Source organism: Choloepus didactylus, chromosome 27 (genome assembly GCF_015220235.1).
Source record: "Choloepus didactylus isolate mChoDid1 chromosome 27, mChoDid1.pri, whole genome shotgun sequence".
Classification (NCBI taxonomy): domain Eukaryota; kingdom Metazoa; phylum Chordata; class Mammalia; order Pilosa; family Megalonychidae; genus Choloepus; species Choloepus didactylus.
In genome coordinates this window covers 25,389,779-25,532,090 of record NC_051333.1, presented here as the reverse complement: position 1 = coordinate 25,532,090, position 142,312 = coordinate 25,389,779, and the positions used below count along the sequence as shown (strand labels likewise).

Sequence of the window (142,312 nt, the reverse complement as noted above, 5' to 3'; positions counted from 1 at the left end):
GGGTGTGAATCATGGCTCTGCTGCAAACTCACTGGGGGAAACTGGGCACGCTGAGCCGGTTTCCCCATTGGAAAGAGGCATGATGGGAACAGCTCACAGCATTGCTAGGAGAACTGAATGACGTAGTGTCCGCAGAGCCCACATTTGGTGCCTAACACAGAGGGTGCCCAGTTCATGGCCAAATCTTCTGACAAGTAGGTGGGGCTTTATTTGCAAAAAAAAAAAAAGCCCAGGGAAGCCAGGATGGGAAGCAGAAGCACTGAGAAAGGGCCCCTGGTCAGCCCCACTGGAAAGGCTGGGAGAGAGATCCTATCAGCATCTCCTTTCCAGAAACTCTAGGGGTCCTGGAGAGGATCTTCCAAAGGCACACTGCTTGGGGCGGAGGGGCAGGGCCTGCAGAGACTGTCCCACGAGAGGGTCTGTAGCAGGCTCTGTAAGACGTAGGAAGAGTGTGGACAATTCAAATTGAAGGTTCTAAGGTGCCACCCAGTGGGGAGCCCATCTGCATAGGTTGCAGAAATAGCCACAATCCTTCACCCTTCCCTCCCCACCAGGCCTCTGCCTTGTGACTTTGCAGAGCCTCCCACAGAAGGGGAAGTTCATTTCTCCACCCTGAATCTGGCCCTGAGACTTGTTTCAACCAACAGATGTGTGGCTTCCGCTCTCTTTTGCTCCTCTGCCTTTGCAAGGAGGAGGAGCCGGAGCTAGCCTGCTGGAGGAGGTGGTACATAAGCAGAGCAAGTCAGCTCTCTCGTCTCAGCTGAGGGCCCAGACAAGGGAGGAGACCCAAGCTGCCCAGCTCACCTGCAAGGGACCACAGGTGCATGCGCAAGCCCTGCCAAGCTCAGCTCAGGTCAGCAGAACCACCTGGCGACTATCCACGTGAGGGCAATAATGCATATTTACAGTTGCATGCCACAGGGGGTTGGTGGCTGGTTGTACATGACATCAAGGTGGCTCTAGACACTGCCATACCCACTTTCACCCATCTCATACTCCAAGCCCACCTCCTTGCTCAGCAGAGACTGGGGAGAAGAGAGGCTCTCAGTGCAGCCCAGAACTGCAGGGCCAGCCTGGATTCAAACACAAGACACCCCCTCTCCCATAGACCATAGCTCCAGCACAGCAGCTAAGTGCCATGTCACCAGTTCGTCTGAAAGCCACTTGGCTGAATGGGGGAGAGCTCACGGCCCTGCAGCTGCTGAGCTGGCACTGCAGGGATGGCAGCCCCAGCCCTCCCAGGTACCCACTAGTGAGGGGAAGCCTGAGGGGCTGCCCCCAGAACTGCGCTGAATACCCTAGAACTGGGCAGAAAGGCAAGCAAGCCCACAGAGTTCTCCTAGCAGCCAACCCTGCAGATGCTTCCAGGTGTACACCCCCACCAGGAAGCCCCAGGTGGCCCAGTGGTGACACAGACTCATGATTCCAGGGGCCAGCAGGGCTCGGGCTGACACCACCCTGAGCCACCATCGCCCATCAGGTTTATGGGGGCAACCTGCCTGTCAAGGTGGCTGAGGCAGGTGGCATGATGGACCCTGTGAATGGAGTCAGGTCTGAGGACTCTGACAACCTCCAGTCTCTGGGCAGATCCCCTGGACCAGCCCTTATGCCCATCTGAGGCCTGGGTGCTCTGGGGCATGGTCTCAGGGGAGATGGTCCCAATACGGAGAGAGGAGTATGTCTTCTCCTCTCACCCCATTCTGCTTTTAAAACTGCACACTGGTTGTCTTATCTGAAAAGACTTCCAGGAGACTCTTGTCTTACTTTTCATTAATTGTGATGGTTACTTTTTTCTTGTTACCTTCAGTCCTCCACAATTTATGTGCACTTCCAGCTTTCAGAACCACATTGTCAAGGTGCTTGCTCAGCTGCAGTTACTCTATCTTTAACGCCTTTTCCCTACTTTTCCACCCAGGAAACTCCTTCTCATCCTTCAAGACCTGGCTCAGATGTCACCTTTTCTGGGAAGCCCTCCATGATTTCCCTGGGCAGAGATACTGGCATCATCTAATGGGCTTTCTGAAAACTTGACCGTTCATCTCCCATGCCAGGAGTCAGCAAACTGGCCTGAGGGCCAATTCCCACGGGTCCCCTGTTTTTGTAAATAAGATTTGCCTGGAACACAGCCTCCCCCATTATTTGTGTATTGGCTGTGGCTGCTTTCCTGCCACAAGTCAGCCACAGAGACTGGATGGCTCTCAAAGCCAAGGATATTTACTGTCCGGCCCTTTACAGGAAAAGTTTGCTGACACTGCCCTTGGTCGTGAGCCTTTCAAGAGCTAGGAAAGGTCTTCTTTGCTTCTGTCCTCCAGGTCTGCCCTGGACCCTGCCCACAGAAGGCACTTGATGAATTATTGAATGGATGAGTGAATGAATGAGTGAAAGGAGATGTTAAGGATGCATCAAAAACAAAATACAAGTGAAGTCCGTGTTTGCAATTTCACCCACAATTCCCTGGACCAGCAAGCATTTCCTGGAGAGCCCCAGGAACTTTCCACTGACCCCAAATACCTCCAGATTTAATATATGCTAACATAAAGAAGAGCTCCAAAGAAGAGTGGGCATCCCTGACATGCTGAGCATCCTCCTGCCCCATCCCTCTGCTCTCCTTTGTGCTCCAGCTTTTGCAGGAGCAGCCAGGTGAGGGCAGGAGTAGCCCAGCAGCACCTGCCTCCTGGCTCTCCACTTCACCTGCTCTCTGCCCTGGGGGTCCTCTGTGATGGCCCCTTGGGGTTTCTGGGAAACCTCTGGCCATCCTGGTGCATGCCTACCCTTGGAAGTGCAGGAGAGTTAACATCTCGGGGTGACTCCTGGCCAGTAGGGATGGGCACTAGCGGATGAATCCTCTCTTCCCAGTCTCAGGTGGGTGAGCAGAAGTGTGTTCTACATGGCAGAAAAGAGCCCCAGTTGCCCACAGGGGATCCCGCTCAGTAGAGCACCCTTGGATTGGCTTTCCCCCCTCCCCCAATTCACCTGTCCCAGCACCCCACTCCATGCCCCAAAATAAACCACCTGCGCACAAGCCATTGTCTCAGTCCCTGCTTTCTGGGAGTTAATAAAGCCAAGATGCCTGGTGAAACAGTCCCACCCTTGCTGCAGGATGTCCCAGGATGTTCAGTGCAGTCTCTGTAAATCGGTGTAGCTCTGTAAATCTTCAAAGGGGACATACGGTGAGCAGCTTTTCCTAAACTTCTTGGATTATCAATGCTCCACCCCCCACAACCACCACAAAGTGCCCCCTCAGGAGTCCCAGATTAAAGCATGTCTTGGCCTGTGTTCTCTCTGAGGTCAAAGGTCCTGGTGTGGTGCCTGACATGGCGCTTGGGCCAGCACAGGGCTGTGAGCAGCCTGCCTGGGAGGGAGAGCAACCTGGGGAGAAGCCCCCAGCCCAGGGCTGGGAGAGAAACCCTGGGGGCTCATCCAGTGTCCCCTGAGAGTTCCTGAGCTGCCTACTTGGGACTTCAGACCCCAGGGTGGTGCGGACTGAGCCCCGGAGTCACCTTCACCCTTGATTCTGGGCCTCCTGGTCGCAGCCTGGGTGCCGCCCCAGTGCCCTCCTGCTCCGGGGAAGGCCTTGGTTAGTGCTGGCAGAGGAGGCACAGTGGGTGTGCCAGGCTGTAGATGCACCCGGTGTGTCCGGGCTTCCTGGAGGCAGGGACGAGAAATTAGGGGAGTCCTACCGCTCAGAAGCCCCCAGGGCCTTGGCCTGGGAGCCTGGCCAGACAGATCTCTGTGGGGCCAGAGTGTGCTCCCCCAGGCACTGAAAATCTGCGGAGCTCCTGCTGCTTGCCCCTGAGCCTTCCAGGCAGGTATGGGGGTCCACACTACCCCAAAGGCTCCAGGGAGCGGGGGCCCCAGCTCCTGATTACCTCATTGGGAGCTTTCGGGTGCCTCTCCACAGCCTGGCCGCTGACGGCCCATGGACTTGGCTCGTGCTTCTCGTGAGGAACTTAATCTATCAGCTGGTGATGAAATTGTTGAGGAACTTCAACCTCCGTGTCAGGGCCCAGCACTTGGATAAACCACTTTGGAATGAGCAAAGTGTCTCCCACCTGCCCAGGGGCCAAATTCCTCCCCAGCCCCCTTGTCAGACTGTCCTGGACGTTGACTTCCCTTGCAGCCTCCCCTGATTTCCCTGGTCTCCAAAAGCAACACCCCACCAAGATGACTCCCTGTCTCAAACAGTATCCTGAGATGCAGAAAAAAAAGGCTGCAAGCCCGAGACCCTTCCCTGGGAGCCCCTTGCAGCATTTGTGAGGCGTCAGTGATGGCCTGGGGGGATGTGTCATGCCGTCCTTGGTTCTCCTCTAACCGCTGTGCCCATGTCTCTCGGACACTAGGAGCCAAGCATGGGTTTGTTGAATCATCAGTGTGTGGCCAGCTGGTGGGTTTTCTAGATTCTGCCCCAGGAAGCAGCTCGGAGCTGGAGCCCCTGGCCACCCCCAGGGAAGAGGACTTAGGGCCTTTTGTTGGATTGGTTTTATACTCCTGGCTCAGCCTACAAAGAGTAAACATTTAATTTCTCATATCACTATTACATTAAAAGGTAGATAAAGCCCCATAAGCTTACATTTGGCCTTTCTGCTTCTAATCCAGCAAATCTCCTTTTAGCTTCTCTCCCTCACACGTGTGTGCACACCCACTGCTGGGTTTCTGAGGTGGTGAAGGCCGAGCGGGGAGCACCTCACTCCGGGCTGTGGAGCCACGGCCCAGCCTCCTGGGGCCTGAGCTCTGCTCGGCCCTGACTGCAGGACTTCTCAGGACCTTCGATGGACTTCAGTGCTCCTTTGGCACATGTGGTGTGCAGCTTTCCCTAAACTTCTCTGACTGTAAAAGGCCCCCAGCTCCAGTGAGTGGTAAGGAGACAAGAAGTACATCTTCCTGCTGCCCATCCCTTTGTGACACATCTCTGTCCCGGCCCCGTGAGCAGCAGAGGGGCTCTGAGAACAGCCTGGGGTCCTCTCCAAGCCACCACCTTGGAGGGGAGGGGCATGGGCTGTCAGAACATCAGCCTCTGAACCCCGCTCGGGCCCTCACCGTCCCCGAGCTCCCTCTCCTGGGATATGAGCATAGCAGGGAGCAGATCTATGGCCACAGCGAGGCACCACCCTGTCACATTGCCTGTCCTAGGAGAGGCTGAACCACATGGGGCCATCACAGCCTGCTGCTGAGTGCCCAGCAGCCTGACCTTGGGCGGGAGGAGCTCGCCTGACTCACCTGCCAGCTCAGGCCCCTCCTCCTCATCCAGGACTCACAGCCAGGCTTGCTCCCCATTTCCATAAAGCAGCATCCAGTCCTGCCCCGCGTACCCCTCTTCCCAACACCGCCCCTCACGTCTTTGTCCTTCCATACAAGGCTGCTCCAAAGCCAGGAGAAGTCCAGGTCCCACCCGTCAGGGCAGGACAGCAGGGGTGTGTCTCTGTTCTGTCTAAGGGAAGAAGTGCCCGGGGGCAGTTATCATTTTCTCTGCCCCACACTCCTCCTTTGGGCTGAAGTAAATCTCCCTCTCCACACTGGGTTCTGCTGCTGGGTACCCTAAGGCTGCTGAGCACTCTCACCCTCCTGCTTCCACCCATGCCCAGGGGTACCATGGACGGGGGGCTAGTCTCGGCTCCCACTTGCTCTCCAGGAAACCTCAGTCAAGTTTGCTCCAATGCGGGGCCACAGCTGGCCCAGTTGTAAGATGGAATATCGCACTGGGTGGCTCCCCAGGCACCTTCCAGACTCAGAGGGCAGCCGAGCACAGTAGTTCGTGCCCGGGCACTGAGCCAGCTCCACCCTGGCTCACCCGCTTGCTCTGTGCAGCTACGAGGCTCAACCTCTCTGGCAGAGGCCCTGCCCGGGCAGAGTCCAGGGGACAGAATGAGCTGGGGCTTTCAACTTGCCCAGTGCAGAGCCTGCACATGGTGAGAGCTCGGCAGCTCCCGACTGGACTCCCACCAACTCCAAATCAGAAACCCCCACCTGGACCCGGCAGCTCCCACCATCCGGGCCTCCTATTTCCCACCCAAAGAGCCACACCTTGAGCTGGTGCTTTCCCATTCCACTAAAATAGCCACAGGAATATTAAAACTCTCTCCCTGCCCTGATACCTCCACCACCAAGCAGGAACACAAGCACACGTACTCACTCTCACACACATTCACATGCCCACACACACACACACACTCATACACACATGGAGAAACACAGACATGCACACATTCACATATACATGCTCACACTCAGATCTACTCACACGCCCACATGCTGACATATATCCATACACCTGCTCACACTCACAGCCCATATGCTCATGCACACACACTGACAGACACATGCATACACACATCGACAAACCTGCACACATGCTTACATTCAGATATACTCACATGCCCACGTGCTCACATATATCCACACACATGCTCACACTCACACATGCACATGCCCATATGCTCACACATACATGGACACACCCACAGGTACACATATTCACACACACACCTACCCACACATATGTCCACACACACATGGACAAACACATGCATACACACACACAGACACAAACCTGCACACATGCTCACAAGCCCATATGTGCGCTCATACAGAAACATATGCTCGCATGCCCACCTGCTCACACATGCACACACTGACAAACACACATATACAGACACACACACACATGATATACACACATGCCTGCACATATGCACACCCTCTCACACTGACATATACTGCTCCCACACACACACATGCACACACACTCAAATACATACACCTCCCTGGTCCCCCCTTCCCTTTCAGGACATATAACTGTCTTTTCTTTTTTTCCCAATAAATCTAGTTTTTAAGTTCCCAGATGGGGAGGGAGCAGAGATGATCAGACTGAGACCCTGTGTGCCAAGTCCCAGCCCTGGAGCCAGTTTTTACGACCCACTTATAAACCTCTGATCATGGAGGCTTACAGGGGAAGTGCAGACAGCCTCAGCTGTGGGCCGTGTTCGAGGGAGGGGAGCAGAGGGGCGGTGGGGTGGGCACGGCCAGCCCCTAGCTCACAGGGCTCAGGCACCAAGGGAATTAGGAACGCCAGCCCTGATGACTGTGTTTCCGCACGCAAAAACCAGCACGTATTCTTCTCATATCTGTTCTCAATTTCCTCTCAAATTAATAGAATCTCCATCCTATAATATATGGACTTGATTTGCAGCTCATGCTCTCAAAAAGCGCAAAAGAATCCAGAGACTCCCTCACAAGGTGCCAGTGCCTCCCCCCACCCTGCCTTTATGCTTTTAGTCACATCTTTATAAATCATCACATTTCTGGTTCTTCCAGCTCCCAGAGGAGATGTTGGATTTGCTACGGTGAGGGCAGGAAGGCTCGGCCTCGCCGTCTCAAGCGAAGCGTGCCTGGACCTGGAAACACTGGTTCAGAGCCCAGGCCCAGGCTGCCCAGGCCCGGGAAGGCCCGGGGAGCTCTGAGTGGAGGGTGTGGAGCTGAGGCGTGGGGTGCAGCGTCTCCTCAGGTCGGGCCTCCCTCGGGGCTAACACAGGGCCAGCGCACCCAAGAGGGGACAAATATGGAGGCCAAAGACCTGGCAAGGAACTTCTAGGGAGCTCATCTGTTGGGTTCAGCATCGTCCTGCGGCTGCTTCTTTTTACAGTCCGAGGGAGGGCAGAGGCTGAACGGTCCATGAGCTCAGGTGGGTGGCGGGATCCCCAGGCAGTGGCGGGACAAGCTGGGCCAAAGTGGGGTGTGCCCTGCTCAGGCAGAGCGGCCTCTTCACATCCAGCTGTGGCTCGGCCTCATGGAGCAGGGAGCACTTTGGTCTGAGCCTCTCGCCAAAGAGATAAGGACAATGAAAGCCTGGGCCCCAGCCAGTCAGAGCCAGAGCTGAGCACCACCGCAGGAGGTGGCCCATGGCCCCAGACCCTCCCAGCAGCCAGGGGGCTCAGCAGCCACAGATCTGTGGAGCCGGGAAGACGCCTCTTCCTCCAAGAAGCCCTCAGACCACATCACAGGCCTGGCTGCTCTGCCCACGACTGGCCCCACATCATTTCCAGACCCAAGACCCAGCCAGATCCAGCCCATGGATAGGTGGTCTCTGGCCAATGTATTTTATTTGTAATTATTTGAATCCATCGTCAACTTTTAAGAATTAAATTTTCATACATATACACACACAAAGATGTCCACCTTCTCCTGAACAGTTGAAGGTTCTGGAAGCCCTTGAGGGTGACATCCAGCTGGGGTGCCTTTTGAGGGGTTGCATGCCCAGTTACCCCAACCACCCACCCACCTCACTCTCTCATAGCCGACACATATGCTTTGCCTGCTGCACCCCCAAATCCGCACCCACACACTCCCTCACCCACTATCCCTGCAACTGTGACAGTCTACTCCGGAAGTGACCTGGTGCCCAGGAGCACCTGAACATGCTGCAGAGCCCCGCCCTCCTGCCCTAAAGGCCATGAGCCCCACAGAGTGGGGGCAGTATGGGCACAGAGCCCACAAGGCCATCTCTACTCCCTTTCCCCTCCCTCCCTCCATCCCCTGACACTTTATCACTCACCCCACCCTCCAGCTCTTCCTTATGGGCACATGTGTGTGCACACCCATGCAAACACACACACATGCACACACACATACACAAGAACAGGGACATGCACATACATGCTGTGTTCCTACACCTGCTTCTGCTGCAGCCTCTCTCCCAGGGAGCCTCTGCAGGCTTCCCAGCTCCCTCCCCTGCTGCTAATATGCATGCTGATTTTCACAGTTGAGGCTCCTGGGCCACCTGAGGACTCACCAGCTCAGCCAGTGGGTCCTCAGGGTGCTTCACCCAGCTGCAAGTAATTAACTGAACAATTAACAAGTTTATTAGACAGCTACCATGTCCTGGGTGCTGCACAAATGCCAAACAAGACATCCAGAGTCCCTGCTTGTTCTAGGGGAGCAGAGAGCCAAGGGCTCTGAAAGACTCTCAGGTGCCCCATATATTGTACCAGGCCCCAAGCAAAGCCCCATGTGCCTCCCCTGGATATCTACTGTTCATAAGGTGAGGCTTCTCCACCTTTTCACAGCACCTTTGGGCTCCTGCCCTGAGAGGAAGTGTGAGCCTGGGACTTCAAGAAGAGACACTTCTGCCAATCAGGAAGGGTTGCTAGGGGCAGAGGGGCTCCCCCCGTCCTGGGCCCCAGGCAGCTGCCCACCCACTGCCTGCGTCTGCTCCTTCTGTCCTTTCATCTCCACACACAGTCTCGGCTCCCCAAGGAGCCTCCCTGGCATGGGGCACATGGAAGGGGAAGGAAGAAAGAGAATAAAATCAAGGGAGGGAGGGGGGAAGGATGTTGCCACATTTGGCACACCATTCTCCTTAACATGCCTACATTTCTCAGCTTAATGTAGTGAGTATTTATTGAGCATCTACTATGTGCAAGGCTCTTTAGTAGGCCCTCTGGAGGAAGGGTGGATCCACCAGTGACCACACAGGAAGAAGAGAAATTAAGTCTGTTTCATGGACCAGAGAAACTTCCTAAAGGCTTTATTATGTCAGTAGTGGCAGTAGCAGCACCTGTAGTAGTAATAACGGTAGCAGTAAAAATAATAGTAGCAGCAGCAGCACAAACTGTAGCAGCAAAAGTAGCAGTAGTAGCAGAGTAGTAGTAGTAGCAACAGCATAATAGTATTAATAATAGCAGTAGTAGTAGCAGCAGTGATAGAGTAGTAGAATAGTAGCAGCAGCAGTGGTAGTAGTAGCTGTAGTAGAGTAGCAGCAGCAGTAGCCCAGGAGTAGAATGGAGAGCTTCTCTGTGTCAGACACCATTCTAGAGCATCACATGTGTTAGCTCATTTAATCCTCACAACAACTCTTCAAGGCAGTTACTATTAACCTCATTTTACAAAACAAGGAAATAGAAGCACAGAGAGGGAATGTGCCTTGCTCAAGGTCACACAGCTAGCGAGTGGTGGAACCTGGATTGGGACCCAGGCAGTCTGGCTCCAGAGCCGATGCTCCTGCCCACCTGGGCCCCGCTTCCTATTAGAAGGTGGCATTTGATTTGGGGCTGGAAGGATGGGTAGGACTGCGACAGGTGGTGCCCAAGTGTGCCTGAGAGAGACACCAGCATGGGCAAAGGCAGCCGAAGTAGAGGCCGAAAACTGGGTTCTTCCGGGGGAATCGTGACCACCTGTCCTGCATGAGCTGCCAGATGGGACAGAGGCTCTCTGGGTCGGGGCTGGCTAAGTACCCACACCTGGCCCCCTGCTCCCCTTCCCCTCGGTCTTCCCGGAGCCATGGGAGTAGAGAGGGGCTCTGGGGAGTTTGCCCGCAGTCCCTGCCACCAGAATGGCCACAGCAGCAGCACTCATTATGTATCCAGGGCTCTGCCCAGACTTAGAATTCCAACCCAGCCCTAGAATCCTCAGAAGCTCTACGAGGTGGGTGCTGTTATCATCTTACAGCTGAGAAAACTGAGGCTCAGGCAGACTAAGGACCCGCCCAAGACGACACAGCTACTGTGAGGCCAAGCCAGAACGCTCAACCTCCAGCCCAGACATGGCTCCCTCCAAGATCTGCCTCCGTCCCTCCTCCTGCTCCCCGCCACACACACCCAGATGCCCTCCGCCTGGGCCCACCTCACCCCCTCCACAGCACACACAGCCAGGCAGCTGCTCACAGCTCCAGCCAGAAGAGATGGAGCAAATGGATGGCCACAATACATCACTTTTACGATGCTTACAAGAGAGTCATAATTAATTCCCCAAATGCACATAGGACTCGGGGGGATCAACTGGGGGATGTTCACAGTGCGCCCAGCCGAGTTACATTTTCAGGAGAACGAGGAGTGTGTAGTATTTGCTTTTCTAACTGCTGCCTGGTGCATTTTGGTCTTGATAATGGCATTTCCAAGACAATTTCACAAATGGATTATAGAAGCAACATTTTTAATCCTTAGCAAAAATCCAAGATGTGAAGGAGATTGTAATGTCTGCTTTTTTAGCTATGTTTTCTAGAGTTAGGGCAAAATGTAGCACAGAATAAAGCAACAAAATCACTTGCTATGTAATCAGCTGCATTATTTCCAACTGCCCTTACTCAGCCTTGCAGACCCCTCCCCAACCCCAGGGAGGAGCATGAAAGGAGGCTCACCTATTGCCTATTGCCGCATTCCAAAGGAGGCAAAATCATCAGTGCAGCTGCACTGAATACCTGCACCCACGTGCAGAATTTGACCCCTCACCCCACCCCACTGCCCAGGACTCCACTGTTAGAGATGCACTTCTCCAGCTATACAAACACCTCCAGGGCAGCGGTCACTTTAGCGTGAAATAGATGGGAACGTAACTTACTGGAGATGATGGAGGGGAGGAAGACATCCAGAATATAACCTGAAAAGACAGAAAGAGGGCAGGGTGGACACTGGAAAGACAGGCCTCGGGCAAAGGAAGGGCAGAGCCACAGGAGGAGGGACAGTGAACACACAGATGCTGTCGGCGCCCCACCCACATTCCCTCCATCAGCATCTGCCAACAGCCAACAGCTTCTGCTGCCAGCGCCCGCGTCTCCACCCAAAGGGCAATCTCTAGTCACAGGAGGATGCCAGGCCAGTGGTCGGAGCAGAACAGAAGGGCTCAGGACTTAATGCCTTAGGAGCAGCCCTCTGCCGGTAATGCACAGGAGCTGGTGGGACCACCCTGAGGCATGATACCCAGTAGGACTAATCTCCAGGGCCCCCCAGCTGTGACCTGCTTCATAGTACACCCTTTACCGGCTCCTTTCCCTTCACCTCCTCACTTTGCTTCCCCACAAGCACATCCTGAGCAAACCCCTGGCACTGAGATTCTCCTCTCAGAGCTGCTTCTGTGGGGCCCAGCGGGAGGCAGGCTCTTAGTGGCCCACCTTGGGTCACATGCCCACCCAAAGATCCAGATGATGGGGTCCCGCCCACGTGGAACACCCACTGAGTAGAGGGGGGAGCTCCCCAGGGAAAACTCAGGGTCTGGTGCGAGAAGGAGCGAGATGCTGGGCAGGCACAACAGCCATCTCCTGTGGCCTAGAATGAGCAGATGAGGAACATACAGGTGAGAAAAGCAGGCCCAGAGGACATTCCAGAGGGGATGTGTATGGGAGCTGGGCTGGGGGCTGAATGGAGGCAGGGAACCGAGGGTGACTCAGTCCTGGGGTGGGGCAGCAGGGGCGAGCGGGAGTACAGCCACAGGAAGTCTGCCCCACTATCCTGCGGGGAAGCTGGTCCATCCCTGGGAAGGGGTGACTGCATCCTAAACTCTGGCTCAAGTGTTTCCATAACACAGGGAGCCAGTGGGGAATGAGCTCCCCGAGGGCTGAGAGGGGCTCCCCCTGGGGGTCCTGGAGCATCAGGAGCCCTGGGAAGTCTATCTCAGAGGTTGTGTCTCAAAGCCCCTAGTTCCGCAGAATGTTCCCAGGCACACTCAGCGTCAGGGGAAGGGGACACAGTGATTCTGCCATCAAGAAAATGTGAGAAAGGGTGGGCTGAATCAAGGTGAACCGGAATCTCCTGCAGGACTTCTCAGGGCCTTTATTGTGAGACACATGTTATGGCTCACCAAAGAAGTTTTCACGTGTGATGTTTCCCAAACTCTCATGGCCTTAAAGCACTTTTCTCTGAGCACTTCAGGACCAGAGTTCTCTGAATCTCACTTGCAAGACGCTGAAGCAGCAAGGCCACTTCCCATCCTCAGAGGCAGTCTGTCCCTGGAACCCAGGCCAGACATCTCTAAGACGCCTTGCCCTGGCTGCTCCCACACTCACCCATCACCTCCCACCCCCGAATCTGACATTTAGAAAAAAAAAAAATAGCTAATCCAGCAAGTCAAATGCAGTCTACCAAGCCACCCAAATTGCCTGGAAGCCAGCAAGCCTTGGGTTTTCAGTAAATTAAGTAACTCCTCAGATTCTCCAACATGCAGTGTGGCTGACGATGTTCCCTAATGTCAGTGATTTTTGACAATGACAATCTCTTGCCGTTAGCTGGACAAGGCATCTAATTACAAAAATTGCAGCAGAATCTTAATTGTTTTCTTTCTATTCCAGCTTCTATGAAGTTTGTTTTAAGGGATTTTTTTTTTAATTTCTGGTCTGCAGCACAGTTATTTAATGATTCTTATCTCCAAGAAGACAGTACCCTCACTGATGTAACCCTCAGTCAGGACTGAGCTGGATTTACATCCTCTAAAGTAGGTACATTCCTCACACATTAAGTGCCAGTGATATGTGCCTGCTTGTCTAGAGGTGTCACCATCAACAGCTCATAACTGTTGCCCCAACATCCCCCAGGGACACTGCTAAACCGACCTGTCATCATAGTGTTTTGTCTGATGACTACACATCTCACAAGTACATGCAAGAACAGGACTGCACACAGAGATTTCTCTGTTGATATAGCACCCACTGTACAAATCTGCTTGATGGTGTTTGAATATCTCACTCAGCAAACCCCCCCCCCCATGTGACTTCAGGACTAGAGGCTGCTTGGCCCCTTGTGATTCAGACCGAAGAGCCTGATTCGGGTCCCTTCAGATCCCACATGAGGCAATCAGCCAGCCTTGCAGAGAGGCAGAGAATTTACCAGCCCATGGCCATGTTTACCAGACTGCACCCAACACTCACACTTACAAGATGCTTCACTGTTTGCAAAACTCTTTGCACCTAGTATTTCATTTTATCCTCATCAATGATCTGTGTGGTGGGCAAGGCAAGTTCACTATTTATACTGTACAGAGGCGACACCTAGGTTCAAGGGTGGGAGGAGACTTACTCAAGGACACTAGGATGTTAGTGGCAGAAGGATGATCAGAGTCTACATCTTGGAACTCCCAGTTCAGTGCTCTTCAAATATCTTTGCTGAAAAATCAAGCTTGGCTCTGGGCCTGTGGAGGCTCCACTTCTTTCAGGAGGCACAGGTGCTCCGGGCTCTCGGAAGCAGCCACATCGTGCTCCTCGGTCAGGCAGGGGCTTCTCTCTCGGCTGCCTTGCGGTCCTCTCTCTCTCTCCTTCTGTGTATTTGTGCCTCTGTCTCTCTCTCCCTCTCTCCCTCCCTCCTTGTCTTTTCCTGTTGCCCCAAGTGTCTCATCTGGTTCTTCCTCTTCTCTTCCAGCCTCGGCCCCCATCCCTCTCACTTGAGAGGAGAGAGACACCATGGGGTGTGCCCATGCCTCCTTGCGAGGGCAGGGGAAGCCGAGGCAAATGTCCAAGCCTGTGAGAGCCCTGGTGGGGCCAGAGATACATCCTTCTCCTTCCCCGTGTGTCCACAGAGAGGCCTTGCTGAGGAGGGACCCTGGGAGCTTGCACCGGACGCAGCAGGGGTCCAGCTCACTCACTTGTAGAGCAGCAAGTGACCACTTCTCGGCGGGAGAATCTGGCCCCAATCCACAGCCACTGACCTGGACCCTTGCCAAGCCCCACCGTCTTGCTTCAATCCACCCAACACCGGCCTGGCCTCAAGTTCCCAAGGCAGGCCCAAGATCCTAATTCTTCCATGCGCCCAGGGCCTGGAGCCTCAACGGGGCTCAAGTCCACAGTCCCCCACTGCCTGCAGCCTCACAGCTCAGGTCCATGGCACTCAGTATGTCAGCCGCTGCACCCCACCAGTCCTTCAGATCTTCGTCCTGGGCATGAGTGGGGCCCAGACCCTACACTGAGGCCCCTCCTTCACCCTAGCACCCACCAGCCCATCCCAGAGCTTGGCCATTCCTGCTTTCTGCCCTTCAGCCTGCCCGGCTCCAACTTTTGGGGCTCCCCTTAGCCTCTCCCCAACCTGAGTAGGCCCAGGTCCCACAGGACATCTTCTGAGACTCTCAGCCCAGACCAGCCCCTGGGTGGGTGAGCGCCAGGGTCAGGGGATCACGTGGGCACTGAAGTCGGGCAAGCCTAAGTGTGCATTCTCCCTTTCAGCTGTGTGACTTCAGCAGGCCCCCTACCCCTGAGCCTCGGTTTCCTCATGTGTAAAATGGACCTAGCTTCTACTTCCTGCCCTCATGGAGAGAAAGTGGAACCTCTTGAGAGGTGCGAGGCCCACAGGATGGGCTCATAAGGATTAGCTCCCTCTCCCCCTCTTCTGAGCAGCCCCTTCCCCAGGGTCTGTGGCTGCACCCCAAGGGTGACCCTGGCCCTGGTTCCTGGGGCTCAGTCTGCGGCCTGAGTACCCACCAGGCCTGCACTCAGCCCCTTCCACTCCAGCTGAGGCCACTGTCCTAGAAGAAGTCACTGGCCAGTCACCTGCTCACCCACCTGGGCTGTGTCAGGGGGACTGACCATGGGGGGGGTCCTTAAAGGATGTGACCTCTGACCTTCACTGATGAGCACCAAATTTCCCCTTCTGCATTCATCAGCTCCCAGATGCCACCTGTGCAACCCTTCAGCACTAGACGAGTCCTCCGACATCGATCCAAACCCTTCTGGCGTCCCAGCAAAGGCCCTGGCACCCTGCTCTACCTCACTTCCAACCCCGCCCCTCTGCACCCTCGCCAGGCACCTTACCGTTCGCGTGCCGCTCTGCGCCTCGGCTCCCTGGGTCATGCTGAACCCTCTCTTTGCAACAGCCTTTTCCTCCTCCAACGCCTGTAATTCCTAGTCACTTCTTATCACACCACTGAATACAATCACAAACCACAGTGAGCCCTGGAAAGGTGGCCAGTCCAAATCGAGACGTGCTGTAAATAAAAATTTTTTTTAAAAATCAGATTTCAAAGACCTAGGACAAAAAAAAAAATGTGTAATACCTCATTAATAATTCTTATTACGTGGTGAAATGACACTGTTTTAGATAAAATGGGTTAAACAGAAGTTATAGAAATTAATTTCACAGGTTTCTTTTTTAATGTGGCTCCTGGTAAATGGATAATTCCATAAGGGGCTGGCAGGGTATTTCTATTGCTTAGCACTGTGCTAGAAGGCTGGTTCCAACGCTGAGAGAGGCAGCAGCAAGGCTGGACAAGGTGGGCCCTCAGGGGAATGTGGTCTTTATCCAGCAGTGAGTCACTGAGGGTGTCTGGGGTGCAGACGCTCATGCAGGCCCAGGGGGACAGCAGGAAAGAAGGAAGACTTGGCCATGCCTGGTGCAGCCCATGCCCTGGTGAGGAAGGTCAACAGCTAAACTAATAAAGGCACAAGGCAACGTCAGGCTGTGGTCCCAGGACCATAAAGACCAAACCAGGGTGAAGTGGAACAGAGTGACTGGGGAGCTGAAACATGGGGAGGTCAGGGAGGGCCTCTTGGAGGAGGTGGCATTTAAGCTCGGGGCCAAATAAAGACATGGAGCTGACTAAGCAAAATGCTGAGTGGAAGAGCAGCAACTTTCAGTGCTGGAGGTGGCAAAGGCCTGTGTTTTAGGAGCTGCCGATGCCAGTGTGGCTGGAGCAGTGAGGGGAGGGAAGGACTTGGGATCTGGTGGGAGAGGTGGGTAGGGGTCCTCAGAGGGCTCGAAGCAAGGAAGGGCCTTGATCTGATTTCCACTTTGGAAGCTCCCTCTGGAGGAGGCAACAAGGGAGCAAGAGTGAAGCCAGAGATCCAGAGGAGGACATGACATGGTCTGGGCGAGAGGCAGTGGTGGCTGGGAAGTGCCCAGGAGCACGGTGGTATCCAGGAGGTAACTGGGAGTCCAGTGGTGGATGGGAGCCGATGGTGACCAGGAGCCAGTGTGGATGGGAGCCGATGGTGACCAAGAGCTGGTGGTGACCAGGAGCTGGTGGCGGCCTGGGCATGACAAGTGGACAGATTCAGATGTGTTTTGCAGTCAGAGTTTACAGGACTTGCTGATTGACTGGGTGGAAACAAGAGTAAGCCACTTTGACCTCAGGCAGGATCTGTGTTCCAAAAAGGAGGGTCTGGTGATCATTTTCTTGCTAACTGGGAATCAGAACACTTGGGTACCTATCCTCATTTGTACACTTGCTTGTCGTGACTTTGGACAAGCCTTTCTCTCCTCTGCGTTCTCATCTCTGAAACGGAAGGAGAATCCTTGCTCGGCTCCCTCGCAGGGGGTGGTGGAAACCAAACAAAACCGGAAGCTCCTCTAAGCGGAAGGGCCTGGAATGGTGAAAATGAGGCAATGGCAGGAAGGTGGTTAAGATGACAAACACAAACGGGACAGAAAACACAGAGTAGATGGGCCTCGGGGAAGTGCCTGGACGCACGCTGTTTACCCACCCGACGTGATCGCCTGGAAGCCGCAACCACCACTGGAAAAGCCACCTCCATTACCCACGATGGCCCCTGGCTGGCCCCCCACTCCCTCCAAGACAGCGCTAACGGCTTGCTGGTGAGAGCAGACAGCACCAAACATGCCGAGGAGAAATGTATAATGAATAAACATTGTTTAAAGGGACTGCGTAATGCCATGAATTTTTCAGTGGCAAAACCAGCCGCGAACTTATTAAAAAATTCATGAATTTCATATTTGATTATAAGTCAAGAGCAGCCAAAAGAGAGAGGGAGAGAGTGTGCATGTGTGTGTGGCGGGGGGGGGGGGAGGGGATGGCCAAAAACACCAGCAGCCTTGCAGACTAGAATTAACGAGGTTGTTCCTAACGGGGAGGGAGTGACGTGATGATTAGTTAATTACTATTCAGCGCCTGTAATTAATGCACAACTGAAATCGGTGTACAATGAATTAAACTACCACATAAAGCTGCTACCCAAATTGAGCCAAAGTCCTTGATTACTGATTGAGGAGGTTATTACCAGGGCTTCACCATTGTGATTTCAACAGCGTGTCCCCCAACAACACGAACGTGTGGCACAACTGGTGGGAAAGCTGAGCAGAAGTTGACTGCCTAGCAGAGCCCGTGATCCTGAGGCTCCCTCTTTGCCAGGGCACCCCGCGGCCGGAGCCTGGCTCTGACGGGGGTCTGGTCCCAGATCCAGCCCAGGGCCCGGTGCAGGGAGGATCTCAGTGACTGTGTAGAGAAGGGGCCTGGAGAACTGGGGAAGGGAGAGGGCTGGAAGGAAAGAGAGACGGGAAGGAGTCAGAAAGGCTGCACAGAAGGAAGACAAAACTCTTTTCTTCTCTCCAAGGCCACCGTTGCCATCCCAGGCTCCAAGCCACTCTCGTCCCTGCCTAGGACCACAGCAACCAAGGAAAAGCATTCTGCAGTGTCCAGGCACCAGTGTCCCACTCAGGGGGCCCTCTCCAGTGCATTCTCCAAACAGATGCAAGGGTGACCATCCATAAAGGCAAGTCAAACCATGTCACGCCTCTGTACAAACCCTCCTGTGGGTTTCCACTGCTGCGAGAATAAAATTCACTCTCCCTGTTGTGACCATCACATCCTGTGACCTGCTCCCCACCACCTCCCACCTCAGGTCTCCCTCTCCCCCCCATTTACTGGCCCAGACACGTGGGCCTTCTGCTCCACAAAAATCACCAAGCTCAATCCCACCCCAGGACCTTGGCACGTGCTCTTCCATCTGCTTGGAACTCTCCTCCCAGCACCTCCCATCATCGCAGTCTCGGCTCAGATGTCACCTCCTCAGAAAGGCCCGTCCTGACCTCCCTGTCTACACTGCCACCACCACCACCACCATTATCCTCCACCACGTGACCTGTTTATGTCCTCCACAGAATAATCTAGAACCTGATTATTCTCTTTAGGAATGCTCTTCCTTGTCCATGGCCCTTTTCCTCATTAGAACAGAGACTCCAGAAGGGCAGAGAAGTGTCTGTGGTCTCACAGGTGTGCATCTGGCCCCACAACCAGCCAAACGAGGAAAGGCAGGAGGGAGGCCCTTTGCAAAAGCCACACTCTTCAAGGTGAGGGTCCACACAGCTCAGGAGAAAAGCAGAGGCGACTGCTGGGGGAGGGGAGACTCAGAAACCCTCCCGGCTCACTGACTGAAAAGTCCAGGGGTAGCTTCAGGCATGGCTGGATCCAGGCTCAGTGGTGTCATGTAGACCTCATCCCTGCCCATCTCTCAGCTCTGCTCTCCTCTGTGCAGGGGTCTTACACATGGGTCTCCATGGCGGTGATGCCTAGAGACTCCTTCTCAGAATAATATATTTAAATGCATAAATATATGTGTATAAAATATAATAAATTCATAACATGCAACATATAAATACTTAAGAAAAAAATATAAATCTTATTTTATAAGAGAGCATATAGAAAAGAAAACACATGAATAAATACCACCACTCTCTCCAGGCTCCCAGGTTAAGAACCCCTCCCCTAGGGCAGGTCCCCAACAGCTCCAAAGACACATGTATCTCAGCTATAGTCACAGAATCCCAGGACTGATTCTCCCTAGGCCAGCTCAGGTCACACGTCCATCTCTGACCCAATCCACCGGCCAGGAGAATGGGCTGTGCCATTGGCCAGGCCTGGGGCATGAGCGTACCTAGAGGTGGGAGAGCACAGTGGGGTTCAGGCTCACCCAAACCACAGGAGCCAGGAGGAATGAGGGGTGGCCCTGAAGCAACATGGATGCCCAGGTGACAGAAACAATAGATGCCACTACCCTGGTGGGAACTGACCCAGAAAGAAAAGCAGTTGCACTGTTGACAACAGCGAGCGGCTGAAAGGACCGTGTACATGATGACAGGCTCGGCTCAGAAGCAAGGGGCGAGCTGGGTCCTCGACTGGGCATCAAGAGATGAGGCTCTGAATCTCAGCTTTCCACTTGCTGGCAATGACTTTGGGCAAGTCACTTCAACTTTCTGAGCCTCAGTTTCTCCAGTGGCAAAATGTGGAAAATAACCCCTGCCCCCAAGGTGCAAGGATGAATGTGAAGATAAATGTGAACACACTTGGCACACTGAGCAAGTGCTCAATGAATGTTTACACCCTCTTGGCTCTCTGAACATTTGCTAAGCACAAACTCTCTCCATGGATCTGTGACCTTGGTGGATAAGAATCAAATAGGTTTCCAGCTCCTACTCCCTGGGTGAGAGTCAGGCCATTTTTGGCCAGAATTGAAAGATTTCCCAAGGAGGAGAAAACTAGATTTATTTTTTGGAATCTTACTTATCACCCTCTCCCTCTGGAGGTTCTTAAGTCAGCTCTGATGCTCCACTGAGGGGAGAATTCAATATCCACTGGCTCCTTCCACTGAGGAGGAGCTCAGGCCCTCGGTGGGCCCTGGTGGAAGTCACGCAGAGAGGCACTGGGGTATCAGCTGCTGGAGCTTCCTCCCCTCCCCCCTGACTCCAGAGGGGGTCTCCAGGCCATGCTCCTAGAGATGGGATTCCTCAGCTTGCAGGTGGGGAGCCCCAGCCTGGGGTTGGGGACCATGCGCTCAGCCCACCTCTGCCACTGAGCAGCTGTGCAACCTTGGTACAGCTTCTTACCTCTCTGGGCCTGTGTTTTTGCCTAAAAATGGATGCCTTGTCCCTGTCCTGACTGCCCTTCAGGGACATGGGAAGTTCAATAAGATGAACTCGGAGAAAGCACCCAGTGGAGTCACATTGGACCCGTCCTGGCTCCTGAGGGCCCAGGCCATTTACAGAGCCCCTGCCCCCTGGAAGTGAATGACTCAGAGACCCAGAGGGTCATGCAGTGGCCCAAGAGCCTGGACTTACCTGGAAGGGCTCACTCACCTGGAGGGGCCGGACTCACCTGGAGGGGTAGACTCACCTGGAGGGGCGGACTCACCTCGAGGGGTGGACTCACCTGGAGGGGCCGGACTCACCTGCTCTGGAAGAGGAGAGGAACAAGGGTTGAGGGAATGGCTGCCCCTCTGAAAGGCACGGTGAGGAGCCTGGAGTGGGTAGACTGTGTCCAGCATTGTCCCATCCCAAGAGATGATCCCTCCAGATGGGGAAGCTTCCAGTTTTCTGGAGCTTCTAGACCTAGCAGGGGACAGAGTCCTCTCGGCTCTACAGGAACCGGACCCATGAACCAGATTGCCAGACCAATAGCTGAAACTTAGGCTGGAGTGAGGGGCCATGTCTGGGCAGGGGTTCCACCTGGGAATTGGAGAATGGGCTAATCAGAATGCCCTGAAACCCCAGAGGAGGGCACTGAGGGCTCAGAGCATGGTTGGGGACACCCACAGGTCCCACATCTGCAACCTGAATTGTGGTTGTTTTTTTATTTTTTAAAGTGTAGCCTACGTGCAGTAAAGTATCTGAAGTGTCCAGCTCGAGGAATTTTAACCTATGTATACACTCAAACCACCACCCAGTTGCACATATACAGCATTTCCAGCTCCCAGAACATTCCTTTACAATGCTCCAATTCCTAACCCCCAGCCAGGTTGCCACTATTATAACTTCTCTCACCATTGATTAGTTGTACGTGTTTTTGAACTTCACTTAAGAGGTTTATTTTGGCCCAAAATAATGTATTTGAGATTCATCTGTGCTGTTACATATATCAGTAGTTTATTCCTTTTTATTGCTAAATAGTTTTTTTATTATGTGGGTATATGGCAATTTGTTTATCCATTCACCTGTCAATAATATTCTGAGTGGTTTTGTTTGGGGCTACTAGGCATCAAGCTGCTGTGAGCAGTCTTGTTTCTGTCCTTTGGAGCACATGCTCATCATATCTCGTGTGTGTATACCCAGAAGTGAAATTGATGGGTCATAAGGTAAACGAACACTCATCTTTATAGAAAATGTCAAATGGTTTTCCAAAGCGTGCCACTTTGCACTCACACCTTCCACTGTACGAAAGTTCCAGTTGCCCCACATCCTTGTCAGCACTTGGTATTGTCAGTCTTTTTCATTTTAGCCATTCTTATGGGTGTGACGTGATACCTCCCTGTGGTCTTATTTTACATTTCCTGATGACTTATTGAGCATCTTTTTATGTACTTCTTGGCCATTTGTATATCTTCTTTTTTGAACTGCTTATTCGGGTCTTTCATGTATTTTCTCATCAAGATGTCTGTCCTTTCCTTGATTTGTAGATATTCTTCCTATATTCCAGATACCAAATCCTCTGTCAAATTTGCGTATTGTGAATATCTTCTCCTAGTTGGCAGCTTGCCTTCTCCATTTCTTATGCTGTCTTTTGATGAACAGAAATTCCTAATTTTAATGCTAGTGTTTTTTGTGTCCTTTTTAGGAAATGTTGGCCTTCCCCCAAGATCTGATCTGAAATTTATTCCATTCCATCAGCACAGCCTGGGCCCCTCCTGTGAGCAAACCACCTACTAGGTATTCCTGGGCCTGTGTTCCCAAACTTACACACACAAAGTGGACACTGAGGAGTTGTTAAATGGCCAATCCCTGGCTCCAGCCCTGGAGGTTCTGTTAGGAGAGTTTTTGACCAGGGCCCCCAGGGATCTGCTGCCTTGCTCACTTTGTCCTCAGAGAATCTTGCTGGGGTGTAGAGTGAAGGACAAGGCCCAGGATGAACGAGGTTGCAAGCTTGTGGCCAGGTGGAGGAAGGGTTCCTGGCTATCTCTCTCTGCACAAAGGTTCTAAAGCACATGCTTGAGCTCTGCAGTTTTCTGGGGTCCTACATTGGTTCTGCCCCCCTGGTTCACCCTCCACTAGGTGAGTTTGAAGAAAAGAGGCTCCTCGGGGCAGCAAATGTCCAGGTTCTGCACATGGTTTCTGAGTCAGTGGGTCTGTGTTGGTGGTCTCTGCCACTCCCAAACATCCCTGTGCCTCAGTTTCTTCATCTATGAGATGGGCATAGTCTCAGTGTCTCCCTCATAAGGTAATTGAAGGGCTTAGCCTAGCCTGCTCAATAACTGGTATCCAGTGTCAGATGAGTGCATGAGGTCTCACAGCCTCCCAGCTTTCAATGGCCACTTGCTGTCTCTCTAAGGGCCCAGCTTTCCCTTCTAGAAGGCATCCCATCAGTCTCCATGCATCCACCCAGCAGTGCTGCTCAAAGCTTAGGGAAGGCCTGGATAGCACAGGGCACCAGGGCCCGGAGGCCCTACCCTCTGGGCTTCTGCTCCACCCTAGGCCCCCTGGGGCATTATCATGGAAATACCCTGAGAACAGATCATGGCTCAGCTCCTCCTGCCCTGGAGCCCCCACCTGCCAGGCCATTCTCCCAGACAGACACGTCTGTCCCAACCCTCCCAGGCCAGAGCTCTGTCCTGGTTTGTTTGCACCAATGGCCCCAGCTGCCTACTGGCAGCAATTTCAGCCAGGGGGTTTATCCAATCTAATAAAACAGCCATCACCCTGAGAAAGTAGCAATAGAACAAATGCATTCATGTCCTGTGGACTTCAGAGAACTCCTCAATTTCTTTGCCAACCCCAGAAAGCAGCTTCCAAAGGACTAGGGGACATGTCAGAGGCCTGTGCCTTGGCCTGCCCACAGCTCAGGGGTCTGGGGTCCGGGTTCCCCCGGCAGAGGGTCCTGCATGCCATCTACAGCATTCAGTCTATGTTTGCAAAATGAATGGGTTAATCAATGAATGAAAAGACCCCAGCTTTCGCAGACTCATTCATTCATTCATTCATTCAATTTCAACTCAACAAGCCTTATGGAGCAATGGCCATGTTCAATAAATGTTTGTGACCAGAATTGGATAGTTATTTCTGCAAACCAGAGACCTCCTCCCCTAGTTGTTGGCGGGGATAGGTGGAGGTGTGAATTCCCAGATCTCTTCTCCTATCTAAGGGATGCCTCCTCTTTTTTAAGAACATGAGAACTTAGAATCCACAGCCAGGCCTGCTCTCTCATCCTTGAAGTGTGTCCCCCAGGCAAATAGGAAGTTTTTCTACTTGTCTGATCACTACCCAGCCTGCTTTGGCTTAACTGAACCCTTTTTGGGGGGTCTGGTCACTGGACAGCTAAAAAAAAAAAACCTGGCACATCCCTCAGTCAGAGGCTGCCAGCACATCATTGCCCCATCTCTGTGACAGCCCCTCCTGCCTCTGCATCAAAGGAAGGAACCTGACTCAGGAGCAGTAAACTGTGATCAGAAGGGGGGCCAGGAGAGCCCAGGCTTGACCCAGGAGGGATGAGGGACAGAGCGCATGACCCCAGACCCTCACTGTGCACAGGGCCCCAAAGATAAACCTTCCCAGAAGCTTCTGTCTGGGCCCTGGAGTTCAGACACATCTCTCTCCGACCCTCTCCCAGTCCCGGGTGTCAGGTGAAGCAGGTGGCTGAGTGTCATACCTGGTGCAGCTGATGCTCCCTGGCCCACCTGCTCTGGGACTCTGGCCCACCTGCCAGGTAAGGTTTCAGAATCCTCCAATGTTACATGACCAAGGATGGAACATGGCCAGGTCCTGTCCTGGAGTCCAAAAAGTTTCAATCAAATACAAGGCAGGTGTTGATCACCTCCTGAGACACTGCAGAAAACTTTCAGTGAAACACCCAACTAAATACCTACCTCCAAGAGCCAAGCCTTACGCCCTGATCCTGATGCCCCTGCTAACTGGGTCTCCCCTACAGGCACTGGATTTCAAGTAGACTCATATTTCCAAGGTTCTGATCTTGCCCGGTATCTCAAGGAGGATTCTACAGAACTCCCCAGAAGGGCTGGGCTGTTCCCTCAGAAGGCACAGCTGGTCCCTTTCTCCCAACACTCTCGACACCCAGACTCTCCAAGCAGAAGCCTGGCAACATAGTGGCAATGGCTACACAGGGGAGCATGGAGTCATCCCAGCCCTTCACTTCTTGGTCCAGAGCTACAACAGGTCTTCAGTTCTGTGACTTTTCCAACAAAGCAAGCCACAGCTGCAGTGGCTCAAGTGTGGCACTGGTCCAACACTGGAGACCTGGGCATTACCAAGACCCAAACCACCTTCTTGCAGGAGCCTCAGAATAGGGAATCAGATCTGACTCAACCTCTTCCACATGGCCAAGAGATGACCCATCAGCTGACTTAGCTCCTATTTCATACAGGCCATCTCTTGGTGGTGGAGTGAAGTCCCAGGCAGGCTGGTGTGTCAGACATGGGGCAGTAGCACCCCAGCCACAGAGTGCTGACAAGCTGCCGGAAATTTCCTCTGTCCCTGCCTCTCTAACTTCAGAAGCTTGCTTATCCACAGATGACCCCTTTGGAAATATCCCAAACCCTTAGTCCCCTCCATGTTTGTGCCCTAGGTGGTCTTTGAAATACCCTGGTCACTGCTTTTCACAAGGAATTGCAGGGCATGAAAACACAGCCAACACTTCCCAGCATTTGCTCCCTTTAAGCATCTGATAATGCCAATAGTAAGCAACACTGGAGTCCACGGGTAATGCAAGCAGTCAGCACACTGGAAGGGTGAGTGTTCATTTAGAGAGCTCTGCTCCATGCCAGGGGGAGGGAGATGGGCTGAACCAAAAGAGCCCCCCCCTCCCAGGTACAATTCTAAATGCTACTCTCTCCATGGATATGCTCAGCAAGGAGATGGTAAGATCCATGGAGAGACGGTGACCCCCTTGGGAAAACAGGAGGAAAGATGCACTAGCCCTGCTCTGATATGAACCCCACAGGAGCCACGAGTGAATGGAACAAGGCTGATTGCTGGCATTTATTGAGCATGAGGCTATGCGCTCCCCCAGGCAGCCCTTCCAGTTATACCATGAGACTGTTACTAGTATCACCTCCATTTTGTAAGTGAGGAAATGGCAATAGAGAGGAACTTGCCAATGTCAGAGCTAGGTTTACACCGAGGCCTGTCTGCTTTAAAGGCGGCCTTTGTCTGTGCCAAGTCTCTGTGGGGTGTCCACTTGATTGGGAGGCCCTGAAGTGGATTCCGCACACTTACGGTAGTCAGGGGCTCGGTTTATGCCTGTCTACACTGGGCCGTGCCAGCACATCCCTCAGCAAAGCCTCCTGTGGACAAGTCCTCAGGTGACTCCCACCCGGCCCTTGAGTGGAGCTGGGATCCCAGGGTCCCCGTCAGTTCACCCTCCTTCCCTCCCTGAGGCCCGGGTATCTGAACATCAGCAGAAGCACCGTCTCTCCCCTCTGCCCAAAGGGAAAGGCTCCACTCAGCTGAAGAATCTCCTTTACTTGATTAAAAGGAATACACTTCAATTAACCTCAAAACAGGCCTCAGCCCCACACTCTCACTTTCAGAAGCCAAAGATGGACTTGTATCTCCCATCCTCATCTCCAGCCACCCTCCACCCCCATCCCACCTCCTCTTGTCCTCACTCCCAACACTGGCCCGGAGGTTCTGAGTTTCTAGTTTTGGCCCCAACGTTGCCCTGGTCTTCCCCAGAACAAGGCCCAGCACCCCATCCCCTTTCTGAAGACAGACTGAGCCCTCCCTGCATCCCCCCAGCTGAGATTTCTATCACACTCAGGCTGTGTGCTTGGGACACTCAGAAAAGCCACCAACCAAGATATGAGTGAGGTAGAGGCCACGGCGTGCCGGGCAGTGCCCAGCTCTGTGGTCTTGGGCAAAACACCCACCACCTCCCCGCTTTGGTCTCCTTCCGTGTAAAATGGGAATGCTTCCAGGCTGCCCTGTCACCCCCAGGAACCCGGGCAGAGGTGCTGGCGAGCACGACCTGGCCAGACACAGGCAGGAATGCCCTCCCTCCCATCAGCGAGCAGCACCCACCGCTGTCCCAGGCGCTCCTTCGGCAATAGCTCCAGGAAAATCTTCATAAGCCTTGCTTGAGAAATCATGTATACAAATCCCACTATTAGGGATGTATCCCCTTTTAATAGAGCTCTGAGAGCTCTCTGTGGGACCTCAGTCAATATTTGCTAAAAATCAAATACAGACCTTGTCATGATTCAAAGCAAACACTGCAGAGCTCCACAAAGGCATGCCCCAGGCTGGAGCAAGGGGACATTAAATTGATTTGCACAACTGTCCATTGGAACAAAAGGCGTCCCCCAGCCCTTCTGCCAACGTACAGGACCCACACTCCACAGTCAGTCCCCACCCAAAAGTGAGCAGCAGAGAGCTTAGCATACTCCGGATAATCGAATAAGTGAGGAAGGGGGTGAATGAATGGGAAGACAGTAAAAAGGAGTAAAGAATGCCAGATTTGGAGTCAGAGCATCCTGCACTTAATCTTGCTTTTCTGCTCACTGTCTGTTATTTTGTGGCTTGCCTTCTGAGCCTCTGCTTCCACATCTGTAAAATAAGGTAAAGATTTTATGTGTGGGGAGGATTAAAAGAAATAACCTTTGTAAAGTGTCCAGCACATGGTAAGCTCTCCAAAAATACTCTAAGAAATCAACCATCCCATAATAATGACAAAGCCACATGCCAAAAAGAAAAAATGCACAATTAATATTTACATATCTTAGAGACATCGACTATGCTTAAAATTGTCAGCATAAAAAAATACTGGATATTGGGGTGTAAGGACTTAGAATTGGGGTGTAAGTTCATGTTTGGAGACTCACCTGCTTTAAACACATGCCGTTATAGAAGAGAAAATATAATTTTTAAAATTGTAAAATGCATAGCTACCTTCAAAAACAAGATAAACATCTCAAGGACAGGAGAAACACAAAGTGGTGGTCACATCTGAAGCCGTGGTGTTCACACGGAGGGGTGATGGGGGTATCCCAGGTGAGGTGGGGGCATGCCTGAGAACCACCGTGGGAGACCGCTGGCTGGCACTGGGCCCTGAGCTGTGAGGAGTGGCTGGGAAAAAGGGTGACCAGCAGCTCCCTACAGACACAAATCTTATGAAGTTGAGGAACCAAGAAAGCTAGAGAAAGCAGACAAAGTCTCAAGCCAGAACTTAGCCAGGATCTGGATCTGAAAAAATCTCCAATGTCTGCAAGGGATGGGAGCTCTAAGCTGTCAGTTGAAGACACAGTTCTGGACTCAGGGACCCAGGGGAGCCAGGTGGACTCAAACAACAGCTGCTAGACTGGGAAGGGGAAATAGGGAGAGAGAGATTTTCTCTCTTTCTCAAGATAAGCCTGAGACTCAAGATAAATCTGAAAAACAAAATCAGAGAACATATGAGATAAAATAGCTCTGTGAATGGCAGCCAACAAAAAGCATCAACTGGAGATGAAGTCTCTCCTTTGAAATAAAAATAATAGAACAATATGATAATTATTTCAGATCAAGGATGTCTAGGAGCCATAAAAAAATAAAGGTTAAAACTTTTAAATTAATTTTGAAACACATAAGCTGAAATGAAACAAGATGGATATTAAGGCAAATATGGTTTTAAAAATTTGAAATCTCATAAATGAAAAATATCATCCTTGAAAGTACCCAAAAATAATAAAATAAGGCATAACTTTCAGACTGTACTTGGTTGAAGAGAGAGTTTTTGACTCAAATTATTGAGGAATCCATTAAAAACAAAGAAAAGACAAAGAGCTTTACTATGTAAAGGAATAATTAAATTTAAAGGCATTCAGGAAATAATTGTCTAAAAAAATTTCCAGTAGAATATAGGGGGAAATGGAGAAGAAATAAAGGAAAAGATGATGGCTGGCAATTTTCCAAAATTGAAGAAATAACTAAATCCTGAGATTTTAAGTGCACACGAAATGACAAGCAGGAAAACACACATGTAGCCACACAGTAGAGAAACCAAACATCCAGAGTAAAGCAGTAATATATTGAGAGGAAAGTGAGATTTCCTACAAAAGGAATCACAAACACACCAACGGCAGAGTTCTCATCAGCGACAGAAAAAGTCAAAGGACAAAGAAATAATACCCTCAAAGAACTGAGAAAAACTGTAGCTTCCTTCCGGAATTCTATTCTCAGCTACACTATTCCTAGGGTAAGGGAGGAAAAAAAAGACGTGTTCAGACACTCAAAGACTAAGGAGAGTTTGCCATCCACAGACCATTACTGAAAGATCGATCTCAGCAAGAAGAAAAATGAGTCCAGAGAGAAGCAAGAGATGCAAGAGAGCTCAGAAATTTGTAACTGATTATTGACAATGGAAAATAATAATCACAAAATATTTCATTTGGTTTTTCAACAAAAGTGAAAATCAAATTCTACATAATAATAACAAGGAAGGTAAGCTACTTGTTGTAGTGAAGCATGCTGAGATTCGTGTCCTACTCAAGAGAAGAGATACTGAGTAGCTTTGACTTAGTTTTTTAAAAAATTTTAGTGAACTATGTATATTGAACATTCAGGGATAGATAACCAGGAGAAGATGGCTGTTGGAAACATTTTTTTGTCTCCTTGCTCCAATATTCTATAAAATGAGAAAAAAAGAAAAAATATGTATTGACCAGGCAAAGAAAGGGGCATAAATTTGTGAAGAAAAGAAAAAACAAAAAACTTTAAAAAGCTGATAACCGAAAGGAAAGAAAGAGGAGATTATAAAAAGGGGTGGGGAAATGTAGCAGAGCTCAGCTCCTCACCCATCCTTATCCCTCAAAAATTGCTGACAAAATCTTGATAAGTTGCACCGACATCCCTCAAATCTGTAAAGAAGCAAACTGAGTGGCCATGAGAAACAGACCATTGGTGCCCCTCAGATCCCCTTCAATCCCTTTTCACCATTTTCTCGTCGCCCCCCCCCCACCTGTTTCCCTGGTCTGACAGCTGCCAACATCTGCAGCTCTGTGTTAGATGTCAGTCCTCAGGCTTCTGATTTTTCTTCACTGGTGGGAAACCAGAAGTGCCTGGGAATTTATATCCCTGTCACTTTGTGACCTTTAATCAATAAACAACTTTTGCAGGAGTGTAAAAGCCCAACTCCCTTTTCTTGGAGTCTGACAATTCTGAATTCAGCCCTGTGGGACCAAACTAAAGCTACTATTTGGGGACTTTGCCTGAAATAGCCCCCCTTGCTTGGCTTCTCCCCTTCCCCATTCTGCTCCCCCCGACTCCCTTCCAGGTTTGTCCTGGCAGCTCTTCCTGAACAAATGCTTTGTGCATAAATCCTCATCTCAGGGTCTGCTTCAGGGGAACCCAACATAAGGCTGTCAGTACCAGAAATAGTCTTAGGAAGCAGACTCAAAGGGCAGGATTCTGGCATTGATCACCTGCCAGTCAGAGGAAAGCAGGAAATAGATAGTTGGTGGTTACCAGTGCCGAGACTTTCATGTGTAGTGAACTGGAATAAGATATAGGTAAAAGGGGATGCACTAGATCGCTGATACTTCTAGAATCTGAAAGATACGGGGAGAAGCACAAGCAGGTCCAAAATCACAAGTAAGCCATACAAACTGGTGGCCCAGAATGCCACACTCCTTGCCACTGAGCATCATTGCATCTCCCTCAGCTGTCACATACGGCCTCATGGAGCAGAGTATGGGGGTTAAATCCCTATGACAGGTGACAGAGGAGGATAAAAAAAACCCGGACCCGGTTCATGGAATGAGTCACTCAGCATGTTGATGCAAGATGAAAGGACTTCTGCTATATTCCAGCTGTACTTAGGATGGCCCTGAAAGTTCAGGCAGTGCATCTGGTCAACCACTCTGTGTGGAGAAAGAAATGACTCAAGATAAGGATATTGTGCTGGTTTGAAGCTGATATGTACCCCAGAAAAGGCCATGTTCATTAATCCTTTCCTGTGGGGGCAGATCTATTGTGGGTGGGAACTTTTGATTAGGTTGTTTGTATTGGAATGTGACCTACCCAATTCAAAGGTGGGTCTTAATCCTTTACTGGAGTCCTTTATGAGATAAAAGACAGAAAAAGCCCAGAGAGCTCAGAGAGAGAAACACCCAGAGAAGTTTGGAGAGACCTTAGAGATGCTAAGAGAGGACCCACAGAAGCTTAGAGAGGAGGCCACTCTGGAACCAGGAGCTGAAAGTTACAAGACCAGGGAGTGAAGGATCAGCAGATGTCAGTCATGTGCCTTCCCAGATAACAGAGGAACCCCAGATGCTAGCAGCCTGTCCTCAGAGTCCAGGTATCATACTGTTGATGCTTAATTGGGACAATTTTCATGGCCTTTGAACTGTAAATCTGTAAACTAATTAATCCCCATTGTAAAAGTCAGCCCATTTCTGGAATATTGCATTCTGGCAGCTTTAGCGTATCTGAAACAGATATGCATAGATTCCTGGGCAGTGTGAACTGTTTTGCTGATCAGTCAGGGTCTGGAAGACCCAGACTGGGAAACTGGGAACAAGGAGATCTTGTCAAGAGTCATGTGGCTGGAACGATGGGAAAAAGTATGGGAGCCCAACTTATGAGATTTTTGTATCACACTTTGATGCCTACCAGGAAGCGTACACTGAAGAAAAGGCATCAATCAACCAAATGGACAGAAGTCTTACCCAGCAGATGTCAACCAACACCCATCATCAGCCACCCCAGCACTCGCACAGCAAATGCTCAGCCAGTCAGCAGAAGCCTGGATACAGCGTCATCTTCAAAGACACAAATAAAACACTTGGGGGCAAGTTAATTATACCCAACTCCTTTCACTCTGAAAGAGCAGCGATTCATCCTGTGGGAGGATTAATACATATTTCCTACCCGCAGTGTCTCAGGCAGGACCACTACCCAAAGCAAACAGGGTGTGATCTATTGTCATGGGATTCCACATTGCCTCACACAAGGGACACACCTTGTGACAAAGGAGGCTAAGCATCCACAGAGCCCACTGGTCCTACTACCCACTGAATACCCAGAAGCTGCCAGCCTGATAGACTGTTGAGATGGCATCTCAACGTTACAGCTAAGGCACCAGCTTGGGGATAACACAATGAAAGGTTAGGATACTATCCTCAGGAGGCACAATCAACCTTGAAACAAAAGCCATTATGTGGTGTTCTGTCTTCAAAAGATATAATATATGGATCCAAGGACTGCAAAGTTGAAGTAGGCATGACTGTGTATCATCATTCCCAATAACCCACTTGAGAAAGCTGTTCTACCTGAAGCACCCCCCGACTTTAGAGGCCCAGGTTCCCAGAAAGGGAAGTCTCCATGAGAAAACCCAGTAAAAGTCCCAATAAACTTAAAAGTACAGTTGCACCTGGTCATTTGGGGCTCCTCATGCCAGTAGAAGAGCAGGAAAAGAAAGGAGTTGTCACACTGTCAGGGATCATCATGAAGAGGCAGGATTAGTGATACATAAGGGGGATCCATTGGGGTTAATAAACAGTCATCAGAAATGGTAATTATAGCAACCATATCCTGAAAGATACAGTGATCAGAGTTTCAGACCTCTTAGGGGCAGAGATCAGAGCGATGCCACCAGGCAAGCCATCCAGATGAGCAGAAGGCAATCCAGAATGGGTGGTTGAGAAGATAAATAATGAGTATGACCTACAGTCTCAGAACCAATGAGGCTGGGGGAAGTATTGGAGAAACCCTTCTCTTCTAAGATTCTTTTCTCCATAAATTGTGACCCAAAACTCCTTTAATGAGTCCTTGACAGGAAAGAGAATTTGATGTCAACATGAGAGAATCTGAAAGGAGTGGATTATATAGTGCTCCACCCAAATCCCTTTCCCCCATCTTTGTGCACCCTTCCCTCCATCTCCTGGACCCAAGTCTTAACACTCTGAGGCATAACACTGCAGAAGCAGGCTAATGCCATGTTCTGAGAGATTTAGCCAGTGTTTGCACCTTGCTTGGCTTCCTCCCCTACCCTGTCGCACCTCTCCACTCTCTTACCATTCTCGCCTAGAAGCTCTTCCTCATTAAATCACTTGCACACCAATCCTCAGCTCAGTTTCCAGGGAGCCTGAAAGCGAATCTGTCATGGCTTAGAGTTATGGACCCCAGAAAAGCATTCTTAATCTTCATCCATTCCTGTCCATGTGAACCCATTGTAATAGGCCTTTTTGAAGATATTCTTTTTTATTAAGGTGTGGCCAGCTGAATCCAGATGACTGGAGTCCTTTATAAGCAGAATGGAATTCAGACAGAGAGAGAAAGCCACAGGGTAAGAAACCAGAAGTCAGTGGACGTGAAAGAGAAAGAAGACATTGCCATGTGCATTGCCATGTGACAGAAAATCCAAGGGCCAAGGATCGCTGGCAGCCAGCCCTGAATGCCAGAGTCTTTGGGGAGAAAGCATTGCCTCGCTGATGCCTTGATTTTGAACTTCTTCTTGCTTCAAAATTGTGAGCCAATAAATCTCCATTATTTAAGGCAACCCAGGGTATGGTATTTGTTTTAGCATCCAGAAAACTAAAACACATATAGTTATCCTTCTTTTCTGTTCTTTGTCTCACTCTAGAAGAGTGGAAATTGTTGCTGAGAATAAATACATGACTGGGAGAGTGAACAACAGAACTGATACTCTCCAATGGTGGCGAAGGCTCCAGGGTCACCTACCGAATGGGAAAATGTCCCAAAGCCCTGGGGTATTCCCTACATAACTAGTACACATTCCCATGTAGGTGGAGCAAATCTTGGGATATTTCATTTATTCATCCATAAGAAGCCACTCATCATCCATTAAAGTTTTATCATGAGATTTTAGCAATTCAGTCACATCTTCAGTTTCCACTTCTTCCTCTATTCTCTAGCTGTTTCCATCACATCTCAGCTACTTCTCTACCAAAGTCTTGAGCCCCTCAAAGTCATCCATGAAGGTTGAAATCAACTTCTTCCAAACTGTATTTCTTAAATGATAAGACTTGAAAGTCGAAATTACTCCTTCCTCCATGAGCTATAGAATGGATTTTGTGTTAGCAGGCATGAAAACAAAATTGATCTCACTGTACATCTTCATCAGAACTCTTGAGTAACCAGGTGCATTGTCAATCTGCAGTAATATTTTGAAAGCAATCTATTTTTCTGTGCAGTAGTTCTCAACGGTAGGCTTAAAATATGCAGAAAACCATGCTGTAAACAAATATGCTGTCATCCAGACTTTGTTGTTCCATTTATAGATCACAGGCAGAGTAGATTTAGCATAATTCTTAAGGGCCCTGAGATTTTGGGAATGGTAATTGAGTATTGGCTTCAACTTAAAGTCACCAACAGCATTAGCCCCTAACAAGAGACTCAGCCTGTCCTTTGAAATTTTAAAACTTTGAAGCCAGGCACCGACTTCTCCTCTCTAGCTGTAAAAGTCCTAAATGGCATATTCTTCCAATAGAAGGCTCTTTCGTCTACACTGAAAACCTATTTGTTAGTCTACCTACCTTCATACATCCAAGCAGAAAAAGCAAAATCACGCACACAACAGGAAATTCATGCTAGCCTCCGACTTCTCCATGGTCTTTTCTTTCAAGCTAGAAGAAAAGATATTAATGTCTTTTTAATTTAAGAAAGAAAGAAAGAGCCAAGAATACCATGCCCAGCCAAAGTCATCCATGTATAAAAGCAAGAAACAGACTTTCTGAAACATCAACTACTTCAGGAATTATAGAATCCACAGACATTTCGTCAGGAAAAAATAAGAACCATTCAAAATTAAATTCAACCAATTAACAGGTAAGTCATAATAATAATAAGCATAAACTCAGGAATTGAGACACTGGGGTAAAAGAACCAGTGATGAATATGGAATTCCTAGACTTAATGATTTATGATTACAGAACACAGTATAAAATAAATTAACTTGGACAAGGTAAAAGCAACACTTGAACTAACTCTCAGAAAATTAAATGGGAGGTAAAACGAGAGATGTAAGTGCATCAATGTCTCATCTTTCAAAGAAGACAGTAATCGACTATTGTCAATACAAAAATATATTTAAGGAAGAATCAGGATAATCACTAAAAGAATAAAAATTAAATTCATAATTTCCAAATCAGCACAGTAGGAAAAAAAAAACTTTATTAATCAAATGGAAAGCAAAAAAGAGATAGGAGAGAAGGAGATTTAAAACATTTAAACCAATTTGAAACAAATCATTTTTAAAAATAGTAGCTATAAACTCCTGATATTTTTCAAAATCCCTATTTTTAATGGCTCTTCTAAGAAATTATTTTGTTTATGTCTTTTTAAAAATATTTGAAATTCACAATCCACTCAGTTTCATTTCAGTTACATTTCTCCTCTTAAATTTTAATAAAATTAAATGTAATAGTTTGGATTTTGAAATAACATCTACTTATAAAAGTAAATATCGGTCTGTGTACCTATGTTGCCATCTATCTCTCTATATGTATCCTTAAGTGTCTGGAATTATGTTTGCTGAAGGTATTGAGATTTAGGTGACTTTTTAAAAACTTTCTTTATTGTATATTTCTGCCTTGTTCAAAGTCTTTATGATAAGCTTGTTTCTTTTTTACAAAGGCAATAGAATGATTTCCTAGAAGCAAAATGTCAAGATACTATGTTATTAATTTCTGGTGGTAGAAACACTGATGATTGTTTTGTTTTGCTTGTAATTTTCTGCAATTTGAGCTTCAAAATATATTTAAGAAAAAAATAAAGATAATCACTAAAAGAATAGAAATAAAATTGGTAATCTCCAAATCAGTGGAGGAGAATAATAAAAACATTATTAAACAACTGTTAAATAGAAAGGGAATTGGAGAAAATCAAAGAAAAACCACAGTTAAGAAAACACAAAAATAAGATAGTAAGAAGTCCAAATAGATCATATCAATATTCATAATAAACATAAACAGATTTAAGTTACTAATTAGAAGATGGAGCCTAAAGATTGGATTGATTTAAATCTGGAAATTTGTTGCTTACAAGAGACACATTAAAGCTAAATGATCCAGGAAGGCTGAAAACAGAAGGATGTAAAAGAATATGCCTGGTAGGACAGTAACAACAGCAAAACTGGTAGAATGATATTAGTAGCCGATAAAATCAAATTCAAGGCAAGAAGCATTTATAGAATAAAGAAAACCACTTTATAATGAGAAAAGGAAAGGACTCAGAAGCAATTTATGCACCATGATTGGATGTACTTCACAGCAACACAGTTTCAAAACACATAAAGCAAAAACTGACAGAATTACAAGAAGAAACTCACAAATCTATAATCAGAGGGGGAGACGTTAACTCACTATATCAGAACCTAATCCTGCAGATGGAAATTACAGAGGATATAGAAGATCTGAACAACACTGTAGCAGGCTTGATTTAATGATACATAAAGAGCCATTCACTCCATAAATAGAAAGTATGCATTATATTCAAGCAAATAAGAAATATTTATAAATAACTAACCTCGGAGTAGAATGCAAGAGAAGTCTCAACAAATTTCAGAGAATCAAATGCCAACAAAAATCATTACCCCAGTGCAATTAAATTAGAAATTGACAATTAAAAGATCCTAGAACAAAAATATAGAATATCTTTTTTAAAATGACACTGGTAAATTACTCATGTTGTTAGGAAGTACAAATCACAATAAAGTCGCAATGGAAATTGTTTTAAATATTTATAAGTAAATGAAAATAAAAGTTCTACATACATTAGGTAATGGGACAGATTCAATACAGTCTTTGATAAATTAATTAACCTTAAAAATGAGAGGGAATGAAAATATATGAGTTAGTCATACTACTCAAGAAGAGTAAACCCAAAGAAGGTAGAAAGAAGAAAATGACAGGAAAAGGGTGTGAGTGGATTGATAAGGAAGTATGCCCAGAAGAAACAATAATAATAAGAAGGTGGGGAAGTGCAATAAAAGCAGCAGCAGTTAAGGAAGGGTTTAATTTCGTTTAAAGCCTCTGCCTGCACCTAATGGATAGATAATCCCACGAGGAGATTCAGAGTATAAATTATACCTCAGAATTTATTCCATCTTGTAGCAAAGGAGCTGAGAACTTACATTCTCACTAAAGCCAGCCACTGACCACAGGCTGCCTGGGTGGGAGTTGGGGAGGCTTTTCTAGCTCCCACACCGGCAGGTGGCTCTAGTGTCTAATACAATCCAGCGACAACTTCAAGGGAACCTTCAGCAGCAAAGCCCACAGGAACCCGGATTTGGACTCCCTGAGCTGGCACTGGGCGAGAACACCTACAGAGTCTAAACAGAATTTTACTGAAGAGGAAAACAAACACCACTACAATAGAATGCACATCCGTTTTTTTTTGAAGACCAATTAAGTAGACATGGCTCTAGAAACACAGATGATGGAGAATATTAAAAAGACATTTTTGAAAAAACAATATCTGGGCAGCCAAAATTGACAATCTCTCCCACTGATTGCAACTAAAAGTTTTTGGACAAAATACAAAAAGCAACTATCTGACAACTTTGAAAAGTTAACAATTCCAGAGCAACCACTTAAAAAGAAAAACAAATGCCAACATATTAATTAAAATTGAATATACAAAAAAAAATCCAAATAATCTAAAAGAAGACAGGGAAAGAGAAACAGAAGAAAAAAGAATATAGAGGACAAACAGAAAGCAAATAATAAATTTGGACCTACATCCAAACATGTCCATAATTATGTTAAATGGAAATGGTCTGGAAGCATCCAAAATGTCCTTCACTAAGTGAATGGATAAACAAACTGTGGTATATCCATAGAGTGGAGTATCATTCAGTGATGAAAAAAAATAAGCCTTAAAGCCATGAAAAGATACAGAGGAGCCTTAAATGCATATTGCTAAGGGAAGAAGCCAGTCTGAAAATGCTGCAATTCAAATTATATGATATTCTGGAAGAGGTAAAACTATAGAGACAGTAAGCTGATGAGTGGTTGCCAGGGGTTCAAGGGCAAAGGGAGAAATGAAAAGTGGAACCAAGGCATTTTTATGGCAGTGAACTATTCTGTATGATAGTATAATGGTGGATACATGGCGTGGTGCATATGTAAACTGCAGACTCTAATTAATCATTGTAGGTCAATATTGGTTCATCAATCATAAAAATAAATACCCAAGGAGGGGCAATATGAGAACTCTGTACTTTCTGTGAATTTTTCTATAAACACAAACTGCCCTAAAAAATAAAGTCTATTTTTAATAAATGGCCTAAACAAATCAAGTAAAAGACAGAGATTGTTGGTTTCGATTTAAAAAAAAGAAAGACAAAACTGTATATTGTGTAGATACTTAAGGGAGAAATAATATCAACTCTACCCAATTTCTTCCAGAATATAGAAAAGAAATTAATATTCCTCAACATATTTTATGAATTGATTTGCCTCATTAAAAAATCAGACAAGGATGTTACAAGAAAATAAAACCTCCAGACCAATATCCTTCATGAACATAGATGCAAATATTCTCAACCAAAATATTAGCAAATCTGTTATAATAATATATAAAAAGGATAATATATCATGATCATGTGAGGTTTATTCTAGGATTATAAGGCTAGTTCAACCTCACAATCAATATAAACCATATTAAAAGACTAAAGAAGAAAAATCATGTGATTATCTCAATATATGTAGGAAAGGCATTTGATAAATTCAACCAGTCATAATAAAAATGAATCCTTAAACTAGGAACTTAAGGGAACTTCCTTAACTTGATAAAGGACATCTACAAAAACCTACAACTAACATCAACTTTTGTGATGTAAGATGAGATCCTTTTCCCGTAAGATAAGAAACAAGGCAAGGATATCTTCACTCATCATTCTTAGTCAACATCATACTGGAAGTCTCAGCTAGTGCACTAATACAGTAAAAAGAAATAAAAGACACAGATCTCAAAAGAAAAAATAAAAATCCCTCCATTCACAGAAAACACGACTGCAGAAAATCGCAAGGACTCTACGAAAAACAGCTCCTAGAACTAATAAATGAATTTAACAGTGTTATAGGATACAAGGTCAATTTTACAAAAATCAATTGTATTTCTAGATACCAACAATGAATACTAGCAATTTGAAATTTCTTTTTTTAAAAAAAGTACCATTTACAAAGAAATGAGATACTGAGGTATAAATCTAACAAAATATGTCCAAGATCTATTCATTAAAAACTGCAAAACACTGATGAAAGAAATCAAAAGAAGACCTAAATAAATGGAACAGTAAACTGTGTTTAAGGATTGAAAGATCAGTACTGTTAAGATACCAGTTCTCCCCAACTTGATCTAAAGATTCAGCAAAATCAAAAACAAAATCCTTGTTGATTAAGTATGTCAAGCCTTAATCAACGGTAGTCCCAAAATACCTAGGTCCTTATCTGAGAATCTATAATAAAGTTTCACTTACTAAGTTTATTTTTCAGAAACTTAAATCCTGCAGAGTGTTCCTGTGCCAGTTTGGTTGTACTAGGCCCCCAAAATGCCATGTTCTTTGATGCAATCTTGTGGGGACAGATTTATTAGTGTTGATTGGGTGAGAATCCTTTGATTGAGTGTTTCCGTGGAGATGTGACTCAATCAACTATGGGTGAAATATTTAATTGAATTATTTCCATGAAGATATGGACCCCTCCAATTTAGGGTGGATCTTGATTTAATCACTGGAGTCCTAAAAACAACTCACAGACGGAAGGACCTCAATGCAGCTGCAGCTTACAGAGACATTTTGAAGATGGCAGTTGAAAGTTGATGCCAGCATTTTGGAGAATGCCATTTTGAAATACAAGCTGGGAGCAAGCAGATGCCAACCACGTGCGTTCCCTGCTAACAGAGGATTTCTGATGCCAACGGCCTTTCTCCAGTGAGGGTACCCTATTGTTGATGCCTTACCTTGGATACTTTATGGCCTTAAGTCTGTAACTTTGTAACCAAATAAACCCTCTTTAAAAAGCCAATCCATTTCTGGTACTTTGCTTAATGGCAGCATTAGCAAACTGTAACAGATTTTGGTACCAGAGAAGTGGGTGCTGCTGCTGCTGAGCTTGCAAATACCAAACCTATTGGAATGGCTTTTTAAATGGATAAGGGGAAAATTCTGGAAGCATTGAGGGAAGTTTGATAGAAAAGGGCTTATCTGCTTTGAAGAGACTGTTGGTAGAAATATGGACTCTAAAGATACTTCTGATGAGGTTTTAACAGAAATGTTGAATGGATGAATGTGTTACTGCCAACTGGAAGAAAGGCAATCCTTGTTTTAAAGTGGCAGAGAATTTGGCAAAATTGTATCCTGGTGCCGGATGGAAGGCAGAGTTTGAAAGCGACGCACTGGGATACTTAGCTGAGGAGATCTCCAGACTACGTGTAGAGGATGTAGCCTGGCTTCTTCTTGCAGCTTACAGTGAAATGCGACAGGACACAGATAAACTGAGAATTGAACTCTTGGGTACAAAGAAACCAGAAACTGATAGTTTGGAAAATTCTGGGCTTCCAGAAAGTGAGCCCCATGTGGCAATTTAACCAAACATGGAACCCGACAGCCATTTCAGTACAAGCCAGGATTGGAGATGGAGCTATCCAGCAGGATTTGTGGAAACTCCTGGTTGTCTGACAGTTTTGACCACTGTGTGCTTCATACCAAGCCAACAAGATTTTTGTGAGATCTGTATAGACGAAGCCACTGCTGGTCTGGACTGGAGGGGACAGAGAAGGAACAAATTGAAGGAAAAATTTCTTCAAAGACAGAGCCATGGAGATTGAGGTCTGGAGTCAAGAGGTCTTGGACAGGGAGAACAGAGCAGCCCACACACATGGAAAAGGTGAGTTTGCCCCAGAAGTAGAGCACGGTCCTTCCGCCTCGATGCTCAGGAAGAGTGCTGCCACCCCGGGCCCCAGAGAGGGTGGGGCACATTCCCTGGGGTTTGGGGAGAGCCTGGCTGCCACCCCATTTTTCAGAGAGCCTTTGCCCTGGAGAGGCAGAGTCTGGGTGGCACCCCAATGCCTGAGGAGGGTGGGGCCAAGAAGAAGTGGTCTCCCCAATGTGTGGATATGTTGGAGCACTCACCCCAGCATTTAGAGAGAAAAGGGCTGCTGCATAAGCATTTGGAAAGGGTGGCACAACCGCTATCTCAAACCTTGAGGATAAAAAATCATTCTATAAATGACTCCCAGACTTTGAAATCTAATGAAGTTTGCCCTGAAGGTTTTAGTAACTCTTTTGGTCCTGTGAACCCTGTTTTCCTTTCAGTTTCTCCTTATGGCAATGGGAACGTTTATCCTATGACTGTCCCTCCTTTGTATGTTGGCAGTATAGAACTTGTTCTAAGTTTCCCAGATCCACAGCTAGAGGAGAAATTTGCTTTAGGAAAGACTATGCCTGTAACTGATTTTGATGGGATCTTATACTTAACTATTGTTACTGAAATGATTTCAGTTTTTGTGATATTGTGATGGGATTAATGTATTTGTGTATGGAAAGATCATGTCGTTTGGGTATCCAGGGGGTGGAATGTGCCGGTTTGGATGTGTTACATCCCCCAAAATGCCATGTTGATTGGGCTGGAATTCTTTAATTGTTTCCATGGAGATGTGATTCAATCAACTGTGGGTGAAACATTTAATTGAATTATTTCCATGGAGATATGGACCCCCCCATTCAGAGTAGGTCTTGACTTAATCACTGGAGTCCTATAAAAGAGCTCACAGACAGAAGGACCTCAGAGCAGCTGAGTAACATTTTGGAGAGCAGCTAAAAGCAACATTGTGAAGAATGCACAGGAGCTGAGAGAGAAGCTGGAACACAACCCAGGATCAACAGATGCCAGCCATGTGACTTCTCAGCTAACAGAGGTTTTCCAGACACCACTGGCCTTCCTTTGGTGAAGGTATACTCATGCTGATGCCTTAATTTGGACATTATCATGGCCTTCAGACTAAATTTGTAATCAAATAAACCCACTTTATAAAAGCCAATTCATTTCTGGTATTTTGCGTAATGGTAGCATTACCAAATCAGAATAGTGCCTATGCCAGATAAGTCCTAAAACCCAGAGACAACAGCCTCTTCAAGAACATCAACCAGATGCAGCCTCCTTCCCCATAATGTCAACACCCCTTTTCAATATGAACAAGTTAGAGTGGTTACTGCCTAGACATCCCTAAAGATCGAGAAAGTGATTAAATGAGAGGAAGGGGTAGCAATAGACATGATAGGATTTAGCAAAGGACTATGAATACTGAATCTTTATGTAAATATATTTTTAGATGCTAGGATATTAAAATAGCTAGAAGGAAATAACTGCAATGGTGGAACTGTAATCCATAACATTCTTTGAAATTTGCTCTCTAACTACTTGTTAAATTGTACTTTGAAAATTATCACTTTCCTGTATATATGTTATATTTCGCAATAAAAAATTAAAAAAAAAAAATCCTGGTAGGATTTTTGTAGATATTGACAAGCTGTCTCTAAAATTTATTTGGAAAAGCTAAGGAAATAGAAAAGCCAAAATTTTTTGAAATATAATAACAATTCCATTGGACACTTATCATAAAGGTACAATAATCAAACAGGGTGGTATTGATGTAAAGATAGACATATAGATCTATGGGATAGACATAGAGCCCAGAAATAGATCTAGACAAATGCAGTCAACTGATATATAACAAAGATGCAAAGCAATACAATAGAGAAAGTATAATGTTTACTACAAATGATGAAATAGTTGGGTAGACATATACAACAAAGAAATGAACCTTGACCCATAATTCATACCTTATACAAATATTAACTCAAAATATATTGTAGACAAAGCTATAAAACCTCTAGGAAAAAACATAGAACAAAATCTTTGTGAACCTGGGTTAAAAAAAAAAGATTTCTTAGGTACAACATCAAAACACAATTTACAACAGAAAAAAATAAAGGTAAATTGGACTTCATCAAAATTCTCACAGTATTTCTCTGTGAGAGATACTGTTACGAGAATAACAAGACACAGACTAGGAGAAAATATTTGCAGATCAAATATCTGACAAAAGATTTGTTTCCAGGGTATATAAAGAATATCAAAACTCAGTGAAAAGAAGACAAACAACCTGATTTTTTAAATGAGTAAAATATTAGAAAAGGAACTTTATAGAAGAAGCTATGCAGATGTAAAATAAACACATTTAATGGTGCTCAACATCATTAGTCATTAAGGAAATGCAAATTAAAACCACAAGGAGATACCACTGCATGCCTATCTAAGTGGCTAAAATTGAAAAAAAAAAATAAAAACAAGCTGACATACCAAGTGTTGTCTAAGATGCAGAGCAACAGGAATTTTGAAATATTGCTGGTGAGAATGCAAACAGTATAGCCACTATCAAAGACATTTTGGCAATTTTTTTGTAAAATTAAATACACACCCTCCACATGATCCAGTAATCCTAGGTAAGGTATAAATGAAAACTTATGCTCATACAAAATCTTGTACATCAATGTTTATAGCAGCTCTATTCATAATCACCAAAAAACTAGAAATGATCCAAATAGCTTTCAATTGGTGAGTAAACAGATAAATAGATCGGATTACTATTGAACAATAAAAAAGGAACAAACTATTGATGCATGCAACAACATGGATGAATCTCAAATGCAATATGCAGAGGGAAAGAGCCAGACTCAAAGGCTATATACCACATGATTCCATTTATATGACATTTTGGAAAAGTCAAAACTGAAAGGATGGCTGCCAGGTTTAGGAGCAATGTAAGGGAATATTAGAGATGATGGACAACAAAATGGGTGAATTTTACTGTACATAAATTAAAAATAAATAACAACAATGTTAAGAATGAAGGAGAGAAAATTACAGATACAGTAGAGATGTTTACATCATAAGAAAACAGTATGAATAGCTTTATGCCAATACAATGTGAATAACTTGCTGAAATTAAATATTCTTTCACAATTAATATATATCTATATTTATATCACTAGAGATATAGATTTTTAGCAAACTGAGGCAATTTCCTTAACTCATAAAGTGCAACCACAAAAAAAAACATTATAATATATAATAGAACTTCAAAAGAATTTATTTTAAAAGTAGTAACAAGATAAGAATGTTTTGACTGCTGCTCTTCAATATCTTAATGGAGATCTCACCAATGAAATGAGAAAAGACAAAACTATGGTATAAACATTGGAAAGGAAGAGATAAATGTGATGATTTTAGAAAATACGATTGCCTACATAGAAAGTTAATGAGAACATATATATGGTATATTATATGCACATATATATATAATTAGAATTAATAAGAGACTTCATCAAGAATCCTGGATTCAAGATCAGCATACAAAAATTAGTACTATAATTAAGAAATAAGCCATTAAAAATTATCATTTTAAGAGTGTCATTCATAGTAAGTACAAAAACCAGCAATGAACATAGTCTGACAAAGCTGTTATATGTTTATGGGAAAGATTACAAAAGTTATAAAAATACCTAAACAGATAAAATATATACTATGTTTTTGGATAAGACTCTATCATAAAGATATCAAGATTTCCCATATCAAACTAAAAAATCAAAGCTATACCAATTAAAATCCCAAGAAGCATTTTTATGAAGCTTAGCTATCTGATCCTAAAGTTAATATTGAAGGGGTGAAAAAGAATAAGCAAGACAATTTTTAAAAGAAAGTGTAAAGAGGGGAGATATGTCAGGTAACAATATTTATTATAGAGCTAACATTGCTGAAAACATATGGTCTCATACAGGAAGAGACAACCAGACCAGTGGACCAGAAAGGAAAGCACTTGAACAGATCAGGCAAATATGAAGACTCGATACACAACAAAAGTATAATGTATCAATTACAAATTAGTGGAGAAGGATGAACCGTTTAATAAATAGTGCTAGGACAGTGGTCTATCTATCTTTCATCTATCTACATATATGCATATATGTGTATGTATATGTGTAAATATATAATAGATGTATTATAGGGGTACTGGTATATGCAGATATCTGTGTATATGGATTTACATGTGTAAGTATGTAAATTTTTGTGGTTGCACTTTATCTGCTAAGGAAATTGCCTTAGTTTGATAAAATATCTATATCTATAGCTATATCCATATAAATATATATTAATTTTAAAGGGTAACATAATTCCACACCTCACTGTTCACAAAAACTTGTTCCAGGAATGGTAAAATTATAAATGCAAACATGTAAAAAGATGTAGAGAGGGATTTCTTAAACATGATATACCAAAGAGCACATACCTTCAAAAGGAGTAAAACAGATAAATGTGATTACATTAAAATTTAAAGCTTCTATATGCCAAAGACCCCAATTAACAAAGTTAGAAGATAAGTCATAATCTGGAAGTATATATTCCAAAACATATAACAAATATCATGCTAGTATCAAGAATATATAAGGAACTCCTACAAAGCAATTAAAAGAAAACATTGTCAAATTCACAGAGGTGAAACCCTAATGGCCCATAAGCATATGAAATGTCACTTAATTTCACTAATATTCAGAAAAAATGCAAATCCAAAAAGGAGATACAATTGCACATCAGAGCACATCACCAAATTGGTTAAAATGTAAAATACAGGCAGTATCAAGTGGTGGTTGATGTTGAAAGGAAATAAAAACCTGCACAAGTTGTTGGCGAAATTTACAATTGATCTAATCACTTTCAGAAACAATTTGGCAAAATGTAACAAACTTGAAAGTGCACACACCCTCTGTGGGCATATACCAAGCAAAAACTTGGCCTTTGTGTGCTGGAGAAGGCACGCTCAGGGATGCTCACTGCTGCAGCCAGCGGGAGAATGGATAAATAATTGTGGCATATTTTCACAGGGGGTTGTGGCCCCACCTTTAAAGTGAATGAACTGAGTGTATACATCTCAAAAAGGATAAATCTCAGAAACATAATGTTGAGTAAAATAAACAACAATTTCACATATTATTCATGAATACATGTACATGAGGTAAAAGTACAAAGAGCTGATAAGGAAGGATACATCCCACTACCGGGGATGACACTGGAAACAAGTAGCCATTTTTCTTAAGAAAGAAGGGAAAGAGGGAGGGAGAGAAATATGGGGGAGGGAAGAAAGGGGGTTACAAGGAGGGGGCAGGTCAGGAACACGGGTGCATGGCGGGAAGGGAACAGGGGTTATTGCTTTATTATTCCCTGTTTTTTGTTTCTTTTTGTTTGAGTTATTTTATAATTCAAGGGATGGAGAAAGGAAAAGGCTAAATGGACATTCATCACAATGTTTAGAGCAACTATCTCATAGTGAGGCATTGGGGGCGGGGGGGCGGATTTTATTACTTTCTTTTCCATATTTTCTAATTTATCCCCAGTAAGCATGTATGACTTTTATAATCTGAACAAAAGCAATAAATATTCTTTTAAACCCACCTTGCTAAGCTGTTGTGATTTAAAAGGCCAGATTCTGGAAGAGACGCTGTATTTTGGACATCCAGGCTGGCTCCCAGAGCAACTTGTCCAAGACAGGTTTCTGGGGGAGCTGATAAGGGAAGAGCTGAATTTAAATTTCGGTATCAGTTAACACCACCGTGGGCCTCAGGGGGTGAGGGCCCAAGGAGTGGAGCTCCCCTGCCAGCCGCCGAGAGGAAGGGGGCTGCAGCAAGAGATAAAGGCCAGCTTTGTTGGTTTCTCTGAAAATCTTTGAAAAACCGTTCTTCTTTGAAAATCAAGTTCACCATCCCCACAGGCAGGTCATCATAAGGAAGGTCCCCTCGTCCCCTCGAAGACACTGATGTGCGTCCCCTCCAGCACCCTGCCTGTGTGTGTCACGTGGGTGCCCTGCTCAACAAAGTACAGAGTTTGTCCCCAGGGACGATTCTGCTTATTCTTTAGGGCTCTGGGAAGTCTTATCAAGCCTGTCTTCATTTCACAGCAGGGATGCTGGGGCGCAGGGAGGTTGAACAAATAGCTTGCACCGGGCCACACAAAGTGCAGTCAGCACCCCAGGAGTTCACCCATTACTCTAATACTGGAGTTTCAGGCACTAGTAGCAGGCCAAGGAGAGAGAAATAATCATGCATAGGAGTGGAACATTCCCCAAAGTCCTCATAAACCCAGAAAGCAGCCCCAATCGTGGCTTCCCTGGAGGTAGAGTCTCGGCGTTTCCATCCCATGCCCATCCTCCGATCCTACCCAGCCAACATGGGTCCTGGCAGGTTCTCACACACCCTCCTTCTCCCACACTTGATTATCAGGCACTTAATGTTAATATATGAGAAGTCTAAGTAACTTGGAGAGGGCTAAATAAATGGGAATGAGAAAATTCCAATGTTTTCTTCCATTTGTCTTTCTGATTGCTCTTAACTCTATTTTCTAGACTGGATCTATTGCAGCTGAGCCCTGGACTAGACATTTTTTTACCACAATCAGGAAAAACACACAGTACTTAGAGGCCAGCAGGGGCCCTTGTAAGATCTAAGCAGGAAGCAACCCACAGGGCTGCTCTTCCCCAAAAGGAGAATGGGGGCCCTGCAGGTTTCTGCAACCAACTTAACCGTTCTGAGAGGAACAGGAGGAGGACCAGAACCGGTCAGAGTCCTGACTTGCTCCCTGGGGACCCCTAAGCCTGTCAGCCCCCAACCTTAGACCAACTCCCTTTCTGGGCAACCCCAGCAGGCCAGGCTGTGGCCATGAAGCTGAGCTTAGCTCGCCAGGCAGGAGATAATATGAAAGCAACAGGAGAAGTGACCCATCTGCATGGCTGGAAATCCTCCGGGAAGGTGGCGGGACCTTTGACAATCTGTGTCCACCTGTGGGTGAGTTCCTCCTTCTTGGCAGAGGTGGTGACCCCGGGTCTGCCAGGAAAATCAAACTCAGAGCCCCTCATCCTGACCCCAGCCCAGGCAGCAACTCCAAGCACTCCTCATTCCATCCTGCAGAGAGCACGACCGTGCGATTCTGACAGGGGAGCCAGGGAGGGGAAGGGTGATGATGAGCACAGCCCCCACTCGGGACAAGTGGTGCAGAGTCAACACGCCACACAGCGTCGCTCACGGTGGCGCTCAAGCTGGACACAGGCCAAGGAGAGGAAGAGTTTTGGGTGGGGGTGGCTGATTGGTAACACCTGAGACTCAGGAACCCTCATGCCAAGCTTCCAATTCTTCAAGAAAAACTGGAACTCCCAATTTTTATGTGCAAAGTGTGCAAATTTAAATGCTTGAAATGCTCTCTGGGCCCAATGAAACGCATCTGCAGGCTTGCCATGTTGGTCTCTAGGCTGGCATGTGGCAGGTCTAAACACCATAATAAAACAGCCACGACTACAAAAGCACAATGAGAGAAGGCAGCTATCATTCATTACGCACTTACTACGGGCAGACACCAGGCTAGGCCTTTGACACCACAAGGTACCCAGTAGCCTTTGGTGCCAAGGCCACATCCTCTCGGCCCATCTCAGATTTCAGCAGCCGTGATGGCAGGTGGTTCCCTGTGTGCAGAGAGCAGCCCACACCAAGCACCCACACAGCCTCTCCACTCTCCTGCCACGGGGCTTTCTTCTGAGGAAAGACGATGGAGTCTCCCCTTGTGGGATCTGGGCCAAGGCTCGGGGTCGACTGCCCAGAAGTGGGGGTCCCTGGAGGCAATCCTCAGCCAACAGGGCACAGAGACAAGAGTCAGTGGGCAAATGCTTCAACCTCCCTCCTTGGGAGGGACAATTCTGGAGGGCACTCTATGTGCCAGCTCAGAGGGAACCCAGCTAGAACTGTGCTCCTTGCTCACTTTTCCTCTTCCTCCTCTTATGCCCCTCAGATCCCTCACTGCTGCTTCCTGGGATCAAAAAATCGCCTGCACCCAAGTTCTTCAGTTAGGCTCTGCCTCCAGAGGGACCCAAATTAAGGCAGTTTGCAGATAAGGGACACTGAAGCCCAGAGACGTTAAGGAATTTGCCCAGGGTCACTCCGCTGGCAAAGGACAGAACTGAGACTTAATAAACACTGGCTGGCTCTCAGGTCTGCAGTTAACCAGCTCACTGGCCCACAGCCTCCTTAGAGAAAACCAGATGGCCCCTTCGGTCCTGCCCCTCTAAGTCCACGGCCAGTTCTCACTCCCTGCTTCTGCATCTTCAGGAAGTCCAGGGAAAAGCACTCCAAGAACACAGCACACAATTGCCCTCCCCCCTACGTGGGACCCGACTCCCAGGGGTGTAAATCTCCCTGGCAACGCAGAGTATGACTCCCGGGGATGAATGTGGACCCGGCATCGTGGGACTGAGAGTATCTTCTTGACCAAAAGGGGGATGCAAAATGAGACGAAATAGTTTCAGTGGCTGAGAGATTCCAAATGGAGTCGAGAGGTCACTCTGGTGGACATTCTTATGCACTATATAGATAACACCTCTTAGGCTTAATGTATTGGAATAGCTAGAAGTAAACACCTGAAACTACCAAACTCCAACCCAGCAGTCTGGACTCCTGAAGACAATTATATAATAATGTAGATTACAAGGGGTGACAGTGTGATTGTGAAGACCTTGTGGATCACACCCCCTTTATCTAGTGTATGGATGAGTGGAGGAATGGGGATAAAAACTAAAGGACAAATGGGGTGGGATGGGGGGGATGATTTGGGTGTTCTTTTTTCACTTTTATTTTTTATTCTTGTTCTGGTTCTTTCTGATGTAAGGAAAATGTTCAGAGATAGATTGTGGTGATGAACGCATAACTATGTTATCATAGTGTGGACAGTGGATTGTATACCATGGATGATTGTATGGTGTGTGAACGTATTTCAATAAAACTGAATTTAATAAAAAAAAAAAAAAAAAAAAAAAAAAGAACACAGTACACTGCCAAAAAGCAAGAGTGACTGCCCTAGAACTGAGGGCAGAACTGGTACCATGCACACCCCAGGGTGTCCCAGGAAGTCCAGTGAGAGACCCCCACCCCATGTGGTCGTGGGACACTGCCCCGGACACCCCTGGAGGTTCCTGCCCCGCTCCTCCTGAGCTAGGGTTTTGAGCTCCCTGTAAAGGCCATGGACACTGTTTTCAGCCTGGAAGGTCAGAGCTGAAATAGGCCTGGGGGGCAGGAAGCCCTCCAGATGGGAAGACGGAGGCCCAGAGAGGGTCCCGAAAGGGACACACAGTGGCTTCTGGAATTCTCTGCCATGGGGTTGGAGAGAAGGTAGGGTAGAGCTCAGGCCCAGGAGACATATTAAAAAGCACTTGTAGGACATGTGATAAAAGGACACAGACAGACACACACAGTGTAGCAAGGTCATATCCCAGTTCTGACACTGGGCTAGAGTCACCTGGGATGGACTCATCAGGGAAGCCTGGGGGAGAGCCACACCACACCTCTCTCTGCCACCTTTGCAACTTCCTGTCCGTTTGTCATTATTTCAAAATCAGACTTGTTTTTGCAAGAGTGCTTGTAGGGAACCAATAAGCATGCAGACGTTTCCATGCAATCCCGTCACATCTGCTGGGAAAATGAGCCCCAGACCTGTGAGTCAGCAGGGAAGGGGGTTCGGGGGTCCCGATGCTGGTGGTGCCCAGACTACCCACCCACCCTGCTCTCCCCACACCTCCTCCAGCTCAGGACCCATCTAAGCCGCTCTCATCCACAGCTGGTTTGTGGAGCGTCAGCTTCTCCACATACGCCAGAGAAACCCTAATTTATTTCCTGTGTTGGGAAGGACTTGGGGGTGTTGCAAGACCTTTCGCCAGGAGGGCAGGGGAAACGATTAAATGTCAGGGTGTTTCATTGACTGGGCCTGCAGCAGCCTGTTTTACTGTGCCAGGAAGGACTGGAACAAGGGTGGTGAAAAACTGGGGGCCGGCAGGTGACCAGGAGAGGTGTGTGGGGAGAGCTTGGTGGCAGGGGAGATTTATGCAAACAGCTCGAACACGGAGAAGAGCGCAAGTTAAATAAACTAAAATAATTCCCACCGGCCCATTCCTTTTGCATGATGCTCCCCAGGAACACTCTTACTTATTGTCAGAAGATCTGGGGAAAGAGAATGTCCGGGGGACCCCTTTCACCCAGAGCCCCTCGATGCAGTGTGCTGCGGGCCTGCCCACTGCCCAAGGGGCTCTTGCAAGCAGTAATTGAACAGCAAAGATCACATGTGCCTAGCACGCCCCATGCAGTATCTCATTTATTGCCCACTTCTACACTCTGAAGGAGGCATCACTTTGATCCCATTTCCCAGGCAAAAAAACTGAGGCTCAGAGACATTAAGAGACTTCCTCAAGGTCACAAGGCTGGGTCCATCTGACCCCAAACTGATTCTCTGAAATACTGTCCCAGGCTGCCCCCAGCCCACCCCAGCCGTGACGGAGGTGACCCAGGAGGGAGAGGGCTTTCCTTGCAGGCTCCTCTGGTCGGGATGGATGGGTGTATTCAGTCCCAGAAGCCTGGAAGAGCCTTCTCTGCTGTTACTGAAAAGCCCCTCAGCATCACGCCTCCTACTTTCTCGAGCCCACTCACAGCCACCGTAGCACTTGATCCTGAAGAAGGAGAGGTTTGTCCAGCCCCACTTCGCAGATGATAAAGCAGAGGCCCAGGGCAGGCATTGCACACCAGACATCCTGACTCCCGGCCATGGGGAGGAGGTGTGGGGAGGACCCCAGGGAGGCCTGGGATGGGAGTGGGTAGGGTGGGTCACCTTCTGCAGCCCCGAGCTGCTGGAGGCAGAGGCAAGAAGAACTGATGTGAATTCGTTGCAGCCCCAGCTCTGCATCCTTGGTTGACATGGGCTCCAGGTGCTCCTGACCTCTTCGCTGGCCTTCACCCCCCACCCCCCACCCTGCTGCAGGATGCCCATGTTGTCAGTTGCTCTCCTGACCTTACCAGCTCTCAGATGCCCCAGAGGGACAGTGGGGCACAGTGTGGAGCCAACAGCCCTCTCCTGGCTCCAGCATCCGTCAAACAGGTAGTTCATCGTTGCCCTCCTGGGGCCTAAGGTAGTGGGGCTGGGAGAAGCAGTAGAGCCAAACCCATGAGCTGGGCCCTAGGGACATGGCTCCTGTCTCCCCAGGACCTCTAGCCACTGTTCTCCTTCCCACATCCACACATTCCCCATCTGGACTAGGGGCCCTGCAGTGTGGGTTATCTGGGAGAATACTGGAGGTCTCGGCCTGTGGGGAGACTGACCTGGGCAGGGCTCTACGTCAGAGGCCAACCACGTCTCCTGCTTGGTAGGATGGAGAAGCACTCCCAGAAACGTGCTACAACCACCAGCTGTGCCTGGAAAGGCACCATCTGTGTGTCACTGAGGGTGCATCAGCCTCCTGGACCCCTCGGGGAGCAGGCCTGTTATCACTCCACGCCCAGTGAAGTCCCTTCTCGTCTGATCCTCCCCGGGCCCTGCCAAACACGCCCCCATTTCTACCTTGTGAATAGCCCCGTGGTGAGGGGCAGCCAGAGCCAGGACTCAAATCTGGGTGGCCTGGCTGCTGAGCTCTCTTCCACACTCAGGGCTGAGAGGGAGAAAGGATTGACAGGCCCACCCTTCATCGGCCCAGCTCCACAGCCCCCAGGACCCCGAGCCCTGCTCAGCCCGCTGCGCCTGCCTTGGACAGAACAATTTAGAAAAATCAACATGAGCAGAAATATAGAAAACCTGGATGTAAATCAAAAACTTTTATTTCCAACAGGAAATACACATACTTTTACAGTGCTCATGACATGCTTATGAAAATAATCACTTCATACCACAAAAAAATCTCCGCAACTTAAAAAATTGTGTAAAATCATATAGACCACCTTCTTTGATCACAATGCAATAAAGCTAGAAGTGAATAATATTTAATTTTTTAAACCTAATGACCTGGAATTTTAAAAAATTTTTTTAATTTAAAATTCTCCTTAATGAAGGTGTCAGGGATTGATTTAGGTGATGAATGTACAACTATGTAATGGTACTGTAAACAATCGAGAGTACAATTTGTTTTGTATGACTGCGTGGTATGTGAATATATCTCAATAAAATGATGAGTAAAAAAAAAAAAGAGTTCAGCTAAAAAAAAAAAAAAAAAAAAGAAGGGAAAGTTAAAAAAAAAAAAGAAAAACAAGGAAAAAAAAAGATGTAGTGCCCCCTTGAGGAGCCTGTGGAGAATGCAGGGGTATTCGCCTACCCCACCTCCATGGTTGCTAACATGACCACAGACATAGGGGACTGGTGGTTTGATGGGTTGAGCCCTCTACCATAGGTTTTACCCTTGGGAAGACGGTTGCTGCAAAGGAGAGGCTAGGCCTCCCTATAATTGTGCCTAAGAGCCTCCTCCCGAATGCCTCTTTGTTGCTCAGATGTGGCCCTGTCTCTCTAGCTAAGCCAACTTGAAAGGTGAAATCACTGCCCTCCCCGCTACGTGGGATCAGACACCCAGGGGAGTGAATCTCCCTGGCAACGTGGAATATGACTCCCGGGGAGGAATGTAGACCCGGCATCATGGGACAGAGAACACCTTCTTGACCAAAAGGGGGATGTGAAAGGAAATGAAATAAGCCTCAGTGGCAGAGAGATTCCAAAAGGAGCCGAGAGGTCACTCTGGTGGGCACTCTTACGCACACTTTAGACAACCCTTTTTAGGTTCCAAAGAATTGGGGTAGCTGGTGGTGGATACCTGAAACTATGAAACTACAACCCAGAACCCATGAATCTCGAAGACAGTTGTATAAAAATGTAGCTTATGAGGGGTGACAATGGGATTGGGAAAGTCATAAGGACCACACTCCACTTTGTCTAGTTTATGGATGGATGAGTAGAAAAATAGGGGAAGGAAACAAACAGACAAAGGTACCCAGTGTTCTTTTTTACTTCAATTGCTCTTTTTCACTCTAATTATTATTCTTGTTATTTTTGTGTGTATGCTAATGAAGGTGTCAGGGATTGATTTAGGTGATGAATGTACAACTATGTAATGGTACTGTAAACAATCGAAAGTACAATTTGTTTTGTATGACTGCGTGGTATGTGAATATATCTCAATAAAATGAAGATAAAAAAAAAATTCTCCTACAAAACTCTTGAATTAAATGGATTTTGTATGTTATTGAGAAAAATATGAGTTGTTCATATAATCATACAGAATCTCATGGGATGTATCCAAAAGTGAACTCAGAGGAAAATTAATAGCCTTTATTTCATTAGTGAAAAGAATAAAAATAATTGAACTGAGCATTCAACAGCAGAAGTTAGAAAAAGTAGATAACATATAGCATAGAAAGTAGGAGAAAGGATCAGACTTCAATAGTAGCCTTCTGCCAAACGTAAGAAATAGGAGATCATGTCCCCCCTTCATTTACATGTGTGGAATTTACATAAAACAATGAAATATGGGTGTTTGAAAGCCCTTTGAAGATCATTTTGTTTACAGTACCTGTTGAAAAAAGCACTGTAGGCTATTTCCTTAGAACACATAAAAACAGTTTTCTATGCAAAATATTAAACGGCTGCAACCCAACTTCAATATGAGAGCCAGACCCAGACCTTGTGAAAGGGCATCCTAGACAATTAGTCAGAATGACTCATTGCAGAAAATCCAGCCATTTGATCCGGAACTTTCAAAACCAAAATGCCATACATATAAGCTTCTTTATAATCAACACAAATTAACTGAAAAGGTAGATTGATGATGACTATAAGGTTAAGGTGAATTTATACTAATAATTAAATATTAAGATTATATTTTGCACAAAAGTTTCTATGAGAAGAGAATATGATGGGGACAGAAAAGCCAGATCAGGTTCTATGGAAAGTCAAAAAGGAGTGACTTTAGGAGAACACAGCAAACCCCACGCATGACCTAATGCTGCCCCAGCTGAGGGCAGGTCCCAAAATGCACTGGCCCCACCCAGGGAACACGGAACAAACCAACTGCCTGGCACCTGTGACCCCAGGTCACGAGATTGAAGACCTCACTCTCCTCTTGTGCCTTCACAGGACAGAGCCTCTCACTGCCCCTCGAGCTGTGGAACCCAGACCCCTGCCCGGCCTGCTGCCCACACTCTTCCAGGTGGGCTGCCCCTTAGTGCACACTGATGTTCGAGATGGTGTGTCCTCTTCCCGGAGCCTGTGAATTCCCAGCGGGCAAAGGCCAGATACGGGGGCTCACAGGATCCTCCACGAGGATGTGAAGTGAGTCCACGTCAAAGAATGAACTGTCAAACTATAGTATGACTGGCAATATCCCACCCCTATCAATGAGCAGGGCCATTATTAGTTGAAAAATAAAAGAGATGGTGGAGAAGGAGGAGGGAAGAAAGGAGAGAGAGAGGGAGGAAGGAAACAACTTAGCTCATTCTAGACAGATGGCCCCAGATTTTAATTCTGACACCTCTTCTAATCAAATCTTACAGTCATTCAGTGTCTGTCTCAAGACCTTCCCCTTGGCCCACAGCTCCCGTGGTCACCCCTTGGTGCACAGCTCTGATTACCTGCATGATACATCCATTTCAGTGTTTGATTATAGGTAGCTTACAAACCACTATATTTTGTAACAGTTTTATTGAGATATAATTTACATACCATAAAATTCACCCAAAACTACTTTTAAGGGAGCTGAGTGAAGTTTGGGGGAGAAAAGGACCTTTGCAAGGTGGCTTGGCAATTTAAACATGCTCTGTGTGGGATCTCCCCTGGGAAGTGTTTGGGGAAACCAGACCCTTGATCCCTCTCCTAAGAAAGAGTCGAGAGCATGTGGATTCCAGGAGGCAGGGGCCACTGGTGCGCCCGAGAATTCCTGACATTCTTGCAGCCTGAAGAGCCTCATCTCGTTGTACAAATTACTTCTCTGAAAGCTGCTGAAAAGGATGGTGAGCTATAATCAGAATAATGCCCTACAGGATTCCAGTCACAAATGTAAGTACATAAAATCGTTTACAGCTGAGCGGCACCATGAAACCACAGACGTTCCCACGGAGTACAGGAAGAGGATGTGCCAGGCGGAGCAGGTGAAACAGGGATCCCAAGGCTCCTCTCTGTTGCCAACTTAGCCCAGAAGTGGCTGAAGATGAACATGAAGATCCTGAATTCCGCAGGTGACTTGTCTGGGGCATCAGCCTCCCACAGATTTCAAGGATGATGCGAAACTTCCAGAGATGATGGAAGCTGGAGCTCTCAAGGGGCTCCTGTGAAGTACACCAGAAAAGAGACGGTGGGTTTGGGGATTCAGCTACTTCCTATTTGCTTTGTAGAAATCTGTCTGTGACACATTGTGATTGCAAGTACAGGGGGCCCAGCCACATGTGAAACATGCATAGAATCCGTTGTTTTACCCTCCTGAGGACTGGGCAGCACCCAACCTTTTGCCGTTTGTCAAGCGTTTGTTGAGCTGAAGACACCGAATCATTCCAATTCCACAATGAAAGTCAAGTGGCAACCACACCCGCTGGGCTTCCCATGATAGCCTCCGATGATCTCCTGTCATTTCATCTACCCAACAGCAGAGACGTGTTAAATGTGCTGTGCTTTCCTTAGCTTCCTAAGATGTTCTGTCTGCATAAATGCACAAGTGAGAAAAAGATCTTTTGTTAGTCCATGTGTCCTTCATTTTGGCTCACAGGATAAAAAGGTAGCTGTATAACTAGACCACAGCTTCCAAAAGCCGTGACAATCAATCGCATTAATTTGGGCCCCATTAATCCAGAGTATGTGCTAATCCCTTAGGACTGAGAAGAAGCTTCCTTTTGAAGAATGAGTTTGCTTTCTAAGCAAAGAAGGATGCAAACAAGCCACGGTGTGGATAACCCACTTTAACACATATGTTGTTCTTAAAGAAAAAGGTGTGTGTGAAACCATGCCTGCTTGTGAGTCCTGATCCACCAGGTCGCCCCCACTTTAGATGCCAGCAATCCACCCATGGCTGGGGAATACCAGGTCTCTTGCCCATTCCAGCAACCACAGTACATCCCCCAGTGCTGGCGTAGTATAGGATGTTGGACATGCAAATGCTCTTGGAGCTACCCTGGTCCCACAGCCTTCTTGGGGAAAGAAGCCCAAAGTCAACACACCCAGCCATTCATCCCAGAGGTTAAAGCCTGGCTCTGCCTCCGGCAGATGAGGTTTCCCATCCCAGTGCTGCTTCTTCCTGTGAGATGTGGACAAATTATTTGCCCCAGTTGAGTCTCTGTGTGTTTGTCTCCATCACCCTGATGAAGGCTGGAGCCTCCTCACCCACTGAGGTCTGGATGAGACTCGGTGCCCCAAATCAGCTGCCTGCACACGGCCTCTGTGTCCACTGCACTGACCCAAATGGGACAGCCAGCCCCCTCCTCAACCCACACACATCGGGGAATGTGGCAGGTTTGCAGAGGAGAGGTGACTTAGGCTGGGCTCCCCACAGCAGAGGAGGCACTGGCCCTTTGTAACCCCCTTGTCAGTCAGGCATCAGCCCTGGGGAGCAGGGGGCACGATCTCCACATCAGGGGGCTCCCACTGAGCTCAGGGAGACTCCCCAGCAAACGGGGCAGGTGCCAGCACTCTCCGCATCCGCCATGGGGAGCAAAGGAGACAGAGCTCTGAGGCGGCCCTTGCAAACACACAGCGTCACCTGCAGCACTAGCACCGCTGGTGTCCCCAGTCTGTACCCTTCATTCCCATCCACCCGCTTCCCCTTTCCCTCCATTCTCTGCCCCTCTTTCTATCTTCCCCCTCCCTTTCTGGAACAAAAGAAAATCTCATTTCTTCTGCAGAATAGCTTCAACTTTCTTTTATTCTGTTGCTAAGCTGCTGTCTGCTGGCACCGCCTGTCTGCACGCTAGCCAACATCCCAGTTTTCCTGTGACCACCCCAGAGTTAGTACTCAACGCCCACAACCCAGGATACCCCTCAGGCCCAGCCAACCAGGACAGTGGGTCACCCTCCAAACTGATCCTCTGCCGGTGGCTAAGCAAGGCTCTCTCCCAGTGGACCGGAAGTACGATGCTCACTCATCTTGTCTTTTCAATTAGCAATGGGTCTTGAATTTCGCCAAATGCCATTTCAGCCTCTCTTATGAGTCTCTATTAAGTGACTCACTTGACTTAATCTGCCTGTGGAGTAAGCTACATGAGCATACTTTCTAATGTTGAATCATCCTTTGTGGCTAGAATAACCCAAATTACCATATTTGAATAAGGTGTATATTTCTTATGGTCTTATACTTGATGTGGTTTACTGATATCTTATGGTAAACTTCTGTTCCTGAGTGAGGGCAATCCAGAATCTGTTTCACCTGATGTTCTGTTGATGTCTGGTGTCTGGTGTCTGATGCTGGTGCCTGGAGTGGACTCATTCTGAGTGGCGCTCTTTTCCACTTTTGCAACACTCATCTCCTTCCTGCCCAGCCTCCCACTGAGTGCAAACTGAAAGAAGAAAAGTATTTAAAGATAGAATACAGGAAATTCTCTTCAAGGTGAAGAACTTCATCTTTACATCCAAAATGCACATGGTCAAGAAAAATTTATTCAAAATGACAGACATCAAGAGACGTAATGGTTAAATAAAGAAAATAACTCTTCATGCATTCAGGGGGAAAAAGAAGTATTTTCAGAGGAAAGGGTTTTGTGAAATCATGCTAGATGCAGACTTTTCCTCAGCAGTTTTCAATTCAGAATATAAAGGAGCAATGACCACAAACGCAGTGAAAACACAAACCTAAAATGTTCTTTCCATCTGATCTGTCACTCAGGTGTAAAAGCAGCAGCAAACTTTCTCAAAGAAAATGCAAGAACTCAGAGAATGTAGCACCCAGGAGGCAGCTTACAAATGTAAATGACAGTTAAATCCGGGTAAATCAAAGCCAAAGGAAAAGGAGACTGGAGACGCCACAGCAGAAGGGGAGGAGGATGGGGGAGATAGGTAAAGGACAGGAAATAGAAAGGAAAACTCAACTCCGAAGTCTCTAGAGCACAGCAAAGGAAAGGCTGTGTTAAAGGGAAAACTGTATACTTTCAAGTCATCATTCAAATATAAAAATCAAGAAACAGGCATGAAGAACTGAAGCAACACAGCACAGAGCTTGTAAAGAAAAAAAAACTACCTTACAATAAAATAAAGCGTCAAAATAGAAAAAAAAAATACTTTGAAGTAAAAAAGTCTTGAAAAAATAACAAACATGTAATACAATATAGAAATAAAGATAACACTGTAGAAGAGAGTCCAAACATTAAAAATTTAGACAAGATGAAAGGATAATCTGGTGAACAAATATTGGCAGGGCATCTTTGACAAAGAAAAAAAAAAACAACAGGAAAAAAAACTGTTAATTTCTACATCTTTTGAAGTACAGAACCAATTGAAATTGTCTAGAAGAGAAACATTACTAAAGCAAAATGACCCCTGGCTCATAATATTTTTTGTAATCTGTTTTTCTTAATCTGAGGGAATTTTAAGAACAATTCTTTTGCAGTGAAGAAACATTTCCCTGAGTTTCAACCATTGTTTGCATTTCACTTTAGGTGTTTTATTTCTATTAAGCTCAAGCAAAGTTCAGCAGTTTTATTTTAAAATAGCATGTGTGAAATAATCTCATTTTATCAAACTGTTCTATTTCTGTATCTGTGTATGTTCCTGGAGAGAAGCCTGGAATGGCCACCACCTGATTTTAACATTGAGGTCTAGATGGTGGGATGTTAAATGTCAGTTCTCCTTTCCTTTCCTGTTCTTTTTTCCTTTTTACTTCTCTCTTCTGCTTGAATAGTTCATGATCATGTATCATTTTTGTAAAACCAATAATCGTCATTTTTGAAGGAAAAGGAAGAAAAGAAAGGGGGCAGGAATCACCCCCCTTGCAGGGCTCAATCCCCCCTCCTAGCCAGCCAGCAGGCCTCCTGCCCACAGAAGTGTTTCCCAGGCACAGGGCCCCCGTAGCTGGCCAGGTGCAGCTCCAAATGTTTAAGGTTCCTTGCGGTTGGGGGGAAGTGGGCATTAGGTAGAACTAACCTCATGTCAGGCTGTGATATCACCCTGAAGAGGGTTTGACTTCCCTCCCCCCATTTCTCCTCCATAGCAATCCACTCCCTTCAGAAGTAAATGCAGTATTGGCAGAAGCCAACATGGCTCCCCTGAGGTCCAGCAGCTGCTTGGAGAGTGGGTAGAGCCTCAGACGGTGGCCTCGCTGTGTGACCCTGGGCAAGTCTCTCCCAGGCTCTGGGACTCAGTTTCCCCATGTGTATAATGAGAGGCCCTCCCCAGGGCCTGCCAGCTCTCAGGTTCTGGGGTGAACTCTCATAGCAATGGCACAGACAGCCTGGCCCATGGGGCTGGGCTGCAGGGATGCTGGGCATTCACAGGAGACCCACTTCCAGGTGGGGAGAAGAGGACCAAAGTTGGCTTTGCTGCTGTGCTCATCCCCCTGTGTGCAAGGCCCAGTGTTCAGACCAAATGCACAAATGGACGGAGCACAGTGCATGTGCCTTGGCTCCAGAGGTTCCCGGAAATTAAGGAGGCAGGGTCCCCGCCATTGTGGTGCCCACATTCTGGTGCTAATCAGGGGAGGGAAGATGCCTCTTGTCAGGGCAGGTGTTCCACAACATTGACTGCCTCGGGCCATCCTGCCAGTCAGGATTTTCACGCTAGTTTGGCCCTCTAACCAGTGCGAAATGTCTCCTGTCCAAGCCAATTTCTTCAAGTATCTGCACCAGCCCCAGCATTCCAGGCTTCCCAAAGCAGAAAGAATGGACATGCACAGCAAGGTCTTCAGGAAGTTGGGGGCCCTGGAAGGCAGCAGCCTGAGTTGCACACCTGGTCCCTAACAGCCAGTTTTTGAAGTGTACTTTTCCAGAATCCTCGTGTGTAATTGAGCGTCACGAACCATTGCTACCGCCTGGGTTGTGTACTGCCTCAGGGGGTTGGGATCTGTGAGGCTCCTGAAGATAAGCCCCTTCCTCTCCAGCAACCAGCCCTGGACTCTGTGACGACAGGACCCGAGGTCTTGGAAACCTCTCCAGGACAATGGCACCCCCTTTTGTGCGTGATAAGAAGGGCCATTCAGCTGCTCAAGATCAAGTAATTCAAGGGGGCTGTGCCCACCAAGAGAAAGAGCTGGCAGAGTCTCCCCTTGATGATCATAAGGCACATGTCCAGGTGCCTGCTAGCTTCCCGCCATCTTACTGATCTGAGATGCAGAAGGAAAGGGCTCACCCTCCCCAGGTCAGCAGCGGAGAAAGTGAGAGCACAGGAGGGAAACTGACTTGCCCAAGATTGCGGAGAGCTGGTGGCAGAGCCACAGCTGCAGACTCCTGGCCCAGTGCTCGCCCCACTGCTCTGCAACGTGGGTGCTGGTCAAGCGTCTTCCCTCAAGCTGAAGTTACTAAAATACAACCAAGTTGTCAAAACTACAGAAGCAAAAGAGGCAAGAAGATCACATGCAAAAAGGAGCAATTCGGTGGTTCTCCAAAATTCTCCAGTTGTCTGAAAAATATTCCATTCTCTGAAACTCTCCTCATGCCCACCATGTATTTTTTAGAGTCACAGATCAAATTGTTTCTGATATTTTCAGAAGCTCCATGTCAAAAGCTGATGGTAATATTTTGTGAGAGACATGCATAATGGAACAAACGCAAAAATCAATGCCATCTGTCTCCAGGAAACTACTCGAGATTCCAGACATCAGTTAGGCCTTACACAAGCAGATGTGGGAGTGACAGCCCCCACAGAGGCAGAGAAAGATGGGAAGTGAAAAGACCTGTTTCTGGTCAAGAGAAATCCCTTTTTGATTGTTAAAAATCAAAATCAATGAGTTAGACTATTTGTTAATAGCCTCAGCCCGAACACAAATGTATAGCCCCATCATCACACTCTGCAGCAGGTCAGCATGTGGTCAGGTAACAGTGTGACTGGTTAATGTTAATGCTCACTAGCCCAGAAGCTAGTCCAGAGGCAGAGGTGGGATAAAGCGGCTGTATCAATCAGAAGCCAGCTCTGGGAACTCAGGCAGAAGGGGCCTGTTGGGAACAAGGGACACTGAGCCTCACGGGCTTGGGAATGGATGGACACCGAGGCAGCTCCTGGAGGCCAAGCCACGGACACACATGTGGGCTGGTCAGTGCAGGCATTCTCCTGTGGCTGTGGCCACTCCAGCTGGGCTCCCTGAAGACTTCAGAGCCTGCTGAATGGCGAGCCTGTGCATGTCTTGTCTCCATGGTGGCCCCTTTCCCCAAACTCTAATCCGGATATAAGGCCTGACAAGAAGCTGTGTGCTCATGGGGGTCAAGAGACAGGTTTGAAATTTGGGGCTATTCTTATCACTGCCATTCACCAGGATAATCACGTCCGATTCAGCTCTGGGCATCAGTGGATGTTTGAATGAGCATGAAGCATCTCCCACTGCCCAGGCTTCATCCCTCTGAGCAGATCAGTGCCTCCTCCAACCCACCCTTAGCCAACAGCTCAGCACGACCACCATTCCACCAAGCCAACCTGAGTGTGCTGCAGTTGAAGGGGCCACAGCTCTCATCCCTCCATTCCTTCTGTGGCCTGGTTTCCCTGAGGATGCTTCATCAGGATGCTTTGGTGACAAGTGGCATTCAAGGCTGACCCAGAAGAGATCTGCAAAGGACAGGCTGCAACTGCTACAGTCAATGCAGGCAAGACCGTCAGGATCCCTGGTGGCAAGCGAAGGAGACATCAGGCAAAGGGGACGGATGCTGGCCTTGGAGGTAACGGGGACCATGAGTACTGTCTCCCCAGCTCAGCATCACTCTCTCAGGCCTCCCTTCTCAGTAACTGGACCACGAGTCCCCAGCTTCCCTAGAGATGGTGGAATGAGTGGCTCTTCCCTGGGATCCACATTGAGATGCTGATTTTCCAGCTTAGATCACATATGTCATTGACAGCCATCACCCCATACCCAAACTTCATGCTGTGAGGGGAGAAGGGCCCCCAGAGACAGAGATGCTACTTTACAGAGGAAGACCAGGTGCCATTGCAACAGCGGCAGGCCATAGTTTATTAGGAGCCACCTCCATCAGGCATGACTTTCCTGGCAATAGCTGACCCTGTGTGTGGCTTATATGAGTTCTTACACCCAATTGGAGATTTTTCCTGGCTTCACCCTAAACTGCAGAGTGGCTGGCCTGAGTGGGGGGTAGAGGCACTTTTCCCCAAAGCCCCTCAGAGCCTCAGCCTCAGAGAAACATGCCCCCCTACTGAGCATGCAGGCACCTGTGATGATGGGCCAGCGGGAGAAGCCTGCTGACGATGTGCCTTTCAGCCCCCTTCATGTCACCTCCACACTGCCCAGCCCTGGCAGCCCATGGGCAGACAGCGGCACAGTGGTGGGGTGGGGTGGACTGGGGCGTGCTGGAGTCAGGCCCAGGTCAAGCCCCTGACCCATCCTGGGACAAGGGTTTCTGCACAAGCCCCGATAGGGAAGTGGGGAGGGAGACGGAGGTGTGGCATTGAGCAGGCTGCTGCCGTGGGCAACTGGAGCTCACCTAGGGGACTGTGCAGAACACACCTCAGAGTGGTTACACCCAAAAGGTGAGGAAGATCAGGCATATTTCCAACTCCCATCAGCCATGAGCTGCAGGCCCTCCCAGGGGCGTCCACTCCCAGGCATCTCCAGGTGCATGCTCCGTAGCTAGAGAGAGCCCCAGACAGAGTCCAGGTAGCCATGAGCATCCACGACACTCACCAAGCAGCCACTTCTGTGTCTGAGACAACCCCTAAGTGACAAGGAGAGGGCAGATGCCCCTGCAGGACTTAGTCCCCATGGAGAAGCCCAGGCCTGCTTCAAAAATTACCAAAAGCCACCTGGGGGAGCTGGGGCACCTGCAGCCGGGCTCCTGCCTGTGCACCGGGCAGGTGGGAACCTGCATGCCCATGTTGGCTGCTCAGAGGTAGCACCTGCCCCGGAATACAATCCTCCTCCCGGGTTCTGTGCACGTGACAGGACAGAGCACAGACGCAATCTACCATGTTAAATTAAGTCAGATTTAACCATAATTAACTTTACTTTCTTTAAAGGAACACATTAAGGCAAAACATTGGTTCGGTTTTTTTTAATAAAAGCCATTTTCCTCACTAGTATTATTTTTAATGAGCTAACTGGTGTTAGTTTTTAAATTGCAATCGAGAGAGAAAGCATGCACACACACGGTAATTGACAATTTCAATTTTCAACAGTTGTGATGGTGAATAATGCTACTAACAGCTTTCATGGTGGTTTATGTTCATTTAACTGAAAGCCAAACCTCAGACTCCTGTATTTACGAAGAGTAAAAAGATGACTTGAGCCAATTAGTGCTTGTCTTGTTCATCCTACTGGCCCTTCTCTAGAAAATCACACTGTGCTGAGCACGTTTATCAAAATCACAGGGTATTCTGGGGCTCTTACCGCGAGAAGGAGCAAGACTGGAGGAAGAGGTTAAATTCAGCCCCCCTGGCTCCTGGCCTGAAAGAAGTTCAGGGAAAGGCCACCATGCCCCGCAAAGCTCCAGTCTCCACCACCAAGAATCCGAAATGCTCCAGCATGAAACATTCAAATGGGCAGCGGCCACCAGGACGCTGCAGGCTCCTTTAAAAAATAAGCCCCATTGTTCCCCAACTGCCTATTAATAGCGTGAAAAGACATCTGTTCCTAATTTGGCCTTCTCATATCAAGAAATCTTCCCTTCACTTCCCTCCAGGGCCAGAATGAAATCAATCAAGTGACAAAATTTATCGAGCACCAGACACTTTCCGGCCGACGGCTCAGCACAATCCGAGGCAGGCACCCAAGGTCCAAGCCCACAGGGGACGTGCGCCCATTCCCCAGTGTGGATGTCCTTCCAGGCTCAGAGGCACAGAGACCGCTAAGAGAGACCCAAGAGTCGGCTAGTCCCCCCTGCCTCAGTACCCAGGCCCTCTCTGCTCCATTCCCTGCGGTTGGCCATTTTACCAGATTCTGTCTCCAAATATCACTCCTCTTGGATTCTGCCAGTGACGGGCAGATCATCACCTCTCATGATGACCCTTCTCATCCTGAATATCTATGACTGTGAAACATTCCTAAAACCCACCTCCCACAACAGGCTCGATCTTGCTCTCTGGGGCCACATGCAGCAGCTTGACTTTTCTTCCTATGGCAGCCCTCCCTCTCCTTGAGGAGAGACCCCATGTCTTCCTGTCCCCATGACTCCTCTCCGGCTTTGGTACTTGGCAGCAAGTGGCTGCTCTGGACCAATTCCCAGACAGGACAACTGAGTCTAGTGATGTAAAGCCCATGGGGGCTCTCCCTCACTTCTTGGCAGCACCCCTGAGTGCCCATATGTCTCCCGCTCTGTGCCCACTCCCACAGTCCCACACCCCCAGCTCACCAGTGCCGGAAGGAACCCATCCCATTCCTCACCCGCCGTCCTCACCCCACCCCAGGGCCTTTGCCGGGCTCTGCCCTCGGCCCAGGCTCCTTCCCTTTGGTTTCCACGTAGCTGGTCCCACCTGTCTTTCAGGTCCTCAGAGTCCTTCCTTGACACACACACCCCACCCCACCCCGTTCAAGTGCCCAGCAGGCTCCCTCCACCGCACCCCCTTTGTAATTCTCTATCAGCTGTTGGCAGCAGCCGGCACTATCAGCTTTGTTAACTTCCTCCTCATTCACGAGTTTGTCTGCCTTCCCCTCTAGTATGTCAGAGCACCATTAAGCACAGAGTGGGAACACAACAAATAGTTGTTGTCTGAATAAAGAAAACAGCTTTCCAGGCAGAAGAAACAGCAGCCGGAGCCAAGGCAGCTGTGAGCCTATCGGTTCTGAGCCGGGCTCCCAGGGAGGAGGCCCCGGGCTTGGCCAGCTGTGCCATCCTGAGTGGGTCACTTAACCACCGACCCGGCTTCTGCACCTGAGAGAGGAGGACAGTGACAACCATGCCTGGCATTGTCACTGCGTGCGAGGCATGTTTGCAGAGTGTAACAGCGGGTGCAGAACGAGCCCCCACCTACAGGGCTATGGCGATCAGAGGGAGCAGCCCCAGGAGCCCGCGGTGGGGAGCAGGGACACTTCTGCCCAGCCCCCCCTGCTCCGGGTCAAGGATGGCCACACCCGCCCCTGACTCCGCTGCTTTCTGAGCCCACTATGGGGCTCACACCCCCAGGAGTGAGGAGGCCCATGAGAAAGGGACCAGGCCCGATCCTTCAGATGCAGCCCTCAGAACCCCTTTCCTAGCCTGGGACCGTCCTCTCGGCCCACGCAGCTCCCAATCAGCAGGCGGTGAAGGGAAGCAGGAGGCCCTGGGCAGATTGGCCCCCGAGGGCCCAGCCTCGAGCCTCGCAGGCCCGGCTCCCCCATGGCTTCTGGGCTGCGGCCAAGGCGCTTCTGTCAGGCCGGGGCCGCGGGACACAGCCCGGATTGTCCACCCCGCAGAAGGCGCCGAGCCGCCGCAGAGGGGACAAGGCCTGGCTGTTCCTGGGGACAAGCGGGCAGCTTTCTTCCCGCATGAAAAGGGAACCTGTGTCCCTTGAGGGAGGGGAGGGGCCCTGGGAGGCCCGAGGCACGGCTGTAAACACAACCCGCAGGGTCCCCCTGCACCCTGGAGGGGGCCAGGCCCGGCCAGGAGGGGAAGCAGCCCCAGATCCTGCGTTTGGGGGACACAATACATTCAAACTGGCGCAGACAGCATCACAGGACTCGTCTCCCTGGGTCTCGGCTCTGGATTCCCCCTCCCCGGGTGGTGCAAAGCTGGCTCCAGCCACTGTCACAGCCTGCGATCCTGGTGACCGCCCTGAGGTCCAGTGAGGCCCCCGGACATCCCTGGCCTGATCGCAGAAGCCAGGGGCCGGGGGGGCACTGACAGCAAGACCTGGGTCACATTTCTAGCTCCGAAGCTGGGGGGGCTGGGGTCAGCTCCACCTGCCCAGTAAGGCCTGGGTGTGTGGGGGGGGCACGTCTCCAACATGGAAAGAGCTGCAGGCAACACTGGTGAAAATCACTACAAAATGTGAACAGTATGCCAGCATCATGGGGGGAAAAATCCCACCTACAAAAGCAGAAAGAATGAGGCTACTACAGAAAGAGCTGGGAGAAAAATGGAGGGACAGATAGAGCAAGAGAGCTGATAAACTTACTTGAGTCCCTGCATCAAGCTCTGCTTGATCCAATTCCAGTTTTGTGAGTCGATAGATTTCCTCCTGTTGCTTGCCGTTTAAGACCATATGAATGGTTTTTCTGACACTTGCAACCAAACCTCCAAACTAATGCAGATCCTATAGGTAACCAAGACATGTTTAAATGCCTGTTCACCACCACCACCACCACATGTGAGCTCCAAGAGACGGAAACCACTTCTTTTCCATCTCTGTAGCCCCACCATTGGCACAGGGTCTGGCACAGAGAAGTAGATTCTTAATTAATGCTTGTTGAATGACATGAGTGAATGAATGAATGAATGGACTATTGATGATGATGAAGATGAATTTTCTTTTCTCCCTGCAATCTGCAAACCTTTAGCATTTGTGGAGTACGATCATGCACCACAAAGCACCTGCCCATGGGGCATCTTTCCCAGCCCCCACAGCATCCCCGGGACTTGGGGGCAGACGGCAGGCTGGCCTCACCTGCCGAGAAGAATGAGCACCAAGGTAGCTGTCACTTGCCTTCTTTCCACAAAGATCGCCATTTGTTGTGTGTCGATTAAGATGCTTTTGAGAGGCCCATTTACAATATTAGAGAGCCACCTTTTGGACAGGTGGTATCCGTGCCTGCTCAGAGGGACAGCCCAGTTCCGGGGTCTCCCCACAAAGCCGTCAGTGTGTCCAGGCACCCGCTGCCAAGCCAGGCCAGCAACACCTCAGACATGTTTTAACAGAGAGAGAGAAGTCGTTAGCTCCCGTTTTAATTTAACAAGCCCAATTTTATAAATAAGAGTGAATTTTCCCAGGTTATTATTTCTAATTATGCATTTATACATTATGCGGTTGATGAAAAGTTAATACCGAAAGCAATTTTCTGCTGATGGGTGGCACGGAGAAGAGCTTTCTTCACATTACAAGTCAATATTTTTGGAAATAATTACCCCACCAGAGTCTGCACTATCGAACCCAGTGGCTGTGTCTACGCAGCCCCCAGCTTGAGATGCTGAGAGGGGAACTCCCCCCACAGCGGCCCACCCGGAGACCGCAGCTGGGCCTGGGGAGGGACGAGCCCTGGAGACCCAAGGGTGCTAAACAGATGCAGCAAACTGGACCTCCACAGACCAAATCTAGCCTGCAGACCCTGGAGGTTTTATTTTTGTAATGGAAACAACATTTAAAAATTAGATTTCGCATAAAACCCTGGATTTCTCGCTTCATCTGAAACCCTGGAGCATCCGACCATACTGGGCCTGCTCTCCACACACCAGCAACAGGCCAGAGCTGAGGAGCGTCCCGCCCCCAGGTGGGCACCAGGGCTGGTGTGACCCAGTCCCCACTATTCTCTGCCCTCCCCAGAGCCCAGAGCCCACTCCCCGGTAGAAGGTAAAGATCACCATCCCCTCTCCCCGCAAGCAGCCAGGCTGGGGAAGAAGGACCAGCTCTGAGGAATGAGGCAGGGCAGGAGTTGGGGTCAGATTTGGAGTCACAGGAGGGAAAAATATTTCATTAGATAGAGGAGGGGAGGAGGAGGAGGGAGAAGGATTGGGAGGAGAGGAAAAGGGAAGAGAGGAAGGGGGAAGGAGGAAGGGGAGGAAGGGAAAGTGTGGGGAGACAGGGAGGAGAGGGCTCTGGATTCCTGTTCTCCTTCAGCCCCCTCTTAGGAGGCTCATGGCAGAGCTGGAACTGGCTTCACTGCTTGTGTGTGCACACATGGCCCATCTGTGCACCCACACCAGCCTGCACGCACACACACACACTCACTCTTCTTACATGCATGCTGTCTGTGCACATGCTGTCTGGATATATGCACATCATTTACACATACCTATGTTGTCTGCTCACACCAGTGTACCCCTGTCTATGCAAACATCATCTGTGCACTCACATGCACATACACACACCGACTTTGCACAGGCACCCTGTTTGCTCATGTGTGTCATGTCTGCACACCCACTCTCTGACCACACACAGAGGCATACCATCACACACAGGGATATTGTCTGCACACGTTTGCACACACACACACATGCTGCTTGTGCACAGGTACTCCATTTGCTCACATCCTCCGTGTCTGCACACATGTTCACGTGCTCACATGCACATGCACATAAGCTATCTGGGCAAAGCCACCCCATTTGCTCACATCCTCTGTGTCTGTACATACCCTCTGATCACAGACAGGCACTACATCTGCACACATGTTCTTGCCTGCACACACACGTTCATGTTCACACATGCACATATGCTCTCTACATATGCACTATCTGTGCACATTAACACACTCCACTTGTGCACACTACCCGTGTCCCAAGGGTACACTCCTGGGATCCCAATGCCTGGAAGAAAGGGCAGGGGTAGCAGGCTGGGGCCCATTTGCAAAGGCCCCTGCCCATCTCATATTGCCTCAGAGGGGAGAGCTGCAGGTTGTGGGAGGGGGTGCACACAGTGATGGGCTGGCCAAGTGTGTGGATGCAGGGTGGGCGTCCTCCCCAGCCCTCCCCAGGTCCACAGAGAGGGAGACAGGTGTGGGGAGAGTGCAACCCTTTGTAAACCTGGCAGGTACAATCCAAGTAGACTAAACTGCCACTTTCACTTTCTTTCCATGAAACATCCCCTGCTCTGTCACTGTAAGCAGGGAGGGACAGACAGGGGACACGTCAGCAAATGTGCTGCGTGCCGGCCCCTCCTGCCACAGCACAGGCTGATGGGCCACTTGGGATGGTGTGGGGCCAGTCTCACGCTAACCCCCACCACTGGGGAGCTCCGGGCACACCTTCCAGCCAGCCAGGGCCTTGATCTCTCTGTCTGGATTTGCCTGCCTCTACCTACCCTCACGGAGCCCTCCCTGGGCCATACACACAGCAGGAGCTGCAAACGGCTCGCTCTGAATATCACCTTTCTAAAAGGCCATGGGAGAAGGTCAGAACTGGACAAAAATTGCTGAACCCATTCTCCACCCTTGCAGAAGCCCTGGTCATGGGACAGCCAGGACGGCATGTTCCCTTCCCTGGGATGGAGGGAGCCGAGCAGAGACAGGAGGAAAGGGTCCCAGTCTCAGCAAGGCTCCCTCCAAACCTCAGACCTCTTGCCCAAGCAAAGAATCACATTCAACAGCTTTTTTTTTTTTTAATGGAAAAATGACATTTCGAAACATTACTGTGAAAAATTAATTTTGGTTTGAAGCATCAAAGATAGTTTATAAATAAAACCAGGGCACTTTACTGCCGGTGATTGCCCGAGTTTAATCCTCCAGATGCCGTGACCCAGCCAAAGGGCTGCATGGAGAATTCTCCAGGGGAACTGTGTTCCCAGGGGAAAGCCAGCCTGACCCTGAGCCCACGGGTTGAGAAAATACTCACGCTGGGAGAGCCACATCAGCCCTGAGCTCCCCATGCAGGGTGACCTTTTGTCAAGTTCAGACGGGAACACAAATCTACCATCACTCTGGATCGGGCTTGATTGGATCAAAATCCCACCGGAAAATGGGGGAAAGGCAATAAAAACCTCCAGAATTGATATTAAACCACTGACATTTCACAAACCGAGCAATGCCGGCAGCTGCCAGTCCATCAGCAGGAGCAACTCTAAAGGGGCAAGTCAGGCGTGAAGGTCACGGCATGTGTCGGGAGCCTCTCTGGACCTGGCATCAGCTCCGTGGGTGCAGGGGCCTCGATGGTCCAGGGTGTGGGCAGCTCAGGCCTCAGGTGGGAGCCCCACATGGCGAACTTTGTCCTTTCTGGACCCTGTGCCTCAGTTTCCTCATTTGCACTCCAGCTGTGCAGAGAGATGATCTCCATGGCTGCCCAGACCTGACGCCCTGTGGTTCTGAAGCCAAAGATGATGCTAAATCTGTGCCCGTCCCCTGGACACTGTACCCCACAGTGGGGAGGGGCCACCTACCCAGGATGAGGCCAGGAAAGCCCCAGGCCCCTTTGAGAGAATGGCCTGGGCCTGAGAACTCGCCAGGAGCTGTACAGCTGCCTCGGCTTCCTGCCACCCGGCACCCATTGGGTGCCTGCTGCAGGCCAGGCAAGGAGCCAGGCAGATGTGAGGATGAGTGGGGCGCAGCTCTGCCCTCAAGGGGTTCAGTCCAGACATCTTCTATGTGGGCAGGAGCAGGGAGTGGGCTGAAAGATGGCACTGCCAGGACGCAGGTGAGGACCTTCCCGGAGTGATAGTTTAACCCTGGACTCCAAGGGCCCCTAGGGAGCAGGGACAGAAAACAAGGGCAGCTGACCCTGGAGGAAGGAAAGCTTCCTGGAGAAAGACAGACTTGAGCTGGATGGAGTCACCTAGAATTGCTGAGCAGACAAGCAGGTGAGCAAGAGCAGGGCCAGTGGGGGGTCAGCATGGTAGGATGGTGACCACGTAGGGCCTGCCAAATAGGACTAAAGTCAGCACCCTGAGCCGGCCCTGGGGCCCCTAGGTGGGGCCAGAGGGGAGCCCTTCCTAAGGCCTGCAGTGGCCATGTCAGCCCAGGACAGGTGCAATAGGATGGGGCTCCCCTTCAACAGCCAAAGCGAGATGCAGCAGCAAGCCCAGGGGCCTGGGGGTGAGCTGCTGAGCATCTCCCAGCTCCAGAAGCCACATGGGGGTCCTCTGGTCAAAACCTTTTAGGTGGTGGTCCAGAAAGATGTGGAAAACCCTGGAGACCTGGATCTGAAGCCATCCATCAGCCCAACCAGCATTTCCTGAGCCGCTCCTGGGAACCCAGAGACGTAGGGGACACGTGAGTGCACCCCATGACAACTGGCAAAACTGCTCCCCAGTCACCTGCTCCCTTGATGCCCACAACTTCCTCATGCTGGTGCAATCACACTGCCCTCTGATCCAGGAGAAACAGAGGTTCCGGATGGTGGAGAGACTCCCCCAGGTCCCTCTGCTGCATACTGCACCCCAGATTTGACAGCCCATCACTGAGTCCACAGCACCTCACCCCGAGTCTCAGGGCCCTGCACTCGCACTGACTCCCTAATGGAAGTATGCCCCTGCCCCTAAAAGCAGCTCCACTGGAACCGTGAGAGTCTCCCGCCAAGCGGGTAACCTCTCGGTGGGTCTGCAGGAAACATGGGAGCCAAAGCCCCGACCCTCTGGCTGACCCCTGGTTGTTATCAGCCGGCTCCATGTTTTCTAATCACCGTCTTCTTCTCCATTAAGGTGAAGAAAGCACACGGGAAATAACAGAGTTTTCTTTCAAACAGATTGATCTGCTCAGATCCGTCTGGCCCCAGCCTCTTAATTCTCCATAATGTCAAAGCAATTTTTGGTTAAGTATACAGTCTGTCCTCTACTAAATTAAACTAATAGATCTAGTGGGAAATAAAACCCCGAGTGTATTGAGAATATTTAAAAAAAAAAAAAACTCTCCACGGGTCTGTAAGATTTACTTTGGTAAATGATTAAATAAATAAGCATACACACAGAGGCAGCAGTAAAATCTATCAGGGATGCTCAGCCACTCTGGGGCACATCCAAGTCCTGACTCCCTTCCCTAGGCACTGTCCCTCCCAGCCAGATTTGGGGGGCACAAGGAGATACTGGGAACCCACCCCCTCCCACACCCTCAGGTTAAAGCAACCCAAGGGGTGGGCTTTAAAATGTGGGCTGCTGCTGTAACAGGTGCTGAGCCATCTGCTTAAAACACTTGATCACAATCGATCCTCCCATTTGCCCTCTGCAGTTGGCACTGCTATTACACCCCTTGTACAGATGAGAAAACTGCGGCTCAGAGAGTCTAAGGCAGGGCCAGGAATGGAAGCAAGGTCCATCTGACCCCAGAGCCCCAGATACCCCGGCCTAGGTGGCTTGGTTTGCTTGGCTTTTTGATTAACTGTCCATCGTGCCACAGACAGCTCAGGAAGCAACCACTGGGCATCGCCATGGGAGGAGGGAAGAGAGAGAGGAGGTGGGACAAGGATTAACAGCCCATATTGCAATTGGGAAAACTGAGGCTCAGGGACTTTCCCAACCAAATGCAGAAACCCAGGGCCACTCAGGAGGCCAAGGAATCAGGAAGGCAGGGGCAAGTCCCTTCAGTCCCTTGGACAGGGACACACAGGGCTCCCCCTGGAACCCCCACATCTTCATTGTGCTGGCATGCTGCGGTTTGCCAGGGCCAGTGCTGAAGTGCCAAGGGAGGGGAGGGGAAGGCAAGAGGTGAGGACGCATGAAATGGCCTCGCTTAGCGTGGGTCTGAAGAAGGAAGGGTCCACGGCAGCCATCCTGCCCTGCTCTCAGCTCCCAGCCCTCGGCCCTCTGCGGGACTACCAGGCCCCTGCTCTCCCCCACAACCCCTCATGCTGCCATCAGGGTCACTTGCTTTGTCATAGTCCTGTCCAAACCCCCTCACCTGGCACCTGGGCCTCTGACTTCAAGCAGTTTTCCCATTCCTTTCCCTCAACTCCTGCCTGTGATCCTGTCACACTGAACCCTTCGCTTGGTTCCCGAAAAGTCCCCAGTTTTTTCTGACTCCTCCCCTTGTGTAGACAGTTCTTACTTGGAATGCTGGCACACCCTTTGGCTCTGCATGCAGGGCAGATTTCGGCTACCAGAATTCCCACTAAGCGTGTCTGTGTGGGTGTGTGCAGTGTGTCTTGCACGTCCCTAGCTAAAATGGTCAATGATCATTGGAACTGATCAGTCGTCAAATAATCAGTGATTATTTTGTTGTTTCCTCTTTGCATGTCTGTCTCCGCCTCCCCCTCGCTTGCCCTTGAATGCAGATTCCTGGGGGACAGAACCTTGTCTGTCTTGTTCACTCGGGACCCCCAGCACCGAGCACAGAACATGCCCTAAAGTAGTGCTTGATAGATACATGCATTGGATAAATGTCCTCGAGACATGCTGGCCTTTTGAGGTGATTTTCAGGACTCGCCTTTCATCCCCTTTCTCATCTCAACACCCTACCTCTAAGCCTGTCAATCCTGTCTCTGACAAGCAGCACAAGCTTCTGGGATACGGCCTGTGCTACCAACCCAGCACCAAGACACTGACCCAGCACTGGCCAGGCCAGTCCCCTGGGCCACACAGCAGTGGGTCTCAGCCCTGTGCACCAAGCACAGGCTAACCACGGACACAGAAGACAGGGGCAGGCCTGCCTCTCTGAAGGCCCTCGGAGGCCTGGCAAGAGCTGGGACCATATCGTCCTCCTCCAGGAACTTAGCCACCCAGAAGAAAGACCCCAGGCTTGGCAAGGACATGGGCAGAAGAGAGCAACAGGAACCCAAAGTGTGAGTCATTTCACTGGCCCTCCCCCAGGTCTTGGGAGCACTCATCATTCATTCTCTCCCCCTTCACTCCCTGGCAGTCCCTGCCTGGGCACAGAGCAGGCCAAGCTTCTCATCTCTCCCTGACCTGGAGCAGCAGCTCTTGACCTTGGAGAGGAGTGACCCTGGGGCCGGACTTTAGGCCTTTATCCCCTGACAGTGATGGCAAATGTATGACTAGATTGGCCAAAAATAAAAGCCCCCATAAATCTGATATTTCCCTTAAAGCAGCCGGGTACACAGAGTAGACTGGGCTTATTGACAGGTAAGTTTATGGATGGACTGCATCTTAAAATCAAAATACATTACCCAAAATCAATGTTGCTGTATGTGGTACAGGGAGGACAGGAAAGGTCAGCTGAGAGAAGGATATTGAAACTTAATTTCAAAGAGGATCTGAGCATTAAAATAAATAAATTGAGAGAGCAAGTTCCAGGAAGAACATTCACTTAGAACTGTAATTTCAGGGTGCTTTTGCAAGAGGCTGAGATGTCTTTTTAAGAAGCACTTTTTGAAATGCCTCTGAGAGTCCGGTGAATCCATCCACAAAAAGGTAGTGACAAGAGCTGCTTACCCCAACCCTCAGCCCAAAGTAAGAGCTATGAAAACAGCATGAGTCAGAGGCAAGGCTGGGCAGTGGGCAGGCAGGCCCTGGCAGAAGCCAGCTCACAGGCACAGGCAGCTGGGTGAGGCTGGTCACTTTAGAGAAGAGGTCACCTCCAGGTCTCTCTCCACAGAGATCCCTCAGACATTTCAGAGACCGTGGAGACAGGGAGGGAGGGAGGGAGGGAGAAAGCTTTTAGCCCAAAGGGTATCTGGCCTTCCCATTGATGAGCAATCAGGAGTGAGGACAAAACAATTCTGCAATTCTCGCAAGACCATCAGTGAGGAAGTCAAGAGTCACTCGGAAGGGGACATCTTTGGGGAAACCAAAGGGACAGCTGCAGTTGGCACGGCTGAGCGGCTACATCCCCAGAGAGGAGCTTCCCGTTGGTGGAAGTAACCCACATGCTCCATGGAAGACCCCTGTAGAGAAGGGAGGCGGACAGCCCGAAACCAGCTGCAGCCTGGTGTCAGCTCACTGAGCCACCAGTGGCCGAAGAACTCAGTGGAAGACATGCAAGTCCCAGCCCTGTCCACTGGGAAACCCCCAGCAAAGGAGAGGCAAAGCAGCTTTCCCGGAGGCTCCTAACAGAGCTTCTGGTTCCAACATTTACTGGGCCCTAACTATGGTCAGGCCCAGCTGGGAGTTGAGGACACAGAGAAGAAAGGTCCAGCTGCTGCCTTCAAGTCTACGAGACAGGGCAGAAGCATAAGCAGATCCTTCATACAGAGCTGCTGTGGGCCAGTTGAACAGCAGGGAAGGGACTGCAAGGCTAGCTCGGGCTGCCCCTGGCTCTCCATACCAGCTCCAGGTGCCAGGATCAGAGTCTCACGTGGAATAGGGAAGAGGTGGGTGTTTTGGTTAAGAATTAAAACCTCAGGATGAGGCAGGCCTGAGTTGAATCCTCCACCAGCCATTTAGTAGCTGGGTGACCTTGGGCAATTCCCTTAGCCTCTCTGAGCTTTTAGCTGCCTATAAGAAATGGGGTAAAATAACAGTCTGGACCTCATAGGGGTATCATAAGGATTAAATGAGCTCATTCATTCACTCCACAAATATTTACTGAGGCCCTACCGTGTGCCAGGCCCTGTTCTAGATGCTGGAGATACATCAGTGAAGAAAACAGAGAGCGCTGCCTGAGTGGAGTTTATAGACCATGAATGAGAAACACAATAAATAAGGATATGGTACTGTAAGTTAGAAGGCACTAAGTGCTAAGGAAAAGAGAAAAGGAGAGCAGGGTGAAGGATTGGGAGTGCTGGGGGGAAAGGGGTGATGGTCTGGGTAGGCCTCATTGAGAAGGTGAGTTAGCCAAGCAGGTGTCTGAGCATCTCAGCGGATGGTTCAGCTAGCACAAAGGCCCTGGGGCGGGAGCAGTCCTGAAGTGTCACAGGAAGGAGGCCAGTGTAGCTAGAGGAGCATGAGCCAGGGAGAGGACTGAAAACACATGGAGAGGCTGAGAGGTGGGGGAAAGGGAGAGGAAGATCGTTGGACTTGGTTAGCCACTGCAAGGACACTGAGGTTCATGCTGAAGGAAATGGGAGCCACTGCAGGGTACTGAGCAGAGGAGGAGCCATCTGATGTGTGCTTGAGAAGGATCACTTTGTTGTCACGTTGAGAACTGACACATGGAAGGCAGGTAGCCAGTGCCTGGTACCCAGAAAGCACTTGATAAAGGGTAGCTGTTATTCTTATTAATAGCGATACTAATTCACACAGTGAAGGAGAAACCTCCTACCCAGTGAAGTGGTGCAGGATTAGAAGATTCACAGACCTTAAAGGTAACCAAGATGTACCTCCCCTGGCTGCAGGCAAAATCCCCTTGGCCATCACTGATGACTGCTTGGATCTGGTGTCAGGAGATCCCTGCGTCTCAGGGCAGGCCTCTGTGCAGTCAGCTACTCCTGCCATCAGAACCCTGCTGGGAGTCAGTCTCAAAACGAATCCACTCTCCTAGAATCCCACCAGGTCCTGGATTCCTGTGCCGCGGTGCAAGCCTGCCCTCTCCCTTCCAGTGCTGAGGACAGCAGGAGCCCCACGGGGTTGTATATTCATGGGCCACAGACCCAAAGCCATTTCTAAGGGAAGGCTCCGGGCGTGTGGCAATGAAATGACAGAAGGTGGCTGACCCCTGCCCCTCTCGGAGCTCCTGGGGAGGAACTCCAGGGAGAGAAGAGAGGCTCCCCACATCCCCTCTCGTTCTAGCCAGACCTTGTCCAAGGAGGCCTTACCTCTGAACAACAGTGGCCTGACCGGGTGGGAATGACTCCTCCACCACTGAGAAGGAAACTGAAATCCAGACCTGGAGGGAAGGAAGGGTGCTGCCCAAGGGCACCTCGTTGGTAAGGGCAAAGCCTTGAAAGGGCCCCGGGTGTTTCTTTCCCTCTGAGGCTGGGCTGTGCACAGCCGGGATCAGGTCGCCTACTGGAAAGTATTTTTCCTCTGGGTTTCCTTCTCCTTGGTTCCTGGAGAAGCCTCTGGTGGAGCCTCCGGGAGGCTGGCTGAGCAGGGAGAGCAGACATGAGAATCTGCTGGGATACCCTCACCCCAATCTCAGTGCAGAGCTGAGGGGTAGGGGCAGGGGGAGAGTCTTGGTCAGAGATACAGAAATCCACTGTCTGGAGAATCCCATGGGGAAGGCAAGGAAGATTGTCCAAGCGGAGCCGTGGGACTCTTCCCCAGACCACTTCCCCGCCCCACACTCCCTTCTGGGACGGGAGCACACTCCCGCTGATGGCTGGGAAGGAGGCAGGCTCGGCTGAAAGCTGGGCGAGGTACCCGCTGCGGGGCTGCAGGGACGGGGGATGGGCTCCGGAACGCGGCTGCCGACCCCACCTCTGCCTCCCGCCTCCTGGGGATCCCGCTTGCACTGGCTGAGGTGGGGGCTGTGACCGGCCAAGAGCGGTTGGGGACTGAGGAACTGGCGATCGAGGGGCAGGAACCCCGCCTCCACCCGGAAACCTCCCGGGCCCTGAGTCGTGCCCGGCGCTCCCCACCCCACCCCACCCCCGCCGCCGCCGCCGTCACTCACGCCGCTGCTCGCCGGCTTGCTCCAGCGCTCTCCGCGCCACAGGCACCTGCTCTCCTGGCGCTCTTCTCGCTCGCACACTGCAGACTCCCGGCGTCGCCGCCCTCACCCGGCTTCGTCCCCAGCCCGGCACGGCGCACCGCCCCTCTCACGAGCCCCAGGAGACCACCCATCCGCCATGGACCCGACCCCTGCCAAAGAGCGGTGTGGCTCGCTGCCCAAGCGGTGGTAAGGAGTTGAGGGCGGGGACTGCGGAGAGGGCCTGGGAAAATGCTGCCGGGATGAGACGGGATGAGCCGGGGTGAGCGGCTGTCCCGGGCGTCGGAGACTGGGAGGAAGCTGAAGCGGGGAGAGTTTGGGTGGGAGGACCCCCACGCCAAAGCGAGTGCGGGGCGGGGCTGCTCTCCAACCAGGGAGACGGTGGTCTCTCCCAGCGACCCCCGTGAGAGGGCGGGGGCGGTGCGGGTGGAGGCCCGGGAGGGAAGGGCGGGAGCGACGCAGCGGTGGAGGCTGCTCGGCGCCAGCCGCTGACCGCCCCCTCCCGATCCCCTCCCTTCCCCCTCTCCCCGCTTCTCTGGCTCCGGGTCCACCCGACTCGCGCTCCCCGCTCTGCGCTCCATCGCATGCCAGGTCTGCGCGCCGCGGCTGAGCGCCCACTCGCCTAGCGGAGAGAGCCGCGGAGGGACCCGCGGAGGTGGCGGCGGGCGAGCTCGGCGGACGCGGGAGGAGGTGGAAGCCCGGAGCCGAACCAAAAGGAGACCGGGAGGCAGAAGCTTGCGGCTCCGAGGGGCGCACTCCCTTGGCCAGGGATGAGTCCCCTCGTGGCCCGGCCCCTGCCCGGCCCGCCAGGCAGAGACTGAACGACGGAATCCCGAACGTCCTGCGTACGGCCGGACAGAGGGAGGCACGGACAGATCGCCAGGAGCCTCACGACGGGACCCCGACTTCTGAGCCCCCAGCGCAGCGCCCCCCGCCAGAGCCGTACCCGGCAAGGAGGAGAGGGAGTGGGGCTGATTGGCGGCCGCCGGCGGCCGGGGGAGGGGGCGCCGCACGGGGCCATGGCAGGCTCGGAGGCGTCCTAGCCCGAGCCCGCGCCTGAGCCGGAGCCGAGCCACGCCGCCACCGCCGCTGCCTCTCCGCGCCCGGGTCCCCGCCGCTGCCGCGCCCCCGCGGGAGATGGAACAGCGGAACCGGCTCGGCGCCCTCGGATATCTGCCGCTGCTTCTGCTGCTCTTGGTGGCCGATGGTGAGCGCGGGAACTTTACTGCCGCGGGGGGGCGCGCAGTGGGGGGGGGGTCCTTGGAGGGGCGCGGCAGCCAGCCTGCCCCGCCACCATGGAGGAAGAGGAGGAGGAAGAGGAGGAGGAAGAAGGGAGAGGAAGGCTTCACAGTCGCCAGCAATCCCGGGGTGCAGCCCTGGCCGGGAGAGAGGGGGAGGAAAGCAGTGGCGGGGCGGCGGCGGCAGCACCAGTGCCGGCGTCGCTTGGAGCCCGGCCCCGGCTCCCGCTGCGGAGAGGCGGCCTGCGGGTGCGGGAGTTGGCGCACCCCAGCCTGGTTCTGGAGGTGCGGCCCGGCGCGGGGGAGAAGCGGGAGCCACCCCCACCCTCCCCCACCTCCCACCCCCCCCCCCTCCCCGCCGCTCTGCCGGCCCCGGATGGAAGCAGCCTGGGGCCGGTGGCCAGTCGCTACTGCGGTCCCGCGCTGCTCCACCGAACTTTCCTAGCGCCTCCAGCCACCGGCCACAGTGTGGCCGGGAGAAGAGACTCAAGGCCACCGCGCCGAGGACCGACCGCCTCGCTCTGGGTGGCCCTCAGGCCCTCGCCCGCAGCTGGTCATGCCTCTCTCCTCCCGCCCCCAGCTACATTCACCGAAGTCCCCAAAGATGTGACAGTGCGGGAGGGAGACGACATCGAAATGCCCTGCGCGTTCCGAGCCAGCGGAGCCACCTCGTATTCGCTGGAGATTCAGTGGTGGTACCTCAAGGAGCCGCCCCGGGAGCTGCTGCATGAGCTGGCGCTCAGCGTGCCGGGCGCCCGGAGCAAGGTAACCGGCGCCCGCGCGGCGGGTGGCTGGGCAACCCGGGAGGAAGGCAGCTGGGTTGGCAGGCTGCACGGCGCCGCCCCGTGGCGCAGCCCATCGCCCGCCCTCCCCATTCCCACGGCATCTTCACCATCAGCCCTTGCTATTCCCCAAGCCCTGTCACTCCGTTTGACAGTCTCCCTTCTCCGGCAATCTCCGGAACTCGGTTCACGCCCAGCCCCTAAAAAGCCACACCTCAACCAGTTCGCAGGCTCTGGCTTGCTGGCTGCGGGCCAGCCTCTAAAGACCACTGGGTCACACCGGTTCTCCCTGTCCTCTGCCACGCCGAGGTCCCTAGGGCACGGGGCCAACGAGGGAAACTCCTCGGGCCACGTTCCAGAGGCCTGCAGAGCACTAGGACAGCTAGTGCTGAAAACGGCCCACACTGCCCGTCTGCCTCCTCAAGCCACAGTTCACACACACTGTAACACACACACACACACAGGGTCATTGCTCTCGTCTTCCACTGGGTCCTTGTCAAATATACCAGCTTTTCAGTGTCCCTGATTAGGAGGAGGTGTCATGGGGGATTTGGAGGTACAGGGCAGGGATTGAGAGTGCTCCTGGCGACGACGCTGGGCCTTTCTTCCCACCCTGGTGGGCAATCCAGCCTCCCCTCCTGCGGACTGCCAGGTGTGCGCTGGGGCCGCTCCTCCTTGCCCAGGCACCATGCCAGCTCCAGGCCCAACTTCCAGGGCAAATTCCCGGGAATCCTGCTGTCCTTTCTGCTCTAGACCTCTGCCACACCCTAGGCAGTTTCAGGTCTCAACCCACCCGCCCAAGGCAGATCTGCGTTCCCGGGATCTGGAGGCTGTGAGCCTAAAATCTCTCTCCCTCTTTGCCTTTTAGGTAACAAATAAGGATGCCACTAAAATCAGCGTAAGTGTGGAGCCCAGCGAGGGCCGCGGGAGACCCCTAGCGGCCGCTGGGCGCGCGGCAGCTCCCTCCCCTTTATAGAGTCCCCGCAACCAGCCGCACAGGGTCCTGCTCTTGGCGTGTCCGGGGCCATCTGTCGCCTAGTGCCGGGTCGGGTTCTCTTTCGTGTAAATCAAGGCTCCGCGGCCTGAGTCTTCTTGCATGTCTTGGCGCTCACCTGTAAAATTCCTTTGCTCCAGCCGGCGCGCCCAGGCTCCTGCGTGTCTGCTCGCCTCTCCCCCGCCGACTTTTCTCCCGGCGCCGGGAGCGCCCTGCTCCCCGCCTTCGCCGCCACCCGTGCTCCCGCTCCGGGTCTTCTCCCTGGCCCACCCAGCCCCGCATACACACACACCCGGTGCCCCGGCGGCCCCCGCTGCAGGCCCTTCCTCGCCTGGTGGCGGTTCTGGGTGCTGGATGCCGCAGGTTGAGGGTGGGGGTTAGCGGAGGAGAGGGGCGGTCGTGCGTGCTGCGCTGGTGGTGCTGGTCGTGGGGTTCGCAGATCTGAGAGGCGATGCGTACAAGCTTTTTTTTTTTTTTTTTTTTTTTTTTTTTTTTTTTTTTTGCTGCGTGTTCGTGTAAGTGCCTGGCAATAACAAGAGCCTCCTCGTGGGTTCGTTTCAAAGGCGAGGGTTTTCCTGGGTTCTTGGGGAGGGCCCAGAGTTTTCCTTCCTGCCTCCAGCAGGCCGCATGGGAAGAGCGCTCGGTCGAGGGTCCCTGTCTGCCACCCATGTTCACCGGGAATCGTGGGGGAGGGTCGGTAGCAGGCAGCAGCCCCGGCCTCTCTGGCTTCCTAGGGAGGGCGGCGGTTAGCCCTGAAGGACTGGGGGCGGCGGCAGGTCTGTGTTCTCTTGTGAAAAGACCCGGGCCCTCCTGCTTCTAGAAAAAGGGAATGTTAATGCGAGTGGGTGTTGGTCGGATGGAGCCCTTCGCTGCGGGGAAGACTGGGACTGTTAATCACCAGGAGGCTAGAGCCAGAGGGTCCTTGGAGGTGCAGGAGGGAGGCGGGCGGGGCGTCTGCCGCTTTGAAGGGATAACCATGAGAGGACAAGAAGCACAGGTTTGGGCAGGTGGAGGATGCAAGGAAGGGCATTCAGTTAAGGTGATAAGAAGCTGGGGACACCTACAATGGGCAGGGCCCCCCGGGATCCAAGCAGAATTGGGGGCTCCATGCCACTGGGGAGACATGGGGGAGGGGGGAGAAACCGAGGTCCGGGCAGGGTTGGGGTTTGGTGGCCTGGGGACGGGCCAGAAGAGGGGATGCAGGAGGGCCCAGTCGGCCTCTGACCGCCCAGCGCCCGCTCTCTTGCAGACCGTCCGCGTGCAGGGCAATGACATCTCGCACCGGCTGCGGCTGTCGGCCGTGCGGCGGCAGGACGAGGGCGTATACGAGTGCCGCGTGTCGGACTACAGCGACGACGACACCCAGGAGCACAAGGCCCAGGCGCTGCTGCGCGTGCTCTCGCGCTTCGCGCCGCCCAACATGCAAGCCGCCGAGGCCGTGTCCCACATCCAGAGCAGCGGCCCGCGCCGCCACGGCCCGGCCAGCGCCGCCAACACCAACGCCGCGGGAGCCACCGACGCCGCGGCCCGTGCCGCCACCTCCGAGCCGGGACGCGGCGACGAGAGCCCGCCTCCCGGGGCACCGCCTTCCTCCCCGGAGCCCGAAGTCCCCGAAGCCGCCGCCGCCACGACCATCGCAGCCGCTGCTGCCGCTTCATCAGCGTCGCCGCCCCCCGGCCAGGTGGTGCTTCTGCGCCAGGGGCACCGCTCGGGTAAGGACGCGCGCCCCCCAGGAGCGAGGCGCGCACGCGCGGGGGTGGTGGGCATCTGCATTCGGAGCATTTGCATCTGCCTGGTCGAGTTATTTAACTTGGGTGCGCCCAGGGTGCATTTCTACAGCGCCCTCACTTGGAGCTCTTGGTTTCTGCCGCTTTCCTTTTGGCCTCCTGAAGTTTCACGACTTGTATTTATGCATGTGGCTCCCTGTTGACGATCTCTGGGTACAGCCTGAACTGGAGTGTGGGGAGCTCTCTGTGCAGGGACCTGCTCATTGGGTTTGGGGAACTGGATCCTGAGGGCTGTGTCCCGACAGCCGGCCTACTTTCCAATGCGGGCCCCAAGCGTCTGGAGGGATTCTCACTGGGTCCAGCCTTAGCATCTGCAGGAGTGTGGGGTCCGTGGGGGTCGTGGTTAAACTTGGCCTCCTGAATGCTGCTTGGCTAGACTGGATAGATGGGCTTTCCATAACCCCCGTCGCCTTCTCGTTAACTTAGTGCAGTGTGGTCCTAGGCCTGAGATGGGTCCAGCTCCGTGCTCACTCGCTGTGTGTGATTTTAGACAACTCACTCCCTCTCTGACCCCACCTCTCAGTCTGGTTTGATGAGGAGTCCCACAGAGACCATCTCTAATTAATGGCCTTACAGCCCTGGCAAGCTGGCTTTCGGAACCATCTCATATAAAACCCCCAAAGGAGAGGAGCACATTGTCGTGCCCCTACTCTGGTGGTTCTCAAAGTGAGTCCAAAGTGGCTGGCCCTCATATCATCATCTTATATTCTCTGAGTGATTTTTATGCCGTCAAACTGTCGAGGATTAAGAAAATGCTGCTCAAATCATGTTGGTAAGGCTTCATTCACTCGATGTAGAGAATTGCAGGGTGTTTTTTAAGGGCAGGCCTAGAAGTGGTGAATATTGCTTCTGCCCCCAGCCATTCACCCATAATCCAACATGGATGCAGGGCAGCCTGGGAAATGCAGTCCTTGGCTTGGCAGCTGTTTTCCAGCCTCATCACAACAGAAGGGGGGCATGAACCTTTGGGGGAGTTAGCCATCTCTGCCCAGCACACAGTGGCTTCCCCTTGAAAGTAGTGCATTTGGAGCATTTGTATCTGCATGGTCGAGTTATTGAACTTGAATTCCCACTGGTGAAGCGAGGGGAAGCTCAGCAGGTCTGCGAGTCAGGACTTAGACAGCAGATTCACAAAGGAATGTCAGTATATGTCCAGGTAGATATTTTCTGGCCAGATCTCCAGTCTCTATTCCTGGGTATGTCATCCCCACAGCAGGGAACCCAGTGAGCCATTCCCATCCTTAGAAGCTGGGACTAGACGGTTCCCTTCATCTTGGAAGATCTGGGGGTCCTAAGATCAGCTTGATTCTGATGGCACAATGTCCAGGGCCATCCTAGCAGATGGGGTCTTGGGGACCTGTCCAAGGATAGATGGCCTCTGACCCACAAACACACCCAAACAGCCTTGATCCCAGGAAGGGGACTGTGCCTGGTCTTAAGTGCCCCATCCCTCCCCGGCCCCCCAAGACCCCCCAGAATGTGAGTTGTCTGTAGGGGTAACGTCTGCAGGTCGTGTTTTGGGTGGTGGACTTTACTAACCTTTCTGTAGGGCTCCATTGTCAAGCGGTGCCCTGAGCTCAGCTGCCAGTGCCCAGTCCTGCTGAGCCTCTTTGGGATGCAGCAGGTCAGTCGATCCACCTGCAGCGTGAGCTGGCTTCCCAGTTCTCAGCAGCTTAGCCAGGAGGGCACCAGGAAGGTCTGTGACCCCTTGGCTCACCCAAAAGAGTATTGCAGAGTGGATCGGTCAGGGTCCTACCCAGAGGTAGACCACAGATTTCAACAGGAGAGTTAATGAAGAGTGTGGAAGGATGGACAGGGTTAAGGCAACCTCCAGAGAATGGTTGCAGGTCCCCGGGCTAGCAGCAGAGGGAGCCATTAGCACTGTAGTCTAAAAGGGAAAGGGGCGGGGGAGCCGTTAGCAGAACCCAGATGTTCCTTAGACCCTGTGAAGAGGGCTGCCTAACAAGAGCCAGGGCCTCCACAGAGGGGCGCGGCCAACCCACTATGACCCAGAAGGACCTCACTCTTCTGCCTTCTAGTCACCTGTTGGGACCTCCTGCTGGCCAAAGCCTCCTGGAAGCCGAGGGCACCTGAGTCATGCAGCCCGTGGAGAGCAGCCTCCTGGGTGCACAGAGCAGAGCAGAGAAGGGAGGATGGTGGATCCGGGTCAGGGAAGGGGGGAGCAAAGGGGAAGGAGATGCAATCCACTCACCCAACTACAGGACAAATGCAGAGCTGAGATTCCAATTAAAGAGGGTCAGCCTGGGCCTGGGGCCGTGGACACTCAGTGGTCCCAGCCTAACTGTAGGGACAGTAGCCTCTTAAATGGTTGCTCCTGGGTGGAGGTCAGAAGGAAGCCCTGGACGGTGCCGTGTTGCTCTGTTTTTTTCAGTGAGCTACTGTAGCAAGGCCAGGCAAGGACAGAGAGGGGGCTTTACTCGATACTCACCCTTCAGCCACTGCCCAGCCAGGAAAGACCCACCCTGTGCCCGTGTGCCCAGCACAGCCAAATGCATGTTTGCTCTAAAAGTTTACATGCAAAAACTCATTCATTTCATGCCTCATTTGTCGAGAGACATTTTAATATTTGGGCTTAAAAATAAACATGGGCTGGATTCGCAACACAGAGCAAGCACAGGAGGCTGTGCCCCTTCCTAACCACGTTTGTAAATCTGGGTCCTGGTTAATCTGAACGCAGACCCATTTTTCATGAATGCTTTGTTGCTGGTTGCCATTTCTAGAAGAAAGAAAGAAAAGAAAACAGTATTTTTTCCAGGCAAACACTTCTAACCGGGGAAAAAGACTGTGATGCAGCTGAGAACCGCCTCAAAAGAATACGGTTTGCAACTGAATGGCTTGGATGTTGGCAAGAGGTTCCCCTCTGCAGGGACCTTGGGATCTGATCCATGACGTGCCAACCTCTAATTAGCCTCAGGGCTCTGGCTCTGAGGAGAGGCGCTGTGGCCCCCACAGAGAGCCGGCTGGATGTGGCAAACCGCTGCTGGTGTCCACATGGAGAACTGGCTCTCAGTATTTAAATTAATAATGAGAGAAAGACAGCCAAGGCTATGGTGTGACGGTTTTAGAGAGCCTGTTACTGCTGCGAACCATCAAGGGGGAGCATCCTTGGGTGTCACCATGGCGACTGTAAACCGTGACTGAGGGAGCTGCGGGCACGGTGAAGGCATGTGCTTCCTCTCAACCCGTGTACGGGTGAATGACAGTGCTGGTGGAAACCGTGCCAGCGTGCCCCAGGAGAATCACCGTGCAGTGGGCAGATTCTCCAGCCGTGCCAGCCAGGCACCTGCCTGGGGAGGCAAACACCCAGGCTGCCTAAATCCTGGACCCACAAGAAACCGAAAATCATCGCCTTCAATGAACAATCCACTCCCCCCACCCCAAGCAAGCTCCAGTGTGACACAAGGATCACAATTAAGGAAAAAATAAATTTGGAGAAAGATGTCCCAAAGAAGAGTTGGTGGGGCTCTCGGAGCATTCCTGAAGGGAAAATTGAAGGATGGAGAGGGCTGAGCCTCGCAGCTGCCAGGGGATGCCTGCATTATCTCTAACAGCAGTAAATACATGTGATTATCAGTTATATGACATCCCGTCTCCCTCATCAGACAGTTCCTGAGGTACCGCCAGGGCCCATGCCCCATGCTTGGCATGGGAGGAAACCAGAGATCGTTCTGGGGCATTCACGACTCCCAGGGCAGTTGAGGCATCCACTTAACACCAGGACAAAGCCATCTGTGATAGCTGGAGTCTAGAGGGTGGATAGTTCTCATCCAGCTGAGGCAATCAGGGGAGGCTTCCTGTAGGCAGTGTGTGATTTCAGACTTGAAGGAGGCACCTGGGGCTGATCCCCTCCCAGTTCAGATCAGTCCTGGGAAAGCTTCTAGAGGCCTCCCCTTCCTTCCCCACTCTGTGCCCCATGGATTGAGAAAGTCACACCAGGTAGGAGGCCTTTGGCCATCACCAAGAGGTCAGTTGGCTCCCAGGCCAAGTCATCCTCTCAGTGTCAGTGCTACCCCAATTTCAGGATAAAACATCTGCCTGCTCTTTGGACTATAATAATGACAAGCAGGAATAGTTGCCTTTTACTGAGCATTTATTATGTGCCCCTCACAAGTGTCAACAGCCTCCTTTCTGGAGTTCTCCTGCCTTACTTCATCCCCAGAAGACACAGGCCCCCACCTTGTGCTTTAACCCAGACCCTTTCCCCAGCTGGAGTGGCAACCCCCAAGAGAAGGAGTGAGAGCCAGCCTTTCTAAATGTCACTGGGAACCCTTCCCTCCCAGGAGCTTCTCATTAGATATGCCAAGCACAAACTTTCAAAGCTCTGAATATTAAGGATTCCCCAAGCATCTGTGGGGATAAACGAGGTCAAGTGCTTTTGTAATATGATATTGATTAGTTTTGCTCTGTGTGGACAGTGGCAAGGGCTTGGCCATGGTCGAAACCCGTGAGTTTTATGGGAGATGTCATCATGGTTTTAAGACATTTTTGCAGCAATATATATCAATATATGTATCTATATACATAGATATATACAATCTTTTTTAATCCCACATGCTGTGCTGATTGTTAACAGGCATCTCTTGTAAACTCACTTCCAAATTAATTAGAAGTTACACTTTGTCTTATATAAGGGCTGCAGGAAAGCTGAAGAGGGTAAACCAACAGGCTCCGCCCCTTCAGCTCCAGGATGCCTGACTACTGATTATGAAGGACGACAATCCTCCTTCCCTGGGGGGTGCTTCTGGAGAAATTAGCCTGCTTGTCGAGGCTTTGGTGCTCTCCGGAAGGAGTGCTATAAATACCAAGATGAATTACCCAATTTGGCCGCCTCTGTTGAGCAGCGAGAGATAGAGATGGCAGCAGGAGCGACTTGGAAACAGGGGCGCCATCAGTAGCTGGCTAAAGCGTGAGATGCTCAGGGCATCTCTCCCACCTGTCCCTTCCATGAGACGGCCCTTGAGAGACTGGCCTTGTGAAGCCTTGCCTGAGTGCAGGCTGTTTCCAGAAAATATTAGTTGTTCAACCCTGTCATTACTGCTCTCAGGACTGAAATATCAAAGCTCTTGGGGCTGGCCTCTGTTGACTCTGTTTTTGCACAAAAGAAGAAACTAAAGTGGACATTTCAGAAGCTTTTTTCTCATGCACCATCCACCAACTCACCCACACCCATGGGCTTGGCTCCACCCGGTTCAGAGGTGACATCCTTGCTAGAAGGGCTGCACACAGGAGTACAGATCACACAGCAGTCCACCTCTAGGGCACCTGCTGAGAGCCCCCAGTGGGGTGTCTGCCATGTGTTACAGAGTAGGGAGCAGAGGAAATGACCCGGGCAGGGTCATATCTCTCAGGAGCTGCCCATTCTGGTGGACAAGACACAGCAGGAACCCGAGAGAGGTTAAGCACCTGTTTGGGAGTAAGTTATACCCGCCAGCCTTTTCCATCATTTCATTCTTCCTCTTGACATTTCGAATGTTACTTACAGCTCAGCTAACTGGCTCGTAGGCAAGCTAGGGTCTGAATACCAACAAATTCTTCCTCTTCCTGGGCCTCACAGAGCCCAGGCCACCCAGAAGGCACAGCATGTGCCTTACTCATAAGTGCCCCCCTTCTCATTTTCCAGCTGAGGCCAACCCCTTGGATGTGAATCCTGACTCTGTCGCTTGCCCCGCTCCCTGTGTGTGTGTTTCCCTCATCTGTCACCATCTGGATGATACCCACACCCATGCCGAGGGTGGGTGACAAGAGTCGAGGGGAGAATCCATGCAAGGAGCTTAGTTGAGCTCCGGGCCTGGCAGGCAGAAAATGCTCAGTCGATTCTGGCTCTGTTCTTATCGTTATTTGTGGGAATAAGCAGGAACTATCTGGTGATTCAACAAGGCCGTGGAGACTGGACAGGGGCTCCGATCTGAGCCCTTTCTCCCTTCAGTGTGTGGCCATCGTGGAGCTAAAGGTGATGGAAGGAAGCCGATGGAGCCTCAGCACAGATTGCAAAATGGTTCAGTGAGTTGCTATTTTTGTGCTTTCTCTGCACAAAGGGGGAGGGTAAAGCATGAGTTGGAGACTAAGTCCTCATCCTTGCCTGGCTGGAGCTGTTGTTCATGAAACAGGAGCTCCTTGGTGAACAAGGGCAACTTCATCGTGGCTTCTCATGTTCCACCAGCAAATTAAGTCACCACCTCTGTACACTCCCCTCGCAGGCCCGGCTATGCCCACGGGGCTGCTTGGCAAAGCCACCTGGCAGTGCCACAACAGTTGGCACCTGTGTTGTACCTGTCTTGCTTCTTTGTCAGACCGGGCTGCCATAGCAGGGAGCAGGTACTGGAGGAGGCAGGGCTGCTTGGCAGGGAAGCCATTTGCAGCACAGACAAGAACATTCTCTGCAGAAGTAGAAGGAACAAAACCCCCTTGCTGTGTCAAGTTGTCAAAGTAGCTTCACCAGGCAGGCCCGGACCAGAGGGGGCAGCTGGGCTCCCCTTCACCGGGGCTCAGACCATGAGAGGCACCTGCAGGAACAGGGACAGCGAGGTGGGGGAGGCAGTGCACTGTCGCAGGCTCGGGGCGTGCACTGTCGCAGGCTCGGGGCGTGCACTGGCTTTCCATGCATGTTCCTGCCTCTTGCTTTTCTTTTTCACCCCTTGTTCCCTCCCTGTGGCTCACTGAGCCCACCAGGCATCCAGGCACCAATGTGAATCCCTCCTGCCCACTGCATCCCCCCCAAGCCCAGCCACAGGCCCCGTATAGACCTGCCTCCCACCCAGCCCACTGCAGACTCACGGAGGAGGAAGCCCACCCACCTTTCATTGGCTACCTCCAAAGACAGAGCACATTCCCTCTGCCCCTGACCCACTGCCCCTCAGCTCTCTCTGGTTTTCTCTAAGCCAGGAAAGCCTAGTTACAATGGCAGTCCCTTCTACCAACTTTTATCACAACTGAGTCTCATACAAATCCCACTTGACCCAGAGGAAGGACCTTAATAAACATAGGGAAGGTGCTCAGTCTGAGCTGGGGTCTGGACTTCAGGTAGACCCAGCACCCACCTCCAGGAGTGCACGCAGGTGGTGCTCGGAGGGGTTCGCAAAAGGTGGGGCCAGGCAGGGCTGGTAGCTAGTGACCTCTTTCCCGAGGAGGAGACCTGCAGCCCAAGGGGTCCCACCCATCCTGAGCACCCAGAAGGGCCCGGCTTCTCTCTCAAGCCCCCCTCACTTCCTTCCCTGCCCTGGAGTCAGCGCCTGGCTGAGGGTCCCATCCAGACCAAAGCCCCAGAGAGCAGGCCCAATTCAGTCTCGTTTCCGTATGCTCACTCCAGATGCTAGCACTGGGCCTGGCGCTAGTAGGTATTCATTCATTCATTCATTCATTCAGCTGTCCATCAAGCATCTGTTATATGCCAGGGACTGAGCAAGGCACTGAGGACACAATATGAGACAGACATTAATTTGCAACTGTGCTGGCACTCTAAAGGAGAGACCCACAGGCTGTGGAGCTAAGATCAAGGGGACTTGACCCGGTCAGGAAAGGGTCCCCGAAGAAGTAACACTTGAGCAATAATCTGGAATGTGGTAAAGAGTTGGCTGGGGAAAGAGGGAGGGAAGAGCTTCCCAGGAAGAGGGAACAGCATGTGCAAGGGTCCTGTGGCGGGGGGAGGAGCAAAGAGAGTCCAAGAGCCTGAAAAAAGGTTACTGTGACTGGGGCAGAGAAACAAGGCAGAGGAACAGGGGGGTTAGAAGATCGAGACGGGGTCAGGGTGCAAACCCTGTAAAGCCTTGTAAGGAGACAGGGGGCTTTGGCTTTGTCCTAAGGGCAGTGGAATGGAAAGCAACTGGAAGAGGGTGTGATGCTTTTGGAAATGAGCCATGTGGCTGCAGTGTGGAAAGCAGAGAAGCAAGGACAGAGTGGATGTGGGGAGACCACTTTAGAGGCAGTGATCTGGCCAAGAGATGACGGGGCTTGGACTTGTCGTTTTGATGGATGGAGGGTGGAAGCAGGAGTGGGTGGGTGAGCGGATGGGTGGATGAGTGAAAGAAAGGGCGAGCGGATGGGGGGTGGGTGGGAGGACGATGTGGGATATGAACTGGGCTTTGCAGGACCAGCGGGCTTGGAGCGGCAGGCATACCCGGGGTGTTCCTGGCACCTGAACAGTGCAAGCTCAGGCCAAGATTTCCGGGATGGAGGCCACAGGTGGTAGCCTGGCACCAACTCACTGGGCCCTGAATTCTAGTTCATGCTCCTGCCAGTGGTCCCCAGGCCACCATCCCCAGACAGGAGAGATGGGCAGAGTGAGTAGGCACAGCCAGTCCTCTCGCCTGCCCCAGCGCACCCAGCCCCTCAGCCATCCAGATGGCATCCCCCACTCTGGACCCCTGGGCTCCCCTCAGGACCCAGGGGAGGCTCCCCAGAGCAACTGGACACTCTGGTGGATACAGCCTGGTCCAGGCTTGCTAATCATTTTCCATGTAAAAGTTAAAAGAGTTGTTATTTTTTTTCAGGCCTTTTCAAAACCAAATCTCCAGGTGGGCAGTTGGGGAACTGTATTCCCCTTAAAGACCAATGTAACAAAAAATACACAAGGCAATAATTCATAATGCATTCTACTCTGCAGCATCATATTTTAATGTGTGACATATCCTGGGCAGCTCCTCTGTGCCAATTTTATTTAATGAGCACACATTGTAGAATTTTCAGAGCACTACCTCTGGGCAATTAAAATGTGTTAACCTTTTCGGTTAAATCCGGTTTCTAAAGAAAAGTCTTCAGTATGAAACACAAGGAAATATACTGGTGTCAAGGTGAAACCAAGAATTAGGCGAGAAAAGGGAAGAATTAGTATTGTGTCCTGGACATGATGGCCCAGGGTCCTTTGGCCCGTCCTCCCTGAACCTTAGGCCTCTGGCCATTCCTGCAGCTCAGACGGTGCCCTTCCTTAGCCAGCTGCAGCTCCCCCTGGGACATGGCGATTGCTGATCAGGACAGGGAGGCTGTGGCCTGGACCCACACGCTGAGCAGGCTTTGTCCGGTGGATGTCGAGCGCCCACAGTTTGCCTGACCGGGGCAGCCTACGGTGATGCTGGGAGAGTCTGCTTTGAGTAGGCTGTGGATGGGGAGGCGAGGTCCCCACAGACAACTCAGGCTGAAACACGGCTAGGACGGGGGCTCTGGTGCACCCTGGGGTACTCCAAGGAGAGGTTGAGTCCACTCACTTGAAATCCTATGAGGTCCTCCATTTCCCTAACTGTGTGGACACACCAGCACTCCACCGTCTGCAAGTCCAAGTGTTTCCAAACTGGAAGGGGCCTCAGAGAGCCTTTGGGTGAGTGGTTCCCAAACAGTGTTCCTGGGAGCCCTGCACCCCCAGTCCAACACCCTGCTACAACCAGAGCAGCTCTGCTTCTGACGGCTTTATATAATAAGGTTCCCCACAGCCATTAGCTTAAAAAGAGATTTTAAAACAACTGAGCTAGTGCAAATATTTATATACATCACCTTCTAAGAAAAGAGTTTGAAAGGGGCTTACAGAACTACATATGATTTAATAGAGCAAAAATTAAAACTGAAGATAGTTTAAAAAAAAAAAAGGGAAATGATGGCCAAATGGTAAAATTAGTTGAGAAAAAGCTAGACAAAGAGATATGTGGAGAGAGTCCTGGGCAGTTGAAAAGTCAGATTGCTGCTCCCAGAGAGCCTCAGGGCAGGCTCCCAGCTCCAGCTTTTATTTGAAGACTGAAAATGAGCTGCTGGATGTAATGCATCTGGCTTAATGTCTGATGTGTCACAGATGTTTAGACCAGCCAGGGACATCCAAGGAAGACTTTCGTTCACTCAACAAACATTCAAGAGCATTTCTGGGTGCTGGGCAGTGTGCTGGTTGGTGGGGGCAGACTGTGGTTGAGAAGTGCTGTCTCTGCCCTCGGGAGCTTACCAGCTGGCAGAGGAGACCACTGTTGAAAAGGAAACACGATCAAATGGAAAAAATACACCACTCCAAGGCAAGGGGTTAACAATAGGGTGGTATATGGGAACCTGTATTTTGTGCATGACTGTTTGGTAAACCACAATTTTTCTAATTAAGGAAAAAAAAAAGAAAAACTTAAATGCATTGTGTCCTCCAAATGCAGACCAAGAGGGAAAGGCCCAGAAGAAGCAGAACTGACTTTTGGGAGCCCATAGAACAAAGGGAGCCTCCCAATGGGTGGAGAGGGGGAGCCCTGGGGCCTTAGTAGGAGCAGAGAAGTGAATGGAAGGGCCCTGGGGGCAAAGAAAAAGGTTAGAAGACAGGCTCCTGTGGGGCTGGGGTGGCTGGGGCAGTGCGGGCCCAGCTGAGAAGTTATGTCTTCATCCTGGGAGCAGAGGGAAACTACCGGGGGCCCTCAGGAGGAGGTGGGATTTGTATTTTGCACTTGAAAAGGGAGCTCAGGGTGATGGGGTGATGGCTTTTAGGGTGGGTGGATGTGGGGGAGCTGGTCAGGAGCTGTCGTAGCTGTGCAGGTGAGCACCGAGTGTGGTGAGAGAGGGTTATAGGATGGGGCAGGGCATGGAGGGACAGAAAAGTTGGAGCTGTCTTGGGGGTCTCCTTGTGCGGTCTGGACCTCGGAGGATGCACAGGCTCCGGGCAGCCACAGGGGGCAGGGAAGGGTAGTCTCGCCAGGGGAACAGCATGAGTGACGGCCTGGAGGTGGGAAAGTGTGGGTGTGGAGCCCCTTTGCCTGGAGCTTGGGACGTTGAAGGAGTGTGGAGGCAGTGGGGGCTGGAATGGCCACTGGCTGGGGTCCTGCAGAGCCTCAGCCGCCTAAGGAGCCTGGACTTGACTCATGGGCACCAGGGAGTCACTGGAGATAGCTCACCTACCTCCTACTCGCAGTGTAAACATAGGCAAACCACTTAACCTCTCTGGTACCTTCTGTGAAAGGGGAAAATGGCATTGTTTTAGTGTCCTGGCCACTAAAACAAATACCATACAATGGGCTGTCTTAACAACAGGAATTTATTGACTCAGTATCAGAAGCTAGAAGGCTTGCTTCCTCCTGCGTGGGTATCTTCTGGCTGGCCGGCAATCTTTGGGGTTCCTTGGCTTTTATGTCACCTGGCAAAGCACATGGCCACATCTTCTTTCTCTTCCTAGTTCTGCTGACTTTTGGCTTCTGAATTCTCTCTCTATGGCCTTCTCTATAATAGGATCCAGTAATAGGATTAAGTTGATTTGGTTGGGACACAGCTTCACTGAAGTAACCTCATCTAGAGGTCCTATTTACAGGAGTTCACACCCACAGGAATGCACTGAGATTAAGAATAAAGATTAAGAACATATTCTCTGGGGTACATGACCCCAAGCTGCTACAAGCACAGGGTGCTGAGGGAGGGAAGGCATGTAAAGGTCTAGTACAGAGTCTGGCGCTGGGAGCTGCAAGCCTGTTACTACCCTGCAGCCCCTGGGAATCTGGACGTGGGGTGGCTGGGACCCTTGGTGATGACTGGTCCAGGACGGAGGGAGGTGACCCCATCCTCCCCACCTGGGAGCAACATGATGCCCGCTGTGGTCACACATGGCCCTGCAGACACCAGCCCCCAGCCACAAGACAAAGGCTCATTTATCATCTTCCTTATGTGATGATACCATTAAAGGATCATTGAGGGTAAGGTCTCATTGCAAAAGCGATAGGAAGCTGGAAAGGAGTTAGCACAGTTGTCCACATTAAAAAGCCATCACGAAAGTTAAACCCTCATCTCCACTCTCCCTTCCTTGGAAATAGCCTGGGGCTGGCATCAGGCTGGGGCATTTGGGGAATGGGAGTTCCTGTCCCATGCAATGTTTGGGACATACATACACTAAAAATGACCCACTGTTTACGTGAAATTCAAATTTAACTGGATGTCCTGCATTTTATCTAGCCACCCGAAATCTCGGGTAAGTCACATCACCTCCCTGGGTCTCAGTTTCCCCACCTGTGGAATAGGGGTAACTCCTACAGTTTCAAGAATTGAGTTGAATGTAAAGTGGCATGCTTGTGGCTCCTGGGAAGGTACCAACCAGCACTGCAATTATTCCCCCAAAGGGGCCAGCCCTCCCGGCTTGAGTCTACCAGGTCTGCTCCCTTCCCTTCTGGTTCTGCCGCCCGGCCACAGGAGGAGGTCTGAGGCCAGTCTCCGGCACCCGGGGCTTCTGCCCTGGGCTTCTGCTGTGTGTGGAGAGGTGGGCCATGATGTGAGAAGCCTTTAGGGAGAGGCGGGTGGCAGAGGCAAAGACCACATGAGCACGCCAGCATTTGTGCCGAGACCCCTGTGCCCAGGTGCTCAGGGTGGGCTCCCTGGAGGAGGTGGCACTTGTTCAAGGCTGGCAGGGCAGATCCGACCTAGACAAAGGAAAAGGAGGGACCAGGGGTTCCGCAGGACCCACAGGGAGGGGCCAGGGCGGGGCAGTGACAAGGGCGAGCTGTGGGTAGCGATGAGGGAGAAGCCCTGCCTTGTACCCCTGAGGTGTCCACTCTGCCTCCTGTGGGCAGAGGGGTGCCCTCCAAGGCCCTGCACTAATGGGGAGTGTTCCAGGTGGGCATGAAGCAGGTGTAATGGAGGTCACTGCAGTCAGCCATGCCAAGCATAGCAGAGGCCTGAACTCCGGCTGTGGCAGGGAAGAGAGGGGTGCAGTCCGGAAGCAAGGAATGACTGAGACAGGTAGGGGCCACTGCCTCTGTCCCTCTGCCCCAGTGTTCTAGTTTGCTAACGCTGCCAGAATGCAAAACAACAGAGATGGATTGGCTTTTATAAAAGGGGGTTTATTTGGTTACACAGTTACAGTCTTAAGGCCATAAAGTGTCCATCAACAATCGGGTACCTCCACTGGAGGATGGCCAGTGGTGTCCAGAAAACCTCTGTTAGCTGGGAAGGCACGTGGCTGGCATCTGCTCCAAAGTTCTGGTTTCAAAATGGCTTTCTCCCAGGACGTTCCTCTCTTGTCTGCAGTTCCTCAAAATGTCACTCTTAGTTGCACTTGGGATATTTGTTCTCTCTCAGCTTCTCTGGAGCAAGAGTCTGCTTTCAACGACCGTCTTCAAAATGTCTCTCATCTGCAGCTCCTGTGCTTTCTTCAAAATGTCCCTCTTGGCTGTAGCTCCTCTTCAAAAGCATCACTCACAGCTGCACTGAGTTCCCTCTGCCCGTCAGCTCATTTATATGGCTCCACTGATCAAGGCCCACCCTATGGGCAGGCCAACACTCCATGGAAATTATCCAATTAGAGTCATCACCCACAGTTGGGTGGGGCACATCTCCACAGAACACTCAAAGAATCACAGTCTAATCATCACTGATAACATCTGCCCACACAAGATTACATCAAAGATAATGGCGTTTGGGGGACACAACATATTCAAACTGGCACACTCAGGGAGCGTTCACGCAGCCCCACCACCTGCAAGCTGAGGCTGTCATCTGGGCATCGTCCCCAGTGGACCTGACATCACCAAAAAGGGAGGAAAGACTGTTTCCAAGTCAGGAGCCAGCTGCCCTGGAGCTCGGGAGCAGGAGGAACAGGGCAGAGCTCCGTGGTCCTGGGCTGGATCAATAACAGAATGGATGGACCCAAATCATGTCTGCTCTCTCGTGGCTCTACAGCCCACTCTCAACTTTTCTTTCAAATAGCTCAATTTCCTGAAAATCTGATGGCACTCGTTGCTACGGGTTTTTGCCCTAGTTACCAGCACACATTAATTTTATGGTGGAGATTAATTCTACCCAAATTCTCTTGGTGCTCAATTATTCTTTAGCCATCTCCCTTTGAATAAAGAGCTAGCAAAATCTTAATTGAAATGTCAACCAGGAAAGCAGCAGTCTTGCAAAGTGGGATCTTCTTACTCCAGTAGCAGGCTGGGCCACCGTGCCTGCCCCATGCAGCGTCCTGTGGAGGGCAGAGAACCAGGCTGGCAGCAGGACCCAAAGGAAGATCCTTCCAGATGCTGCCAGGGTGGGGCAGAAGCCAGGAATGTCAGGGCTAGGAGGCCAGCTCAAAACAGCCCAGCCCCTGTCATCAGGGAGTTGGCGTGCCTGGCCTCACAGGTGCACAGCGACGGAGGTGGGGCGCAAGCCAGGCCTCCCAGATCCTACACCAGAGCTGGCTCAGTGCTTCCAAACCCAGATGCTCTGAAGGATCAGATACAAGTGATGGAAACGGGTGAGGGGCAGGCTGGGTGAGGGGGGCCCAGCTGCACCCGGGTGGAAACCTGCAGCTCACCGGTGGGGGTCAATAGGTGGTGGTGGGGACCCGGGACCCTCTGGGTAGTTCCCACCCAGAGGAGCAGCCAGTTGCCTGCAGACCCCAGCCTCCTGGAAAAGTTGCTTTTCTCAGTCTTGCTGGGTCCCGGAACCCAGTAGAATCCCAAACCTATACTTTTCTGTAAAAAACCTTCCCCCTTTTACAGGTTGAACTATAATTCACTATTTTTCAGAACTCTTGTGTGCACCAGCCAAACCCTTCTGATGGCCACATTCAGCCCCAGCTGGCCCTTTTGTGCCTTTGAGGAAACGTTTCCCTGAGCTCTGTGGAAGGTGGAATTTGGATAACCAGTGCAGCAGGGAGTGAGAGGCAGGACGTGGTGAGGAAGCTTGATGGGCAGGCTGCAGGAGTGCCCCAGGCGCCCCTGTCCCCAGAGGCTGTCTCTGCGCTGGCCTGGCACCCTCGGGCCGTACACGTCTCTCCTCCACAGATAGAGGGTTGGTGCTGGACTGTGGCAGTCATGACCCTGAAGGCCCTCTCGTTGCTCTCACCACAGGAGCCCCTGCAGGCTCAGAGAGAAGCTCTTTGCTCCCTAGCTCCGGGAAGCTCCGAGAGCTTCTCCTGTGGCTGGAGCTGGGCTGTCTGCCACACTCACGGAGTGGGCCCGGGATGGAGCTGAAGGAGGATGGCCTGGGGCAGGCAGTGGAGCAGGGTTGGGAACTGGACTGTTCCTGGCTGCCCCAGGCAGAGAGGCCTCCACCCCCACAGCTAAATGGATGTCCAAGTCCAGCCATAAGACCAGCAAAGCTCAGATTGTTGCCACACAGGGGCTGCCCTCTTTTCTTATTCTCGGATGGTAGCAAAAGAGGAAAGAAATAGAGCCGAATGCCGGTCCATCAGGCCGATCGGCGCACTGCACTCCACTGGGTGGTCTGATTCTGCTAGGTACGAAGCCCTTGTTCTAAAGTGGCACACGGTACAGAGTGGATACAAGCCAACTGGCATTGCTTAGAGCAAAAGGCAGGTCCGTCCTCGAGATTCCCTCCAGGCAGCTCCTGAGCATCCCCACCTTGTCTGCAAACCACCTCACACCCAGGACGGCCCCAGGGCTGCAGGTCCCAGGCCCCCTGTAGGTCTGGAGTGGCCTCAGAGCGTGATGGGTCTGGGGGCTTGCTGCTCCAGAAGCTTCATGGGCTGATGCCTTCGGAATGCCCACTGGCACTAGGCAAACCCACTGTGTTCTTGGGTGGGGGCTCTTTTAAATGGCTCCCAGCATGTGTCTTACCCAGTTCACAATCTCAATGATAAAAATTAATATTCATGGAGCCAAAGAAGCTTGATTTCTTTAACAATGATCACCAAAATGAGGAAACATTTAAAATAAAGAATAAATCAGCTTCTTCTCCATCAGAAGTCTTTCTTCGCCTCTCAAGTAGCCCGATTCACCAACTTAATCATGACAAATAAACTTCTGCATGCTCCAGTGCTATTCCCAGGGCACCGTAAGAAAGCGTGAAAGAGCTAAAGAGATCATTAGCCTCCGGTTGGCACAGCGGCCTCCACGCCAGCCAGTCTGCCCAGCTAACACCCCAGGAACACAGGCGTCTCCAGGCCTCATAATAAAAGAGACCAGGGAGGAGAGCCTACTGCAGCCGAGCCAAATGCCCCCTCCCAGCCCTTGCCCTGGAAGATGCAGGTGAGCAGGGCCCTGTCAGCCCCAGAGAGCAATGGGCAGCCCTGCGTTGCTCCAGGAAACAGTGAGAACGGGCTGGGGCAGCAGGAACTGAAGGAGCCGAGGGGCCAAGTGCTGGACAGTTGTCATTTGCTCTTGAAGAAGGAGTCAACACCTGGGTGGGGGGTGGACAGTGGGCCTCCAGGCTCCTGAATCTAGCCCCTCGCTGGTGAAAGAACCCCACTTCCTTCAGGGCCAGCCTGGAAGCCAGACTTCCTTAGTCTGCACGGATTCATTTGGGAGACCTAAAGGGAGTGTTTGGATGACCCATGGATAATGTAACAAGAGGTTCCAAAAGCTGGCTCCTCTTTTCGCCAAAAATCCAGTGATGTCCCACTGTCTGCAAACAAGTGGTTCAGGAGACAGTATTCCTTGCCTGTTCTAACTTGGAAATTTTTTCTCTTGAGAGAATGATACCTGCCAAATCTAGTCATTGTCCAGCCCCTTTCAGAGATGTAGCTAAGTTGTCCTCTCTTATATCATCTATTTGTATGGCATGGACTCTGTTTGAGGCAATTTTGTTGACGTGTTTGTATCAGTGAGCTTGTGCTTTGTGGCAAACGACCCCAAAACTCAGTGGCTTAAAACCACAACCATTTATTTAGCTCATGATTCTGTGGTTCAGCAATGTGGGCTGGGCTCAGCTGGGTGGTTCTTCTGGTCTCTGTTGGACTCATTCATGCATCTGTGTTCAGCTGCCATTCTGGAGGTTGGTTGGTCTAGAGGGGCCTTAGCTAGGACATCTCGTGGCTCTTAGCCTTTAGCAGGCTGGCCCAGGCTTGTTCCTGTGGCAGTGGGTTTAGGAGCCACAAGAGAGGGCAAGCCTCAATGCAAAAGCATTTTTCAAGCCTCTGCTTGCTTCATGCCAAATAATATCCTGTTGGCCATGTGGCCGAGCCTAGAGTTAGTGTGGGCAGGCACGGTTAGAGGGCATGCATGCTCCAGGTGGGGAGATTTGTGGCCATTTTTACAACCTACCACTATAATCTTGCTCATTCTGGACCCCAGCCCAGTGAAATATGTTATGCATGTATTTTCATCCCATTTAATGCAGCTTGACACAAGACCCAGAGAGGTGAAAGGTGTGGCCTGAGGTCACACAGCAAAATAGCAACAAGGCTAGGATTAGAAGCCTGTCTCCTGGATGCCAGCCCACTGCCTCACACCACCTCCCTTGGCACTTGCCAGATCATCTCACTGTGGTAATGCTGGGCCGGGGAGAGGCCTCCCAGGAGCCGAAGCCAGGCCACCCCCTGCAGACATCCACCAGCAGAGATGCTGCAGGCCCTAATCTCTGCCCTCCCTGGGCATTGGCCCCTGGAAGCCACCATTCCTGCCCTTCTGCCTTGGTGCTCCCACCCTGGCCCAGCCCAGAGTGGCAGGCTGATGTCCCCAATCAGAGATGTATTTTGTTTCCATCTAGAGTCTTTTTAAAGTCTTGTGCAAATTTAAAACTTTCGAACGTGAGTGAGTGAGACTGTCATAGTGGAAATGATGAGACAGCAGTATTTGGAGGCAAATTAAAATCCCCCCTCGCATCTCGTATGGCCTGCATCTCCGCAGGCCACCGGCAGAGGCTTACCTTGACTGGGTCACCAGCCCATTTGCCATTTCTCCCACCCCTGCTTACTTTTAGGCCCTGGAGTTGTACTGCACAAGTACGTCCGCTTTTAAACACCACACACAGGTCATTTCTGTCTCGCCTACACCTACCTGAGTGTCAAGGTTTGCAGGAGTGCAAAGATCCACCTCAGGAGATCCGGGGGGCTGGGGGACTCGGTGTGGCCATGAAAGCCCTGTACATCCAGGAGGCAGCGCTCTGCTGGCTCGATCCCCATTTTCTGAGCCTCCAAGCCTCGGTGAATTCCACCCAGGCACCTGCCCATCCATCAACTCGTCCATCACTGCACCCACCATCTTCCTCCCAATGATGCGTGACAGTCAGTCAGCAGCGAGGAGCAGCAAGGGAGGATCAGAGCCTTCCAAACGGTCATAGCCCCGCGGTCCTTCCCACTGATGGATGGCCAGAGGCAGGACACTCACTCCAGCCAGGCTGGAAGGAGGGCCAGGAATGACGACTGTCTGAAAAATTATTATCTAAAGAGAGAGGTGAGCACATTTGGATTTGTCCTGACCTTGTGCGTCTTGGCTCAGAACTGAGTTTGGAAGCGATTAACTGTGGACAAGAGGTGTGGAAAGGGGGTGGAGACACCCCCACCACAGTGCCTTTTCATTCAGGTGTTTGAACACAGCCCGTGTTCCCCAAAGTGGGCAGATGGGATCGTGGCGTCTTCAAGTGGAATGGCTCCTGGGATCATTTGTCCAAACCCCTCCTTTTACAGAGAGGAGAGGAGGCACAGGGAAGTGAACTAGTATCACCAGATGAAGAATGATTAGGGGTTTGTGGGGTAGTGGGCTGAAGGATATTTGGAAATAGGGTGTAATTAAGTTAAGACAAGGCCACAGCGGGTCAGGGTGGACCTTCAATCCAAGGACTGATGCCCTTATGAAAAGAGGACAGGCACACACAGAGAGACTCAGGGTAGAAAGCCATGTGATGATGGAGGTGGAGATCGGAATACAAAGCTGCAAGCCAAAGAATGCAAAGGATTCTAGAAGCTGCCAGAAGCTGGAGGAGGCAAGAGAGGCACCTGCCCTAGATCCTTCGGAGGGTGCGCGGCTCTGCTGCCTGCAGAACTGCAAAGGAATAAACTTCTGTTGTTTTAAGCCACCCAGCTTGCGGCAGTCTGTTTTTATGGCAGCCACAGACAACTAAGGCAGGGTGAACACTGGGACAGAAAAGACTAATTAGGTCTTGTACCTGGAGAGAGGAGACGTGGGAGTCCAGGCCCAGCCTCATCAGGGAGCCACAAGTCCGCATGGATTGAGGCTGGAGGGAGCCAGTGGCCTGGTAGTGGCTCCGGGGTGGAGACAGCTCCACCAGCTCTACCATCTGGGGTTGGCCCAGGAAAGAGCCTCCTCTGTCCTCCCAGGCGGAGTCCAATCCCGTGGGATTCTTGCGAAGGGAGGAGAGAGGTAAGTAGGGTGCCCAGGGATGGCACCACGGAGAGGGTGCAGTGCTTCCACACTGCTCCCCTCGGTAACCCTGGCAGGATCGTCCACTTTCCAGGTGAGCCCCTGGGCAGCCCTCTCCAGGAGGCCATCAGATCGGTGGAGAAGCCTGTTGATGGGGCAGGCAGGATGGAGGCACAGGAGTCAGCACCAGGGCGGGAGACCTGGGGCCAGGGCCAGTGGGCACATTGGAGAAGCAGATGTGGCTGACCCAGAACAGGTCATTCCTCGGGGGCCACAGCCCATCCCCCCGTACCAGTCAGTGATTGCTGGGCCACCTGCAGCAACCCCAGAATCCAACCCTGATCCTGACCCAGAGGGACAGGCTGACGATGCTGTTGTGGAAAGAAGACTCACATGGAGAGATCAGGATGCCCAGGACAGGGCATGTATGAAGGCTAAGCTGTGTCATTCAGGCAGGGGGTTTGGAGGGGACTCACGAGGGGTGAAACGGTGTGCAATCATGGAGTCTGCACAAAGGAGGAGGGGAAGCTGGGCCTTAAACACTGAGCACACTGCATTTTTTGTATTTGGGAGGGGAGCAGTCAGGGAACAAAGCACGTTGTCTTCCTATTAAAATAAGGTCATGAGTTTTGCATTGCAAACCAGCTCACCCCCTAGAGGTCAAGGGCACCTGGGTTCTGACCACACAGACTCCTGGAATGTGTGGTCTGTAAATGTCCCTAAACCAAAGCCACTGCCATGTGCCAGCCTCCGAGGCAGGTGCCAAGGGCAAGAAGCCCAGGGCTCTCCACCATCTCCTCGGCGTGCAGGGTTCTCATGGGTCTCACCTTAGCTGTGCTGTCTTCTTGTCCCCTGCAGGCACCTGTCCTAGCTATGCCGCAGACCCGCTCCTGTCCCTGCTCCTGTTAGCTCTGCATAAGCTCCTGCGCTTGCTGGTGGGGCACTGACGGGCATCTCTGTCCCACACACCCAGGCAGGCGTGTCCGGAACTCACCCAGACCTCGGCCAGGACTTCGTCTCCAGATGGACACACAGAGACCGAGAGAAGCATGAAAAATTCCATGTGGAAAATCAATAAATCATATTTTTGGGGAAGTTACACAAATACAGAACACCTAAAATAACGCATCTAGTTTCCAAATAAGATGGAGTTGGAGCCATGCGTATGCATGGGAGCAGTGATTTCTCTACTTCAGTGTATTTTTCTTTTCTAAACTTCTCCGAGTCTTCATTTTGCACGAACTGTTGAACAGTTATCTTTAGGACAATATGTAAAAATGTTGGGTCAAAGCTTTTCTGACAAAGCGAAATATTTTTAGTAGATTATCGTGTTTAAGTTTTTCTTAATTTACTTATTTCTTTGCGGGGTTTTCTTTTTTTATTAAAGTAAATTATTTCTTTTGAGACATTTTGATTAAAAAAGACATCTTATCATAATTAAAATTCACTGTCAATAATATTTATTTTTAAATAAAGATTGGAAACAAGGTCAGACACTTGTTTATAAACTGTATTGTATATTGCTGAATAACAGTTGAATAAAAAACAACTTTGAAATAACATTTCTACGGTCGTGTATAAATGTTCAAACCTCGGTGCCCAGTGCAGCCCGGATGCCGCAGGACATCCCGCTCTCTGCTGCCAGCTGCACCCAAGGCTGGATTTGGCCCAGCAGGGAGGACAGCCACAGGCACCTGGCACCTGGGGATAGGGGTCCCCATGGAAGCAGGAGTGCGAGGAGCCCCAAGGCCTGGTCCTGCAGGAAAGGATGCTGCTGGGAAGAGGTGGGGCGTAAATCGAGAATCATGCCCCTCCCCCCAGTTTGAACTAGTTGTGCAATGTGTTTGCCCACTTGGAAATTACATATCGGCTTCACTGCTGGTTTACGGAGGGAGTTCAAGGAGAGGGTGGGCATTCCACATCTGCTTTCTCTGTGTATCTGGAGACAGCTTTGTGGTCTCTGAAGGATGGGTTCAGAGCATGTTCCACAAGTCTTCAAGAAACAGACATGCCAGATCCCCATAGATTGGGGGCTGTTGTTCCTCATTCCATGCCAGGTTCCCATTAAATAGCCAGATCTTTATGCCTGCCATGTAAACAAGTGTGGTTGCCATAGATGCGACTCCCCAAATACCTCCAGCTCTCTGCCCACCAGGCACACAGTAGCACTGAGCTTCCTGGTATCATGTTGCCTGCTCTGGCCGAGTCGTAAATGGAAGGGACAAGCATCCCTTCTAGTGCAAGGCTTTTGATTGCTCCTGCAAAACCCTCCAAAGCACTCTTTTGCTCCCACTGACAACGAGCAACATTCAAGATGGTCACTGCTCTGCCAGCCTGGTCCCTGAATGACGATGATGGGCAGAGGGTCCCCTGCTAGCCAGCATTGGACACAGCATGATGGGGAGTCACCTTTGCCGTTCCAAGCCACTGAGCTCTGGGGTTGCTTGTTATTGCAGCATAACCCAGCCTTTCCTGACTGATACAGAAGGATGCTCCTGTGTGTAGCTGAGGGGAAAAAGAAAAATGCGTTGGGACTATGCCACCTGACCACAGAGACCCCCCAGTGAGGAGTTGACGGGCTGGGATGCCTGTGAGAAGGCAATCTTGGGACTAGTCTTTCTGGTGGATACATTAAGTTGTTTCACATTTCATTTATATTGATCAACACTAATCAAGCTGTAAATTTAATCGTTTTGTCTGGTGGATAGTGATTCTTTCCAGAAGGATCATCTCTTTTTATAGTTAACTCAATACTGCAGCCGACTAATGTCATGTTAAATACTGGCCCCCTGTGCTTGAAAAGAAAAAGGCACTTCCCAGACACCAGGTTGATGGGAGATGATGTGTCAGCGATAGGGCTGATGTCATGCCAGACCACAGGGGACCAGCTGCTGGAGGCTCGTTTCCCATCACCCCAGCCAGGCCCCTCCGTACAAGGACATTTGATCCTGTGCCTGCTCAGAAACTCCTGACACTGGCACGAGGTGTGCAGGGACGGGGGAAGGGGTGCCTGGGGAAACTGCTCTCCTGCACATCCCTTGTTCTGCCCAAAGAGGCAACATCTTGCACACAGGGGACCAGGAACTCCATCTGCTCCTGGGACCAAGCCTTTTGGGAGGGAAGTCTGAAGGAGGCTGGGTAAGTTCCCTGAAGTGGGAGCATAAAATGCCCCACACCCACCCCCTGCCACAGAAGCCAGTGGAAGCCAGACCGAGACCAAGGCCTGGGGAGAGAAAGCACATCCCCGGACCCTGGATCACCAACATCCCTGCTGGTCACAGCCCCGGATTCAAGAAATGGAGAAGTGAAGAGTGCATCTGTGAATCCATAATGCAGGCTGATGGGGAGCTGGGGCCTCCGGGGCCCATCCTGCAGCATGGCCGGGGTAAGGACAAAGAAGGGGTAGTCTGCACTGAGTTTTATTGGATTTGTGCAAATGAGGAGGGACAAGCACCGAACAACAATAGAAAATGTGGACGGGAGATTATTCCTATACCAGACAAACCCTGAAACTTAGAGGTCCCAGTCTCTCCCAGAACATCAATCACCTGCATTGCCCTACCCCATAATGTCAACACCCCTTTCAACATGAAGAAGTTAGAATGGACATTGCCCAATATCCCTAAGGATGCAGAAAATGATCAAATGAGAGGAAGGAGTTGTAACAGAGAAGTTAGGTTTAACAAATGGTTATCACTACTGAATCATTATATAGATATTTCTTTTGTTTCTAGTGCATTAGAACAGCCAGAAGGAAATACCTGGAATTGTGGAACTGAACCCATACTACACTTTGCAATTTACTCTATAACTAATTGTTATACTGTATTTTGAAATTTATCACTTTTCTGTATATATGTTATATTTCACAATAAAAAATGTTAAAGAAGAAGGAGGAGGAAGAGGAGAAAGAAGATACACTGAATGCCAAGTATTAAAAAAAAAAAAAAGTGGGCTGGGGCTCACCACCCAAACCACCTTTTCCTTTGGATTTTGGTTGCAGCCCAGGCAGACATGCTGGGGTCTGACAACACTGCAGGAGCTCGTAGCCCGCTGGGACCACCTGGTCTGCTTAATGGCCCCATGGACCCGTGGGTCAGCTTGACAGCCAGGGGGAGATGGTGGGAGGTGGGGCAGGGGACCCTGTCTTCTACAGTCCCGACGAGGGTGTGTGGGCTGACAGCGCCTCATTTTGCGGCAGCCAACATCTCAGGGCAAAACCTTGGGGGAAGGACGGGAATCGTCAGTTTGGCAGAAGGCGGGCACCTTCTGGGTTTCTGATCTGTCCCGTCCCCGCTTTCCCAGGAACATCTCTGACCCCGAACACAAGGGTCTGGCTGCTCCGAGACTGCCTTGGTTGGAAGGTAACAAACTGGGGACCTGAGCCACGGGTGAGCTGGGCCCATGACTGGGGGGGCTTCTGACACTGGCAGGTGGGCTGCTGCTCCTACTTGGCTCAGTGCAGTAGGAGCACAGTCAGGTGATGCGGGTGCAACCCCTGCATTTCCTGGAGAGCTGGCGGCCAGAAGCTTGGTGCATTGGCTTTTGCTCCTCTCCGTGTGTGTGCGAGTCTGTGTTTAGCAGCCTGGTGCTTTGGAATACGTTTGCATTCCTGCCAGTGAATGTTGCGGTGGGGGAATGAACCAGCAGGTGGGAAACCTCAGCCCACCTGGCACCCAGTCTTCTCACAGGGGTGCCGCTGTCCTGCCTTCATGGGCCGAGAAGGACCCGCACAACCCACCGCAGCAGGAAGACAACACCCATTCCCTCTTCCCGGGGATCCAGGGATCTGGGGAAACTACTCACTCCTTGAAATGTGTGGCAAACCCACGGCCTTTATGAGGGACCCACCCCATTTTGCTGCTGCAGACACAACATGAGGTAAAGTCTGGAATCTTCACAAGAGGTGACCCCTTGTGAATGACACACACCCATGGCACATCAAAAACTATATTTCAAGTCATTGGAAGCATGACTTCACACCAAGTTTAATCTACCACCAACTACGAAAACCCAACAAAAATCGTATTTTTTTCCCCCGCACCTGATTTTTTTTTTTTTTTTTGAAATGAGAAAATGATAAGTAGACTCTAAGTAGAAAAAATAGATGCTATCTTTTAAACTTTGAAGTCAGGGAGGTTTCTTAAATAAGTCCCCAAAGGTGGTAACTATAGAAGGAAAAACGGATAATTTTGACTATATTATAATGAAGAGCATTTGTTTATCAAAGGCCACCTTAGAGAAAGTGAAAAGATATTTTTAAAACATAAACAACAGGCAATTAGTACCAAGCAAGTATAAAGACCTGCTATAAAGCAATAAGAAAAGCACTAGCAAAACAATGGGAAATAGGCATAAGACATGTTCCACCAGCTCATGGGAGCAGAAATATGGAAAATAATGTAAAGGTATTCAGCCTCAATAGTGGTAAGAGAAGTGCAGAGAAAGTCCACAATTATTGTTCCCATTTAATTTCCAAAACTCAAAAGTCCAACAATTGCAAGTGTTAGAGTAGAAGTAGATCTACAAGATCTCTTACATGTTGATTATGGGAGTATAATTTTGCGCAATCTCACAGGAAAACACTTTGACACCAACTCTTTTTTTTTTAATTCAATTTTATTTAGGTATATTCACATACCATACAATCATTCACAATGTACAATCAGTTGTTCACAGTATCATCATATAGTTGTGCATTCAGCACCACAATCAATTTTTGAACATTTTCATTATTAAAAAAAACTAAAAATGAAAAAGAACACCCAAAACATCCCATCACCCCACCTCCCCCCATTAGTCATTTAATTTTTGTTCCCATTTTTCTACTATCTATCCATACACTGGCTAAAGAGAGTGTGATCCATAAGGTTTTTACTATTGCATAGTCACACCATGTGAGCTATATAGTTATCTTCAAGAATCAAGGCTACTGGGTTGCAGTTCAACAGTTTCAGGTATTTCCTTCTAGCTATTCCAGTACACTAAAAACTGAAAACAGATATCTATATAATACATAAGAATAACCTCCAGAATGACCTCTTGACTCCATTTGAAATCTCTCAGCCACTGAATCTTTATTTTGTTTCATTTCTCTTCCCCCTTTTGGTCAGGAAGGCTTTCTCAATCCCACGATGCCAGGTCCAGGCTCATCCCCACGGGTTATGTCCCACGTTGCCAGGGAGATTTACACCCCTGGGAGTCATGTCCCATGTAGGAGGGAGGGCAGTGTATTTACCTGCAGAGTTGGCTTAGAGAGAGAGGCCATATCTGAGCAACAAAAGAGGTTCCCTGGGGGTGATTCTTAGGCACAATTGTAAGTAGGCTTAGCCTCTCCTATACAGTAGCAAACTTCATAGGGGCAAACCCAAGATCAAGGGCTTGGCCTTCTAAATTGGTAGTCCCCAATGCTTGTGAGAAAATCATTAATTCCTCAGGTGGGGAAGTTTAATATTTCCACATTTTTCCCCCAGTCCCTCATGGGGGCTTTGCAAATATATTTTTATTCTCTGCCCAAATTACTCAGGGATGTATCGGGGCTTCACACTAACCTGTACAAACCAACCAGATCTCACTCCCTATTCAAAGTTCCATGTAATTATGGTGTTTGAAAAAATTGACCTTACGAGTTAAATTATGTAGTGTGACACTAACTCTTAAAATGGAATAGTCACTGTTCTAGTTTGCTAATGCTGCCAGAATGCAAAACACCAGAGATGGATTGGCTTTTATTAAAGGGGGTTTATTTGGTTACACAGTTACAGTCTGAAGGCCATAAAGTGTCCAAGGTAACACATCAGCAATCGGATACCTTCACTGGAGGATGGCCAATGGTGTCCAGAAAACCTCTGTTAGCTGGGAAGGCACGTGGCTGGTGTCTGCTCCAAAGTTCTGGTATCAAAATGGCTTTTTCCCAGGGCATTCCTCTGTAGGCTGCAGTTCCTCAAAAATGTCACTCTTAGTTGCTCCTGGGGTTTTTGTCCACTCTTAGCTTCTCCGGAGCAAGAGTCTGCTTTCAACGGCCATCTTCAAACTGTCTGTCATCTGCAGCTCCTGTGCTTTCTTCAAAGTGTCCCTCTTGGCTGTAGCTCCTCTTCAAAACATCATTCACAGCTGCACTGAGTTCCCTCTGCCCATTGGTTCGTTTATATGGCTCCACTGATCAAGGCCCACCCTCAATGGGTAGGGCCACTCCTCCATGGAAATATCTCATCAGAGTTATCACTACATTTGGGTGGGGCACATTTCCATGCAAATCTAACCAGCACCAAAACGTCTGCCCCACAAGACTGCTTCAAAGAATATGGCTTTTTCTGGGGGACATACTACATTCAAACCAGCAGTCACATACCCTATGACCCAGCAATTCCATTCCTAAGATCGGGCAGAAATTTGCTCATGTGCACCAAGGAAAATGCAAATGAAAGTTTCTAGCAGCTCCATTCACATAACGTGGAAACAGACAATTCCCATAGGAGTGGATGAAAATGCTCTAGAATATTCTCATGGTGGGATATTATACAAGAGTCAAAATACATGAACTGCCCTCCCCCCTACGTGGGATCAAACACCCAGGGAAGTGAATCTCCCTGGCAACGTGGAATATGACTCCCGGGGAGGAATGTAGACCCGGCATCGTGGGATGGAGAACATCTTCTTGACCAAAAGGGGGATGTGAAAGGAAATGAAATAAGCTTCAGTGGCAGAGAGATTCCAAAACGAGCCGAGAGATCACTCTGGTGGGCACTCTTACGCACACTTTAGACAACCTTTTTTAGGTTTTAAAGAATTGGGGTAGCTGGTGGTGGATACCTGAAACTATTAAACTACAACCCAGAACCCATGAATCTCGAAGACAGTTGTATAAAAATGTAGCTTATGAGGGGTGACAGTGGGATTGGGAATGCCATAAGGACCAAACTCCACTTTGTCTAGTTTATGGATGGATGTGTAGAAAAGTAGGGGAAGCAAACAAACAGACAAAGGTACCTAGTGTTCTTTTTTACTTCAATTGCTCTTTTTCACTCTAATTATTATTCTTGTTATTTTTGTGTGTGTGCTAATGAAGGTGTCAGGGATTGATTTAGGTGATGAATGTACAACTATGTAATGGTACTGTAAACAATCGAAAGTACAATTTGTTTTGTATGACTGCGTGGTATGTGAATACATCTCAATAAAATGATGATTAAAAAAAAAAAAAAAATACATGAACTATAATCAACAAGCAGTCAGATAGATGAGTCTTAGCAACTATTAGCTGAAAAATGTAAGTCCCAAAAGATTATATACAGTTTAATATGCTTTCAATAAAGTTAAAACCCAACTAACATACTTGATACACATACACAGTCTCTCTCTTTAGGAAAACCAGTGGATGAGAAAAAACCTTTTTGAAAAGGAAAACAAGAGAATTACCTTGGCAGGGGAAGTGGGGGAGGTGGGGTTAAGGGGAGCCCACAAGCAGATGTGGGTGATTATCAAGATCTTAGTGTTCAAACTGAATGGCGGGTTAGGGACTGACTGCTCTATTTAAATGACTGAATGAACCAACAAGTGAATGAATGAATGAACACTGTACATCGGTCAATGATGACAGCGTATCACAAACAAAGACCGTAATTAATCAAGTCTATACAAGTGAAGCTAACAACAAACGAACTAAAAAAGGCTGAGTCATACCAGGGATTTATTTCAAAACAAAAATGGGAACGCTGTAATTTATGCATGATGGTTCTGTAAACCTACAACTTCTCTAATTTAAAAAGCAGCTTTCCCATTCCACAGCCTCCAAGAAAAGCTCACATCCAGCTCAGTCTCCCATCCAGAGGTTGCAAGCTGGCAGGTCATAAGCCACATCTGGCTCACCAGCATATATTTTTTGGCCTGCATGGGGAATTATCTTTTATTATGACTTTACGATATCAGAAACACTCTCACTTAAAAATCTGGATTTCTTGCTTCCCTCTCAAAAGCCATGATACTTGGCCATGGGGGTGCACACTCTTAATGTGATGACAATGAGCACTGGTAAGCAGCAGCTGCCCCCCAAGACAGATCATGTTCTCCCCCACTTCCCCCCAAGCCTCTCCACTCCTTGTCACCCACCCAGCCTGTGTCACACAGGTACATGATTCACGAGTGCCCATGGTATATGTTTGCAAACACTGCCCCACGTCTTGACCAGTCTCCAGTCTGCCCTGCCCTCAGCAGCCCCTGCCAGCTGAGGCCCTTCTCCTGGCCTCACAGGATGAGATGGCAACACGGTCACTCTGAGTGCTTCTCCAAGAAGTCGTGGGGTTAACCAAAATCCCATTCCCAAAGCAAGTAATTGATGTTTTCAAATCACATGCATCTGGTTTTCCATTTAAGAACACAGCAAAGAAGTTAAATTGGATTGCAGATAACCTGAGTTTTCTTTTCCTTGAAAATGTTCATTTTTCTGTGTTTTTTTCTTAGTAAATTACAGGATGCAAATTTTCTGTTTTGCTTTGAAAGAAGGTCTGCAGCATGTCTACAGCACAATCTACCAACATCCCCTTATCTACGTAACTGATTAATTCCCTGTTTGTCTGTAAAGGCAGCTAAACATATTTCTGCTCCCTAAATACTAAGAGGTTTGGCCATTATTATTCAAGCTCCTCTTCATGGCCCCAGTTTTAAGCGCCTGAATGGAAAATTTTGTTTCCCCCTCCCCTGACAGTTTCTGCAACTGGGTCCTAATGAATCCTTCTATGGAAAGCAGACCATGGTGACTTTTCAGAACGTTAATTCCCATGAAATGGAAAGTCAATTTTACAGGGAAGGCTCTTCTTTATCAGCAAAAACTGATTCCACTTGACTGATTAATTGTCCTCATACACTGTCAAAGGCTTCCAGACGAGGGGTGACAGCTTGGGTGGAGACAGCTACGTAGCACTGAGATGCAGGCCGCTCCGGGCCCGGGGAGGCAGGAAGATTACAAATGCACAAATAATTAATTCAAATCAATACAGCAAGGGGTTCAGGCTGAGAGACATTCAATTATGTTGTTCAAAGAGGAGATGCTGATCTTCAGCTAGTCCGCTCCATGCTGCAAATAATAGAGCGTTTTTAATTTGTGCAGCAGGGATGTTAATCTTTCGCCGTGTAATCCAGTCCTTGGGGAACGCCATAAATATGTGGCGCTGTGTGCGTGAGGCTTCCTGTGGCGGGCACTCAATCAACCAGCTCCAGCTTAGCTGCCTGTCCTTTTATGTCAATCTCGCAACACTCAATTAGGAAATATATGATAGGCTAATAGATGATGGACGGATGGATGGGTGGGTGGATGGAGGGGTGGGTGGGTGGATTTAGAGGTGGAAACAAATAGAAAATTCAAAGATTGTCAGACACACACCACCTCTCTCTCTGTGTCTCTCTCTCACACACACACACTCACACACACACACAAACCGTAAAGAGTTTATGTGTTCTGGATTTTGCCTGAGCGGGTAGCACAAATAAATCCCAGGGGCATTATGAATGTCTCAAAAGGATTCCCTGAAATAGAAAGCTCCTGTAGCATATTTAAAATAGGATTTGAATCCCAAGTTCATTATACAGAGAGAGAGAGAGAGATACACACACACGTATGAATGAGGATTTGGAAGACTGTGCACTAAGGTTAAAGGATTATGTCTCCACGTGGGCGGGATTGTGTGTGCTTGACTGCTTGACTGCCATGTCCAACCTTTGTGTGATGAACATTTATTACTTCTGTAATACAATAAAAGCAATAAATGTTTTTAAAGAAAAGACAATTTTACACCCATGTATGATTCTATTTATAAAGATGTAACTTCCCACCTGTTTCCAAGAGAATATTTACTTGATCAAAGGAGGCCCTCCAGGAATGTGCTATGTTTCCATCCAGGCTCCTTGGTGTTGGAGTGTGGCTGCACCCAGCAGCCCAATTTAGCAGGGAGCTCAAGACACATCTGGGTGCCCAATCCTCTGCCACCCCACCACCACCCCAAAAGATGGCTTTAAGGAATTGGATGTGTTTGGCCCAAGCACTAGAGGTATGTAAACCGGGACCAGGGTAAGGAAAAGTTGGAACTTGATGCGTCATGGGTCCAGGACCCATAAAGTTTTGCAGAGCTTAGGCTTTACCTGCATTTATTCACTCAACAAACACACATGGATTACTATTCTGTGACCAGCCCTATACAGGAGGAAGAGGTGGCTACGGCAGGGTCCCCTCCAAAAAGAAGCTGGCAGTGCTGCAGGAGGGATAGACCCACTCACAATTAATTGAATCCAAGTTGGTCTGCAATCAGCACAGTCATGGGGATAGAAAGGAACCCAGGGGCAGGAATAAGTAACATCAATGGGGCCACAGTGCAAGAGCTTGCCAAACATTGGTGGCATTGAGCTGAAGTGCATTTGAGCTGGGCCTTGAAAGGCCTCCCTCCTTCTGTCCAATGCTTAGAAAGTCTTAACAGACACTAATAACAGCTAGACACTCCCTACAACCCCAGCTGCTGTCATCTGCACAAAACTCGGTGCTTTGTCACAAACGCTGTCACCAGAAGTGGCGGCCTTACTGCATCCCTTTCTGAGCTGTGGGGAGATGTGGAAACAAGAGCCAGTGCCTCTCTGGGTGCCTGAGCAAAACACAAGCCATGCAGGGGTCTTAGAGCCCACTCCAGAGCACGGAGAAATCTTCAGACAAGGGTCTGCCACGGACAGCAGGTGCCTCGAGTTGACTCAGCCGCAGAGGAGCGCGTTCTGAGCAATCCAGGCAGGCCCTGGGAGGGGCAGCCTGTGTCACGCAAATCAGAGGGCATCTTTGTGATAGAGACAGATGTGTGGGACGAGCCAGGCTCACCACAAATCAAAAATAACAAGGAGAACTCTGGGTCAGACACAACTAAAGAAACGTCAGCTCTTATCTTTGCCAGACCCAGCCTGCTCTGTGCACAGAGATTCCCCCAGGGCAGCAAGGCAAGGCTGCTGAAGATTTTGCAAATGAACAGCAGATCCAGGTCCAAAGGATGTATTTGTTGTCCATGAAAAAAATGAAAATCAGTCAAATAAATGAGAAATTTCCCATTTCCCCCCTTAATTTCATGAGGCTGGGACTAAGAAAATGATCTATCAAGCAGGAAATATTTCAACAATTGGTTTTTATTTATTAAAGAGATGTATGGCGTTTGACATGCCACTGTGTGCATTTTCTACAAAATAGAAATAGTAGAAAGAAATCCACAAAACCAGAGAGAAGGTCAAAGAGTTTTTGTTCTTGCTTGTTACTATAAAGTTCCCAGTTTCCCAATGTACACCACTGGTAAAAAGAAAAAGGGAATTTTCATGAGAAGACCATATGCAAATGATCCTTGAGATGATTATTCATTCATTCCAAACTTGCACACCTACTGTGTCCCACGTCTGGATTGCTTAGGCATGGAGGAAATCAGGATATGACCTGTAGGTGTGTCATGGCTGCGGTAGACACAGCCTTCCCTCAGCCCTTTCTGACTTCAGCTGTGGCTGTGGTAGAAGCTTCTGGAATGCGGAGACCCCACCTCAAGGGTACACCCTGTGCCCCTCTGCTTTTCCACCCAGGGCTACCTGCAAGCCTCAGAGCCCGTTCAGCTCAAGATCAGGCTCAGGCAGAAGCAGGTGAGGTGCAGTGGCACCCAGGAGGCTCCTGTGGGTAAAGGCCCTGCCTCTCCACCTCGGAGGCTTTGTGCCTGCTTCTCAGTGTGCAGCCAAGCCCCTTGCCTGGAGCAGTGACCCAGATAACTCACACTTTATTAGGTTCTCCTCCCCAGCTCCATCTCTGCTCCCTCTTTCCCACTTTCTGGAATCACCCCCAAATAAATTACCTCCACCAAGTCCTTGGCCCAGGCTCTGATTTTGGAAGGATCCAGACTAGGGCATGGACCTTTGCAGGTTTTAGCCTGTCCAACATCCATTCTTTCCACATAATGGCATAAGCTGTGTGTTAACTTGAGGAATTACCATGTTTTCAGTGTGTGCAGATTGGTGGGTGGTAGATTCATCTCTCAGGAGGAAAGGAGCAAAGCAGCCAGATCATCCCTTCTCCACCTCTGCGGCAGCCTCGTGGGCAAGTCTGGGCCACTGGACCTCCCTGGAAGGAGGGATGTGAGGGCAAGAGGAACAGCTCACAGCCATTTGGCTGCTGGCAGGGCTTGTGTTTACCAGTTTGTTCGTGCTGCATGACTTTGGCTGTGGTTTCTTCTGCCTGCCCTCTGCACCCCCCAAGTGCCCTTGGTGCCTCCTGATTCACACCCCCAATGATTCTCTTCAACTCAGATTGCGAGAGTCAAGTTCTATTGCTGCCACCACAAATCCCAGCTGGCATTGTTGGGCTGGGATAGCAGAAGCCAACTGCAACCAGCCTTGACTGGCAAGGGGAATTTATCAGGATGTGGGGGGGACCTCTTGGAACACAACAGTTTCAGTTGTGCTTCAGAATGGGGCTGGAGCCAGACCATGGAAGCCATCACCACCCACTCCCCACCAGAGCCACGTCACTCTTCTGTCTCTGCCAACTGGCTGCTTTGCAGCTGGTGAAAGGTGACCCACTCCAAGTATACATGTCACACATCCAGCTGCCCAAAGAAAGAGTGTATATGTCTCTTTCTCTAGCACATACATAGTCCCTAAGCCAAATTCCCAGAGATGGGATCTGATTGGCCCAGCCTGGGCCAGAAAACAAGCCCTTAGCCAATCAACTGTGAGCAGGAGCTGAGGGCAAGTTATCCAGTATGGCTGCCAGCTCACCGTGGGCTGCTGGGAAGGGAACAGGGTGCCATGTGGCCTGGGCAGCTCCTGTAATGAATATCCATTGCGGCAATACTTCTCAAACTTCACAGGACATACAAATCACCAGATCTCATTAAAATGCAGACCCTGATTCAGTATCTCCAGGGTGAGGCCTAAGGACCTACATTTCTAACAGGTGGCACTGATACTGCTTGCCCAGGGATCAGACTTGGAGCATCAGAGCATCACAGTATCAGCCAAGGAGTAAATACCCTCTTTCCAGCCTCACTAAGTAAGCTACCCACCCTCTCCCCCCACCCAGCAAGGCAGATCTATTTGCTTCTGCCTAAACACCAAGGACTAACAGGAAGACCCCTTGCTATTCGAGACAAGGTAAGGAGTGAGTTGTCAATGACATTTTGATAGGGCTTTTGTTACACAGGGACAGTTAACACAGCCTACTAGCCAGACCATTAAACTTTCAACCAAGTAATTCATTTCACCAAACAGTGATCAAATCAGATCACATCAACCCCCAGCTCTGAGCCTCACCCAGTCATCTGTCAGGGATTGCGACAGCAATATCACCGGTGAGTTTTAAACAGTGGCTTTACATTTAGAAACACTACTTTTGGCTCAGTCGTATCAACTGGCCTTGTCAAAGAGGTCTAATCGCCTGAGCCCCCTTGGTTGGTCACCAGAGTGTCCTTGGCTGCCTCCTGGAAATCTCCCACCCCTCCAGTCCCAGTGTCTCGTGCCCTGACCTGTGATGGGCTCCAGTGCACAGAGGACCGTGCTTGCCCCTACACTTTCCCCTCCCTGCTCCCAGTCTCCATCTGCTTCTCTCCCAGCCTGTTCTGCCTGTGGCCTTGACTGCAGTAGCAACGGACTCTCCTTTTTGAATTGCTCTTCCTGGCTGTGGCCATGTTGTCCTCAGCCCCTCTATTCCTGATGGCCACTGGGGAGATGGCCAAGGCCTCTGCCCAAACCACCCAGGGCTGTGGGGTAGGGCCCATCTTGAGCAACAACAACACTCTCGGTGGAGATTCTACAAGCTGAACGCCCTGCAGCCTGTCTGTGATGCTGCCAGCTAGGAGGGTCCAGCTGTCCCTGACCGCAGAGCCTCAGAAAGAGATGTGTGGGGACCCAGGGAGGGCCTCCTTGCCCTGAGTTCCAGGAGAGCCAGGGGAACCCTTAGACTGCAGGAGCCACGTGCCCTTCACCGGTTATCGGTGTTTGACGTTGCCATTGGACGCTCCCCTTCCCAACTTCTGTGCATCTCTCTTCTGGAAAAGGCCATCTGAAGTCAGCTTCCCACTACCACGCAGACCTGGGATCCAGACCCAGAAGGAGCCTGTGGCCCTCACGGAGTTTGATTTTAGACGTAAGTCTGGTACCCGAGCCAGGATTCTTTTCATACCCACACTTGCAGGTAGCTAGCAACTCCCATTCAGAAAGCAACTTCTGAGGAGCGAAACCCCTGCTGTCCCAAAAAAGCCCCCCACTTCTGCAGAATTGGTCAAGACTCTTTCAATTGCAGGTAGCAGAAAAACAGCTCATGTGGCTGAGAAGTACAACCATGGCTGGATGTAGGGTGCAGACAAGCTCACCAGAGCCACACTCTCTCCATCTCCCAGCTCTGCTTTTCTTGGGGCTGACTTGGCTTCCTGGCCCCTGGGGTGACTCCCGGGGCTCCAGGCTTATAGCCGACTAGTTTAGCACCCAGTGGAAAGAGGCCTCCTCTTTACCAAAGGCTCCAGCAAAATCCCAGGGGCAGATATCCATTGGTCTGGCTTGGATGATGTGCCAGAGACCCAATCCCAGCGGCAGGGAGATGTGGCCTCTGTCATTTGTCTGTCCTCAAGCCAGCGACCGAGGGTGGGAGAGAGTGCTCCCCAAAGGGGAAATGAGGGGTTGCTAACAGAAGAAGGCAAGTAAATTACAAGTTGATGAAAACAACTAAATCTTTGGGGACAGCACATAGTTCTTACATGCTGAATTATTATTTACAGCATTGCACTAAGCAGTTATCCAGCAGCCTCAAGGACCAGCACGGCCTGGCTAATCCGATATTTCTGGGTCATATGGTGGAACCACACATACACCATACCTAGATCACTGAACCCCTTAGCTTGGGTTGCCCCAGAAGCAGATCCTGGGCTGAGGATTTGAGCATAAATAGTTTGTTTGGGAGGCATGGAATATCTGTAGGGGAAAGGGGAAGTGAAACACAGAGAGACTGCAGCCAATAAGTGCTCTGCTATCAGCTAGTGACTGTATGGAGTCGGAGCTCACCCTGCCAAGGAGCCCCAGGGATCCAAGGCGTGTACCTCAGAGCCACCCCACCTAAGGGGTGTTTATACACCAACTCCTGCCGTGGATGTCGAAGGCTCTTCCCGGGGCTGCTAAATCCCTGACACTGGTGACTGTTTGTGCCCAGGGACAAAGGAGCCCTCAGGCAGACATGCAGATGCCAGCTCTGGAAAGTGGGGCTGGAGGGCCCCAAGTGGTAAAGCAGAGAGGACATGGGAAGGGAACCAGGAAGGTCTGTTACACCAGTTTCCAAAGACTGACTGGGCTTATCTACATTGAGATTCTTGCAATTCCTTGAGGTCTGCAACAGGAATATCATTTAGCATTGGATCAAGCCCCTAGATACAAAAATAGAGTTAGTAGAGATTTGGGTTAGGCAGAATGCTGAGAAAAGTCACCGTATGGGGTTTAAAAGTTGGAAATGTCTTCACGGAGAATGTTACTTTGTTCCCCTTTGTTATTATTCTCACTAAGAATTTCAAAACATTTTATAAATAACATTGTCTCTAAGTCACCCTGAGAAAGGAAAACTGAATTTCAAGGTTTTTTTTAAAAAGTCGATTTCTTTTGTAAAAAGATCCAAACTGGTTGCATAACCTCCTGGAGACAAAGTAGCTGACGGATTGATTTTTGCCCTTTAAACCCAATTGTTCTGACCTTTGATGAGATGCTGCCACAGAGAATCTAAGATCAGCTTCTAGCAGTTACTGTGGCCAGGCCCAGAGCGTGTCCCCCAGTGTCTTCATGCCACAGATATGAAAGCTGCGGCTTAAAGAAGTAATGCTTTGCTCCCGGAGAACCCAAGTCAAGGATTTGATCATTACACACGTGAGTCATCCAAACGGCAGGCCATGGACCCCTGACATTCAGAGGGCACTTTGCCGGTTAAGAGGCAATTTAATAAACGTTCTCTCCGGGTCCTCTGCAAGGCAGGAGAACATGGGTCACAAGCTCCACTCCACAGAGGAAGGGACCGAGGCTCGTCCAGGTGGGGGGAGCTACCGGGCCCCCGGAAGCAGCAGAAGCCAAACAAGACTGCAAACCCACCAGATTCTAGCGCAAGGGTCTTCCCACTGTCCCTGTAGGGGCCAGATGTTTGCTTTCTCATAAATAAATAAGTTTATCATATTAAACATCCCAAATTGCCACTTTATGCATCTAAATGATCAAATAGCAAATTTACTGTTAGTATAGGTAAAAAATGTTCATATATTAACAATTTTGCATGGTTCAGCCTAACAACATGGTTTGGAAAGCTGATTGAGTGAGCAAGAGCTCACGTCAATTATTGCTACCATTTGCAACTCCATCATTACTACCATTCAAACAAGAGAGACCACTCTTGCCGAAAATGGAGGAAGGTCACAACCTCCGAAGAGGGCAGCAGGGTTGTATTTCCACGTTGCACTCAGGGAACGAGCTCTGGGAGACAGGAATTTCCCTATCACAACACAGGCACCAGGAAAGCCCACCCTGGGCCCACTGCCATGGGGACCCTGTGCCCCAGGAGTGGGGCTTGGCTGCAGCAGCCATTCCTCCACCCCACTGACCCAGCAGCCAGCCTGCTGGCCCCAGAGGGCTCCAACTAAGGAGAGGGCAGGGGATGGAAGGGACAAGGCAGCTGGTCCCCTGGTAGAGCCCGGCAAAGAGTCTGAGGGTCCACCGATATGGTGACGGACGTGGCCTGCCTGTGGAACCAATTCCACTGCATGGTGGGAATGAACAACGCAGGTGGCATCAGGGAGAATCGACTCCAATTCAGCTCACGGCAGAGAGCTGCCGGCTGGACAGAAGTGATGACTCATAAAACCCACAACTGTTTCAAGACCAATTCCTTTTTATGCAAAAAAGAAAGAAATATGTGTGTTTATTCTCCTTTCTGCACACCAAGCCCACAGAGCATCATCTCACTGCATTATTGCTTAATTGCAGAGCAATAGAGTGTGTAATTTGGGGAATGTGATGCTTGGGGAGCCGAGGAGGATTTAACTTTCCATGCAAAGCCCAGCATCGGGAACACTGGCCTGAGGACAGCAGCGAGAGCCCAGCTGCCTCATCTGTCTCCACAGTAGGAGGCATCAGAGAAAAGCAAGCCCTTCACCGCACCTCGGGCCACCCTCCCACTCAACGGTGACATGGAGAGACGTGCAGCTCAGCCGCAGGCTGCACGGGAACCAGGGTGCCTAATGGAACTTGGTCTGGTCCCGGCCACAGGAGAGCCAGCGGCTGGTGGGGGGAGCATGTCAACAGACACGTTCACAGAGACACTCGGTGATGGAGATGATCTGAGACTTCATTACGAAGGTCAGCTTGGATCTGAGTCTTTCAAAAGGAGAAATAAGGCAAATCAGGGGCTGTGAAGAGGCTGGACAGATGCTCAAGGGTCCTGCTTCCCTGTGTCAGGGAACTTTGCCAGGAGTAAGGACTGGGGGAGGGCAGGATACAGGAGAGGAGGGAGTGGAAGGCAAACAAGAATGTGATATCAGGGAAAGTCCCAGACTCCCCTTGACCCATGGGAAATTCTGGAGCATAAATTACAACTCAGAGTTTAACCTGCCTCAAAGACAAAATGCTGGGCTTTTTACTCTGCCACACCAGTCACTCACGGGCTATGGGCTGCTTTGGGGTGTGGAAACATAAAGTTCCCAGGTACTTCTGCACTCCATCTGCATAAGGGCTCCAATGCCCAAGGGCAGCCCAAAGAGGGCTGCAGGTAAGATCTGTTCCTAGGAAAACCCACAGGTGCTTGGGGAGCAGTGCATAAGGCTGGTAAAGGTGATCCAGAGGGAGCTGGGTGCAACACAGCATCCAGCCTGTGATGTCACATGACAGAACCCTGGCAACAAGACGTGTCTGGAAGTAGATTTGCAAATCCTGGCCTGGCCACAAAACCCCAAGTGCAATTAGCCTTCTGCTCCCTTTTCAGAGTGACTACAGAGGCCTTCTGGACAATGGCAGCATCACAAGGTAGAAGAATCTGGATCCCTGAGTCACTGCTTGAAGGAACGCCACCCAACCCACATTGAACTATGATGTAGGCAAGCAACAGTGGTGTTGAATGATTGAAATTCAGGGGATGGTTAAGTCAGCTTGTGTGAATTATCCTGAGCATTCAAACAAAAGAAAAGAAGAAAGAAAGTGTCTGAAAACAAGAATAAAGCACAAAACAGAGTACAAAGTCTGGGGTGAGGAGCTGAGGGGAATGAAGGCCTGGATGCCAGACCCTGGGCGGGGGAGACTGCAGGGCTCTCACTGCAAGAGGAGCTGTGCATGGTCAGCTCTGTGCTGAGTACTGAGTGGAGAGTGGATGTGAGGGTAAGGCCAGGAGGAGGGGACCAGGTTAGAGGCTGTTGCTATATTCCAGAAAAGAGATGTTGCCAGCACAAGCCAGGGCATCGGGAGTAAGGCAGAAATCAGGGGACATACATGAGACAGTCAGCAAGGGAGGTGAACAGGCTTGGGGACTGATGGATACACGATTGCCATGGAAGAGGGAGGATAACTGATGGAGCAAGTTCCCAGGAGATGGAAGGAGTGAAGGGTCTGGTCCTGAGCAGAGAGGAAGAAAGGTGGGAAGGGTTAGAAAGATAGAAAGAGAGCAAGTCTGTGATCTGTGATCAAGGGCTACTGTACCTTTTGACAGTGAGAAGAGGACAATGCACAGGCATCCTGATCACAGCCTCAGATTTGTTTTGTAATTCTGAGACATTTCCATGCAGCTGATAGCAGGATGCCCTAAAAATGCACTGAGGTAGTGCATCTATGTAGGGTCCTTGTTCTAGTTTGCTAATGCTGCAGAATGCAAAACACCAGCGATGGATAGGCTTTTATAAAACGGGGGTTTATTTTGCTACACAGTTACAGTCTTAAGGCCACAAAGTGTCCAAGGTAACGCATCAGCAATCGGGTACCTTCACCGGAGGATGGCCAATGGCGTCCGGAAAACCTCTGCTAGCTTGGAAGGCAGCTGGCATCCGCTCCAAAACTCTGGCCTCAAAATGGCTTTCTCCCAGGATGTTCCTCTCCAGCAAGCTTGCTCCTCCTCAAAACATCACTCACAGCTGCACTAAGTTCCCTCTCTCTGAGTCAGCTCATTTATATGGCTCCACTGATCAAGGCCCACCCCAAATGGGCGGGGCCATGCCTCCATGGGAACATCTCATCAAAATCATCACCTACAGCTGGGTGGGGCACATTCCAAGCAAATCTAACCAGCACCAAAACGTCTGCCCCACAAGACCACAAAGATAATGGCATTTGGGAGACACAATACATTCAAACCAGCACAGTCCTGGACCACAGTTTAGATTCACAGATGGTGTGAATCTATTCTCCATAGCATCTGCACCTGAAGCACAAGGTTCCATGGAGGAGTGGTAGAGCTGTCTGATTTCTACAAAGTAGAAGTGTATCACCTAGATCTTTCATGGTTGACAAACTGGCTTAAGCCAAAGGAGAATTTATAGGGCTAGACCTAGCTGCAGCTGGATCCAGAGCATAGAAATGTCAAGCCTTGGCCTCTTCTCTCCATCTCTCAGGTCTACCTGGCCCCTGGTGACTACCTGTGGGAGCAAGTCCACCAGCTCAGTGAGAGATCCAGAGTGCAGCCCTGCTTCTGATTGGCCTGGCCTGGGTCACATACTCATCCTGAACCAATCAGGGCCAGATGGACCAAAAGTGCTGATGGGTAACACCAGGATTGATCTGCTTCACTGGATCCATGTGGCCCATGAGCAGGAGGGGTGGATCTTCAAGAAAAATTCAAGCAAGTTAGCCCTAGGTTGGGAAGCAGAGGCTGGGAAGCAAAACTAATTAACATCACCTATAAGAAATCTGAGAGGGCTCTTTCCAAAGCATCAGGGCAAGGAGTACCTGCTTCAGAACAGGAAACACAGATACAAGGATGCGTGGCCTGGACGTGTGTTTGTGAGGGAATCAAGTCCTTACAGAGTATGCGTGTGAGGGAGAGAGGCAGCGAGCCAGATTTGGAAAACAAAAATGTCATTCTGGAGGCATTGCCTTTTTAAGATGTGCATCATGGAGGCTTAGAAAACAGCTTTCATTAGCTTCTCTCAAACGTCAAGCTTCACAACCCCTTCCATTTTGCTTCAAATGAACCCATAATTCCATCTCGTGAATTCAACTGGAATGAATTCCTTTATTAAATAAACTTCATTTGGGGGCTGAATGCCTTGGGCCCTGGGAGAAAAGGTGTCTTGCTTCTGCTGAGACACATCTCGGTCAACGATGCAAAAGGTCTCTTTTTGAAAGACACAACTGCAGCTTAGATGAAGGGCAGGTGGAAACTTCTACTCTGCAGGTGAAGAGCAGAGAAAAGAGAGTGGTCACAGCGGGAGCAGTTTCAGGAGGCTGGGGGAGCTCACCTGCTGTCACCCTCCCCCGCCCCACACACACACGGAGATGCCAATGAAACAGGGGCAACATCTCCAGAGGTCTCTGCATTACCTGGGATCTGAGACAGAGGTTCCAGAAGAAGCCGAGTTAGTTCCTATAGGGGGCTGCTCAGTTTGTCCAGGAGTGTGTGGGGAGATTTGAGAACTCTGTTCTCCATGCCTGTGTCCCTTAGCAGAAAACAATGTCTGTGATAGCCAGCCTCCAATATGTCCCCCCACAGTGAGCCCTGCCTCCTCACATTCATCCCCTTGGGTCATCTCCTTCCACTGTGTAACTAGTAGAAGGAATCTTTTGAAGTCATGGTGTCTTTTGAGGCTAAGTCATAAAAGACACTGTGGGTTCTGCCTTGCTCTAACTTGGGTCCGTCGCTCTGGGAGAAGCCAGCTGTTATTTCATGAAGATACTCAAAAAGCCCTATGGAAAGGCACATATGGCAAGGAACTGAGGCCTCCTGCCCACGACCGTGTGAGTGAGCCATCTTGGATGCAGATACCCCAGCCCCAGTCAAGCCTTCACATGACTAAAGACATGACTGGCATTTGACTACAAGGTGAGAAACCCTGAGCAAGAACCACTCAGCTAAGCTACTCCCAAATTCCTGACCCACAGAAATGGAGATAATAAATGTTCTTTGAAGCCACCAAATTTGGGGGTAACTTGTTATATTGTAAGAGATAAATCAAATAACCCCACTTCCAGATGCAAGTAAATAAGTATTTTCTCCTTGTTATCTGTCTCATATTTGCAAGACTTGCTCTCCCTCAGTGCCATGATCCCACCCAGCTAGTTGGAAGTTTCCTGAGGGCAGGGACCAGGTTGTAATGAATGCCTTCTTTCTCTCTAGATCCCAAATTCTCCACACACTGTAAGTGCTAAACAAATATTTACCAGATTCACTTGCATATCTGCCTCTCTGTTTAGGGGAAAACTTGTGAGCACAGAGATGTTTCTTTCTCCCAGAAATTCTCTTCCACAACTCCAAACAAGGAATGCAGCTCTTTAATTAACAGAAACAATCCTAACCCAGCTTTCAGCCAGCTTCTTGCAGAGACAACAGCTACCTGCAAAGGAGTCCAAAAGTCAATGCAATCAATTTCAGGAAATTGTGTCTAGCAGGCAACCTCAAGATCCCAGGAGGGACCTCGCTGCAGCTCAGATCAGAAGCACATGTCTGCTGTCCCTGCTGAGACACAGGCTTTCAACTGCCTGCCCATCAGTGAGGACTTAACATGTGCCCACTACATGTCCATCACTCTGCTAAGGTATCTAAGCCAAAGCTCTGTCCTTGGGGAGCTTGCAGTATGTTGGGGGAGGTTTTCAAATAGCAATATGAGCCATGCTCAAATCTGAATTTACTAAGGATCAGTTAGAGTGGCACTGACTGTGAATATCTTGGAGAACAAAGGAAGGACTCTTCATTCTGGAAAAAATGTGCCATGCCCTCTACTTGGGGCAAAGGGTTCTCAAGGAGTTCATGTTCTAATGGAAAAGATTGCCAGGGAAGTTCTCCAGACCCAGTCTGCAGAGAGTGACACTTGAACTGAGTCTTAAAGGGTGAGCAAGAAGTGGCAGGGAAAGGAAAATAGGGAAATCCAGCCTGTGGAAGCATCATGTACAAACTGTCCAGTGAAGCAGGGGTGACAAGGAGTGTGTCATTGCTGAGCACAAAGTGTGAGTTGGGGTCAATGAGAGTTAAGGTGGGAGGCACAGGTAATGGAGGTGCTGGGAGACAATTCTTCATGGGTCTCTCACATTTCTGCACATCCTGTGATCAGAGGCAGTTATATTTGTTTTGGACAGTTTTTTCAAGGATGCTTGTAGAGTAAATGCCTTGGAAGATTAAGATAGCATCTTTCTCTGGAGCACAGGACAAGCACCCTTAAGGGTCCCTCTCCTGTAACAGAACTCACTGCATATGCAGGTGTCGCCTGGCCCTCTGCATTGCCCTGTGGAAATGGAACTGTGCAAGAAATGCTGATACTCTGATACTCTGGCTACTGCTGTTGCTGTGAGTAATAAATTCTTTTGTCTCTGATCCAAGGATCTCGTGTCTTCTGCCGCTATCTGTGAAACTGTGGCAGGCTAACTTGTTAGCTTGCAAGTAGGGTAAAATGTCAGATACTACACAGTTTCTGACAGGACACATTTGAATTATAAGTTTCATCCTGCTAGTTCTTGAGCAGGGAAATTACATATTCCTTTAGCCATGAAAGAATGTTATGGTGAGTGTACTTTGAGAAAGGGTCACGTGTTGGGTTGTTTTGAATTTTTTTTCAAGATATTCAGAAATCTCTTAAAGAAAAAGTTAAATTCCTCTGTCCTTTCTTTCCAAGTGGAGTTAAGTAAGAGGCTACAGGGTAGAAGGAGGAAGGAAACCTAGAGTGCCTGACCAGACTGAGAGAAGAAGTAGCCATGACAGTGAGACCACTGGAGCCTCCAGGAACACTGGCCATCACACATGGCAGAAAACATATTGACCCTGATCAATATATTCTTCCTGGGAAGCCTGGGATCCTGAGCCCCAGGAGCTCCCAGGGCACTCTGGGAGATTTATCCTAGAGCATCTGTGAACCCCTCAGCTTCTCAAGCCAGGAGGAGGCTTTAACACCAACTGGTTCAGCCTCCTGCCATTGGGTGGAGGCGACAACATTATCGAAGATAGTTATTCTATTTTAAAATCTCAAGGAGGCAGGAACCTGTCTCACACCTCTCAACCACCCAGTGAACCCTGATGGTCAGACTGGTTAAATCATCTGACCACATTCCCTTTTGACTTCATTCAAACCCAATTTCTTGACTATTTGGCCCCACTAAAAATAACACATGGTTATTCCAATGATAAGTTCTACTGAAAACTCCCCTGAATTGTTTTAAAGTCAAACGGGCAGTTGAGAAATGGGAATGCTAACAGACATCATAAAATATTCTTCCCTCACAATTAATTTGCACCATGCAAATGCAGTAGAGAGGCAAGGTGCCACAGGTAGGAACCTCCAGGCTAGTGTCTGAGAATCCAGAAGTTTCAGCAACAACTTGGGCCTAGAAGCATCCCCAGAGCCTTGGCCAGCACCACCCACCATCTATGATGCTACCTCCCCCTCCCTCCCCATCTTCATGGACCATTTCTCCACAGATGCTCCGATACTCGGGAAGACCGGAACCAGGGGAGCTGACACTTCTCTGGTCCACTTCCTTGCCATCTGTCAGAAATCCCTGAGCCTTCCCTCCACCATAGCAAGCACTTCTCATGAAAATGAAAAATTATGCAGGCCCACCTTAGAGAAGATCAGATACAAAAACCCATGACATTTTGAAAATGGCAGTAGGTCAACTCGAATTAAAACCCTAGAAGCCTCAGCTGTTGGGCTCTGTTTGAGATGGTCAATGGTCATCTTTTGACTTAAAGATTCCTCACAATGGTGAGAAAATGGGGAGTTTAGGAAAGAAAATGCATGCTGGAAGGAAAGCAGGAAGAGGCTCAGATCAGAGTACAAGGAGCAGGGCTGACCCAAGCTCTGATATGTCATCCTCCCTTCTCACCACAGCCCTGCATCAAATCCCTTTACTATTCGAGGGTTGGAGCAGCTTTCAAACCCCTCTCTTCCATTGCCGTCCAGCAGGTGCAATTTCCCACTTTGCCATCTGCAGAATAGGTTGCTAAAATCAAATCTCGTGGACCCCCTTTGAAGGTGCAGTTGTCCTGGGTCCCACCCACAATACATCACACCACTTTATCCTTTCCAACTGATGCTCCGAGTGAGAATTAATATACTGAAAATTAACGTCATTGATCTTCATCCAAGAATATAGACAACAAGGCATAACTTTTTTTCTGATCAATGTTGTCGACCAATTACCTAATAAAATAAAGAGGAAGTGCCTCACGGACGGCAGAGTGAATTTGTGGTCTCCCAGGCAGCCCTCATATGCCTCGGGGCAGGTTCTCTGTTAGGGATTCAGCATTAAAAACAAGAACCATTTCAAGCACAATGAGAAATGTGTGTTCTGTGCTTTCAAGGAAAATGTGTCTCCAGGAGGGAGGGGAAGCCGGGCACCCTCTTAAGCATTCAGCCCCAGGGCAAAACAGAATTTACTGTCCATGATAGCGAGCTGAAGCCAAGTGGCCCATTTTGCAGCAGAAGCAAGCACCACCCAGGCAGACAGCAGCACCCCTCCCCCACCACCACCTGCCACCCCTGCTCCAGCACGTCGGCCTTTCCCTCCCAGTCTATCAGGACCCTCAGTGGAGGAGCAGGCCGGGGGATAGTAAGAAAAGAAAGCAATTTCCTTCTCCCTAATTACATCCAGTCGAGATAAGTCAAGCCTTCTGGGACTCTGTCCGTGTCAGATGAAATTCGAAGTCCAGGATGTCAAGGCAAAGCCAAAAGGGTGAAATCATCCAAGGGTTGTCGCTCCCAAGTCTCCCACTTTTGCCTTCCCCATATCACCACCCCCCACCTCCTACCCAGCTCCAGGAGTCGGGGCTCAGCTGCCAGGCAGGGGCCTCACCTTGTCAAGCTGCAGCTGTCTATCCACCTCCACCCTGCACTCCTGGCTAGGAGTATTTGCATCCCAAAATAAAGCCACAGGAAGCAATAGCCCTAAAAGAATGGCTCTCCGTTGTTTGCATTCCCGGTGCTGTGGTTTTCTGGGTTACTGCACTGCTGGAGGTGGGGGACAGGGACATTTTATGGCGCCCCTCTAGTCGCGCGCCTAGTAAGCCACCTTCCTAAGTGGGAGGCGGGCGTCTCCCGGGCCTCTCCCTTGGTTTCAGAGGTGGAGTCACTTGGGGCTCATTCTTTCACAGACTCCCGCTGCGCACCTGCCGAGGATGCCCACAGTCCCTGGGGACACCAGCGGCTCCGGTGTGGCCCTCAGCCCATGGAGAGTTCTGTCCTCTCTGCCTCTGCCCTCTTCTCGTCCAGCACTTGCTTCCCTTGATAAGAAGGAGGGAAAATTGCAATCAAGTGATTCCTAACCCAGATGCCACCCATAAATGTCACCAGATAGTCACTAACTTCAAAAGACAGATAAAGCTTAATTGGTAGCAATTTTGCTAAGAAGCGTCAGCTCCCTTTGTCTCAATTTCTGCCTCGATAAATACATAAAAGGACACTTGTCACATGAAATTCATGAGCTCATGTCTATACATCACTGCCCAGCGTTGGATTATTTACTCTGCGGGTAGGAGTTTCTCTTGCCAGGGCAATAGCAAGGTCAATGGGCAGAAAATCATTTCACGGTAAGAGGAAAAGAACCGGCAGGAGTGGAAATCAATCCCTCACCTTCCTCAGAGCAGCCCCATCTCCTAACAAGCCACCGTCTACCGTGACTCCCGCCATCTGGAATCAGCTCCTCGCCCCCTCCTCTGCATCCACCTCATTGATGCGCCATCAATTTCTGAATGTCACCGACAATCACACCTCTTCCCCCAGGGTCTTGTAATTTCTCTCTCCTTTTAACCTCTAGCTTATTCAAGCCACTGAGCCCGTGCCATCCATTCTGCAGGGGAAGGTGTTGATGAAAATCGAGTTACATTGTTTATGGAGAAACAGCCCCGTCTCCTGGATGGCCGTGGTTTGCAGCCACCGTGCAGGGTTGGAAGTGGCGGGTAAAGCTTGGGGGGGGGGGGGGGGGAGGCGGGGGTGGTCAATCCTTGTCTTCAACTGACATCTAGTGGCCAATCGGGGAACCACCGGGTGCCTGGGGACGCGGCTGTCACAGCTTTTATGTCTAATGTTCTGAGACCTCACCGACAAAAGTATGTAAACCAATAAATAATCAATCCCAATATAGCCTGTCATGGTCCAAATGGCCAAATTAATATTAAAGCCAGTTCTTCGAGCGTCAAGAGGCCTCGTAATGTAGGAAAATAGAGCTCCCAGCCGGCTCGGCCTTTGGCAGAAGTCAAGTCTGTCCGATCATGGGACACCTCCAGCTGCCTCTCCCCTCCGTCCTCCCAGCGCCCGCCCCGTGTCAGGTGCGGGGACGTGTCTCCCAGCCTCCAGGGTTCCAGGGAGAAAGCCCACCGGCCTCTGGGTGTGTGTTAAGGGAGCATCCAACTTTCCAGACACCCCGAGCTCCCCTCCAACCCCAGGGGGCCCCACTGAGCCTGACGATCTGAGAGAAATAGAGGACCACACTCCCCGGAGTAGCCTCGTCCCCACCCGGGTAGGGTGCTCTGCTCCCCCCTTACCAAGGGAGGACAGGCAGGATGGGCGGAGGGGCAGAGCCTGGCTACTCAGGGTGACTCTGTGCTGAGAAGATGGAAATGACTCGGAGAGGCCAGACCTGACGAGGCGCCAGTCTCCAGCGGGCACCTCCAGCCCCCCAGATGGAGAAGAAGGCAGGGAAAGCTCCCCGGTAAAGGGGGGACCTGGGCGGGGAGCCTGCGTGTCTAGGTGAGGGACATAGCTTCAATTCACCCAGCAGAGAGCCTCTGGCTTCCAGGCTCCAGAGGCAGAAGTGACATGGGTTTCTTATTCTACCGGCTTACCTTACCTATGGCTTGCAGGGGTTGGGTACAGTTTTGAGTGGTAAACAAAGCAGGTCAGTTCTAAATGACTGAAAATTGTTTGTATGGTATATTTTAAAAGCAATTGGGTATACAGCAATTTTTTAAAAAGAGGGCTCCTGGCAGGGAGAAGTGGTCCTCAGAGCCCACAGAGAACTCCAACAGGGTGATGTGTGTCACTGTGGTGCTGGAAAGAGTCCCCAGGGCTCCTTTCATTTAACAAACATGAAGCTGGGGCCCAGAGAGGCCTCGGGGATTGTAGGAGATCAATAAAGATTTGTTTACGAGGCGATCAAAAAGGAAGGGGGTGTGGTTTAGGTTTAGAGAAGTATTCTTGCTAGTTATGAAAATGTCAAGTTTGACATTTTGCAGGCCTTTGCCATTACAGGGAACACAAGCTATTATTGTTCGGCTCCAGAATTTCCATTTCCCTGCTGAAATTCCTCATCTGGTCACCCACTTTGTCCGTCTTTTCCTCTACATTATTTGGCCTATCTGTAATGGTTTTTTAAAGGCCTTGTCTTCCAACTCAAACATCTGGGCCATCTACAGCTCTGTTCTTGTGAGCATTTTTTTTCTCTTAATTATGGGTCACAGTTTCCTGCTTCTTCATGTCATATGTTTTTAAGTTTTAAGCTGGATGCTGTGTATTAAAGAACAGCCGAGATTGAGGAAGATGGAAAGGTATTTCCTACCTGCCTGCACCACCCGGAAGGATCCATGCGGCATGGTCTCGAGTTCCCATCATAACTGGGGGGGATGCTCCCCCAGTACCCCAGACCCTTGAGGCCCTTGCAGCAGGAACCCACTTAGGTGGCGCCAACCTTGACTTCCAAATGGAACGGTACATCTACAAAAGGAAAAGTCACGGCTTCAACATCACAAATCTGAAGCGAACCTGGGAGAAGCTTCTGCTGGAGCTTGGGCCAGTGTTGCCATGGAACACCCAGTGGATGTCAGTGCCACAGCCTCCAGGAACGCTGGCCAGCAGGCTGTGCTGGAGTTTGCTGCTGCCACAGGAGCGACTCCTACTGCCGGGCACTTTACTTCCAGAATCTTCCCTCACCAGATCCTTCCGGGAGCCACATCTTCAAGTAGTGACTGATCTCAGGACTGATCCCCAGCCTCTCACAGAGGCGTCTCCTGTTCACCTGCCGACATTACTCTGGGCAGCATGGATTCTCTTCAGTGCCACATGGATATTGCCATCCCCTGCAAAACAAAGGAGCACCCCTGGTGGGGCTGATGTGTGGGTGCAGGCCCAGGAGGTGGGCTCACACGTGGCACCAACACCCGTGAGCACCCATGGGAGGTCATGCCTTATCTCTTCATCTTCAGAGACCCTGAAGAAGCTGAAAGGAGGAGCAGGCTGCTGCAAAGGCAGAGTTTCGAGGTGACTGGACTGCCCCAGCTCCTGAACTCAAGGCTGCTCAACCCGAAGGCAGGGACCAGTGTGAAGGCAGACAGAGGCCCTCGTGCTTCCTCAGCAGCTCCCCACTGCAGGCCAGAGGGCTTAGCCCACTTCTCAGGCCACTGAATGGCTGCAAAAGGCCGCCCAGTGGTCCTAGGCTGTTCTTTCACAGCTGTTAAACAGGAAACCGAAATAACATTGATGGAAAGTAAACATGTATTTTTATTTTTATTTTTTTTTAAGGAAAAAAAAAAAGAAGGTATTTCTACCTCCAGAAAGGGCCCATCTTTTCCTCACTCAGTCAGCTGCGCTGAGGCTCTGACCCCTCACTGAATCAGGGTTCAGCCAGTCAGGGCTGGGCTGCAGCTTTAACCAGTGCCAGATGCCCTCTGGCTTCAAATATCTGAAACGGGAGGTCTGTCCCTACCTCTAGCAGGGCTTTGGGATCCAAGCAGCAAAACCAGATCTCTGCTTTCCAGCCTGGGATGATTTCACATCAACTGCTTTCTCCCAACTTTTCCATATTTTGAACCAGAATGGACCAAAACACATGTGAACACACAGATCTCACATCTGGAGCCCATGGCTGCTTCCCCAAGTTGGGTGCAGGTCAAAAGAGATGTGGGGAGTGAGAACTAGATTCCTGGCCCCAGGAAGCCTGCAGTGGTTTCCCTGCAAATCCCCCAAGTGCCTCAGGAATGATCCATAAACCTAGTAAAGGACATCTCTTATGACCTCAGGAAAGCCTCGTATTCATCCAAACACTCTTCACAAAAACCCAAACCCAGCTTTTCTCAATGGATTCAGGTCAGAAAGTTCTTCAGGGAACTGGAAGAATCTATTATAATTGTATTTTATACATTTGGGATCAAGGTGTCCTTGAAGAATGACTTTGGGGAGTTGAAAGACTAGGGAAATTTGAATTTCAGGGACTAATATTTGTTCATACATGCTGTAGTGCCAGCTGTTTGGAATTCCACACAGTTGGTCTAAAATTAACATTTGTTATTTCTGTGACTCAAAATCTAGAGCCCAGTGCTGCCTCTTCACCAGAGGGGTTAATTTGCAGTTGTCCAGTAAGCAGCAGTCTTTTGATTATGGAGTCAGAGTAGTGTTTGCCCAGCAGGACCCAGTTGGCCTGGTAGAAATGTCCAGTCATAGTACTGGCCACCAGCTACCTAGACCAGTGCAAAGATCAAGGGACAAAACAGGGCCAGGAAAATTTTGTAATCTCAAGCCTTGGAACTGTTCCTTCTTTATGAGGCTGCAGAAATGATGGCTGGCATCTCTCAAACTACTGTCTGTGCCAGGCCCCATTTTAACACACGCACCATCTCTGCGTGCCCCAAGCCACCCTATGAAACAGGTCCTGTTGTCAACCCCGTCTGACAGCCACGGAGCTGATCATACAGGGCCCCAGGCCTTCCTGTTGTAGAGAAACAGCATTTGCCTCATCCCTCTCAAATGTACCAGGTATGATCAGAGGAAACAGAAAAAAGTATTTTATTTATATTTATGCATATAAATACACACGTACATAAATGTATAGTTGACTGTTAACTTGGAGGAGTGCACTTTCCTTGAAAACAAATCCTTCCATGTTCTCTTGGCAGGTTCTCTGGTATTTCGTCAGGATCATCGCCTTCTCTTATATTTAATAGAACAGCAGGAAATGCTACCAGAAATTTTCTTTATGCCAGAATCGGATGAAGTGCAGAAAGAATAGTCTTCCACCATATCATCCAAGGCTATTGGATAAATGGTTTCTGTAAATTTCATTTGTTTACTTACCAGAGGGGTTCTAGTTTTTATAGACATGTAGTTATTTAATAGTAAAGGCTTAGTCATTTTGAGCTTATATATGAACACTTTCTTGAGTATTGACCGAGTGTTCACGATTGCCCATTTCTTACCCTCTGCTTTGTCTGGACCATGCTCTAGTCAGGTTTCTCTCCTCTGCACTGGCCTGTCAAGTTTGCCCCCAAGCCTGGCCATGTACTAAAATGCTTGAACGTGCCCCCCTTATCATCTTATCCCAAAAATCAGCTGACCGCTGTGAGACACATTTTGCTCAATCTCCCCTTATGTTCTGCTTACCCCTCCTCATAAAAGAAAAAACTTGTTCTGTATGATTTTGAGACATTTGTATTTCCTGAGTCCCTCTTGCAATGATCTTTATGAATAAAGTCTCTATCTATGTCAGAATTAGTTTTTGACAGTACTCAACGTAAACAGCGGAGATATCTTAATGGCAGCAATCAAAAGAAACCTGCACACATATAGCAAAATGTTAAATGTAGAATTTAAGTAATCAGCATGCAACTATGCCTCCAAACTTGGACTTACTGTGGAACTTTCACAAAGTTGCTACTGGGAGAACACACGTGAGTCCATGTTTGAAAGGAAACTAAGTTTATCATTTACAACTAAAAAAAAAATTAAAGAAAATTGTTTCACTAAATAAAATTTAGAGAGTAAACAAACAAAAAGAAAAAGTAATCTCTCATAACCTCATTTACTCAGTGGTAAAAACTTTCAGTACTTTGATATGCCTTTCTAGTCCTTTTTTGTGTGTATATTTGGTTTTATTTATAAATGTTTTCTAACCTCTTTTTAAAATTGTTTGTAGTTTAATGGCTGCATGGTATTCCATTACATAAGTTATATAAATTTACCATATTGTGTGTAGTAGGTTGAATTATGTACCCCAGGGGGAAGAGGAGGAGGAGGACATGTTCTTAATCTTAATCCATTCCTGTGGGTGTGAAACCCACTGTAAATAGGACTTGTTGAATATATAAGTTAAGGTGGCCCAACTTGATGATGTTGGGCCTTAATCCTATGGCTGGAGACTTTATGAAGAGAAAGCCATGTGGACAAGAAGCTGGAAGTCAACAGAACCCAGAAGAGAAAGGTGAGGACATCACCAAGTGATGGAAAAGTCAAGGAACCCAAGGATTGCCAGCCATTGAGAACACTACCAACCCCAGGAGGAAGCAAGTCTTCTAGCCTCTGAAATTGTGCACCAAAAAATTCCCATTGTTAAGCCAAGTGATTGTGTGATATTTGTCATAGCAGCCAGGAAATTAAGACACTGTGTTTCCCAAACCTAATAGCCAATTAAATCACCTGGGAACACTTTTTAAAAATACAGATTCTTAGGATCCACCTAGTCAACAAGAATCTCCAGGGATGATGTCAAAAGATCTGAAGTTTTTTTAAAGCCTTCCCTGTGATTTTAATTATTGCATACTAGTTAATTATTGCATACTTCATTTACTTACTCTACTATTATCAAGTACTTGAGTTGTTTCCAAATTTCTGCTACTATAAATAGCAATCACAAACATCCTTACAGGTATCTCTCTGCATACATACACAATTATTTCCTGAGGATAATAAAGTGTTTCATTTGCTTTTCTAAAAAGAGTTTAATGACCAAGGTAACTGGAATAACTGCAGCTCCAACATCCCAACACAATCAGGCAAAAAAATCTAAGGAAGACCAGTAATCCTTCAGGGCTGCCATGGCTTCTTGGTTAAGTTAAGGCCTAACAACCCTAGGAAAGAAACTCTCAAAGACAGAGGCCTAACTGCTTCCACATCTCCATAGGCACAAAAGTCCTGCTCAAAAGAGCCCTGTCCAGTTGAAATCAGCTCTTACATGTCTGCTGTCTCATTGCTGTTTTAAAGTTCACATTTGTCCACAACATGGCATCAGTCCCCAAAAGTACCATTTCTCAAACTGTCTTACAGGCTCCTAAGGATTCTCAGGCATCTTCAAGTGCAACAAATTTTGTTCAAATGTTGTGTTTCCATCTTGATGGCAATCTACTTACAAGGTAAACACTTTCAGGCTCATCTGGATGAGCCACATTATTGCCACTCAATTTCAGGGACTGTATTCTTATGCTGAGAATCAAAATGGCACAAGATCACCACCCAAAGAAACTTTTAAGGCAAAGTTTCTCAAACGAGGGTCTGTGGACGCCCTCCCAGGGTTCCCTGATGTGAGTCAGTAAAGCTCTTCAGAGGACTCTTAGAGCTCTTAATAGACTCTAAGGGGCCCTACTGCTTTTCTCTCCTGCACAGCACCCAGGCCAGGCCCAGCACTCAGAAGAAATTAAGGCCACAGTTCTGGTCGGTACTGGGTCACTTCTTAGAGGTCAGTGCCAGGCCTTCCTTCCACACTTGGACCCTTCCCCAGAACAACGAGAATAAATTCTTTGCCTTTCATCTCATTGACAGAAACGACTATTCTGCGTCTGTAGAAAGCTCTCAGAGACCATCACGACCGACCCCACTCACAGTACAAACGGGAAAAGTCGGGACCACAGCTGGAAAGTGCTTAAGGCAAGTGCTAAAGGCAAGGTCACACGGCAAGTTAGCAGCAGAGTCGGAACTAGAACATGAGCCTTCTATCCCAAGTTCAGTGTCTCTGCGGCTCAGCAGCAGCTGCCTCGGCTGATCACTAGAGAACACCATAAGGGAGCCCACGGCCTCATTCCCCCATCCCCAGCCTCATCCCAGTCCCATTTCCGCCCTCTCCGTCCCAACTCCCTCGTGTTCTCTCCAGGTCTGTTGGCCTCACTCTACGCCGGGTCCTCACAAACACTGCACGTGCCCGAACTCCAAAGTTCCTGCTCCTGGCCTTCCCCAGCCTGCAAAAGCTGCGGGCTAAAAATGCCCACGAATCAGAAGCCACGCAAGGTCACTTCAGCAGGTGCGGAGCCTCTCCGGGCAGGGCTTGAAGTCGGCTACAGTCTCCTCCAAGGCGCATGCGCCACTCTAAGTCGGCGCGCGTCGCTGACGTCACACGTAGCGCCGTACACGAGCTCGGAGTACAGCAGAACCCGGATGTTACTGTCGGTAAGGCGTGCCGGGCAGCCTGGGGTGGAAGGAATTCTTCCGCTGTAAACTTTGACGAGACTGGCGACGGGTAGCCGCTGTTGCTGAAGAAAGTGGAAAGAAGGAAAAGAGTGAGCGACGCCCGAAGGAAACATCGTCAGCGCGTACCGGAAGCCGTCCGAGAATGAAGAGTAAGCGAAGTTGAGGGCCGCGAGATTTGGAGAGGGCTGGTGCTGGTGGGTGACATGGGTCCGGCCTACTTGTTGCCGCGGAGGCCGAAGTGAACTGCCACAGGAGCTCTCCTACCTTACGTAAAAAGAAAGTGAGGCCCCGAGTGCAGACTGGCCTGGTTCAGTCTCTAAGCCGGGGATTGATGTTCAGGCTGGAGGCTGGTTCTCCCCGAGGGCCGCGCAGTGATGTGAGGTGCGCGGGAGGGATCGAGGCCGTGTCCCGACCGGGGTGATGGTGGTCGAGGCCCTGCCCCTCCCTGCAACCTTGTTTTCCTTTCTGTAAGGTACTGATGAGGTGCCTGCCCAGCCCGCTGCTCTGTCTGTGAACGACCCTTGTCTGGTTTAAACTGCTGGGGGATTATGGTGTCCCTAATCCAACGCTTTGGGAGTCCAGCGGATAAGGGGTGTGCCAAGGAGGAGAGCAAGCACCCAGAGCAGTTAGAGGCAGGAAGTGTAGACACTGTTAATTAAGACTGGGTTTGGGATCAGGATTTGGAGTTCAGCTCTGCCGCTTCTTAATTATGTGGTCAAGTTAAGTGTCTCAGCTTTTTTGAGCTTCAGATTTCTCATGTGCATAATAAGAATAACAATTCCTTTAAAGGATTGTCTTGAATATGTGATGAGATAAAACAGCATGTGTAGCTTTTAATCAGTGCCTGGCGAGTAATGAGTGCTCGATAACCATTACTTGCATATTATTGAAGCAAAGGCTTCCAAATCTTCACCTGCTACAGTTGCGTTTCACTAGGCACCTCTGACAGGTGAAGCAAAGGGGGTCATTCCTGGGGTTCCAGGCCCTGCAAGTTGCCCTCCATATAGCAGGTTGTAATCCTCATTTTCCATCTGTGAGAACTAGACCTGGTATATAAAACCTGTAACCACCTTGGTTTGCTTGTACTCAAGGAAGCACTAGGCTCCACTGGGGTGTACAGAAAAGCACTAGGGAACTGGGAATTTATAGAGTAAATAGTGTGAGCCACATTTTCTAGTCATTTGGCCCCTAATCCAGGACTTTCTTATTGTATTGACATACTCTCCCCACAATCCCATAATTTCCTGTTTCAGACAAAATTAAGTAAGAAACAGGAATATGGAAATTTTAGAGGTTGAAACTACATTGTTCAATATATATTTTGAGTTTAAAGAAAGACCTACCGTATTCCATCAGTTTTAGGACACCGTCAGTTACGGTTCTACAGAGAAACAGAACCAGTATGTGTATATGTATATATATATATGTGTGTATATATATATATATATATACACATACACACAAACACACATATATATATAAAAGATTTATTTTAAGAAATTGCCTTACACTGTTGTGGGAGCTAGCAAATTTGGAATGTGTAGGGCAGGCTGGCAGGTGGAAATTCAGGCAAGAATTGACGTTGCCATCTTGAATCCAAAATCCATAAGGGAGGCTGTTAGGCTGGAAATTCATACAAGGGTGGTTGTATTCTTGAAGCAGAATTTCTTTCCATTTTCATAGTTGTTAAAATATGGAAAAAAAAATTTTGATCTTACGAACAACAAAATGTGGTTTTCCAGCGATCTGCATCCTGTACAGCAATATTACATAACTTTTAAATGAGTTACTTCGTTAGGCTTATGAAACAGCTACTCAAGTTTATATCTTGTGTTTTAAACTAGTACAACTCAAAATGTGATCTGCTGACCTGTGGTAGCATCAGGAAACTTGCTAGAAAATGCAGGAGCTGGAGGTTGGATCCAGGAATCTGCATTTTGATAAGATCCCCAGGGATGCGTACACACATTAAAGTGTTAATTAAATCCCACCCTTGGAACCTGTAGGATGGACATGCTGGAGGGCAGGATAAGAGGCATCCAGGAAAGCTCTGATGGCTCTGCTCTTCCTTGCCACCCGTCCTTCTCCCATGGCTGAAGAAGCTTAGTTATTGTCATAGTTTAAAAGGTCTTGGCTCTTCAATCAGGAAGGGGGAACAATAATGAAAGAAGAACAGATAAGCTGTCGTGGGTAAATTTAACATTCTGGGAATGCCCAGGAATGACTATGGTCTGTTAATTTCTGATGGGTATAGTAGGAACAAGTTCACAGAAATGTTGCTGTAATAAGTTACTTTCTTGGGATAGAGTAGGAACATGTTGGAAGTAAAGTAGTTATCTTAGGTTAGTTGTCTTTTTCTTACTCCCTTGTTATGGTCTCTTTGAAATGTTCTTTTATTGTATGTTTTTTTTTATTTTTTTCATACAGTTGATTTAAAAAAAAAAAAACGTCTTGGCTCCTATGGCCATACCCAACAGAAACTGATCATTTCGTGTTTATTTTTTTTTAATCCCCCAGGTGCGGTCTACCATGCCTTTTCTCAGAAGGAGGCAAAAGAGTTCGATGTTCAGGTCAGTGCTTGTCAGGAGGTGTGAGAGCAACAAGGGTGATGACAAAGATGGCTCAGTGGCGATGTTCTTTTCTGTATTTTACTCATCTTTCCAGTAGATATGCTGGGTTAATCAGATTCTGTTGTTCTGATGGCCTGTTTCCATACACTGGCTTCCTTTCCTCTTGTGCCAAAGTTCGATCAGCTGGGGCATCATGATCTTCTGTCATCTCCAACTGTGGGAGGGGACATAGGCCACATCCACCTGAAAGTTGCCCTGGTGCACACCATTGTTTGACCTTGTCACTGTGCCCCTGTCACTACTGAAGAGGGAAGGCAAATCACATTTCCTAAGTGGAATTTATAGATTGTATCTGGATGCTTCCAATATTCTTTGTCAGTTTGTCAAAAGCTCCATTTATGACTTATAGTGAGGGAGTTACCTTGGAGTCAAGATTTTGAATGAGCAATATACCTTTAATTGGCTTCTCCACAAAAGAGGGGCCACTGAGGTATTTAAAAGAATCAAATAAGTGTCCTCTCACAGTGTTGATAACAATGATAATGAATTCACTTTTAGTTAGCGTATGAAGGTACAAAGCTGAGGCAGGCATAGTTCCTTTCATCCTCGGACTACCTCATGAATTAGGCATGTTATATCTTTTCATCTCCCCTGTTCCCCATGAAGGGGGGGCTTTATTACTATTGACAGGTTAGCCTCAAAGTATTTACAGCCTGGTTAGTGCAAAAAGGGCCCAGAAAACAGCAAGACCTCGGTAGCAAGTACTCCATGGGGCTGTGGCAGACGAGGACAGGAAGTACACGCCAATTAATGAATAGACTGGTGGAAGTCCAACTGCTGAGGTCATGATATCGGGTTGTCTCCAAGAATTAATTACACCCCATATGAGAGTTATTTTACTCAAAAGTCCTTTGTAGGAGCCTGCTTCTTCATGATAATGTGGCACTCGGCTCTGTCTTGGAGAAAATGGGTGCATGGGCCTGAGATTCGCTTGACAGTTCCTTCTCCAAGCGATGCAGGAGCAGATCTCTTGGAGAGTAGCCATACTGTGTCTGCAGTGGTAGACACCTAAGTAAAGAGGAACTGTGATGTGGACCCAGTATCAAAATCCCTTTTCCTGAGGCTTGACCTCAACCCTGGAGCACCTGGTTTTGCTGTTTTCCGTTGCCTTAGGATCATTTTCCTCAGGGCCATAGCTTAGATGTACTCTAAGCTCACCTTCATCTGGTCATGACTGATGAAATATTGTCATATATTTCTCAAGTTTTCCTCCCTGCCAAGGAAGAGAAGGGTCTTTTGTCTAAAATGTAAAGTTTTTACATCCTCATTAGAATAACCTTAGAGAAGCAGGTTAGAAATTTGGATTTTGACACAGCTGTTTCCTGTGATAAAGGCAGTCTCGAATTGGCATTTCAGTGTTCCTTTCACATTCACATTGGGGTAGCAAACGCCTGGCAGATGAGAAGTTGTGGGAGCCTCAGTGGGTGGACAGATGGGTCAGTGAAGAGTGAAGGGAGTCATGGCTGCTGTTCCAGTGGCTCCAGGGGTGTGTGTGTGTGAGTGCTTGGGGTCCCCGGCTGCCCAGACCACGTCCATGAGCACCACACCCTCTCATCCCATGTAGCATCCAGGAACCCAGCGGGCTGAGGCCTTCGTCAAGGCCTTCCTGAAGCGCAGCATGCCCCACCTGAGCCAGGAGGCCCTCCAGGACCAGCTGCAACGCAAGGCGGTCGTCCTAGAGTACTTTGCTCACCGGAAGCGAAAGGAGAAGAAAAAGAAATCCAAAGGCCTTTCTGCCCGGCAGAGGAGGGAGCTGCGGCTCTTTGACATTAAGCCCGAGCAGCAGAGGTAAACCAGGCCTTTTCTGTGCCTTTCTGCCCATGGTGGCATCATCTCTTCTCCCCTGGGTATGGACTTGGGAAGCCCGGTGGAGAGGAAGCAGCCCCTGTTCCACTTAATCTAAAGGAGACGCTCCCTCTTCTGCCACAAGGGGGCAGCCTTCCTTTACCGATTGGTGCTGTGTCGGGGTTTGGCCTGGTGAGACTGAGGACTCGCATTGTTTGGCTTCTGTCCTAGCCTTAACTAATAAGACCAGTGCTATAAGTGAGGCAGTTGCCCATGGCAACCGGCTGTTTGTCTCTCAGCTTTCTTAGAAAAGAGGAGCTTATATTTCTTTATATATATCTATATCTTTGTGGTTTTTAATAGCACTGGACAGAATCACCCACTGGGGTTTTATTGCCAAAGAAAGATGCTGCCCACACATTTCGTAAGTTTCTGAAAAGCACGTGTTAAATCTGTGGGAGGACGTATTCCTCTCTCCGGCTGACACCCATCCCTCTTTGGCCACAGTTCCAAGTCCTGTCTTAGGACTGTGTGTAGGCTTTTGCTTAGAGATCTGTAGCCAACTAGACTCCCACTTTCCAGAAGACGGTGAAAGAGTGGCATTTTTTCGCTGGCCCCTTTAAGAGACCAGCTGGACTTTGGGTGGAGGGGTCTACAACTTGCCCTGGGTTTGCCGCACTGCTGGTCTCACAACCTTTGGGTTTGAGCTTGTGGTTGTCATTTCTACAACTGATGACTTCGTGTAAATGAATCCCTGAGGGATACTAGGGCAAGTGACAGTGGCCCCCTTTTCCCCTCCTCCTCTCCCCACCACTGGCTCACTGATCTTCCAGGTAAACTTAGTTACCAGGCATGAGACCCTGCATGACAATCGGCAGCTCCTGTTTGTGGAGAGCTTACTAGGTTCAGCTTTATATAACAGAAAACTTCAAGTAGCAAAGATTTAAACAAGATTAAAGTATATTTCTCTCTCACGGAAAGCCGTCCAGATGAACGCCATCCTGGGCTGCTGTGGCAGGGACCCAGGAACACAGACCTTGCTGCTCCACCTAGACGTCACCTCCTGCTCCGAAGTGTCTGCTTGAGTTCCCACTATCAGGGCTGCAGCCAACCAATAGGCAGGATAAAGGGGCAAAGAAGGGTGCTACCAGTGAGGAAACGGAAGTTCAGGGGGTAAGGATAGTTGACTTTGGTCAGGTCATGAGCCATAGGATGAGAATGTGCACCCAGTTCCCAGCAAGTCCCAGGGCAGGTTCTTGGTACTGCATCAAGCACTGTGCTGGTGAGAAACCCACCCTTTGAACACCCTGATCCCAAACTCAGGTTGCCTAATGTTTTTTCCTGGTTCTGACTTTTCTGCAGATATAGTCTTTTTTTGCCACTACACGAACTCTGGAAACAGTACATCCGGGACTTGTGCAATGGTCTCAAGCCAGACACGTGAGTTGAATTTCTGAAGCTTTGCCCTTTGGGGTCAAACTCAAGTCCACAATCATTGTAAATGCAGCCTTAGGAGCCAGCTGTGTGCATTGCCTTACTGCAGCAGTTTGTAGACCTGTTGACTTCTTTCAGAACTCTATTATGGCATAAAGTAAGGGATTCTGTTTGTCTCGTAGGCAGCCACAGATGATTCAGGCTAAGCTGTTAAAGGCAGATCTTCATGGTGCTATGATTTCAGGTAACTTCCCTCTAAGAGTACATGATAATTTAGGTCACTAAATGGCAATATTGCTCTTGTGTTCCAGAATTAGACATGTTCTGGATGGAGGTTAGAGCTAAATCCTTTATAATTCCTTGAGATGTCCCCGGTTCACCTGAATTGAGGGTCGGGGGTGATTCCAGCTGTCTGGCCAGTCCCAGCCACCTGTTGGTATCCCAGAGGGCACAGTGGCCCATGGCCTGGCATCTTGAACACAGAGTTCCTCTCATCCAGTCCTGTGGTTTCAAACGCAGTTGACCTTTCTCCTGAACTCCAGACTCAGATGTACATCCAGCTGTCCACTTGCATAAGCCTTGGATGTGCCATAGGCTACTCAAACTTTACATATCCAAAACAGAGCTCTTAGTCTCCCCCCAAAATCAATCTCTTCCCTGGTCTTCTCTGTCTCAGGTAATGATGCCACTGTGTAACCTAGTTGTTCAGGCCGGATAACTATGAGTCATCTGTGTTTCATCTTTCTTAACCCCTACCCCTGTCCATCAGCATGTCCTGGTCCCCAAGCCTAAGCCACCGTCATCTCCCTTGGATGTGGCAGCAGCTGCCTAACCCTCTGCCAACATCCCGTTCCACCCCCCACCAAACAGCCAGAGAGGGGCTTTTAAAACAGAAATCAAATCACATCCCTTCCCTGCTTAACACCTTCTGGCAATTTCCATCATATTGAATTCTGCCTCCTCGCTGCAGTCTGCC

At 49.6% G+C, this 142,312-nt stretch overlaps 3 protein-coding genes and 2 long non-coding RNA genes across 10 annotated transcripts in view; 3 read left to right on the top strand and 2 right to left on the bottom strand.

Annotated features, from left to right (window-relative positions):
• Positions 1-53,411: 53,411 nt before the first annotated feature.
• LOC119521541 lies at positions 53,412-66,591 on the bottom strand. Of its 2 annotated transcripts, none has more exons than XR_005214371.1 (5): positions 63,756-63,927; positions 61,838-62,022; positions 57,651-57,780; positions 55,741-55,933; positions 53,412-55,566 (listed from the first exon to the last, which is right to left on the bottom strand). It is a non-coding gene; the product is annotated as an uncharacterized LOC119521541 (long non-coding RNA). The 2 variants fall into 2 exon arrangements; XR_005214370.1 differs by lacking the exon at positions 63,756-63,927 and adding an exon at positions 66,458-66,591 and having other exon boundaries at positions 53,413-55,566.
• A 399-nt stretch (positions 66,592-66,990) lies between these two features.
• LOC119521542 lies at positions 66,991-77,820 on the bottom strand. 2 transcript variants are annotated; one of them, XR_005214373.1, is made up of 3 exons: positions 77,364-77,820; positions 76,107-76,634; positions 66,991-71,165 (listed from the first exon to the last, which is right to left on the bottom strand). It is a non-coding gene; the product is annotated as an uncharacterized LOC119521542 (long non-coding RNA). The 2 variants fall into 2 exon arrangements; XR_005214372.1 differs by lacking the exon at positions 77,364-77,820 and having other exon boundaries at positions 76,107-76,250; positions 76,564-77,259.
• Positions 77,377-102,696, top strand: VSTM2B (V-set and transmembrane domain containing 2B). Of its 3 annotated transcripts, none has more exons than XM_037819907.1 (6): positions 77,377-77,588; positions 77,991-78,606; positions 79,218-79,402; positions 80,288-80,317; positions 81,663-82,125; positions 102,163-102,696. In XM_037819907.1, exons 2-6 carry the CDS (start codon positions 78,537-78,539, stop codon positions 102,240-102,242), a joined length of 828 nt encoding a protein of 275 aa, XP_037675835.1. In that variant the 5' UTR covers positions 77,377-77,588; positions 77,991-78,536; the 3' UTR covers positions 102,243-102,696. The 3 variants fall into 3 exon arrangements, with proteins under 3 accessions (XP_037675835.1, XP_037675834.1, XP_037675836.1); XM_037819906.1 differs by having other exon boundaries at positions 102,048-102,696; XM_037819908.1 differs by lacking the exon at positions 80,288-80,317 and having other exon boundaries at positions 102,048-102,696.
• Positions 102,697-104,519: 1,823 nt separating this feature from the next.
• Positions 104,520-130,703, top strand: RPSAP58. Its single transcript, XM_037819244.1, is given in 10 exon segments — positions 104,520-104,574; positions 105,495-105,553; positions 113,778-113,834; positions 128,636-128,711; positions 129,958-130,101; positions 130,104-130,257; positions 130,259-130,347; positions 130,350-130,538; positions 130,541-130,662; positions 130,665-130,703. Coding segments are annotated over 10 exon segments (984 nt in total).
• A 4,744-nt stretch (positions 130,704-135,447) lies between these two features.
• The window catches only part of POP4 (POP4 homolog, ribonuclease P/MRP subunit), a 10,674-nt gene continuing 3,809 nt past the window's right edge, over positions 135,448-142,312 (top strand). For both annotated transcript variants that reach the window (XM_037820352.1, XM_037820351.1), the window contains exons 1-5: positions 135,448-135,636; positions 138,005-138,057; positions 139,682-139,905; positions 141,265-141,342; positions 141,519-141,580. In XM_037820352.1, the coding sequence (XP_037676280.1) occupies positions 135,630-135,636; positions 138,005-138,057; positions 139,682-139,905; positions 141,265-141,342; positions 141,519-141,580 (424 nt within the window). In that variant the 5' untranslated portion in view covers positions 135,448-135,629. The remainder of the gene's footprint in view (positions 135,637-138,004; positions 138,058-139,681; positions 139,906-141,264; positions 141,343-141,518; positions 141,581-142,312) is intronic.

Coding starts and splice junctions, on each gene's coding strand:
- VSTM2B (XM_037819906.1), top strand. CDS start 78,537: ATGGAACAGCGGAACCGGCTCGGCGCCCTCGGATATCTGCCGCTGCTT. Junction 79,403..80,287: donor TGCCGGGCGCCCGGAGCAAG/GTAACCGGCGCC, acceptor TTTGCCTTTTAG/GTAACAAATAAGGATGCCAC. Junction 82,126..102,047: donor GCGCCAGGGGCACCGCTCGG/GTAAGGACGCGC, acceptor TGTCCCCTGCAG/GCACCTGTCCTAGCTATGCC.